At 32.6% G+C, this 131,409-nt stretch overlaps 12 protein-coding genes and 2 long non-coding RNA genes across 20 annotated transcripts; 3 read left to right on the top strand and 11 right to left on the bottom strand.

Moving 5' to 3' along the window:
- Positions 1–4,119: 4,119 nt before the first annotated feature.
- Positions 4,120–5,658, bottom strand: LOC11428102 (40S ribosomal protein S9-2). The gene is made up of 2 exons (XM_003604860.4): positions 5,189–5,658; positions 4,120–4,531 (listed from the first exon to the last, which is right to left on the bottom strand). Exons 1-2 carry the CDS (start codon positions 5,596–5,598, stop codon positions 4,348–4,350), a joined length of 594 nt encoding a protein of 197 aa, XP_003604908.1. The 5' UTR covers positions 5,599–5,658; the 3' UTR covers positions 4,120–4,347.
- A 1,159-nt stretch (positions 5,659–6,817) lies between these two features.
- Positions 6,818–9,896, top strand: LOC112421397 (uncharacterized). 6 transcript variants are annotated; one of them, XR_003011710.2, is made up of 4 exons: positions 6,818–7,556; positions 7,649–7,808; positions 8,623–8,723; positions 9,314–9,896. It is a non-coding gene; the product is annotated as an uncharacterized lncRNA (long non-coding RNA). The 6 variants fall into 6 exon arrangements; XR_003011712.2 differs by having other exon boundaries at positions 6,821–7,556; positions 7,666–7,808; XR_003011711.2 differs by having other exon boundaries at positions 6,833–7,556; positions 7,649–7,718.
- Positions 9,897–15,334: 5,438 nt separating this feature from the next.
- Positions 15,335–17,107, top strand: LOC11428101 (zinc finger protein 10). Its single transcript, XM_024780914.2, has one exon. It carries the CDS (start codon positions 15,877–15,879, stop codon positions 16,807–16,809), a length of 933 nt encoding a protein of 310 aa, XP_024636682.1. The 5' UTR covers positions 15,335–15,876; the 3' UTR covers positions 16,810–17,107.
- Positions 17,108–27,017: 9,910 nt separating this feature from the next.
- On the bottom strand, positions 27,018–28,421 carry LOC11419260 (uncharacterized). The gene has a single exon (XM_003604856.3). The coding sequence runs from the start codon at positions 28,419–28,421 to the stop codon at positions 27,018–27,020; it is 1,404 nt and encodes a 467-aa protein (XP_003604904.3).
- Positions 28,422–47,357: 18,936 nt separating this feature from the next.
- Positions 47,358–48,707, bottom strand: LOC11419259 (pentatricopeptide repeat-containing protein At5g47360). Its single transcript, XM_003604854.3, has one exon. It carries the CDS (start codon positions 48,705–48,707, stop codon positions 47,358–47,360), a length of 1,350 nt encoding a protein of 449 aa, XP_003604902.1.
- A 1,229-nt stretch (positions 48,708–49,936) lies between these two features.
- Positions 49,937–54,860, top strand: LOC11412610 (ribulose bisphosphate carboxylase/oxygenase activase, chloroplastic). 2 transcript variants are annotated; one of them, XM_024782435.2, is made up of 7 exons: positions 49,937–50,182; positions 50,921–51,243; positions 51,736–51,927; positions 52,111–52,583; positions 52,921–53,202; positions 53,341–53,467; positions 54,323–54,860. In XM_024782435.2, the coding sequence occupies exons 1-6, from the start codon at positions 50,138–50,140 to the stop codon at positions 53,454–53,456; spliced, it is 1,431 nt and encodes a 476-aa protein (XP_024638203.1). In that variant the 5' UTR covers positions 49,937–50,137; the 3' UTR covers positions 53,457–53,467; positions 54,323–54,860. The 2 variants fall into 2 exon arrangements, with proteins under 2 accessions (XP_024638203.1, XP_003604901.1); XM_003604853.4 differs by lacking the exon at positions 54,323–54,860 and having other exon boundaries at positions 49,938–50,182; positions 53,341–53,685.
- A 1,278-nt stretch (positions 54,861–56,138) lies between these two features.
- LOC25491572 (MYG1 protein) lies at positions 56,139–63,116 on the bottom strand. The gene is made up of 7 exons (XM_013599534.3): positions 62,716–63,116; positions 61,564–61,710; positions 60,925–61,023; positions 59,757–59,948; positions 59,513–59,632; positions 58,674–58,745; positions 56,139–56,704 (listed from the first exon to the last, which is right to left on the bottom strand). The coding sequence occupies exons 1-7, from the start codon at positions 62,998–63,000 to the stop codon at positions 56,480–56,482; spliced, it is 1,140 nt and encodes a 379-aa protein (XP_013454988.1). The 5' UTR covers positions 63,001–63,116; the 3' UTR covers positions 56,139–56,479.
- Positions 63,117–66,432: 3,316 nt separating this feature from the next.
- LOC11414600 (disease resistance-like protein CSA1) lies at positions 66,433–76,239 on the bottom strand. Its single transcript, XM_003604850.4, has 7 exons — positions 75,645–76,239; positions 72,983–74,033; positions 72,253–72,707; positions 71,008–72,112; positions 70,442–70,717; positions 68,137–68,934; positions 66,433–67,463 (listed from the first exon to the last, which is right to left on the bottom strand). Exons 1-7 carry the CDS (start codon positions 76,094–76,096, stop codon positions 66,579–66,581), a joined length of 5,022 nt encoding a protein of 1,673 aa, XP_003604898.4. The 5' UTR covers positions 76,097–76,239; the 3' UTR covers positions 66,433–66,578.
- Positions 76,240–79,940: 3,701 nt separating this feature from the next.
- On the bottom strand, positions 79,941–83,354 carry LOC120580046 (uncharacterized). Its single transcript, XR_005645679.1, has 3 exons — positions 82,719–83,354; positions 82,247–82,435; positions 79,941–80,074 (listed from the first exon to the last, which is right to left on the bottom strand). It is a non-coding gene; the product is annotated as an uncharacterized lncRNA (long non-coding RNA).
- A 2,705-nt stretch (positions 83,355–86,059) lies between these two features.
- LOC112420749 (uncharacterized histidine-rich protein DDB_G0274557-like) lies at positions 86,060–86,626 on the bottom strand. The gene has a single exon (XM_024780389.1). The coding sequence runs from the start codon at positions 86,624–86,626 to the stop codon at positions 86,060–86,062; it is 567 nt and encodes a 188-aa protein (XP_024636157.1).
- A 1,908-nt stretch (positions 86,627–88,534) lies between these two features.
- Positions 88,535–91,651, bottom strand: LOC25491570 (disease resistance protein RUN1). Its single transcript, XM_024782247.2, has 4 exons — positions 91,410–91,651; positions 91,049–91,318; positions 89,940–90,737; positions 88,535–89,531 (listed from the first exon to the last, which is right to left on the bottom strand). The coding sequence occupies exons 1-4, from the start codon at positions 91,509–91,511 to the stop codon at positions 88,605–88,607; spliced, it is 2,097 nt and encodes a 698-aa protein (XP_024638015.1). The 5' UTR covers positions 91,512–91,651; the 3' UTR covers positions 88,535–88,604.
- Positions 91,518–93,037, bottom strand: LOC112420748 (disease resistance protein RUN1). Its single transcript, XM_024780388.1, has 2 exons — positions 92,853–93,037; positions 91,518–92,514 (listed from the first exon to the last, which is right to left on the bottom strand). The coding sequence occupies exons 1-2, from the start codon at positions 93,035–93,037 to the stop codon at positions 91,518–91,520; spliced, it is 1,182 nt and encodes a 393-aa protein (XP_024636156.1).
- Positions 92,988–95,281, bottom strand: LOC112421270 (disease resistance protein RPV1). Its single transcript, XM_024782248.2, has 3 exons — positions 94,919–95,281; positions 93,491–94,544; positions 92,988–93,278 (listed from the first exon to the last, which is right to left on the bottom strand). The coding sequence occupies exons 1-3, from the start codon at positions 95,095–95,097 to the stop codon at positions 93,108–93,110; spliced, it is 1,404 nt and encodes a 467-aa protein (XP_024638016.1). The 5' UTR covers positions 95,098–95,281; the 3' UTR covers positions 92,988–93,107.
- A 12,077-nt stretch (positions 95,282–107,358) lies between these two features.
- LOC25491569 (uncharacterized) lies at positions 107,359–114,850 on the bottom strand. Its single transcript, XM_013599530.3, has 7 exons — positions 114,159–114,850; positions 112,936–114,010; positions 112,202–112,656; positions 110,739–111,843; positions 110,318–110,587; positions 108,622–109,419; positions 107,359–108,381 (listed from the first exon to the last, which is right to left on the bottom strand). Exons 1-7 carry the CDS (start codon positions 114,707–114,709, stop codon positions 107,446–107,448), a joined length of 5,190 nt encoding a protein of 1,729 aa, XP_013454984.1. The 5' UTR covers positions 114,710–114,850; the 3' UTR covers positions 107,359–107,445.
- Positions 114,851–131,409: the final 16,559 nt, after the last annotated feature.

The following is a 131,409-nucleotide window of genomic DNA, read 5'->3' as shown; positions in this document are numbered from 1 at the left end:
ACAACTGAGACAGTACATACCAGGTCCAAAACTTGCATTAAACCAAATAACAACAACAACCTCCAGCAATGGAGTATCTATATTGGAACATTAGAGGTATCGGGAATCAGGAAACTCAATTACATTTGTTTCAACTTCTGTCCACCCATAAACCAGACTTCCTATTCTTAGCTGAACCTCTGGAAGTTCATTGGTGTCCACCCCCTACTAATGTGATCAAGATAAACTTTGATGGCTCTTCTATTGGAGCTCATCCTTGTGGAGCTGCTGGAATTGTTTTCAGGGACTCAGAAGCTCTTTTTCTGGGAGCTATAGCCAGCAATATAGGTCATGCCACAGCTTTAGAAGCAGAATTCTCTGCCTGTATGCTGGCCATGGAGAAAGCTATGGAGCTGCAGTTAACTAATATAATTCTTGAGACCGATTCTATACAGGTGGCAAATGCTTTCAACAAAAACATTGGAGTGCCTTGGAAAATGAGAGCCAGATGGATTAATTGCCTATTTTTCTGCAAAAATATTAATTGTTCTTGTCTGCAGGTGTTTAGAGAAAGCAACAATGTTGCTGATTCATTAGCAAAGAATGGCCAGGGCTTGTCCATGTTTTCCACCCAAAGAAAGCAACAATGCAGGTGTTTGAGGTTCGGTTCTCTCTAGTGGTAATTTAGCTTCTTAAAAAAAAATGTTGCCCAAATTTGTAAATAATTTTTGTGTCCAAAATCAATGCTGCCGCCCACAAAAATTAGTCCAAACATGTACTTAGCTGAAGTTCTTTTTGAGAGTAGTTACTTAAATTGTAGAATTCTCATAAATGTGTCACCCCTCTTTTGAAGATTGATTGATCCTTTAGTAGTATAACTGATGAACTGTTAACACTGCAGCAAATTCCAGATGAGTTTATAACAAGATTTGGGAATGAACTCGACAATGTTGCTACCATTACCGTTCCCGGTGGTCGTGAGTGGGATATGGAACTCAAGAAATGTGGCGGCCAAGTTTTCTTTTGCAACAATTGGCAACACTTTGCAGAATACTATTCCATCAGTTACAGTTGTTATTTAGATTTCAAGTATGAAGAGAATTCAAATTTCGTAGTTGTTATATATGATCCAACTTTTGTTGAGATTTCTTATCCATTCAAAACTCCAAGTACTAATGGAGATCAAAGCATAAAGGGTCCTAACTCTGATTCCAAAAGAGCAAATTGTGCTGCCGGTGAATTCAACCCAAAAAACCCTTATTTTCATTCAAAATCCATCAAGGGCATTTTTGCGGTGAGGATTTCATTTTCTAGTTTTTTGGTTTTTAAAGTTAATGTTTGAGGTATTTACTTACGGTGTTGTTTGAATTGACTTCTCATTCTTTCTGTAGTATGTTCCTTCTGGTTTTGCTAAAAAGTATTTGATGCTAATGGTTCTGTTCATGCTCCAAAACTATCAAGGAAAGCAGTGGGAAGTTTATTGTATTTTGAATACAAAAGGAAACTCATCAATGCGAATAACGAGTGGATTCAGTAAATTTGCAAGGGAAAACAATCTATCAGAGGGAGTTACATGGGTTTGAGTTGATCAAGAGGAAGCCTGTTGTTGTGTTACAAGTTACTGCGTCTTGCACGGTAAAACGTTGTTTCACATTTGTTTATTCATCAATTCTAATTTCTTTCACAGTTTTTTCTTTTAATGTTTGAACTATTGGTGAACTTAATGCATAAAGTGATAATAATTATTGCTTATTGCAATGCAGCCTCCACAGGGAAGGTCTTCCCAGTCATTGACAGAAAAAGAAGTAAGGGAATCCGAACATTTTAAGATGGCCATACTTCCCTCGCCCATTCATGACAAAGAGATAGTAAGTTTCCCTTTCTGTTTTGAGTTACTGTTATTCTTTGCTTTCTGTTAAATAGTAAAAAAAAATCCCTGATGATAAGAATAAAAAAATTCACTGATGAGAAGAAAAGCATTGAAAATATTCAGCTTTGGATTAGTCTATGTCTCTGTGATATGGTTTGAAGTTAATTACTCGAAACTGTGACATTGGATTGTTGGAGACGAAAGGTCCAAATACAACCTCCAAGTTAGAACTGAAACTCGACTAAAACAATTATACTTGAGAGCACTTAGACGTGTCCAAATCAAATTTAGGTGTCAGGAATCATTTTTGTCTCTTGAAAACTACTTCAAAACATCAAATTGGGGAAATCTCAAACGTGTTACCCTTCTTTTGAAGTTTGGTATTATAGTATAACTAATGTGCTGTTATCACTGCAGAGAATTTCAGATGAGTTTATAACAAGATTTGGGATAGAACTCAAGAATGTTGCTACAGTTACTGCTCCTGATGGTCGTGATTGGAGAATGAGATTGAAGAAACACGGCAATTACATTTTCTTTTACAACGAATGGCAAGAGTTTGCAAAATACTATTCATTAGGATATGGTTGCTACCTATCTTTCAAATACGAAGGAAATTCAAAGTTTAGTGTTATTATATTTGATGTAACTTCGGTTGAGATTTGCTATCCACTCAAAACTCCGAGTACTAATGGAGAAACAAATACACAATGTCCTACTCCTAGAAAAAGTTCCAGGGTTGAAACAAGTGGCAGTCAAGTGATAAAGCTCAAAATCAGGTTTGGACATGCTTTTAAAAATGCAGAGGTTGCTGCCAATGAATTCAATCCAAAAAACCCTTATTTTTGTTCAAAAATTGCTAAGCGAAATCTTGTGGTGAGAATTTTACCTTGTAGTTTTTGGCTTAAAGTAAATGTTGAGTTATTTATGTTGTCACTTAAATTGATCACTCATCTATTGTGCAGAATGTTACTGCTAAATTTGCTCAAAAGTATCTAATGCCAAATGTTCCAATCGCACTCCAAAATTCTCAAGGAAAGCATTGGAAAGTTCATTGTGTACTCTATAATCCCAAATCATTCTCATAAAATCCCAAATCAAATGGATGAAGCATATGTTTGTTTGATCGTGGTGAACCCATGGTACTCAACTCACCAGGTCTAACTCATTGTTCTACAGCAGTCACTATTGTGTGTTGACACCCCTTTCAAACTCTTGTAAATCAATCCCCCTAACCTGTCTTCAGGACTTCATGAGCACCACCTTTCATTCATATTGTAACAAAAATTTATGGAATTGTAGCTCTTGAGTTGAGGCCAACAATAATTAGGCTATTGTGATATTTTCTCTACATATAATGAGATCAGCATTTGAGTAATGGTTACACTTCAGTAATCAGAAATATGAAATTGCCAAATGAAAGTGCAAATGGTTGTCTATTTTAAACTGATTTAACAACTTTTGATTCAAGTGTACCATATGCAAAAGAGCAATATTTGTTGTGAACCATACTCAACTTAATTGACTGAATACTTCCCCAAAGCAATTACAACATTCACAAATTTACTTCAATCATAATTTATTTCAGCACTTAGACTTTCTCTTTGGTTGGTTTCAAAACATTTACCACATTGCTTCAAGATTCAAAAGAGCACAAGCATCCATAAATATAGAAATGAAAAAAACAGAAAAAAGTGGTGAATGTAAATTATCCAATATCAAGCACTGAGTTGAAGCTCAACTGGCATTTTCTTAATCTACTCAACCTCTGACAGATCATTGTCCATCGCAAATTTTCTCTCCATTTGCATTGCTAAACATCTAGGGTCTGTTTGGCAAGCCCACTAAATGAGCTTATAGCTTATAAGCTCGTTTGACAAAAATAGAATCATTATTCATTATACATGCAATAAACTTATCATTGCTCAATCCGCCTTTTTAACAGTCATTTAAGTTTGAAGACAACTCCTAGTACACCAATTCCTAAACCTGCGTATAGGATTCTAATCTTCTCTATTGTTTCATGATCCAACAAACAGAAAATCCCATTACAGCAATCAAACACAGAATACACAAGTGCATATTACTAATTTGTGCAATGCATGGAAATTATCAAATACCAAAATCACATGTAGCATGCAACGTCATGACTCATTATTTATAGTGGGGAGGCTAGATGTGCATGAGTTGTTAATCGCAATAGTCAACCACACGAAACATCGTGACTTCTAGCACAGGAGGGTTCTCCTCGATCAGCTCATACACGGATATACCATCAAAACATGCAATATCAAACTGCTAAATAATATTCTCTTACACACACCATCAGGTAAAAGGTTCAATTATAACAAAGATAATTCAAATGTATTGGAGCAAAACTTAATACTTGGAAAAGAAAAGATCAAAAACAACATGTCTCGAAGCATGATAGAAAATCTAAAGTCTAGGACAGATATAAAAAGGCGAGAGCAAGGATCTAAGAAAATGAAAATCATAATTTAATCTTCATCCTCCTCATCACCATCACCACCGGAAGCCTTCTTGGCTGCAGCCTTAAGGTTCTTACGCTTCACACGACCAGGAAGACCACCACCGAATGGACTTGTGAGTGAAAAGTCAATGTGCTTCTGTGAATCAACCCTTACCATGAAGGATGGGATGTTAACAACCTGCCTCCCAACTCTATGAAACCAAAAAATAACATTATCATCCATGCCCAGACATATTTGAACAAGACTAAATAGAAAGAGGAAAAGAAAAAGAAAAAAACATCAGGGACCAATAAGCACATTCTCTCTATTTCTCTTCATACAAAGAGTATATTGATAGCCGGAAATGCAGTAGCATTAGATATGAGAACATCAAAAGTTAAAGTTAAAAGCAGATATGGGGTAAAAGCCACAAAACATGTATTGAATCAAAGGGAACAAGCAAAGACTTGTTAAGCCTGTATACTCCTACTAGATAAGATTACCTGTTTTTCCATCACTAGACGAATACAAACAATAAATTAATATGTGCACAGCAAACACAACATTGTTAGAGACAATCAATGATCTAAACATAACCTACATCATACAAAAACATTAAGTAACACACAAGCAGAAGAAGAATAAGCTAATCTTCACTGCAGCTTACGAAGACAGCTTATAGCAATTACAAAATCAAATTAAGCTACAAAAAATAGCTTATGCAAGCTTGTATATAAACTGAAAATGACAAATCTAAAATATTCTTTCAAATAAATTACCAGACAAACAAACAGATCAACAAGTGAGATTAAGTTGGATATAAATATAAAACAGATTAATTCAATATGAACATAAAAAATGAATATACCTGATGTGCCTCTGTCTGATAAGAACCCTAGCGTGATGAATGGACTTGGCCATTCCAGATTTGAACACGAGAGTCTGAAGACGACGTTCAAGAAAATTCTCAACAGTGAGAGCCAACACATAATCGAGCTTGTTCTGTGTTTCATCAAGAAGACCATGTTTGAACATTCTCCTCAAAAGTGCTTCACCCTCAAAGATCCGACGAGGATTCTTCTCATCCAGTGTCAAAAGCGTCCTAGCGTTGTTACGGATACGGCTAAGAGCATATTGAACCCTCCAAAGCTCGCGCTTGCAGCGAAGACCGTACTCTCCGACGAGCTTCAACTCAGCATCTAAACGCTCCTTCTCATAAGGACGACGAGGCTTCTTGAAAGTTTTGCCATAGTTTCGGTAAAAGGCAACGTGAACCATGTTTATATTTGCTCACCGCCCCTAATAGGTTTTTGATGAAGTGAAAGAAGAAGAAGATGGTTAAATGTGCATTTTATGGTTTTCAAAACCCTAATTTATTGTGGGTTGGGCTTTACATTTTAATAAACCCCGGTTTTCATATTTTCAAATCGTACACTATTAGCACCCCCCACCTTCTTGATGATTCATTATAAAAAAAAATAATCAGATGATAATATAATGAAAAAGAAGAAGAAAGGATGGGAGTAATTTTTTTGGTACAAACGGAAAGGACTATAAAAAACGAGGGAAGAGGATAAAATGTTATGATGTGATATAATGTTATGTACATTACTTGAAGTATAATTGAATATTTAAGATGTTGTTGACTTGCATTTGATATTATTATGCTATGTTGTTTTGTATACTGCCTATGTTGCTATTGTTATTTAACTAAGATGCATGAGTCGGTCTAAGTTGATGAAGATGATGATGTTTCCAAATTATTGAATTATATAAGAGGTTTTCGAATTAAAATGTTTAAGAGGTCGAATCCATGCATTAGCATTTCATTATTGGATTAATTTTTTCTTTTTTTTGCAAGGATCAAAAGCCACACGAGCCCTAGTTGTAGGGACCATTTGCATATTTAAGCCTTTGATTTTTGTGAGTATTGATTTACTGGTTTAGGTGAATGGTATAATACGTCATGATTAGGAGGAATTATTCTAGTTATAGGTTACTTCAAGATTTTTTTTCTTCTAAAAATTGATTATAACAATGAAATTCAAATTCCACTGATTTTGATCATAATAATTTATTATATTTACCGAGTAAACTAATTTTAACGGTAGTTTTATGAATTATTTATTTTTAGATTTTATAATAGAATGAAAAACATATAAACAACAATGATAATTTTTAATTCTTACAATAAAAAAAAATAAAATAAAATCAATAACAGCTGCTACCGTAAGTAGAGGTCCTTTATGTTTAAATCGTATCCTTAGAATTACCTACATTTTTGTCCGTAGGTAAAGGTCGAAAGCTTGTAGCGGCAGTCTGTTGGTAATGACATCTGAACACAATTCCGTTGCTATCTGTTGTTTGTTGAGTATAATGCATTGATCCGTCGGTAAATGTCGTCTTAGCATTTAACTACATAAATTAATCCTATAGTGATGGATTTTTTTGTCACTATAGATCAAGTTTCTCTTAGTGTGCCAGTACGGATACTTTTGGGAGGTATTCTGGTATCCACTTACGCCATTTCTAGCAAAACCCAATGTTTTTTTTACCAAGAACTATGAGATACACTCTCAACCTTGGCATAAGCCTCTTCAAATTCCAGTTTGAACAAGATTGGTTTCTTCTCTCTTTTTTGTTTCATCCACCAATTCAATTGTAATTAAAAGCCGTCAAGAGTGTGTATAATATACTTACAAAAGCTGATTGTGAATCTGAGACGACTTTATTAATCACTTTTTCTCTTTTGAAAATTCGGTACCCGACCTAAAGATTGATTAATTTAAGATGTCTCTCTACACTGATACCATAAAAAGATATCTTTCTTACTAAAGCTTGTTTGATCAAGCTATTGGTAACCCTAATCTTAACCTAATATTTTCCGTCCATTGTGTTAGCATTAACTCCTTGTGATCGTAATAAGCATTGGAAACAAAAATGTATACATGGGAGAACAAAAATTGCTGGATACCAACGTTATTTATGACTTTTGTCTGCCAACCTAATTTTACCAATTTTCAATGTTCCCCTTGATGGTTGTACCGCCGGCTCAAGTTTCTTCAGAGTTCAGCTTAAACTTCCTCTTTCTCTCATTTCCCCTTCCATCACCTCATTTCAATATCATATCTCATTGAAAACCTAATCTCTTTTGCACAACAATTTCATTCACCCAAGTTGTTAAAACCCTCATCGCCTCCCCTTCCGGCATCATCATCTGAAGACCACCGAAAGAGGTATGCAATTTCTTCTTTCTCAATTTCTCATTCAATTTCTTCTTTCTCGATTTGATATCAATTTTGATTTACAATTTCATCGACAATTCCAGTGTTATTTATACTATAGGTTGATTTCGGTGAGAATTTCAGCTTATATTTTGATTTCGGTTGATGATTCCGGTGAGAATTTCAGCTTTTGATTTGTTTCTACTATAAGTTTTAGAATCCATCATGTAGCATGTTGCAATTGATGGGAGGATAAGGCTGAAAGTTAGTGCAGCGAGATTTTTTTATCTCTATTAATCTCTTGTGTTCATTTTTTTAAAAGTTAATTCTCAGATTTTTGTGTGCATTTCTCTGTTCATGCCAATCACTCTTTTGATTCAATTTTATACAGCTTTTTTTAGTATGTTTTTGTTCTTATTTCATTCTCTCTTTTTCTTTGTTTGACAACAAAGGAGAAAAAAAATTAATCACACTCAAATTGTTCTTTGGGATGGTTTAATATTACCAAATTTACTGAAAATATAATATTCAAATTTTTTTTTTTTTGCATCTTTACTTGGAACAATTGATTATGGTATGTAGTGTTGTTGCTCTTATTTGATATCAGTGGTGAGTGTTGGATTTATACCTTGAATGATTTTTTTTAATAGGTTCTGGCCTTTTTTTCTGCTTCATACTTTAGTGTTCATGTTTTTGAATCAAATTTATTTCCTTGGACAAATGAAACCTAATACAAGTTTACTCAAATGATGATTCTTACTTGCGACTATCAAACTTCATGTATGTGTTCCTTTTGTTTCTTACTTGCCATAAGGTATTTTATTTTTTCAATTATTTTGTATATGTCTTTTTTATGGTTTTTTATTTTAATCCATTTTACATGTTCATGAAGGACATGATTGTCTGCAGATATAAGATGATTTTTAGCCATTATCTTATGATGAAACAAAACTACAATGTTTGAAATTTCTTCTTGCATAGAAGCTTTGTGTAGTAATTTCAGTACCTTTTTGTTTTTTATTTGCAAATTTAATTAATTGTATTGGTGTAACCTGAGTTTTTAAAACAAATGATGTAGCTCTGCCCTGTTGGTCAATGCTTTTATCCTACTGCCTTGGTGTATCACAACAAATTGCTTCATATAATAAGAAGATAAGGTGCAATCATGGCTAAAAAAAGGTATATAATAGATCTAATTTCTTTCTTCCATTGGCATGCCTCTGTTTGTTGACTGCATATTGACAATTTTTTCATACTTGACACACAACACTTTGTCATATATCGTCGAGACAGAAATTATATTTATATTTCTGTAGCGTATAGGCTATCAATTTGGACTGATAACCTATATAGACATATAATATGATTAAGATTTACAATTTTGATACAAGTTGAGTTCCGGAGCTTATAGGTAATAAAACTGTTATTTCACTTTTAGGAATCAACTCTCTATTTCCTTTATGCCTTTTTTCATTTTACTTATATTGTTGTATGAATGAATGGATAATGGATGGAGCACATATGGATGCTTCTGATGCAATCTCTTATTTTTGTTCATATCTTCAATTTTGTTCACATCTGTGATGCAATGATTTTTTTATTACTTTTCAACAAAAATTTTACATTGCAATTTCTTTTACTTACACCTTTTTTGGTCTTCAATTCCCTTCAAACACTCTCTTTATATAAATTTATGTTTACAGCACAATACATATATGTATCGTAATAAAATTGAAGTGTCATTGTATTGTATTGTGTTGTTTAATTAGGTCAAGGAGGGTACTGTGGCAACTTTGCTTTTGTTGGGACTTTTTGTTAATTGTGCAGCTACATTGGTGAGGATCACTATATAACATTTTCATCTTTACAATTATAGGAAAAATGTTGATATTTGAGATAAGACACTAAGGAATTGCCATCAAATTTCAATGATATCTTCTATTTCTACTTGGTGCTTTGGTTAGTCCTAAGTTGAATGATTGTGAGAACAAGTGGAATTGTATACTCCAATTTGTTTGTGAACCAGACTTGCATTTCAAGGTTGCTGGTGGCTGGGACGATTTGTATTGCAAAGAGACTTTTTGAAAGGACTATGATAAAGCTTTCTGCAACATTTAGTGGAAACAATGATACTATCTATTTAAAAGTGATACCATCCACTGTTTAGTGTTATCTTTCAGTTTGCTTACCACCAAAATATTGGTTGGGTTTAAGTTTGATTCTTTTTTTTAAGATTAATTAGTTCCAGTATTAATTGTATTAGCATTTTGTGCAGGCATTTGTGATACTATGTATTTTTTCAAATGCAGTTCATGATAATTGATAGATATATCATGGTGCAATTTAGAGCAATTGGGCATTTATAGAGGCAAAAATATATCAAAATAACAATTGGTTTGTATTAGTAGAGGTAATTGAAACTAAGTATGCTCTAATATTTTCCTGCTAAATTGTTTGAAATTTCTCTATAAACTTCTCATGTTTGCACAAAAGATCTTTAATTTACTAGAACATGTCTTCCAATGGCACCAATCTATAGGAAAGTATCTGTCGAGCGATTTCTTTTTACTCAACATCCACCGAAAGCTATTTTATCTCCTAAAAATTTAATTGTTGACAAGATCAATAATTATATGTTAGATTTGCTTCTAGGTGAAGAAAAAATATATTTGAGTTACGATATTTGATGTTCACGCAATGGATGATATTGGTAGCTGGTGAAGATCATGGTTAAGATACTATTGTAACTTCAAAAGTTGTCTATGGAAAAATATTTTGTAATTTAGGATAACTAATGTTTTTTATGAATGTTTATCGTACTATGTTTAATAATAGTACAAATTTTTTATAAGACTTATTTAACAACAATGAAAATATATAACATAATTTATTGGTGTCTATTGCGCTCGATAGGATCCGTGCGACGCACGGGTCAAAAGTCTAGTCAACAAATTAATTAAAATGAGCTTCTAATTCATTGATTGTCTAAAAGGAATATATATACAATGTCTAATCCATAGGAATACAAACTTACTTCCTACCGCCTAAACATGATGGATAGCTATCAGAATAGTTTTTTTCGTAAAAAATGTTTATATAATTTCCTCTTCATCCCCAATTTTTATATGGTCTAGAATACAATACACTTTTTCTTATTATCTCTATATATATAACTGATAATTTACTTTCACTTAAAAATACGAATAAATAAGTTAGCAAGACTACTTCTACTTGTTTTTGACCAATAAACAAAGCCTTTTATTTTTATTTTTAAATAATCACTTAAATAAATGGATATTTGGAACCCACTTGAGTTGGTATGACGGTGTTAGCCTGGGACTTACAAGTGTGCTCCTCCTCAAGATCTCAAATTCGATTTTCTCCAGTGTCAATTTGGTAGGTAAGTTTAACTTCTTAAAAAATTGGATATTTTTAATATATATTTTCAATTTTCTTTTTTAATAATGTTGGTTTCGGTGCTATAATGATTTTTCAATGCTGGGTTCTACTTTAATCAATATTATACACATGAGTTCTATGATCGTAAAAAATAATACCAAGGGAATAAATAAGTGTAAAATTAAAAACAATATCAAATCAAGTAAACTTAAACTATAATAAGATAGACAACAAAACAACCATGAAATAGTAAAATGTAAAATCATTGCACAATAGAGTGTGATAACAAAATAATTAATGTGAACTCAAACAAACTTAACCAAGCTCAAACTAGCAAGTAGCTAGTATAATTCTTCAATTAATGTCGTCTCAAGAAGAGGATTGAAAAGTGTTGTGCCCGTGGATCAAGTTGGATTATTAATTATGACTTATTTACGGAAATTTATTAATTATGACTATGACATGATAACAAATATTTAAAAATTAGTCATTTTCCTTATACTTCGAATTCTCTACTGTTGTCTTTTTGGCATTGCATGCTATTTGCTTGTAACGTTTACTAACAGCAACACTATCAAAGCAAACTTGCATTATTATAAAGTTTTGGTTGCATCTAAATTTTGTCTTGATATTGTTTTATTAAATTGATAAATAATAAGATATACTTAATTTCCTTCGAAAAAATAAGATGTACTTAATTAAGATAGTATACCAAGCCGACAGAATTTCATTAAAACTATATGTTTCACTGATACATTTTTAGACGTAATTAGATAGCATGTGGTTGCCAATTAATATTTTATTCAAGATGAAAATAAGAAATAAGGTTGCTTTCATGAGAGCATTGTTTGTGTGTAAAAACAGTCACTTTTATTAATTTTATTTTTCACAATCACTTTGAAAAAAAAAAACATGTATCCGATATACACACATAAAAAGGCATAATGTAAGATTATAAAGGCACCATGTTTTGTTTGCTGCAACCACATAAATTAGAAAATTTAGAGTGCGTTTGAATGGAGTAATTAAAAATTCTATGAAAGTTAGATGGTGGGAAAAGTGTTTTCACTACAATATTGTTCAATTGGACTCTAATAAAGTTTCTAATATTAAAAAAAATTAAAAATTGAAATGCTTCAATCATGAATTCCCTTCAAAATATGATAGTACACCGTGCATGGATCCAAGTGTAACTAAGCGATGGTCTTAAACAATTGAAATATCTCACACAGCCAAATACTAAAGTCTATCTATTGTTCAGGTTTTTTAAATCAAATTATTGATTAAATTGTGTCCTGTTATTTACACTTATATTTGATTTTATTATCGTTGTTGTGAGTGTTAGTTCCATATGTTTACACTTATAAATTAATCAACGTATCAATTATATGGCAGACCCTCTGCTCTACAACGGTGGCAACAAGAGGTTTCATGCTCTTTACTTCTTAAAAAAAAAAAAAAAATCATGCTCTTTATGTCTTCACCATCAGTGAATTTCTGGTACGTAGTGTGATTTTTTTAATAAACTATTAATTTATCCCTCTAGTTATAACACACTCTTTAAGTTAGTTCCTAAGTTATATAATCATATTAAGTAACTCTGTTTTATTTCTGAAAACGGAAAAAATCTCTATCTTAATAACAATGACATACTCCCTTTGTCTCAAATATGTAATTAATATTATGTGGTAAATAGATATTATGAGTTGTTTTACAAAATTATACTTAATAAATGATATTGGAAAGATAAATGAAATAATTGAAAGAAGAAAGAGTATAAATAGTTAAGCCTGGCCTACGACCTGTCATATACTTACTTTTTAGGCATGAATCTGGCCTTCTGAAAGCCTGATACGGTCTGCTAGCATGTTTAAAAGCCTATTTCATATGAACATTTTTAAATAAGCAATGTGATCTGAGTTTAAATAGACTAGCGAACTATATATCAATTAGATTAAACTCTCTTTTGATAATCAATATGAGTTTTTAGGAAATTTCACCTATATATTGTATCATATTTCAATTCTAGTTTATAATAATACATTTAAATATGCAAAACATTAATGTATACTAATAAGCTTAAATTATTGAAAAAGTTAACAACTTTTTATTTTGATTCAAAGTACAAAATATAATATAATAATAAATAATATTATTCATATTTACTTAAATAGACTGGCCTAATAGGCCTAAGAGGCTTTTTGAATGGCATGAGGCCTGGCCTTTTAGGTTAAATAGGCTTCTAAAAAAGTCTAGGCATTCTCTGTTTAAGAAAAAAGTCTGGTCTAGCATGTCGTAAGCTAGGCCGTAGGTCCATGTAGGCCGACCTGGCCTATTCCCATCCTTAGTTAAGGATATAATAGGAAAAATGAATGTTTCATTGGTTTTGTAAAACGACATATAATTTGGGACAATTTTTTTTCTTCTAAAGTGACGTACAATTTGGAACGGAGGGAGTATTTTTTTTTAATCTTTTAAGTAGAGGTGGGCGTTGATTTTACCTTCAAATTTACCAAGTTTTCTTAGTTTTATGTTCGAATTAAGTGGGGGTGGCGATTAATAAGTTGGGTTTCTTATTAATCTGACAATATGTTGTGTGGTCTTTGTGGAGTTCCCGAAATGCTCACATCTTTTTGGGGAAGGAGACGTATGTGCTCTAGTTTGTAGATATGGTTACCTTACCTTTTGGAAGTAGTTTTTAGGAAAACATTCTTGTCACACATGTTCCTTCTATGAGTGGGATCATGAACTCATTATGTGTTGGCCCCGTTAGTATTTTGTGGCGGATTTATCCAGCGATTGGCTGATTGAGGGGTTATGTTCCTAGTTTTCGCTTGTTGGGTTGTGGTTAGGTGTTCATGATAGGAGTTTAGTGGATTTTTTTTGTGTTGTTTTAATTTTTTGCTATTTTTTTTTTACCTTGGAAGAGTTTCTTTGCTTTTATAACTTGAAAGCAACAAATATTTATATTAGTAGTTTTAATCCAAATCAAAATTTCATAAAAAAAACACTGTTAATAATTTTCAAAGCGCAATAAAAAAAACGAAAAGACGGGCACTTGAGTATCCATCTTTTCGCTAATATATATAATAATTATTTGCCTTTAAAAAAAATTACAACATCAATCACAAGGAAGAAAATGAAGCAAACTTATTGTAAAAAGTGGGAACCAAAAATAAAATACATAAACATGCATCATCCAAGACCTCGCCTAGCACAAGATATTGCCTAGAGATAAGCTTCCAAAAGATTCAACACACAGTTCATAACAATAACAATCGCAATCAAAAGTTGATTCTTTTTTTTATTAGAGAAATAATATTTTTTATTTTTTTTAGGGAAATTAGAGAAAGATTTGTTAGTAGCAGGAGATTAACGCACCATTAATATAAATGATAATCACCAACAAAAGTTTTATTTGGGTGTGTTTGGATAGTTTAGGAGGGGAAGAGAGGGGAGAGTTTGATTTTCGTTTTTAAATTATGGACACTATGAATTGTTTTTAAAAAAATTAAAATAATAACATTATAAACGATCATATAATACTTCAATCACACTTAATTTATTTTAGAAAAACATGTTATATAATTTGTATTTTAAAAAAGAAAAATAAACTATCCCCTCTCTTCCCCTTCTAAACCCTCAATTTAAACAGACCTTTAATAATTTGTTAGATAAGAGAAGTTTATTATACATATAGATTGAACTCAAGACCTCCTCCTTCAGGGCCGTCTTAACAAATTTATAGGTCCGGTTTTAATTTTATAAGGGATGCAAAAAAAAAAAAAACTGGGCCCAAAAAAAATAAATAAGTTATTTAAAAAAAAATTATTAAAAATTACACTTTTGTGGGTCTTGAACACATGACCTCACACTCATCAAAAAATGGCCACGCCACTAAAGCAAACTGTACAAATTAAATTAATTTTCTTTTAATTGATATATAACCATTATTTTCGTGGCTTACATATAAAAAAAAAATAAAAATTTGGGCCCCAAAAAATTGGAGGTCCGGTGTCGTCGCCCAACCTCGACGGACTATGGGCCGACCCTGTCCTCCTTTAGTGTCTCATCTCAACACATATATACTTCTTCGAAAACCAAACAGAATTAAAGTTACTTTCCTCAAAAAAGAAAAAAAGAATTAAAGTTACTTGTCTCTCACTAATCTATGTTTGGCAGAGACCAAAATCTTGATTCTTCTACAACCACAAATTCAGCTTATATTATCAAGTACGTCATACACATATATGGATTGATCGTTACCACCTATGTATATATAAATATGTCCTACTAGTATCATTATTGTAAGTATTATTTTATTATTATACAATATAAAAAAGGACACATGAAAACCCTATATGTTCGTTCTATTGTACAATAAAATTAAAACCAAAGGACATTATTTTCTCAACAAAAAAAAAGGACAACACAATGCTGGATCTCAAAGTCTGAGGAGATTGCAGTCAGATTTTTTTGAGTTAAGTCAGTATTGTTGTACTATATCCACCCCCCACCTCACATCTTATGTTATTATATGTAAGACATTAGTGGGCCCCACATCACTATTTTTCAAATACATGGCTGCTTTTGCTTATCTTTCCTCTCCTCTTCACTAAGAAAAAAATGCAGAAAAGAAGGGCAAGTTAGTGTGTGTGTCCCCTCATTGACTCTTTTTCAAAACCAAACACAAAAAACACCAAAAGTGTTTGGTTTAATCATACACCAAAATACAAGTAAGTTAGAGTATTTAACACTTCATGTCACACATGTTCCACAAACAAAACCCTCTCTTAATCAATCCTTTATCTATCTATATATCATTAAGCCCTAGATAGTAACAAACTTCATATAGCTTTTGATTTCTTAATTCATATATAAGATCTTAGTTTTCTTATATATATCCACCTAGGTTTTGGTGATCTTTGTATCAATGGAACAGGATCAATGTTGGATTCAAACAAAGAGAAAGTACTCAATGAGTAATTCAAATCTTGCTAGTTCACTAACTAACCCTTCTTCTTCTTGTTATGGTGATTCATGGGAAGAACAAGCTTTTGCTGAAGATGCAGCTGCAGGGTCACTTGGAGGATGTATATGGCCACCAAGATCATATTCTTGTAGCTTTTGTAGAAGAGAGTTTAGGTCAGCACAAGCATTAGGTGGACATATGAATGTTCATAGAAAAGATAGAGCAAGACTCAAACAACAACCACAAAATGATCAAATTCTTTATCATAATCATCATCATCACCATCATCACGAGCTTGAAATCGCGACTCATCATGTTCAAAATCCACTTATTCAAAATGTTTATAATAATAACCTATTCCCTAATTCTCCTTCTTGTGGTTTGGTTTATAATAAAACTAACCCTAATTCTCATCTTGATCATTTTGTATCTTCAACTTCATCCCCTTCGTCGGCTTCTAAGGCTTTATTCGGAGATGAAACCCTAATTTCTCCTTTCAACTCTTCTGAATCATGGCTGAATTTACCTGGAAATGATATATTATGTTCAACAAAGTTTCAACTTGCTGTTGATAATTTTGATCAAAAAGTCTCCAAAGGTATAATAGATGCTAGGTTTCGAGATAAAGGGGGAAACGACGATGAAAGTGATGTAGCTATGAGCTTGAATTTGGTTTTGTGTAGAACTCATCCACTTGTTGAATTTGAGAGTACTAAAGAAGAAGATTTCAATTGCAAGAAGAGGAAAATAGATTCTTCATCAAATCAATTATTCTCTAACTCAAGCACCTTTGATAAACAACAAAATATGCAAGCAAAGATGTTTGAGTTCAACCCTAATTCAATTGAGGAGGTAGATCTGGAGTTAAGGCTTGGTACAAGGTCCAAGGTATAGTTAAGTAGCATATATATATATAAATATATATAAAGAAAATCCTTCATTGTTCTTAATGAATATAGATTTTTCTCTTCTCTTATGTTCATAGTTTGTTGTTTGTGTTTACTCTTTCTTAATTTCTTTACCTTACAAGGAAGTTTTTCATCATGTTTGATTTGTTTCTTTCATGAGGGTTCAGCCTCAGATATCTGCAAAGTTGTTTGTCATCATAGCATTTACTGCAACTATATACACAGGCTTTTGTAAACTTCTTCTTCTTTGATAGTATGGCCAAAAGTTCAATTATTTTGAATAACTGCAGGGTGATCATGACATTGTAATTGATGTGTTTCCATCAATATATAAGATCATATATAAAAAAAAATTCAAATATAAATCAATCATTGTTTTTTTTAGGCAAATATTTAGGAAAATTCATGGAAATTAAACCATGAACCTCCAACTCAAACCATGGTTAATTCTTCTTGGAAAATACATCAATAATTGCCGGCTAGGTTTAATATAATAATACAGTTACATATTCTTGTTTTCATCCCATAATTATATTTTTGTTTTCTTGCATTTCTTATGGATCAATATGAAAAAACATTTTTTATGTTAAGTAAATACTTCAAATGAATCTCAATAATGAAAGAAGGATAAGTTTGCCCTAATTCAATTTGAACAGAAAAAAAAGTTACTTAGGGTTTTCTCATGTAAGTTTCTTATCTTTATGTTTTTTGTCTACAAAGAAATATCATTAACTATTGTGTTATAACCACAATTTCAATGAAGAGCTTTTCTATTTCCATTGTCAATGAGAAAAGAAAATGAAAGATAGTCTTCTAATTTTGGAACAAAACTAATCCCTTGTACTGTAGTTCATTATTCTGCATGTGGACAACAGTACTTGTTCAAATTGACATCATCTTCTGATATACACATCAAAGTAACGTGGAAATTAATCACTGTTTCAGAATTTCAAATAGTGAAAGAGAGAGAAAGTACCGTGAGTAAAAAATTGTTTTAAATTACGGATTACTATCATTCTGCATGATCCGTCTTTCACGCAGTCAATACATCGATGATCGTTCGATCATAATTAAACAGTTTAAATAAGGTTGATTTTAATTTTAATAATATAAATAAAAATAGAGAACATGAATCTCGACGACATTTGTTCTTGATGAACCGATATCGATGTCTAAACTGCGTGAATGCGAGAAATTGTTGATTGCATGGAATAAAGTGAGATAGCTCATTTCCCTATCCACTACTTCACTGACATTCTATCAGACAGAAAATAAACTAACTCAAGAAATCACTGATTGAGCTTTTCACATCCGCATAAAGTCAGATACATCCCAACATTGATTCCCTTTTCCTTTGTAATTATTCTATCACTCAAATCCATAAGCTTCACTTCACTCTTTCACCTTTTTTTCCGCTACCTTTTCTTCTATATCATTCCAAAACTTGCCACCTACTATGGAATCAAAACCCTTTTAAAAATTGGTAAAGATAATATGCTTTTTGCAATTTAATAATCAATTAGAGAATATGAATTATTCCAACAAAGACTCACAGGCGCTGATTACGCAAATTTTTTGTTTTTTCTTGTGTTTTATGTGAGAATTATATGAAAGCTGAAAAATAAACTACTCTTTTTGTTTCTTCTTCTTGTACATATTTATACGTAACGAATCAACGGTTGTTGTTGCGTCTAACAGAAGAGAAAAGTTCTCAAACATAACAAAATATATGCTATTTAAATTTGGTTACATTTAGTCTTCGATGACAAGTTGATTGTACATTTATACGTAACAAATCAACGGTTGTTGCGTCTAGCGGAAGAGAAAAGTGTTCAAACATAACAAGATACTATATAAATTTGCTTAAATTTAGTCTTCGATGACAAGTTGATTAGGATTGTCGTTAATCAATGTTTGACAAAACTGACCGGTGCAATGGGATGCACTAGAAACCAGCCGTTTATTCACTTGAGTTGATTTCAATGGTATCACAATCTGGTTAAACTAAATTGTATCAGAGTTTAATCGAGTTAAAATACTCTTTAAATTTGCTTACATTTAGTCTTCGATGACAAGTTGATTAGGATGATCGTTAATCAATGTTTGAAAAATTAGACCGAATTGATCAGTTCAACTGAACCACTAGAAATCAATGTTTGCTTACATTTATTTTTCATTTAGTTCGTTGTGCTTGAATCGATTGAACCAATTAAACTATAACTTGAAGGTCTCACATGTTCGATCTCGGATCCAATATATAAAACATTTGCCTCATGATGATAAATCATCGGTGGTTGGATATACTTATTGAATAGAATTGTCTCTTATAGAATTAGACCTAGTTTTAAAAACCCTATATTACTCACATGATGACAAGTGATGAATTATAAAGAATGTTGAAACAATGAAAAGTGAGCACTCCAACTCCCCTATGAACTCTAATATTTAACCATATAGGTTGTCAAGTTCAATGCATAAATTGTTGCAGAACACAAGGCGAGCATTCTGGTACTTCTTTATGATCTAAAGCTTAAATAGTAATTTGATGGAAACTCCCTTTTGACTTAAATGAAGTTTTGTGTACCTAGCATGGTCATTCATACGTAGCTATCACATGAATGTTTTAGACATACTCAACATTCAAAATTCTCTTGTATGTTAAAAAAATGAAGATTATATTAATGATGAAAGGGGAAAGGGAGTTAGGAAATCATTTTTTCGATTTGAGTGTTTGTTAATATTTGCTGAATTTTGCACGTGATTGGAAATTAAAAAATTTCTTTTTTGATAACTATATTCATCAGTTTCGTTGAATACTAAATTTTGTTTAAAATTTGACTGGTCACATTCTTTTAATTAAGATTGTACTTTAAAAATCACAGTTCAATTTCACTCGAACCAATAAACTCAAAACTTGAGTCTGTATTTACAAAATCTATAAAAAAAAAAATTGTGTTGTTTAAAAAAAAAATCTTAAAAAATCTATAAAGCCCTTACACATATATGTATCACATTGTTCTAAAGTTACACATATAATCATTGATTTTGTATCAATTATCAAACAACTCAAATTATATTACTAATAAATAAATTTTAAACAATTTCAACCATTCATTTTTATATGACGACCAAGATTTATATAATTCCAAATTTAGACCATACTTAAAAAAATCAGAGGCCAATGAAAGTAATATAATGATTGAAGGAAAGTGAAAAATGAGAGGTATAATATTGAAGATATGAATGTGTAAGGGAAACGAGGTCCTATATATGTGTAAGATGGGTTTTAAAGGCAGTTGGTGGACTTTGTCTTCTTTAGGGATAATGAGATGGGTAGGTCTGATATAATCAGAGAGGAATCAATGAAGTTTTGGGGTGCAGTGGCAGAGTTGCACATGGGAAGAAACTGTCCTTATTCTCTTCACTTATATAGGAAAAGGGTTAGTATTGTTAAAAATATATATATATATATATTTAGGACTATAGAATAGAGTTAGTACAAAATATTATGGGATATTATTCTCATCAACTTTTTTCCTGTTGAACTAAAATGTAGCTTGTTGATTGATATAATAATTAAGAAAATTAATCTTAATCACTGTGTTGGAGAATCAGAATTTTGAAACAGAAATTCGATCCAGTACATTGGGGGGTTGGTGTTGTCTAGGATTTTATTCTTTATAATTGTTGTGAGTTGTGACAACTAAGATCCTAAAATGTTTGCATGGGGGCATGTTCCTTTGATCACGAGGTTACTTACATATTTTCAATCTATGATCTATAAATGTGAGGGTGGCCAATATTTTATTTTTCTTCTGCAACATGTGTTTCGATAATCAATATGTTTTTATGTTATTTGTGTTTGACATTTGTCTTTTTAGGGTTTGTTTGGTTCAACGGAGGGGAGGGGAGGAGAGGGGTTTTAATGGAGGGGAGGGAAGAGAAGGAGAGATATATCAATTAAATATATATTTGGTTCAAATGATGGGAGGTAGGGGGAGAGAAGGGATTTTAATTAAATATGTGTTTGGTTCATAAGGGAAGGGGAGGAATTTTAAAATCAAATTACCTTTTTATCCGTGTAACCTTAAAACAATATCATGATTTTTATATTATTCACTTCATAAAAATTTAAACATAAAAACTCGTAACCAAAAACTCCATAAATAATCAAACAAAAAAAATATTAAGTATTCATAAATATTAGAGCACTTCTAAAATAATCTAGTACAATATAAAAATATTTATAAAAAATTTACTGTTAGAAATTATTTTTAAAATATATTTATAAAAAAATCTTCTACAAATTTTATTAATTATGTTTTAATATATAATACAATTAAAAACTATAAAATAAATATATCAAAATAAAAAAAATAAAAGCAACGTTAGTCAAAAAAGTGAATTCGCATAAAAAAAATTAGAAGACAAGAATATGCAGTTCTCGATAAAAAAAATTGACATTGGCATGTTACAAAAAAGATGGTAATAAGCAATATGTTGAAAACACTTAAATTTTTAATAAGGACGGTTTTGTCATTTAAAAATAAACATGAGGATAATTATGTCAATGTAATTTAAATTGCATTAACTCGTCTCTCTTTCCCTCCCCTCCCCTCCAAAAAACTCCAATTTGAGGGGGAGCAATAAATGAGCTTATGAGGAATTTTGCTCCCCTTCCTCTCCCTCCCCTCCCCTCCTAAAAATTGAACCAAACACAAATTTTTTAAAATATTCCCTCCCTTCCCCTCCCCTCCCTTCCCCTCCCCTCCCCTTCAAAACCCACGAACCGAACAGACCCAAGTGTCAGAAATTGTTAATCTTTTACATAGAATTCAAATAGTCATGCATAGATATACCACAATGTTGTGTTTTCTAAATCTATAAATATAGTCTTTAAAAAACGATCTTGGTTCAATTTGTTCCTCGCTTGTCTTTCGTTCCAGCGTAATTTTCAATATATCTTAACCTTTTTTTCTAAATTTTTGAATGATTTTAGTCAGACATTTTAAGAACATTATAAGAAACTCTTTTATATAAAAATATATATATATATATTTTAACATATAATGAATTAAATATGAATTTTTCTAAACAACCAAATTTAAAGATTAAAGTAATAAAATTTTAGCTAAAATTTAAAAGTTTAAGTATAATTAAACAAAAATCAATTTTACAAGGACTCAAAGTATGTGCTGAAAATTTGTATAGGGATCAAAATATGTCATTTTTTTTACGAGAACTAAAAACAAAAGTGATTATATTCATAGGGCCAAAAACTTATCAACCCTTATTAATAAAATTACAAATAATTAAAATAAATTATCGTTTTTTACGTAAATGAAAAATATAACTTTGCACATATTTATTTTTATTTTTTAAGAAAGAATGCACATATTTATTATTAATCTAATGCAAATTAAAATATTACAATAACAACTAATACACATATACACATAAAGTATTTTAAAAATTTGCTAGAAGTTTATAATATAAGCATATATCTATGGTAGTTTATAGGATGATGGATCAATTAAGTCTCTCACCATTAGATCAGAACAAAGATAACATTAGATCCATCGAATGGTATAGATTTTTTAAATTTGAAGATTAGAGCATTTACACATTTTTATACATAATCATATCTCAATCTCTTTTCATTTGTATCGTCGATAAAAAGCCAAAAATCTTGTACCAAAAGAAAGAAAAAAAAAGCTAAAAATCTGGACACACAAAAAACTCAATGATCAGATATTAACACAGAAAAATTAAAGAAAGAAGGTTTTTTTTTTTTTTTTTTTTAAATCTCACAAAAGTGAATGTTACTTGAGTTCTTAAGAGAATAAGACATTAATTAATTTTAACAAGTAAAAATTACTCAACTTAATCATGTCTCTCTACCATATGCAACACAGCCACTTTCATTTCCATACTCTTCAACTCATAACCTTCTCGCATCTCTCAATCCAACAACGTTTTATCCATTCAACCCTCTCCATTTACACCATCATTATTGTCCCCTTAAATTGCTCTTGTCATTTTTTTATTTTTTTTATTTTCATCATGCATCTCATGCAATTTTTTGATGAGTTTTATATGAAGAAGATGGGGGTAGATCGTGTGTGGAATATGTAAATGTTCTAATTTTTTTTCTTCTTCAATAAATCTAGAGAAAATATGGTGTTATAATATGAGTAATGACAAATTCTATGGTACACCCAACATTTTAAGTATACCGGTACACCAAACATTAAATTAATAATTAAATTGATTGTTTTTTGAAGAAAAAATAATTATTTTCTATCATTGACAATTATAATAATTAAATCTTATTTACCAAAAGCGTCGATGAAATAAAATTTACTTTTTTTGAATTTTTATTGCTCATAATGAAGAATATTGATTATTTTTTATGAGAAAATGTTAAAAATTTAATATAATTCATATAAACAATGAAATGATGTTTTTTTTTCCTCATGAGACGGTGTTTTCTAAAATATAAATAATGACAAATAACAACTTATTTCATAAAATGATCATTAATTTATAAATTTATGAAGCAGAGTATCGCGGTACACCTCACCGTAGAAGCTCCCCTATGACTAATTGCTTTTTATTTTGTTTGAGGTAAATGTGACTTCTTATTTGTTTTGTATTATTCTTTTTACATTATCCAACTAATCAAAATGTCAAACAAATAAAAAAACTAAACATGAGATTTTTTGACAAAAGTAAACGATATTCATTCATTCAAATTGATAGAGTACATCGATACAATACAAATCCAAATTCGCTAAAAACAAAAAGGATGAATCTCTGAACAAACTCACAACATCCATAATAGCATAAAACGGCAAAGTATTTATGTCTACAAATATGACTATATTCAAGTCTCTGTTATACTCATGTCTCCGGATCTGCAACGTTGACGACGACAAAGTTATTGTCATTGATCGGATCTGCACTTGCTCATAGCTAATCTTTCAACCTGAATCAAATAAACACCGCATTAAGACGGAAAATAAAAAACACAACGCAAAAAGACGGGAAATCAAAACAAACAGAGATGTTCAGAGACGACGAAATCACAAAAACAAACGAAAGAAAACAGAAAATATGTGAAATCACTTATTTAATTAGGATAGAAGGAAAAATAACTCGAAGGGGTGATTTTTGGGTCACAGCTAGGGTTTGAGAAGGAGAGAAGAGAGCTAAAATTATAGGATTTGAGAAGGAAAAGGGGTGACGACTAAGGTTTGATAAGGAGAGAAGAGAGCTAGAATTATAAGATTACAAAAGAAACGAAATATCCTTAAAAAAAAAAAAAAAAAAAAAAAACGAAATAATTATTCAACTTACTTGTTAATTGCAGTAACAATTATGAAAATAACACTTCCCAACTTTAGGAGGGTAACACAAATAATTTGGACAATCAGAGTCAAGTTCGCAATTACGAGAAGCTGCTAATTGAAAAAATAAATATAAAATAAAACACCATTAATACACAATCTAATGAAATATTTGTGTAAAGGTAAATAATTTTTTTTTGAAGATGGTGAGAAAAAGGGCTTACCACCGACTTTGATTACAACAAGAAATACAAAAAGGACCATGGCATAAATAAACATCAATATTCTAGCCATCTTTTTTCCCTTTTTGTGATAAATATTTTTTCCTTCTTCACTTTATATTGTTAAAAACATCATATACTACGCTGAATTCTATTAAAAGAACGTTATCAGTTTTTACAAGAAACCAATTGTAGAATTAAATTTGTTGTTAAATGTCTCATAAGTACTTGAATATGTCATCATTGTCCTTTTAATCAACGAAGTGATGAGGTAAATCTTGTTAGAAATAAGAGCTACTCCAGTTTTTTTTATCAATCTTTAATTATTACTTGTATTTCTTTTTCAGCTTTTCATGGTAGACATGGAGAAAAATATCAAAATACCAATAATAGTTTTAAACAATTACCAAATTGGTTTTGTAAAAAATCCATGAGGCGAAGATATATTTATACACAAATTAAAATTTTCATAAAATAAAACAGTCTCTCACATTGTAGTGCAATTGTTAGCACCACTTAGACATGATATCAATACAACGACTCTTTACACTCTTATTTATAGAAAACTTCATACGATGTCATTCCATTTCTTGCATGAAAATTGTGATTCTTCTAAAATTTCAATAGTGGCAACAAGTCATCCAACCTTTAACGATTATCTGAAACACAAAAAAATCTTGTAACGACGAGATAGTCCTTTTAATATGTCCATCGATCTGAGGACGATAAGTCGGACTCGGTCTCAGTTCTTTCCCCAAGGCCTTATGGAGTGCTCTTCCAAAATAAGATGTAAATTTTAGTTCCGTATCGAAACACTGCTCGAAGGGACTCCATGAAGGTATACAATTTCAAAAACATAAACCTCTTATAAATTCTCCACATGGTAGGTCGTCTTTATTGGTAAGAAGTGTGTGGATAAAATATGTTATTTGCTTTGAAGTCTTGATACATCTTGGTCGCATTCGGATAAGAACCGAATTTACTCTTATGTACCCCCTCTAAAATTGATCTTCTTATCTTTGCCACCGTGACCACACATATCTGTAGAATATTATCTTGTCCAACATTAAATTTTGGTGTCTTCCTTTCCACAATTAATTGCCTCTTTTCTTGTAGAAGTTTATAATCAAAATGATGGTTCTGGATATTCTCAATTAATCCATTAGAAATAATGATCATTCTAATCTTAATTCTCCTGAATTCTGATGAAAATTCTACATCTAATTCCAGATAATGAAACTTTTTCAAGAACAACTTATTGCTTAGCCAGAGGATGCAAGAATCCTTTGTTGAATAAGAGCATGCCTCATTGCATTAGCTCTCTAATGGTGTGTTATTGTAGAATGAAGTTAAATTCCTTGAAAGTATTCATCCACTTTCTTTGTCTATATTGAGTTCATTCCGGTCGAATAGGACTATACTGGTCCATGAAAACCGTAAATGCACTTATGTACAAATGATTATCTCAAGTTCCAAATCATGAGCAGCATAATTCCTTTTGGATGTTTGTTTTCAGTTGTCACGATGAATAAGTCATTACCTTCGTTTTTTTGCAACCGAACGCTCCTCAATCCTTGATGAGAGGCGTCTTCGTACAATTTGTATCGTTCTGGCAGAATTAACACATCAGAGGTCGTCAAATGTTCATTCAATAGTCGAAAACTCACCTCACAATTTTCAGTCCAAGCAAAAGGGTGATCATTTCTAGTAAGTTATGTCAATGGAGCCACAAATTTTGCTAAAGACACAATATCCCAAACCAAAAGACACTCAACATGATACAACAAATGAATCTGTAACTCATCTAAAAACTTAAAAAACCTGAAACATAACCAGAAAGGCCTAAATATGTGGTATTTCACCTCTTAACATACCATACCATACCAGACTCATTACTAATTAAACACACCTAGAATAAAAACATAACGCAGAAGCACCTATGTTTCTTTCATATAGCCAAATCCTTTAAATCCACACACCCACCTGCCAATATTAGCCACCTATGAAGTACGGATACGTACACGGACACCGGCCACTGACACGCCGACATAGCAAAATTTTTGGAAAAATCACATAATTAAGTGTAATTACAAGTGTCGGTGTCGGACACGCATAACACGCCTAATCTGAGGAGTAGTGTCCGTGCTTCTAAGGTAGCCACTTCCATCAATCTTGTCAAATAAAATACATTTAGCTCCAACCAACTCTACTAGCCAAAATCAAACAAAAGGCACACAGTAGCAACAATTTAGACACAACTACTGCAAAGCATAGACACAAATATAGTAAGTTGCCAAGGGTGACAAAAAACTATACAAAAAGCTAAAACAGAACATCCTCCTTTATTAATCAAAAGGAACAACAATTAAGACCATACAAATCAAAGATTTAGATTAATATTGTGATCATTATGCAATTATCTTGAAATTACTTGCAAAAACCTCAAATATTGTTATTAACTGTAATTTCAAGATTGCTACATCAACTAGCTTAATAGATATATTGCTTCAACTATCAATCACACTGCAACAATACAGCCCAATCATCATAAACTTAACAACATAAATTAATTTTTGAAACCTTGCAATTACTCCTAATTATATATTATAATATAATATATCTCACTATAATCTTCTCTCACACCAATATACACAACTCAAACCAACCAACACTTCCACTATGGCAGTCTCTGCCTTCTCCAAATCAGAGTAATGCAATGTCTGCAGAAGCATTGCCGTAGGCTTTGTCTCGAATCTTGTCTTCTCCAAATGCCTTTCCCCATGCCACCGGACTGTGTCATGCGCCACCGGAGACAGCCATTCCATTAGCTCCTCCACCGCCTCCCGCCACCCTTCGGCCAGTGAGTGCCCGTCATTTCCTTCGTCTCCCTCTTTCGCCCACCGTCCCCTTAGCTTCGCCTTTACCTTCATTCTTAATCTTCCCGGTAGCATCTCGTATAAGGCCTCACGTGCGTCCTCTCCAACTGTCGCGGGCGCATGGAGACAACGCTCCGCCAGTAGGATCAAATTAGCATACCTCAAAGCAAGCCCAACTCCACCCACTGTTGATGGCGGGGCGAGCTTTAAAACCTTATCATGCTTACCATTCATCATTTTCTCAGTTCCGTCACGACCAGAAGCAAAATCCATTGGCATAGGATTGTTGAGAAACCTGATCACATTAGGTTTCGTTGCTACTTTGGAAATCGGCCCTGACTTTACCACGCGCTTCTGGAGTGCTTCCTCGTACCATTCTGAAACACCGTGATTTGAATTATGATACAATTCACGGTGTTCCAGAAGGCAACAATGGTCAAACCCAAAACCAAAGAGCATGGAATTGTTGTTCTCATCCTGTTCTTCATTAATGTATGCTCCGAAAACGGAGCATATTCTTGCATACACAATGCACACAAGCCTTGCCATGATCCCAACCGTTTTGTCAAATGTTTGTTTCCATAATGATGTTTCCTTAAAATTTTGCACTTGCTTTCTTTGAAACACTAATTTCTCATTGAAATATTCCATGTTTGGCTTGAGACTTGGTTTTGTTGTTGTGTTCCAATAACGTTGTTGTTGTTGTCTTTTTTTCTCCGCGGCCTCTAATTCTGCCATATATTCCATGGCAGAATAGAGACTAGAGGTCGCGGAGATGAGTTTCTCCGCTTTCTCAATGATCTTGATAGAGCTCCGAGAGTTGTATGGCAGCTTTCGGAGATCAATTACACCTTGTTTAAGATCGGCATAGACAAGGTCAAACCTTGCTAGGCCAAGGTCACAGCATTTCTCGCCTATACGGGAGACAGTAACGGCGATGTTGTCGAGCTCCTCGAGGCGTTCGGCAGCGGCTAGGGTGAGGAGGAAATTTTCTTGGTTGGAATTCAAATATGTTACACCTTTGGATTTTACCACCTCATCTAGGAGTTTGGTGATTTCTTCGTCGGAGAGGGAGCTGTAGAGGGAGATGAGGCGACACATGGTCTTACCGGCGTCAAAGGCGAGGATGCCGAGGGTTTCCGGCTCCGGCATCGTCTTGGGACGCCGTGACATGGTAGCCACGACCATCACAATCAACTCCCTATCCGTACGTTAGTTACTTTGCTAATTTTGATATGGCTCTTAATTGGAAAATTGTTTTATTTTTAGGTCACTATTGATGTTTACTATTTTTCTTTTGGTTGTAATGTGTGTGTGACTATTGACTTTGTTTTGAAGGATGAGAAAAATTTGATAGATAATGTTTGTGTTTAATTAAGGGTGTATTTATAGGGTAATCTAGAGTAGTGTATATTATTGTGTGGGACCATGGAATGGAATCATGAATTATAATCAATGTTTTTGAACATTCCTTAGTAAGACGCGTTTGGACAGTTAAGATTCATTGGGTAATCAATACACCGATTATACTAAATAATCCAATATCATTTTTTAAACAACATTAGTTCATTAATTAAAATACATTAAGCATCTATGAATGATAACTTAATTGTTCTCATTACCGTCAAATGGGTGGATATCATATAATATGTTAAAGAAAATGTTAACAGTATATTCGACGATACTTTTTAAAGACCATAACTAATAAGTTTTTAAAAATAATTGTATATTCAATGCATTAGAATTTAAAGTATTTAATTTGTTTAAGAAATAACATTTTAATTTAAAATTATTATTGAATGTTTTATGAGACACTCGTTAGCGAAACTTCTATGTTGTTTGTTTAAACTTTTTAATTAATTCTACTATTTCGTCACACAAATCTTAGTATTTAACTATTTAGTATATCATTTCAAAAAAGAAAAACTATTTAGTATATCGTTTGTATTTTTTTTTCTTTCTCTTTATCTTTTTCTTATTGGAATTGCGTAGGGAAATGGGAATTGGAAAACATGAACACTTGGATCTCTTTAATTAATTGTTAATATTGTTAAATGATAAAATTATATGTACATATTACTGTTGATGAAGTCATACGCGTCAATTTGATTACTATATGTCATAATGTCAACGTTATAGTCACGTAACATGTAAGAAAGAAACTATTGTCAAAATAATGTAAGAAAGAAAACAAGTTGGTCATAAATAAGATATATTTGAACAAAAGGTTGAAAATGGAATGGTTTTATTATAGAAAAACAAATTGTTACCAATATAAAATGGTTGCTGCATGGTATCACTAGGGCTGGACAAAAAGGTAGGAACTCGAAAATACCCGTATGACCCGAATTGAATTTCACAAATATGGTTGATGATCAATTTATGTTCATATTAATGTTAAGATTACGACATTCTTATATTTAAGATGTGTTTTGTTGTGTGCAAGTGTGATTTATATATCTTACATCGGATAAAAACTGGAGGTCGAACACTTTATAAGAGAGAACCAATAAACGCATCGACTTAAGGTTTTGGATAAAAGTGTGACGTCTCTCTCACTTGTTGGTTGTTTTGGCATTGATGTGGGTGGTCCATCAGCCTTCCCTCATGACCCAACAGTGGTATCAGAGCCCCCTTCAACGAAGGATACAACCAACTCCTTGGATCTAAAGTCTTCCCGACAAGGTGTTTAGGCGGCCGGTTCCGTTGCGACGAAAGCAGCAACGACATAATTGCAGATGAAAGAACTTTCGCTTGTGGGGGAGCATAATGAAACTTAAGGAGGGTGTTGTGTATAAGTGTAAGTTGAACATTTTATAAGTGAGAGAACCCATAAATACATTATCTTGAGGTGTTATTGTATGGTTGTTCATGATCCAACATGTCTAAGCAATGAAAATCTATTATGTCCAACATTTATATATTCATATTATTATGTTAAAAAAAATGTCAATGACATATCAAAATCATGTTCATATTAAGGACAAAGAGTGAAATGAAAAATTTTGTGAATATAAAAAGAGTTTTTCTATGATGCGCAAATGTTATAAAAATTAAAATGGTCACTTTTTTTTAAAACTTGTGTATTTTATATTAAATTTATAACTTTTCAATAAATAATTGATATTTTCCAATAAAATATTACTATTTTTAGTTGTTTTAACATGTGCAATATTGCAAATGTTAGACAAACTTATATAAAAATTTGATATATTTTTAATGACAAAAGAAACTTATTAACCCAAATAAAAAATTGTTTCATGGCTTGTAAAAAAACAAATTGTTTCACGGTTTATTAGGAACGAACCTACCAGGAAGCGTACGAGTGCCCAATGAAAGAACGTAACGAGCCTAGTCTTTAATCTTATCAAACATGTCACAAGATTTTTTTGACAAACATTCACAAGATTTGAAAACGATGTGATATACTTATGATTAATTTAATAATAAATTACAAAAATATACTACTATATAGTACATTTTGAGAGTGTTTTTTTTTTTTTAGTTACCTTAATATTTCTATCCTTGTTTACTAGTCAATAATTTTCGTTTGGAAAGTCATTAACAGAACCAATGATTATTTAATTGAAGGTTTCAAACTATCCCTTATAATTAGGGCTGGAAATGAGCCGAGTCGAATCGAACCTATTTGACTCGTTAAGAATTGACTTGGTGCGAACCTTGATTCGAGCTTGACAAATTTTTTTTTTTCAGCTCGAGTTCGACTCGCTTAAAGTTCACAAACAGTTTGGTTCGGCTCATTGAGTTCAATTCATTTGTTCAAAGAACATAATGTATGAAAATAAGTAAAGCCACTTGAACCATGTAACTCAAAAGTCAAAGAATTTAAATGTTTTATCTATAAAATATATTGGAATTTATACCAATTTTTAATGGGTTGGACTAGACTATTATTACACATAGTAATTTTTATTTTGTTTTGAAGAAACAAAAATGGTATATATTAACAAAGGCGGTGAAACCTCCTAAGTACAAGATGTATTAAGAAGTCACCCCTCAAAGAGTCAAACAAATGTAGTTTAACACTGGTATGTAACCCCCAAATCTAGTTTTGCCTTCTGGTGTCATATAATTCTCTTATTATAGATAATCATATATCTTCCATTTTTCATGCATGTTCCTATGCCGAACTATTTTAGTTTTAAAATCTTTAAAAACTACATCAACACAGTGCAAGGCGTTGTCTATCAATTTTAATGTAGCTCACCTTTATCCTATTATTGCTAAGTGGTTGTCTTAGTTTTTAAAGTATTATATATATATATATATATGATCAATTATCTATAAATTTTAATTTTTTTAAGTGTTATATATATATAATCGAGTCATCTCGTGAACCAAACGAGTTGTGTAACACCCCGTTTTTCCCAATATACAAATTTCTTAAACATTTATCAGAGTAAAAACCATAAACGGGATATCACATAGAAACGTAATCCAAAAACAGTTAAATAATAATTTAACTTTCATATAATATCTTAACATAGCAGCGGGATATTAGTTCGGAAATCATAAATCAGTTTGGCACGTAGGCCCCATCAAAACAGTTCATATCGTAATCGATAACATGATAAAAATAACATATTAATCACGTAAGAGAATGAAGCATGTATAACATTAAACCTCATCCCGTTACGTATCAGAGCGACCTAGACGACACAGAGAAGGCAAGGCCACTCACGACGGCAACTGCACACTAAGCACGATCACCTGCAAGTTACCCATACGAAGGGCAACATTTTCAAGCAGAAGGGGTGAGATTTCATAACAAAATAACATTAATCAATGTAATTGCGAATCATAAATTAACATCATAATCATTTCTTTAACAACACTGCATAATTGCTAAACAGTTATCACGTAATCATATATCCAATTATCAGGAACAACATAACATAATTGATAAACACTTATCACGTAATCACATATTCAATCATTATCAACAAGGCATCTTAATCATGACAATGTGACAATGCTCTTAGACTCCTTATATGCATGTGGTACCAATCGTCATCATAAGTATTAATATACTTTAATCGTGCGGAGGACAAAGCTCCTAATAAACGTGCGGAGGACAAAGCTCCTAATAAACGTGGTGAGGACTAAGCTCAATGATATGCTATGCATGGACTCTTAACAACAAAACACCGTAATCAACATATCAACATGCATCCAATAATTTGGAGCTAAACTTCATCATATACCATATGCACTTAGTTAAATAACGGAAGCAGCATAAACAAGTCACATAACAAGATGATATCATTATATCAATAGCAAATCATTTGCATCATAATTAAACTTTCATATCTTGCATGAATATACAATACATTAGTTCATGTTCAATTAATGACAACATGTCTTAAAAGGCTTTACAGATTACATTAAACGTCATCACTAGGTTTCATTACCAATTAGGGGTTCCCTCTTGATCAGCACGGGCGACACAGAACGCACAAACACTCAAGCAACTACATTCTGGTTGTGCTCGCGAGGCGAGAGTTCTTACTCGCCATGGCGAGTACCACTCATCTCCCAAACTAGTGTTGTTCTGGGTTCAATCTGATCCTACATTCATTCATAATCAATACTAGGTATGTTCAGGCACTCAAAGGCACTCAAGGTCCAACTAAAAAGGTCGAAACACAAAATCTAACATGCTCTCTGCCTAAGCTCGCGAGGCGAGGAAGGGTTGTTCGCCGTGGCGAGCGATACCAGAATCACTCGCGAGGCGAAGGGAAAGGGCTCGCGTGGCGAGCGATGAACAGAAGCTCGGGCAGAATACGGGTTTTCTCGAAAATCCATCAAATAACATGGTTCAAAGCCTAATTTTGATTCCATAATCCATCCTAAACATGTTCTAAGGTTATAGGACGGTTTCTACATCAATCTAATCAAGTTTTACCGTTTGATCATCAATTTTTAGGGTTTTGACCTAATTCCAAAACTTTTCAAAATCAATCCTAACTTTGTCAATTAATCATCAGAATTACAACAATCAACGTTATTGAATTATGGGTTAATAGGGGTTTACCCCCCTGCCATTTGGGGTACTTTTGGTTTACCCCCCCGCAAAAAAAAAACTTGTAGATTCCCACTTGTAATATGAAGATTCCTTGGTTTACCCCCCTACACCCAATAGTCAGCATATGACTGGATAAAAACGGTGACGTGGCTGTCTGACTAAGTATTATTTTTATTTATTATCTTTTTTAATTTCCACCTAGATTAAACTAATTAAATTTAAATAAAAAAGAAAGCATATAACATCTCTTCATTTGACCCTTATCCATCGTACCATCTCTATCTTCTTCCTTCCTCCATCAAAATTTCTGTCTTCTTCTCCATATCTTCTTCCTTTCTTCTTTCCTTCCTTGTCACCTTTCTTCTGTTTCGAACGTTGCCTCATTATCTATCTCTCCTATCCTACTTAATTGAAGAAATTAGGGTTTATCATGGGTGGAAGCAGAACTTCATCAATTAGTAACCATGATGGAAACAGACCACCAATCTGCGGTTGTGAGAAGGTTATGAAGATGTGGATTTCAAACACAGATGAAAATCCCAAGAGAAAGTTTTGGAGATGTCGATTTTCTGGAGTAAGTGATTTTATTTATTTATTTTAGATGTTAATTTTGTGTGAGTTTAAAATTTTGCTTACATCTGCAGTTTGTAATAGTTGGTAAACCTATAACTTGGAACTTATTGTAGGCTGAGTATAGTTGCGAGCTGTTCATTTGGGATGATGAACTTGATGAATTTGTAAAAAAATCTGGAAAGTACTACGACCTAGGTTGTTCTTCTGGTTTGAAGTCTGAATCTGGTTGCAACAGCTGTGTAATGACAATGGAGTTTTTGAGAGAATTTGGCAAAGATTTTGGGAAAGAGTTTGGAAAAGAGTTTGGAAAAGAATATGGCATAGAACGTGGAAAAGAAGATGGAAAAGGAATAAGTGCAAAGAAACATGAGAAGTTGAAAATGAAGTTTGAAGCTGAGAAGAAGAAAAATTTAGGCCTCATTGTTGCGCTAGCTGTGTCTTGGATTGTGTTCTCAGTTATTTTCAAGTTAATGTAATTGTTTTCAAGTTAATGTCATTGTAATGTTATGATTAATGTCATTGTAATTGTTTTCAAGTTAATGTAATTGTTTTCAGCATTAATGTTTTTGTTTATCTCAGCAACTAATGTAACTCCTTTAGTAATCTATAAAAAAGTTTGAAGTGATCTTTGCATCATTCTAAACAGGCCATAACATAAGCAATAATGAAAAGCACTTAAAGTGCGTATGGCATTTCATAAGCATATGTCTGTAACTTAAACAAAAGCACTTATAGTGCATAAGTCTTAAAGTAAACTTAGACAAACATAAGCATACAACCAAAAGCACTTATAATGCATAAGTTTTAAACCAAAAGCACTTATAGTGCATAAGTCTTAAAGTAAATTTAGACAAACATAAGCATACAACCAAAAGCACTTATAGTGCATAAGTCTTAAACTGAACTTAGACAAACACAAGCATAAAACCAAAATCACTTGTTTAATTAGGCTTGGAGGCTCTCATAACCAGTTTTGGTAAGCCTCTTAACACTTCCATACATGTCCCACTTTTTATGACACCATCATTCTCCTGAGTCAAGGTTCCCTCTTCAGACTCTTCAATGACCATAGGTTCAGCAATGCTGGAACCAGCACCTTTGATTGCCTTGGTCTTCAATTTCATCAGCCTGGTGCTCTTCCTACTATTTTTAGGTCTTACATGTTTCTTCAACCCCAAGGTCTTCAGTTTCTGTTCATTCAAGTTCTTCACATCCTTCTCATTATTCAAAATCTGAAATTTGTTTTCTGCTGCATCAAACATTTGATCAGTGATGGCTGCTAACACATGGTCATCCGGATCATCAAACACATCTGGCCCAAGGCCACTTTCAATCTGTGATGCAGGAAGGGCATTATAAAAGTCAGTAACAATTTTTTCTGGTACAGTATTAGTAGCATTAGAACTGGAAACTTTTTGTATCTTGAATGGACGTTCAAGGTGAATGTTCTGATGCACTAATTTTGCAACTTCCATTGGTGGTCCTTGAACAGATGTGAACCTTGATGGTCCTTGAACAGATGTCAACTTTGGTGGTCTTTGAACAGGTTCAGTGTGCATTAGTGGTTGAGAAGAAGGTGCATGAGGCATTGTTGAGTGTGTGTCAGATGCATGAGGCACTGTTGGTTGAGAAGCAGATACATGAGCCATTGTTGGTTCTTGCACAGGTGTACTTTCTTGCACAGGTGCATTTGAAGCGGCCTTCCTTCTTGGTGTTTTCCTCTACAACATAAACAAACATAAGTTATATTAATTTGTACATAATCATTAAGTATAATTATTCAACATTAAGATGTATTAATATACCTTCCTTTTTGCAGCCTCTGGATTCTGAACAGCACTCTTGCATCTTCTTTGATTGTGTCCAAATTGATCACATTTTGTGCATCTATATGCCACCCCTTGCCTCTTCATCCTAGCTCCATTTTCATCAAACTCTCTAATCCTAAGCTTTCTAGGCCTTCCTGGTCCATTCTTATATTCTGGAGGTAGAAGTTCAGGAGCCTCTACCTCAGGCCACATATCCATACCATTAATAGGACTAATTGCAAAACTATAACACATGACATACTTACTCCTAGAGTAGTAATCATCAACATACAGTTCAGGCCTTTGTTTCCTATGCCCAAGTGCAGCAACAACATGTCTGCAAGGTATTCCCACTATCTCCCAAAAGTTACAGCTGCAACTCCTTTTTGCAATGTCAACAATAAATTGCTGACGGTTATATAAATGTATAACCTGAAATTGTTCACCTATTCCAGACCAAGTTGCTGTCCAATGAGCAGCTAAGGTTATCTCTTTATCTAATCTTTTTCTAGGCATAGGCATGACATTATGTTGCCACTTTTGAAGTTTAGTGGCAGATGTTGTCATCCTTCTCATTAGATAATGTCTAATCCATTCAGCCATACTAATAATAGGTTTATCTCTAGCAGATAATATTGTGGCATTAAAGGATTCAGATATGTTGTTCATCAGTACATCACATTTAGAGTAAAAGGTAAAAGCATGCTTACACCATTTTTTTGGTTCTACAGCCATTAACCATTCCCAAGCTCCCAGATCTATCTTCTTTAGTTCATTCATCTTTTCCAACCATGCTTGATAGTAAGTTGCCTTTGCAGCTCCCATCATCAAATCTCTTATTTGACTGCCTCCTCCAAACTTCTTCTTGAAATTTGCATACAAATGTCTCAGGCACAATCTATGATCAATACTATCAAACATCTCATCAAAAACTGACAACAACCCCTGCATAACAGTAAATAAATTTAGATCTGAATATAGATTGGAAACAATAAATAAATATAGATTTCATTAGATCTAAAACATTAAATACATATATAGATGAAACATGAATAGATCTAAACATACCTTTTGTTGATCTGATATGAACACATCTCTTATCTTGACCTATATCTTCCATCAGCAACTGCATGAACCATTTCCAACTTTCCTTGCACTCAGTTTCAACTACCCCAAAAGCTAGTGGAAAGTACTGGTCATTTGGGTCTCTCCCTACAGCAATCAACAGTTGGCCCCCATATCTTGTTTTCAAGTGGCAACCATCCACTCCAACAAAGGGTCTGCAAGAAGATGTGAACCCTTTCTTACACCCATCAAAACAGAAATAAAAAGACCCAAATCTTGGTTGAATAGTTGCAGAAGGACCAACAACATTTATCTTGACATTATTGTCCCTACACACTCTCTTCAACTCAGCTGCATACCTCCATATCATTGCATACTGCTTATCTGCATCACCCTCAATTATTTTCTTTGCAATATTCCTTGCTCTCCATGCTCTGTCCATGGTAATACCCACACCATAATTAACAGCCATTTCATTGTATACCTCTTGTACACTCATCTTTTTGGTAACTTGCATTTTTGGCACAACTTTCTTAGCAACCCATCTTGAGTTGGAACTTTTATTTTCCAACACTGGTGCACAAGTGTGGGGCCCCTCAAATGTCTTTATCTGAAAAGTCCTCCTGTCCCCCACCTTTGAACATAAAACCTTATAGCCACATTGGTCCCTACACTCCACCCTTACCCTATAACTTTCATTTTTTGGCATTTTAATTTGGTAACCATTTAATACGTTCCACTCAATAATTGCTTCTTTAAACTCTACCAGAGTATTAAATTCCATACCTACCTTGAACTTAAAATCCTTATTTAATTGTACCATCCTAAACTGCTGATATTTAATTGTGTCATCATCTGAGTCATCAGGGTCTGAGCTACCCAACTCTTCACTAAGGTAATCTCCATCTATTTCTTCATCTACAACATCCTTCCCTTCCCCATTCTTTAAAAGAGACACTGGTGCAACCACATTCATCCTACCACTATTATTCTTCTTAGGAGATTTTTTCTTAGGTGTTTTGGAACCACACTTCTTGATCCTTAATGTTTTGTTGTTAACTGTGACTCTGTTGGTACCATTAACAGGTGCTTCAACTTCAACTTCTTCAAACCCATCTTCAAGTGCAGTGGTTCTTTCATCCTCACTATCATTAAACCCAACAACTGCAGCACCATCATCATCACTACAAACCATAACATCTTCCTTATCATACCCTGCATCCAAATCTAAAAAACTAGGTACATCTACTTTGACAGTTATATCCAACACATTGTGCTCAACAAAGATATGTGCATGTACTTTATTAGCAACTGAATACCCAGAAATCTCCTCAGCAATATGGTCCTGATTGATTTGAAAAAACTCTTCAAAAACCACTTCAATTTGACTCCATACCCTAAACTTATTCTTCTCATATCCCCAAGAAGCCACAATATTCTGAATATCACACACACCCCAGTTGTTACTTTCAATACCAGACACAACAGTTTGTACACCACCTCTATAAAAAATACGTTTATCCATAACAAACTCCCCACCATGATGGAAAACAACATCAAACAAACCCATTATCTATGGTAAAAAAAAATTATTTTTTTATCAAAATCAGATTGACACGTGTCTGCAACCCATTGGTTTAAACCAGGTTTATATAAACAACTCAGAAAAAACAAAAAGCTTCAATAAATAAACCCTAAAATTCGAACTTTTGCGCATGCAAAGAGACAGTAATGGAATATAGCATCAGACTTTTGGGACCACAACATACATTTTTTCCTTTCTTTACCATCTACAAATAGTAACAACAAAGAGACACGCATGCATAAAGAAAAAGAGAGAATCAGTAAACTTACCACAAGCTTCGTCTCCAACCTTCGTCGTTCCCTTCAATTTCTCTTTCTCCGTTCGTCACCAGATTCGCAGAAACCCTAAATCGAGTTCGAAAGGTCTCAGTAATCTTGCTCGCGGATTCGCAGCTTCCCAGATTTGCAGTAATCTTGCTTCGAAATCTCAAAAACCCAGAAATCTTGGTTCGAATCGCAGAAATCTACCTGGAGAAATTAGCGATTTCAAGAAAGTGACAGGGGTGTATGCCAATAAAACGAAAACCCTTTGTTCTTCCGTTCGTCCCTTCTCCCTTTGTTCTCAATTTCGATTTCGAGAAAGGAAAACCCTATTTCTTTGTTCGTCCCTTTGTTCTTCGTCCCTCCCTTTGTTCTTCTCAGTTTTTGAAATTAGGTTTAAGTTTTGGGGGAAATGACAGGGGTGTATGCCAATAAGAACATTTTTGGACTTTTGGTGTTTAATAATCTAGGTGGAAATTAAAAAAAATAATACCTAGTCAGACAACCACGTCACCGTTTTTATCCAGTCATATGCTGACTATTGGGTGTAGGGGGGTAAACCAAGGAATCTTCATATTACAAGTGGGAATCTACAAGTTTTTTTTTTGTGGGGGGTAAACCAAAAGTACCCCAAATGGCAGGGGGGTAAACCCCTATTAACCCTTGAATTATTAGTCTCACCCTTACCTGGTTATGAAGAAATCGCAGCCCTCTCTAAGCTCTTCTCCCTTCTAAGCTTTTTCTCCCTTTTCCAAAAGTTTTCACGTACAATGAGTTTCTAAAATATTAGGTCTTCTCCTATTTATATCTCTTCTTAATTACTTATCTTATCTCACTTTCTCCCCCAAAACTATTTAAAATATCAAAACAGCCCTCAACTAAATATTTTATATTATTTTCAAATCTTTATTTCATTTAACAATAAAATAATTCTCATATTCCTTATCAAATCTTCCAAAACTCATAACTTATCACGTCATCGATCAAATCATCGTAAATCATCAAAACATACCAAAATCATGCATATATTATATAAATATAATATAATCACCTAAACTCGATTAAATAAACAATTAACAAAAGTGGGCGTTACAAGTTGAACTACATATAGCTCAAGTTCAGCTCAATTAGTTGACGAACTTAATTTTCAGCTCAAGTTCGGCTCATTTGGTTCATGAACCAAGTTTGACGAATCAATTATCGAATCAAAACTTTAATCGAGTTGGTTCGGTTCATTGTCAACCCTATTATAATTCTGCATATGATATCATTCTATTTACATATATCAATGATTACTTACACATGAATAGAAGATAAAAAGACAACAAGTTGTGTCGCTAGACCTTTTTGAAAGGTAAAATCAATCTATGTAACAGAACATTCATGATCTAGGAGACATGACATTGCTATGCATTACCCTTTGAACTCTATGTAAAAGGTTAACAACATCTAGTGCTATGAAGCTCAAAGTGTCAAAAGCAAATGATATAAAAGCATGTTGATAGTCAGAACACGTTTTCTCGTGTTTCATGTTTGGACACTTTGTTAATCGTAGCTTTTATGGCTGTTTGTTCTACCGTAAAAGCCACGACCTTTAGTCTCACAAATGGTGAAACTCCCGATAAATACACACATGCATGTTTTCCTCCTACCCATACGTACATCATAACATCCGCATACCTAAGTGTCAATCTTCTATCTAATAGATCAGTTAGAAAGTTCACATAGATTATATATAATTTGAACTAATATATTTTTTAGGGGATGAACTAATTTATTGTTGATGTACATTCCAAGAGTACTACTATGCTTTCTTTATTGGTGTAAGAGTGATCTAATTATATTAAGACCGTGTGGACTTAAACCCTGTTCCTACGTAGATTCAGCTATGGAGTGTTGCCACTTATGGATTGGGACGTGAACTTAAAATAAGGATAAAACTTAGTTACAGTACCCTACATGCTGTAGGTGCTGTTCTCCAATCAACACATGACACGTCAATTATTTTGTACACTTAAGCTCTTAAGAAATTAACGTTTTGTTTCGATACTGTTTTCTTCCATCTCCTCTTGAACTGCAGCGGGAACTTCTCTTCCTTGTTGATTTGAACTTTTTCGAGAATCAACATACTACTCTGCCATATATTTTCCCCTTGTTAATCATCCATACCCTCTCTCTTCAGGGCACCAACACCAACGTATATGCATCAGACATGATAAAAGCCCAGACTCCTTGATTTATTATGATAGACAAAAAATTGACAACAAATTCTCATATAATCCAACAAAATATCTGTCATCTGCAATTGTTTAAGAGAAGATCTTCCATACCCTCCCATTTGGAGTTTCTTAATTTCATGTTTCTGTCCAAAATTCATGCATCTAATTTTTCTCCTTTCTTTCATTGAGGGGTGAGATTTTGCTTTCTGAGAGTTATTTATACCTAGAGATTAGATATTTGTTACACAGTCAGTTCTTAGCGGTGGTTATTTGGCAACATTGAGGATGGAGATTGTGATGGATAATGGATCACAGAGAATTACACGACGAAGACGGAAAGGAATTAACGACGTTAAATCATCTATCTAATTTAATATAATTAAATATTCCAGGTGTCCCATTATAATTCGTGAACAGTAAAAACTGGACCTATGTAACGGTACCTAAGTTTTGTCCTTAAAATAATATAGTGTCATGCTCCAAATAATGTTGTTTTGAATTTATTATATATTTTGTAGTCTCTATTAAATTGATCCATCTCCTTTTATTTCAACGAGCCTGTATTTTAGCAAAACTAACACACCTGACACCGTAATTGCTAACTAACGAGTGTGAGAAGAGCGTACATTGCTAAAATATCTCATTAACAATGGTAATAATTACAATATTTTTTGTTGGGAGCTTCTACGGTGCAGTCAGAAAACTGACTTTTTTGAAAAAGTTAATTTTGATTTTAATGTTTGATTCATTTTTAAATTGTTGATTATTGATTAATGATCAATAGTAATTCATCTAGTAATGCTTGCAACATCTTGAACTTACAAATATTATTTTATCGTTGTAATCTTTAACATGCAAACAAAGTTGATGATATTATGTGATAGTCTTAAGTATTACACTTTGTGGGGTGTTACGCTTATAACAAGGTATGATAAAATTAAATTAAATGTAGTCTTGTTAATCTGATAAATTGATGATACTATGAGGACTGGACTTTTGATGCTATTGTACAAAAAGTTGGATGTTATTCATTAAATTTTTGATGTTATAGTGATAACTTCACCAAAAAAGTCATTCTCATGACATCACCATACAATTTCCTATTGTTTTATACAAAGTTACTTTTTTTTTTTTTTTTTTTATCAATACTCTTAGGACATTCATTGGCATTCTCATTAGATTTATAGTTGTTGTAGTGTTATTAATGAACTATGTGAGAACAATAATATCATATAACTTACATAAAAGAAAAAAAAGGCGAGGGGTTTTTCATAAGAATGGAAAAGTGTCATTTAATTAATTGATCAAATATTCATTTAAACAATAAAATATAAACTTATTTTTATTTTCTTGTATTTCACTCAATTCCACTCCAATAAAATATTGAGAAGTGTCATTTAATTCCACTTCTTAATCATATAAGCTTGATTAACTTCCTCACTAGTGGGTTCCATCAAATGCATTTAGTCTCTTGACTATGTACTACAAGTACAAAAAAAATGAATGTGAACACAAGAACACTCCAACACACATAAAAGACTAGTTTAGTTGAATTGTTAATTCTTTGTGACCTTGACTGAGTGAGAAGTACAAATAATTCATGATTTTGGTTAAGCATAGTACCCTCAACGATCCAAAGATTCATCAAAGACATTCTATGTTTTGATTTTTGGGGTCACATAATTGATTTCAAGTCAATACCCCACACGGACATGTCAACGTAGCGTCTCTAACACAATCTATATGTCTTTCCCATTGATAGTGATATCCAATTCAGTTTCACACTGAAAAAATTGTTACACTTCTTTTCTTTTTATTATTTTAAATCAAAGATTCATCTATACACTATGAAGCACCGGCATTTCTCAGATTAAACGTGTCTTAGTGTTGGACTGTTGGACGCGTGTTATGTCCGACATCGACATGACACCGATACATATAATTGCACCGAATTATATGATTTTTTCAAATTATTAACGGTGTTCAAACATTCTAAAAAGATTTTTTCAAAATAAAAACAAAAAATTAGATAATATTTTTTGAAAATAAAAAACTTATTTTCCAGAATTTTATTTTAAAAATAAAAAACTTTAATTTTAAAAAAAAATTAGGATTTTTATTTTATTTTTCAGAATATCTCATTTTATTACGAAATTAAAAAAAAATTAGAAAAATAAAAACTTATCTTAGTTTCAAGAATTTTATTTTTATTGAAAAATAAATAAATAAATTTTCAATTTTTCAAATTTTTTTCTAACATTCAATAAATGAATTACAGAATTTAAAAAAAAAATTATCTGAATTTTTTTTTCGATTTTTTTAATTTTTGGAAATTAATTTTCAAAATTTTTAAAATTGTTGAAAGATAGCGTAAAGAAAAATTTAGTGTTGAAAGTGCATGTTAAGAATATGTTCTTCACTTAATCTAATCTTTGAATCCAACTTTCCTATGGTAGAAAAAGATTGACCTTTCCTATGTGAAATGCCACCAATTATTATGTGCATTTTGATGATAACATTTTGTATGTAAGTGGGGGATACACTGATATGATAACGATATCTGATTTTTAAAAGAATCTTGATTGCATAAGAGACTTTTTTTTAGGGGACACAATAAACTATTATTATTTTTGTTATTATTCTGGGAAATTTCTATTCTGAAAAATAAAATAAATCCTTACCAGTCTCTTTGGATAGGGGGATTTTCTTAATGTAATTCAAATTCTTCCTCGCAAATTTTATTGTTTGGATGGTAAATTTCAAAGTTTAAAATGAATAGTTTCATGAGGTATTTTTTTTGGCTTTCGCACCGGTTTCCGACCAACCAAAGGTGAGTGACTAATTCGACTTTGCGTAGAGACATGCGCACTGACCAAGTATTATTCCACAGGGAATCGAACCCGGTATTCCCCGGATACGTCCTTGAAAATTTCAAATACCATATGTTTTTGTGTGTAGATCTAAAACCACGAATTATGTTTTTTTTAGTTATCGGGCTCGAATCCTCATATTAGACGATCATTAACCGGATACAATGCTTTCAAAAAATAATCAACTAAGAATTTGAAAATAATAATTCCTTATTGTATGCAATGTGAATCTAAGATTGGTCCTATAATTATTTTAGATTATAGGTTCTTATATGTTTAAAAATTTACACATTATCTTGATTAAAATTCAAACTTTGTAAATTGATCCCTACATTTTAAAAGAAAAATTAAATTGGTATTTTTTTTTTAATTTTTTATAAATTCATGTAAAATCTAAATTTTCAAAAAATGTAAATAGGTCCCTAAAAATTTTAATTTTTTTTTCTAATGGGTGTATAAATTGGATCCTAAATATATAAAATTTGCTCATGTTCAAACGGTTTGGAACCACTCCACATGATTTTTTTTTTCCTGTTGAGACAATGAACCTCGACCTTAAGGGTATTTGAAGCTCCCTTATGAAAAAAAGAAAAAAGAAAAAAAAGACAAATCATTGTTGAGAGTTGAGACCGCCGCTGCCAAAAGAAACTGCCCCAGCTGCCATCATCTGGAACTCCAGGGCCGCTGCAGCTGCCCACCACTATCACCGGTACTCATAAAAGTCGTCTTTAACAGCATATCTGGTGTTGTTGTTCTCTTCCACACATTAGCGTACACCATTAGGGGGTCAAAATACGGATCGTAGAGAAGCTGTAGACCACTTAATAGTAGAACCTTAACCTAGAGCTACTTTTTTTTTTATTTTTTTTATTTTTTTTATAGGAAAATGTTAGTTGTTAGTAATTGTTAGAGGGGAGCGGGAGAGTGTTAGTTATGGAGATCGAACTTGGGACCTTCTTAAATCTCTTTCAATGTCCCTTAGCTCACCAACCGAACTACCTATTCAGGACACTAATTAGATATCCTGGAGTTGCGGGCGGGAAATGGAACCCCGTGCCTCTCGCATGCTAAGCAAAGTAATAATACTAGCGCTACTGATACCATTAACAAAGTAATGGAATAATACTCATGTCTTGTTACTACAATTTTAAATAGTTCATATAGGAAATCAAATTACAATAGTAATGATACAATGTCAGAATCCAAAATAAAAACAAAGATAATAAAATAAAATCATATAGAATCAAATTGATTTCCCCTAATTCTGATACAGAAACGTTATCCAAGTCCTCTTCTCCATCAAAATCATTTTGCTTTTCTGTTTTTGTATTAAGACATCAATGAACCCCCAAAAAATTATCAGATTTTACAAAATATGAGCCCAAGCAAGCTTTTAATGCTTCGAAGGTTTTTTAGAGTAAATACCAAAATATATTACCACGTCTTGAAAGTCAAAAGCTAACACTAAGCATTAGACTTCAAATAATTTGCTAATCATCATAAGAACCACTTCCAAGTGAATGGTATATGATAAAATTCAAGTACTCAACCATGCTATCTTCAATTAAGTAATCACTCATTCCCTCTTTATATCTTAAATAATAATATCAGTTCAAGAGGTAGGATGCAATCACATTAAAATAACCATCATGTTCGAATAAATATTAGTTCGAGAGTTGGTTGTAAATGGACAAAAGTTTTCTAGAAATTGGTGTCTGTACAACTAAAATTGAGTTGCTAGAGCAAGTAATATCAATTCTATTAAACTCCTATGATGTATGTTGTTCCATTCAATTTTGAATGGTCATTATACAGTTTTCTCTTTTCTTGCACCGATTTGTTTTGTTCTTATCTAAGTACAATAATAGACACAAATCTGAATCTCAGAAACTGAAATAGAGGCCGAACTATGAAAAATCATGTCGGGCGAGGAACAAATGATCAAAATATTGCTTCAACAGATCATACAGTTTCACAATTATAAGAATGTTCAAAAACTAACTTATAACTCAACACAGCAAAGAATGGTGAAAGTTCTATACTACCGGCCACTAATATAAAATTCTAGTACCTAAAAGAACACAAGGATCAATAAAGAGGTCCAGTAAAGGGAACATGATGGCATACATTGTGTTCTGTTACCAACTTTGAACTTAAATATTAATACATAGGAGTAACCATGAAAAAGTACCTTTCATGTTTCTTGCTGGTCTTTAGCTTCTTACTTCAAGAACAATAACTTATATTCCATGAGCCAGATGCAAATAAAAATGAACCACAACTATGCCATTGACTTAGTTAGAGCACGAACTTAAAATTTTCAGAAAACAATTTTTTTTGCTTGTGCATACTTTTCCACATTTTATTCTATGCATCCAGTTTTCTTTATTCTGGGGCAGTTAGAATAAACTGAAGATGATTTAATTATACATATTGATATACATGTGTAAGTAGTAGCCCATACATATCAATAAAAAAAATTAAGCTTTGATTTTTCTTTTATGGGAAATTAGTCTAAAATGCACAGCTTTAGAGAGTGCATTTTGGTGAACACACCATATTCCTACTACATTTTGCTTCGGACTCTAATGCATTCTGAGTTGTGTCCTGTGCTTGATCACTTTGTCCTCAAACTGCTTGTTGAGTTCTATAACTATCACATTTTGATCCTTGACACGTCCATAGGTATTGGTTAGGATCTACGACCATTTAAATAGAAGGTGTATCTGAGTGTCTGACACCAAGACAACACTGACAATGTGGTTACGTACAATCACTTCCATTTTCTCAAATTATTACTGAAGTCTACATGTTGGTGTCAACGTCGTGTCATGTGTGTCAATTTGGTTTAGCAAAATAACTTAACTTGTAACGGAAATATATATAATATCAAAATATCTTTGCAGGATCAATCTCAACAATAATAATTGTATGTAAAAGTTCGCATTCCCTAGTCTAGTTTTTTGTACAAGAGAAAAGCAATATTTCATATCAGCAATTCTTCCTTTCAAAATTAAGTTATCCCAAAAGAAAATAACTAACTGAATCTATCATCTATCAGTTCCAGGTAATAAAGCACGACTTACGACATCAGGGCTTTATTATCTCAAAAACAAATAATGGTACTATAAGATTGAAAGATATGGCCATGGATTACTAACAAGCTCTCTCTACCATGTTAGAATCGAGAGTAAATAGAAAGAAGAAAAAAAAAAGACAGAAATTTGTATGTATTTCACTGAAATGATATTATTTTAATTATTTTGTTGGTAACAATGATACTCCTACAAGAAACACAATCTTCTTCAAACTTAAAAAAAATAGATCCAGAATCTGATTGAAGTATGTTATAACTTGAATAGACTAACAAACTACAGAAAATTTAGAATATCCAAGTGTACATGAGTGAGATATTGGTAATATACTAATAGAACTACGACGGACTCTACCATCAACCACCACCATATGTGGTCCATGGTGGACAATTACTACTAACCGTTAGATTCGTCACCAAAACTTTTCCATCATCTCCTTCAAACCAGGACTGGCAAGCTACCAGGCCACCAACCACCACATGTACTAGAGCCGCGGCACCAATTCACCCAGCTGCAGCTGATAAAGAATGAATGCGGCCTCTTTCATAACACTATGACCAAAGTTCTTTATGTATGCCGGTTTACTGCTTCACAGGATCTTTTTTCTCCATATTTTCTTAGGATATCAATTGCGCGGTCTTTGTAAGGAGGTCGCAGAGGAATGGCTTTCTTAAGCATTATTTTTGCAAGCTTCGTGGCCTCTGTCAAGTGGTTTTTCTGCCAAAGGCCGATTAACATAATAGAATAAATATCAGAGTCAATGGAAGACAAGAATCCCATATTCTCTATTGTATCAAGCAAGTAGAACCCATCCAGTACCCTATCCTTCAAACATAACTCCTTAAGCAAAAGGCTAGATGCCAAAGTATCAGGTTTGATCTCTGCAGCAAGCATTTCCTTGAAGAGATTCTCTGCTCCCTCGAGTTTCTTTACCCTTATGAAAGAAATCACAAGTGAATTGTAGCAATCACCACGCGAGACACAATGTTCCACCACAAGTTTATCAACCACCTTGTAAGCTTCATCTACACGACCTTCGGTACAGAGACTCTCAATCAAAGTAAAAACGGTAACATGATTAGCAAAACACCCAAAAGCTCTCATTCTATCAAGAATATTCAACGCTTCTGTCCACTCACCTCTCTTACAGAAACTTTGAATCAAAGACGTATAAGTAACAACATTAGGACAACAATCCCCACTTTTCTCCATTTCATCCAACAATTCCAATGCCCTTTCCATCGAATCCAACCTACACAACCCATCCAAAACAGCCGACAAAACAACCGAATTCGGCGAACAACCATTCCCCCTCATAACCTTAACCATCTCATACGCCTCCTCCAACCTCCCCGCACTGCACAACCCCTCAATCATCGTCATATACGTAATTAAATCCGGACAAATCCCATTCAAACTCATGTCCTTCATCAACTTCTCACCCATTTCAACATCACCCTGCTTACAAACCAATTTAATAACAACATTATACATTACCGTATCCGGTTTCATCTCAAAATCCTCCATTTTCCTCAACACCCACAAACCCAAATCAACATTCTCAGCTTCCTTACACAATTTCAAAACCTCCCTAAACATGTTAACATTAACAACACACCCATCAACCTCATAAGCCTTAATCACATCACAAATAATCTCCGGATTCTTATCAATCTCAAACAAGTTACAAACTTTCCTATACATATAGCCACTATGTCTATACCCAGATTGAAATCCAGCCCAAATGAAGAATCTAACACCCAATTGGGACTGTTTTGGAAAGCACTTATTAAGAACTTGAATAACACATTGTGAGTCCAATTTTGGTTTGGTTTTTGATAATGCATTTTCAATGGTGATTCCATTGGTTTTATTCAAATGGGTATAAAGGGTATCAGCAATTGAAGACATACCCATTTGTTGGATTGAAAAAGGAACGATTTTGAGAGTTTGAAAACATGAAAAAGATGAAAAAATTCGATTTTTTACATAGTGGTGCATTGGATTAAGGAGTGTTACCGAATGTTACTGTGATTTCTTCACAGAAGATGGAACCTCCTCTGCAACCGTCTTCGTCGTCGTGTATTGGGATGGAAGAGATGAGAGTTGAAGAAGGAGTTTGAATATATATATTTTTTTTTGGAAGGAGATTTAAGTTTGGAATTGAGGTTTAGGGTTTTATTTGTTGGTAAATTTGATTAAGGTATAATAAATTGAGAATTGATGAGAAAATCTGGGTTTTAATTTGTGAAATTCGAAATTTACGAAAAGAATATGCAGTTTAAGTGATGAAAATGATAAATGGTATGGAAAAAAAAACTTCTTCAACATTAATTTTTAGATGTTTGTAAAAAAAAAAAAAAAAAAAAAAACTTCTTTTTTGATATTAGGGGACTAATCCTAATAAATTACTATTCTAATTATACAATCCTACAAATATATAATGTGGGGATTTATCGAACTACCACCATAAAAAAATACATTTACACCAAAAAAAAAAGATTTATCGAACTAAGGAAATCAAGAGAAAAGAAAATACAGCGTTAGGATTTATCGAACTAAGGAAATCAAGAGATAATAAAATATAGTGTTAGGATTTATCAAACTAAAGAAATCAAAAAAGAAGGAAATAAAATGATATGTTTAGATTTCTTAAAATGGTGCATTTTTACATGAACAAAAAATGTGATATTTATACTATTAAATTTACCATTATTATATGTATGATATTGTTTGATTTACTATAGAAGAGGAAGGTACAAGGTTAAAATCAAATCGACCATAATTTCAATCATATGGAAAACCTTAATGTAGTATGATTTTGTCTTTTCTTCCTTTCTCCATATTGTAATTAATGATAAAATGATAAAATATGAGTGGTAGTAGAGGGAGGAAGGTTCAATTATTCAAACCTTAAATAATCAAAGTTACAAGAAGCTTCCATTCTGTTTGTAAACCAAGTCATATGGTATATTCAGAAACCATATTCCAAAACCAAGTTCCATTACATATAAAGCCACGTACTAGACATAGTAATAATAACATATAACAATAATACCTAACAATAATAATACAATAAAGACAATTTCATTTGTGTGGCTATTGATAAATTCTCAACTAAATCCATAGATTCTTTTCTTTTTTGCCACATCTATCTATATCTATGTACTCACTCTATGCTCCACTCAGCTTTAACTTTCTTCATCACACTATAAAGTCTTCCTATCACCTCTCTCTTTCTATCAACTCAACTTAATCCAATCACTTTGGAACTCAGTTCCATTTCTTCTTCTTAATATTCAACAAACTTACCAAACTTGTTTTGGTTTCCAATAACATATTATATAATGGCAACTTCTGTGACAATTGTTGGAGCCATTAACATGGCACAGGTAGAATGCTTTTCTTAACAAACTTTGGTCTAGTCAATAGATAAAACATATGTTGTTTCACTTATGCTTTTGATTATTGATATTGTTTCTAATATTCTCATTTTTTAAGTATATAACTATATACATAAAAATAAAAATAAAAAGGTCATTCTTAAGTCCAAGATGTGCTAGATTAGCAGCAAGAATTTGGCCATGCAACCTCATGGGATAGAGTTCGAATCCCCTCAGGACACGGTAGTAAAACAACCATTAATATCACTAAAATTAATAATAATTTTCGCCTTCCCAATTATTTTTTATAGTATATTTTATACATAGACCTATATAAAACATACATGATGCACCTTCTATATGTATCTATTTGTATGAGTGTTAATAGGAGTAGATTGTGAGCTCACTTATCTGTAAGATTTTAGATTGTGGCAGAACTCGCATTGTAATCTTTGATATCGTGGAGAATCGTAGTAAAAATGCAACTGATGCAGCCTCAATCGCGACCAAGTTGTGATTGCGGAGACATAGAAACCTTGATATAACAGTCCAAATTGCAGCTGCAAACCTTTTTTTTTAAACCATGACTCTAGGTCTTTATCCATGAACATGACTCCTCCTGAATTTTAGGGATATAAATATATAGATGTATTTGATTTACTTTCATCTGAGTATGTTCCAATTCTCATTCAATTTAGAGTTCATGGTTAATTGAGGACTAATAACGGTCTGTAACACTGTATGCAGTTGAAATTGAATGGCTCTAGCAGTGGAGTTCCTATGACAAATTCAGCATTTTTTGGAACAAGCCTTAAGAAAGCGAGATCTGCGATTTCCAGCCAGAAGAGTTTGTCTGGTAATTTTAAGGTTTCGGCAAAAATTGACTATAATGAGGAGAAGCAGACCTCAAAGGACAGATGGGCTGGGCTTGCTTATGACACCTCGGATGACCAACAGGATATCACTAGGGGAAAGGGAAAGGTGGACAGTGTCTTTCAAGCTCCAATGGATGCTGGAACTCACTATGCTGTCATGAGCTCCTATGATTATATCAGTACTGGTCTTCGCCAGTAAGTTCATTTCACCTTAATTCAGTTAACAAAGATTTGAAGCTCAGGTTTTGAACACCGAAGTGTTTTCATTTTCTGTACTTGTTGAATGGTAATTGACTTATGTTTAAGTACATGGTTATCGGTATCTTATGATATATGTGAGTCGTATCTAGATTCAATAAAAAACAAAATCCAATTGATACAAATATCTATTATGAACATGAATCTGATCTTCAATCTCGATTCATTGTGATGAACCACAATTCACAGTGATGAATCTCATTCATTCTAATGAATCACTACCTAAACTTGTTGTAGTCTGCCTTTTTGTTAAAATTGTGTTACGAGTGACTTTTCTTTTATTATTTGATTAAAAATGTCACTTGTTCTTACATAAAAATGTCATATTTTAATTGATAGTGTGTCTTATGATTCATAATAAGATCGGATTCACGATTTGAAAAGTAAGTCTTCTGATTCACGATTTGAATCTCGATTTGATATGTTCAGGTACAATATGGACAACACAGTTGATGGCTTGTATATTGCACCTGCATTTATGGACAAGCTTGTTGTTCACATCACTAAGAACTTTCTCAACTTGCCAAATATTAAGATTCCTCTCATATTGGGCATTTGGGGAGGCAAAGGTCAAGGAAAGTCATTTCAATGTGAGCTTGTATTTGCCAAGATGGGAATCAGGTAAATAAAAATGACAGGCAAATGTTAGCATTTTCTTATTAACCAAGTTAGTTTAATTCCATTTGTTACACACACGCGCGTGCGCGCGCACACACACTATGATACTTGGCTTAGGCGTAGGTACAAATAAGACGAAACTGACACTCAGTTACTGACTCTTTGATCTACTTCTTTGGAAATTAGCCCTATAATGATGAGTGCCGGAGAATTGGAAAGTGGAAATGCAGGAGAGCCTGCAAAGTTGATTAGGCAAAGGTACCGTGAGGCGTCCGACATTATCAGAAAAGGAAAGATGTGCTGTCTCTTCATCAATGATCTTGATGCAGGAGCTGGTAGAATGGGTGGCACTACTCAATACACAGTCAACAACCAGATGGTAAATGCAACCCTCATGAACATTGCTGACAACCCTACCAATGTTCAACTTCCCGGTATGTACAACAAAGAAGAGAATGCCCGCGTCCCTATCATCGTCACTGGCAATGACTTCTCTACGTTGTATGCTCCTTTAATTCGTGATGGACGTATGGAAAAATTCTACTGGGCACCTACTCGTGACGATAGGGTTGGTGTCTGTCAAGGTATTTTCAGGACAGATGGTGTCCCTAAGGATGACATTGTCAAGATTGTCGACACATTCCCTGGACAGTCAATTGGTAAGCCATACATCAATCTAAGTTTCAGGTCAAAATTTTTAGTTACTAGGGTCTGTTTTTTCTACTAACAAACACACATCTGAGATTGTATTTAAGGGTTTTCAGATTATTTTCATGAAGTCTCCATGATAGCTTATGAACATAGTTTGACTCTATTTTATCCTTTGTTATAAAAATAGCCCATGCACAAGAACTTCAATGATAAACTCTTATGCTATAATCACTTAATTGAGTCTTTTTATCCAAACAAGATCGTTATATTTATTATTAACCATGATACGAGTCTGAGACATGGACGAAATGTGAATAATCAAATGTTTAATGTATTTCTTTGTAGATTTTTTTGGTGCCTTGAGGGCGAGAGTGTATGACGATGAGGTCAGGAATTGGATATCTGGTATCGGTGTGGAGAGTATTGGGAAAAGGCTTGTGAATTCAAAAGAGGGACCTCCAACTTTTGAGCAACCAAAGATGACTATTGACAAACTACTAGAGTATGGAAATATGCTTGTCCAAGAACAAGAGAATGTGAAGAGGGTCCAATTAGCTGACAAATACCTTAGTGAGGCAGCTCTTGGAGATGCAAATGACGATGCTATCAAGACTGGAAACTTCTATGGTTAGTCCTTTGATTTTCCTGTTATTATCTTTAAAAGGCATAACCTAAAACTTTGCTTTAGACTTACAAATAATGCCGCGTCGGTCTTGACAATAACTTGGACTAAAAGTTTCCTGTTATCTTATTGTTTGGATGCAGGACAAGGAGCTCAGCAAGTTCCTTTACCTGTCCAAGAAGGTTGCGCTGACCCTTCTGCAGAAAACTATGATCCGACAGCCAGAAGTGACGATGGAAGTTGCACATACACTTTTTAGTTGATTCTTAAGTGAGTACATAAATATGGAGATTTTTTAAAGCAGTCTGAAAAACATTTTACTATGTTTCTTGGATCATTCACCATATTTTATGTAAGGTGCATTAATCTCACCACTTTAGGTTGTATATTTTGTGTTATTGATGGTGTCCTATGGTTGAATTTTGAGAGTGACATCTTATAGAAAGCAATGTTGGCAATATCATTCCTCCTTTCATTTTGCACAATCATCTTGCCAAATTTGTGTTCATTAGAGCAAGCTGATTTACATGATATGTAGAATTCTAACAATTAAATGAACAAGTTATATAAAACAACAAAAACATAAACATATTACTGCCTTAAAACCTTACCATAAAAATTTTAGTTATTTACTTCTGTAACCAAGATACTTGATAAAAGACTAATGTTTTGATCATTGGATCTATCTTTTGGAATAACTCAGTCTCATTGGAGAGTCAAAGTCCCAATTATTGTGAGTTACTTGCTTATAATAGTGACCGGAGAAAGTAGACGATAACAGCGAGGTGGTTGTTCATCTTCCATGCATCATATGCATATGGATCTTTCACTTTACTGCTGATCCATGTGCAGAACTAGTTACTATATTTGGTTCATTCCTATATAGGGTAGGCACCTATAAAATATCACTTATTCCATCCCAATGTTTTCTTCATCTTGAAATCACCATAAGAAGACTTGTCATTGACTTAGTTTATACTTCCTCATCTTCTGTTTATGTTCATGGTTATGATCCTCCTTGTGTCATCTCAACCTCATTAGCTTTTGTATGTTGAATTCAATAGAGTGGGAAGTAAAAAACTAACCTTGACTGTTTTTGATACTTGGTTCACTCATACAAAACAGGTTTGTAAGGCGAGTGATGCATTTCCTGGACCCAACTCACCTTTACAGTTTGGTTATGCTTTAATCCAAGACACTGTGTTTAAAAGGGATATCAATGATGACAACCATGTTGGAATTGACATCCACAGCATGATGTGCAATACTTCTGCAGCAGCAGGGTTCAATCAAACAAGATCTCAATCTCAAAAGTGGGAAACTGATTCTAAATTTGATTGATAATTATGATTTTGCTCAAAGTACAAATCTAGACATACAAGATATAGCCCCTTGCACCACCTCTAGTATGCATCATCCCTTACCTCATACAAACCACCATAGTGACATACAACCACCAAACACTTATGTTGACATTTTATTTCTTGCATTCTCGTTGCTTTTCATCATTTCTATTTCAATTACACTCCAGCCATACCAGTTGTGCATTCATAGTTTCTTGTATTAGTTGGATTTTTCTTCACCAAGAGTTTGTATTTTGTCTTTTTGGAAACATTCACAATACTGCAATTTGTTTCTAATAAATAGAATACTTTCTTTCTGACGTAGAAGATCAAATTAAAATGTAACCATAGACCATAATAAGATCTTCTATGTGAATGGCACTAAAAAAGGCTTTCTTGATAAGTCGTATTTTGTTAGACCAAGGGTAAAATTGTAATTTCATAATGTACATGGAAAATTTGTAATTTCTGTAAAAAAATGGGGCAAAAGTTCAGGGGGTAACTTTGTAATATTGAAAAGTTTAGGGGAAAATTTGTAATTTTAAAAGTTTTTGGGGCAAATATGTAATTTCAAATAATTTTTTATAACATGGCATAGAACCATCATAGTTGACATACAACCACTTAGTCACTTACGATGACATTTTATTTCTTACATTCTCATTACTTCATTACAATTCTTTCTGAGGCCTCTAGGATTACTATAAATAAGGTCAAACATTCCTTGAATCATCATCATTGAAATATATAAAATTGTGAGTTTCTTACTTAGGAGTTACAGAGTGAGCGAGTGAGTTATGAGTCAGTTATTATCAATGTCGCACCATCTACATTCTATATCAAACCGAAAAGAAAGTAATCCATGTACGGGTTGGAGCTTCAAAATAGGTGGACCAACTCACCCCTTGATCTCTTATCTCCCACAATTTGTATGGCCAAAGAAGAAAAAGATACACCTGATTATAAATGTGTTAGAAATTGTTGCATTGTCTGCTTTCTTACTTGGCCTTTACATGTACAGAAAAAAATCAAGAATGCTGATGTGATAATCCTACCAAGAAATTAAGAAATGTTGATCAAGTTTGCAAAGGAATGTTGCCAGATTCTAAGGCTGAAGTTGCTATCAAGAGGGTTTCACATGAATCAAAACAAGGCCTGAGATAATCTGTATCTGAAAAGCCACCACAGGCTGGCTTCACCACCAGAAATTAGCTCGGTTGCTAGGGTGGTATCGCCTCCGTGGTGAACCTCCTTGCTATGATCACATTCACACACACAATAAGAACTGTACACAGATTTTATGTGGTTCCATATGGAGAACATATAGTAAGAACTTCAATTATTCACAATGATACAATGAACAACCTTATTACTTTCCTCATTAAACCAGATCAAAATTACAAGGAATGTATAAAAATAGATATGATACATTCCCAGGTGCTCTTCCCCTACATCCCAAGCCCTCTGCTTCAATCTCAAACCTTACTTTTTTTTAGACGTTTATAGTTTCAACTCCAAAATTTCAGTTTGAGTACAATTCAGATATGCTCATCAACACAATACTTATTAAGAACATAAACTGAAAGGAACTAATAAAGTACACAAAAAAATGTGTTCACATAAATCATTGCATTTAGGAATTTTCATAGTCTGAGACTCTAGAGCTCTCAAGAAAACAAAAAAATTCATGTTATGGGGATACATCCTGATTAAACAAAAACCAGTGACATTTTATCATAAAAGAGCATCCAGAATACATTAGTGAATAAAGTTAACAACTCAATTGTAATTATCCTTAAGAAAGTTAATAGCTCAGTATTATTATCTTTAAACCTCTGTTCCCATCCCTCTGCCCCTTTAATGCAACCATAAAACTAGACTGTGAAATGTTCCTGCAAAATTAATGGATCATAGTGTTTGACTTGTTACAATCCTTTGCCTACATCTTCAAAGCAGCTTTTGCCATGGCCAAAGCACCTTCAAAAGTTTGGTTTCCGCCAATAAATCCACTCATATGGACAAAAACACAACCAGGAATGCCAGATTCCTTAGACAGTATGTCATCCCTTAAACCTCGCCACTGTGAAGGTAGAGCCTTCCGGCTCTCGAATCTATCGGGAGATACTGAAACTGCCTGCACTCGCCACTGTTTGCTTCTCTCATCCTGTAGAGAATATTGAAAAAAGTACAAGTGGAGAAATCAGCTGATATGTTAAAAGAACATAAATCAAAGATATACTGATATATTCACCACAAAACAACAACCTTAATGGTGCAATTGGAAAATTATACTCACTAGTGATGATATATTAAGTTGAGCAATTACAGAGGTAATAAAATTGTCAACCTAAACTTTGAGATCAGCTTTAAGAAGAGAACACATATGAGCACCAAGAGCTAGTTTAGGGTTCGTGACAAATCTAAGATTTTGGAAATTGGGATGAAAATGGATCACGGCTTACGAATCATAGAGAAGATGTGTGGTTTGGTTAATTTGATCATTTGAACAACTTTTCTAAAGTGGTTGACCAATCAAAGACTGTTTCAAGTGGTTTGGTTTTTACAGGCATTGATCAGTTTCAATACAAGGTGCTGTTCAAAATGAATTTTTTGAACATCCATAACCTTAACCCAAACCACTCAGCCTAGTATTGCAGCAGTTTGCATTACCCTGATAATTGATTGTTATTACTCCTAGAGTATACAACTTCCTAGGCTAGTGCTTACTCATTAAGCATTCATTGCATTTATTGTAAAACCATTAATAATACAAGGTGTGTGATCTCATTATAGACGCAGAATTTACAGTTTTACATACTATTACAATTGTTATACATTTTAAATTCAATTCTAACTCTGTTTTACCTAAACCTTCATATGGACTTCAACATCTGGCTAGAAGTTTGAACTTTGAACATACTAAACAACCCATTGTCTGATTGTGGGTGTTTGTTTTGGATTTTTTTTATAAAAAAATAACTTGTCATTTTTAAGTGTTTGTTTAGGAATTTTATAAAAAACATTTTTTAAAGTGATTTTTTGTTAAATCTCAAAAAAAATCTCTAAATTTTTCTAACATAAAATCTATTTTTTTAAAGCTAAAACAAAGGCATATTGGGTTTTTTCATCATTGAAGGGATGCAGATTCACTGCAGAAACTAAACTACCACAGTCACACAGTAAAAAACATCTCAGTCATCCGATCTATTCCACAGTCTAAATCTGACTTTCTATTTTCCTCTCAAAACTCAAAACAACTTGCTTTCAATCTTCTTTCTTTCTCTCACGGTCATCATCAATCTTCTCTTATGTTGACCTCTCCTGCATAACTCATGCGATTCATTTCTTATTTTCATCTTCCATAAAGGGCCTATCAATCTTGATTCAAATCGGGTTTATCAATTTTTCTCAATTTCACAGTATGACCCATTGCAAACAACCCTTTCATGGTTTGACTTAGATTGTTCACTGTTTCTGCGCAATGAGTAAACCGAATGACAGCAATGGAAAACAGAAATTGTGGTGGTGTGGTGTGTTGTGGTAGAGGAAGTCTGTGTTGGTGCTCAGACGAGGTGTCTCAGCGTCGGTCTTGATGACGGCGGTGGACACTGGGAAGAACACGTCACTGTGCAATAGAGTTAACTGACATGGATGGCAAAAACCACTCACAATTGGCATGGTTAAATAAAAATCGTGAGGTTGAAATTGAGTAAATTGGCATAGATTGCAAAAATTTGCCACTAGGAAATTGAGTAGATTGGTATATTGGCATGAAAGAATTTGACTGGGTAGGCACGAATTGGCCACAAAAGGCTCCATTTATGAAGAACTAGAATAGAATATGATCTGTCGAAAACAAAAAAGAACAGAACATGACATGAAACTTGGCTTTTCACTTTTTAAAATCATGCGTTTTGTCCTTATGGTGGGAAAATAGAAAAGTGCTAGATCTGGACTGTGTATTAAATTGGATGGTTGAGATTTCTGACTGCGTGACTGCAGCTTTTCAGCGACTGCAGTGAATCACAATCCTAGCGGTCCTTCTAAAACATCTATCAACATGCCCTTTTGGAGACTACTTGAGAACTAAAGCATAGAATTGAACTTGAAGAAAATGAAAACAAAGTACATACCTCATACAGAACATATTTGATTGGTGGGTCAATTTTCATCTCCCCCTCAAGCTCAAATAAGTGAAGCTTCCACTGCAGAAAACAAAATCAGTTAAAATCTTCTGACACAGTACCAGTACTTATATGGGACATTTAGTATACGGGACAAAATAAATAGTTCCTCTATAATAGAACATTGATCCCATGATGACCCTTCTAGGACAAAAACAACGGCAGCAGCCTGTCGATAGTCATTTTGGTACCATAGATTTAGAATATATTAATTTTAACAGGGTAAGTAAGAAAATAGTCAGATCAACACACGGACATAGCCATTACAGTGAAGGTATTCAAAACATAGCATCCATGAGGTTGTTTTGCTACCTGATTACTGCATTAATTAAAGAACTCTCTGTGGAGTACAGATCAAGAACAACCAGTCACAGGCAGTAACAGTTATCAGCTAGTCGGAAAACCTACTCAAGAAATAGATTATAAAATCCTGTTCCCACCAGCTTGAATGAAAAATTTGTACAAAAAAGATATAAGAAATCTCTTTTTCAGCAAAATAATTGTTCAAGATAAAAGTCCAAAAACCTGTTCAAACCTCAAATCATGATTTCAGGATTACTTCTATAAATGGATTCAAATCCACAAAAAATTGCAACATAAAAGAACTATAATATTTTTTTAACATAATTAACTGTTTAAGATGTTGGGTAAAAACATACTCAAGCTTCAAATCATGATTTCGGAACATTAGATAGTTACTAGACCTAATTCAAAATTTTAAATGAATAAAGTTCAGTTCAAATGTCATACAAAATTTTAGAAGAGGGAGGCAAGAATAATCAACTCACAGGACAGAATCTTTTCAAAACTAAAATTTCTCCAGAAGGATCGACAGTTTGTCTAGCCGCAATGGTCTCCATCACAATTGACTTTGCAGGCAACCACGAGTTCACATGAAAACGAACGCTCTGCAAGGGAAGAGGGGGACTTGATTAGAAAACAATGAAAAGGTAAAACAGGCAAAAAGAAATTTCAAAATTCCTTGATGTTCTTATGGTTCAAATAGAAAGGGTATGAACAGTGACTACTCACATCAAGAAACTCACTGCCAGCAAGTGCCATGGCACGATGAAAGGCTTCATTTTCTTTCTCAGATGACTGATCGGGATCTGTCCAATCCAGATTAAACCTTCCTACTCTTGAGGATAAATGAGTATTATTGACATATTTTGGAGGCTGGTCGGTGTCGTATTGATTGATTCCATTGTCTACGGCATCAATTGCCTGAAATAATTAACAAGAATATCATTTATCATAATTTCAATTGTTTAATAATTATCAGAAACATATTCTATTTCACTAATCAGCCACTTTAAGAGGACTAACGAACCCTACCAGTATTCCCCTAAGCCATTCTGCAGGCGATTATCAAATTAAATCCAAAAACGTGTGGTTCTCAATTATATGTTCCACAACATAAGGCAAAGTTATCTTTCACCCAAACAATTCAATAAAGAATATAAAAACAATGAAGGACTGATTCACAGTATACATGTACAATACATATTCTATTTCACTAATCAGCCACTTTAAGAGGACTAACGAACCCCACCAGTATTCCCCTAAGCCATTCTGCAGGCAATTATCAAATTAAATCCAAAAACGTGTGGTTCTCAATTATATGTTCCACAACATAAGGCAAAGTTATCTTTCACCCAAACAATTCAATAAAGAATATAAAAACAATGAAGGACTGATTCACAGTATACATGTACAATAAATCATATGAAACCCTTTAGTAAGTCAGTGAGCGAGTATCGCGGGAGAGTATAGGTTCTCAGAATATCTTGGAAATTGTTCTTCTTATTGTAACATTGAAAATTCTACCTATCCTAATTGTGCGACCCACACTAGTGCAGATTGGGAATATAAGAGAATATAAGTCTGTTAAGTTTCCGTTAGTTAAGTCAACTAACTGTCAGCTGTCAGTTAGTAAGGACAGATTAGAGTTAGCTTTGCTTTATATAGGGGACTCTTCCCTATTATTATTGTAAGAGAAAGAGATTATAAAATACAATCAGAAGTTTCCTCTTCAATTCTCCCTGTCTTTACTTTGTTTTCATGATATCCAAGATTGTGATATCAATGTACCAAGCAAGGGACTCTGTTTTAAATGCGCAGAATTTTTTTGACCAAGCAAGGTACTACAAATGTATATAAAGTTGGAAAGTAGGATAGAGTACAATGTAAAATGTATTACCTCCATGAAGCTCCTGTAAACAGCCAAATATATGTAGTGGACATTTTGGTGCTCTTCATCTACCTTAAGTTCATTAGCTATAATCTCTTTTCCAAAATGCTACACACCGAAAAAAGAGGGAAAAAAGAAGGCATAGTAGAATTATTAAGCTATATGATATTCAAAATAAAAACATCAAAAAACAATTTGGTTAGAGGAGGGAAGGACTTGAAAACTAATTTACCTTTATTACCCTTAAAACCTTTTATACTACATTTTGCATAAGAATATTTTAGTCAATGTATTTAAAACATTTAAAATTCATCTTATATGAAACACTTAGACAGGACCTTGACACGTGTAATAATTTGAGAAAATGACAATTGAATGTAATCACATGTGTCGATGTCATGTCAGGCACCAGACACATCATCAATCAAAAGTGTCGATGCTACAGAGATCATCTTCTATAACCCCCTCCAAATACTCTCAGTATTGCATGGAAGCAAAAATTGAGTGAGGACAGATTTTAATCCCCTCTATTACCCTCGTCTTCATTTTGAACCAAACTAGATTAAAATAACTTCTTCCTTCTCTTTATTTCAATTCAACCAGCATTTCATAAAATATAGGTTTTACTTGTTTGGATGAGAAATTTACCTTATAAACAAGACCAGCACTGCTCAACTTAGTGGAGAAACCATGACCAAAAACCTCCTCAAATCCTTTCTGGTGATGATCATAACGATCTCGGGAAGGATCATACACCCCTCCAACATCAAGAACGGCATCAAGACCCTCCAACACCTACAGAATCACAATTTAGTTTAAACAAAAAAATCAGACAGACATTACAAAAGACACAATGTTCCACTTCATTCAATTGCTAAACACATGGTGTAATTAACAAAAAGAAACACGAGCAGCAAGCTAAAAACATCACACACACTTCTCCCAACAATATATCATTAAAAAAACTCCAGACAATCTAAAAGCACCAACATTTTCTCAGCAACCAAATAATAAATGCACAAAATCATTAAAGCTACAACATTTTTCAGTCACTTACTACATTTAACAGTAAAATACCTCCTAAACAAACCAATATCTCACTGGGTTGCTCATAAATCATGAAAAAACAATAAAAATCACATTTTGCCAGCAACAACCAACCCTGATTCCAATAAATGGGGTCGACTACATGGATCCAACAATGCCATAATGTTCTATTATATAACATATTTCTATCAAACTCATTAATCTCTAGATCTTTCTTAATAGTCTCTCTTATAGTACCATTTCGCCAGTGACCTAACAAAAGTATCGAAATTGCATAGCAATCAATCTAAAATAACTCATTTTTTTCTCATCAACCAAACAAAAAATACCATATTTCCTCAGCAACAACACTATTTAACATCAAGTGAAATGATAAATATACTATTCTCAATAACTAATAAAAACTACACTTTTTTATTAAGAAAAAAAAAATCATATTATTCTCAATAACCAATAAAAAATACACTTTTGAAGAAAAAAAATCAAATTTTTCTCATGAAGCAAGTAAAGAAATCATATTTTTCTCAATAACCAACAAAAAAACAGAACTCTTCACGAAAAATGAAATAAAAAAAATCAAATATTTTTCATCAACCAAACATAAAAAATCAAATTTTTCACAATACCCAACAACAAATAATGAAACAAAACCAAATAAAACTAAACACTTCATCAGTAACACAGTTTAAAAATAAAAAATAAATTAAAAAAATCTCAGAAACCAAAGGGGGCCGAGATGGGTCCCACACGAACCTGAGGGTCACGAGTGCGAACGATTTGAGCATTGAAGAAGTTGCGAGTGAGACGAATCATGAAGCAACCAAGAGCTTCATCACAATGGAAGCTACCATTGTGGGTACCAACGCGCTTGAGAGACGCGTGAGAAGGAGAAGAAGAATCAGAAACCCTAGCTGTTTTAGCGTTAGACATTAGACGAAGTTGAAGAGTGAAGTGCTTCTGCTTGTACTTGGAGAAGTGGAAATTGAATTTGTTGAATAATAATGTCTTTGTTGTTGTTGATGTTGTTACCCACATCATATCACTTTTGGATTTAAACTCACATTCATACCTAAAATCTCTCCTCTAGTTTTTTAACAATTATTTTGTAGGCTTTCAAAAAAAAAAAAAATTTTTTGCAGGGTTTAAGCAATAATATTATGGTTTTGGTAAGCCCAACACATTCAACATTGGGTATGTTTGGATAGTAAAAGGAAAGAAAGTTAGAGAAAAGAAGGTTAAAGGAAAGTGAGATGATTTGTTGGTTGTTTGGTTATAGTGAAAGTAAGGGAGGAAAGAAAGAAATGAATTTAGTAAATGACAAAAATAGCTTATGTTATTGTGTTATTTAAATGATTTTCAATAAAAATACATTTAAATAATTTTGATATAAACACTATTGAAATTGGTCATAGAAAAAAAAAAGATTACCATGAGTTCTAATTTGAGCATGCTAAGAAATGTGTATAAATATTGAAAATAATAAAATATTCTATGAGAGTATGGTTCAAAAGAAGAAAAAAATTGAAATATGTGTTGTAAAAATATACAAGACCAGAGGGTATTTTGGTAAATGCAACAGGAATAGTGACTTTCTTTCCACTTTCTAATCTGTTCGGTGCAGAAACAATTCTGACGTGGGATCCGCAAAAAAACTTTCTTTCCTTAGCTTTATGAAGGTGTGTCAAACAGTGGAAAGAGCATCATTCCACTCTCTTTCCATTCCACTCCTCTTTCTTTCCTTGGAACCAAACATAGCCTTAGTTTAGTTTAAAATTCAATTGATATTGATATTTTTTAACTTAACATCAACTTCTTGTCAAGAAAAAACTTAACATCAACTTGTTTAATGTTCACGGACAACTCAATTATGTTTATTAAGTTCACAAATTATATAATTAAAAAAATTAACAAAAAATGAAGAAAATGTTAAATTTTCAATTTTTAAAGACTTCTCTTTCTTGCACCCTGCATAAATTCAAAAATGGTTTTGGAGTACAACTTACAGAAACCATTTCCACAGTAAAATGGTTTTAGCATAATTTTATACAAAATATACTATGATTTATGCAGGTGCTGGAAACCATTAAATACATCTAATTGTTTTGGAGTACAACTCACATAAACTATTTCTGAATTTATGCAGGGTGCATAAGGATTTCCTTATGCACCATAACCGCAGCCATGTTGAGTAAGAAAATAGCATTATTTAACAAAAAAATATATTACCAACATGAATAATGTGAGTAACACACTCTAGCATATATTTTCTAACACATTAGTTAAGATTCTGTTAAATTTATATGGGATCCATATAGTTTGGTGGGACCATGTGAGTATTAACAGATATATAATAGAGGGTGATAGAAAGTGTGTTGTTAGAGTCCCCGTGAGTTTCTAACTATAAAAAAAATTATCAATAAGTTTAACTCAGTTGGTAAGGACATTACATAATATATGCAGTGGTCAGGGTTCAAACCCCGGACACCTCACTTTTTCTCCTTAAAAAGAAAATTTTTAGTCACTAGACTGCTTTACTATAAAAATAAAAATAAAATAAAAAAGTGTGTTACCACTTTTCTAATCAACATAGTATTGAGAACATGACTCCCTCCTCGAAAAAATTTAGATTCGATTCTTACAGTCGACTCGAGGATTGTCTTCAAACCAGCTCGGTTGTGGGAATATCTTAAATTGTCTTTCTCATCAATCAAGTTGTGAGTATCTGATTCTTTGTGCCAAATTTATGGAATTTCTGCCAAACAAGAGGAAGAAGAAGAGTGATATATTTTTTCTGTCTAATTTGCAACCCTAATAGTGGTTGAAGCGTCAAACTCAATGACATAAAAGAAAGCGCTTGATGGGAGACAACCAATCATTTTTCTAATATTTGTTATTTTGCATGTCTTTATTTTCAGTAAAAAAAATAAGGGTTAATTAAGTAAATGTTCCTTATAAATATTTAGAATTTTTTTTTAGTCCCTACAAAATAAAATCACATTTTTTAGTCCCTGTGACATTTTCCTTTAGCATTTTAGGGACCGAAAATGCTGACGTAAAATTTTTACGGGGACTTAAAATGGTGATGGAAAATTTTATAGGGACTAAAAATACAAACGAAATTTTTTACAGGGACTAAAAAGTGCGGTTTTATTTTGTAAGGACTAAATATGAAATTTTGAATATTTATGGGGACCATTTACTTAATTAACCCAAAAAAGAATGTAAAGATGGACGGAAAAAAGAAAAAAAAATTATGTCCACAATTATCTTTTTCAATAAGTTGTCTTTGTTAGTGTGTCTGTTTTGAATTCAGTTGTATGCCCGATATCTTTTGTATTGCATCTGATTTTGTCTATTATTAATGAACTTGCTTTTTCTTGAATTTTACCAATTTAGTAACAAAGATTTTAGCAATGGTTTGTCAAAAGTTCAAAGGAGGTGATTGCTTGCATGGGTATTCAAAGGGAAGTGTATGGCATGAAGGAATGCTTAGGTAGCCACAAATTCCAGAAAACCTCGGCTTGTTAATTATATATTTTTGATGTAAGACAATTTTGATTTACTATTTTTAAAATTGATGAGAAATTTATTTATTCTCTTGAAACCTATGAGTTTTTAGTTACTTTTATTATTTTTGAGAAAAAAAAATCATCTTTTTGACGAAAAATTTCATAAGTTAAAGTTTCAAAATTTGGGCTTGTTACACAGAAGCCCGACACACATCAAAATCAAGTTTTTAGGGTCACCTTATGGAGTTTATGGAAGCGTAGGAATACCAAATTATGGAATGACACATTCGAATCCTCCCAAACAATTTGTGATATAGCAGGAAATCTCCTAATCATATGGGAAAACGCACAAGTCCTTAGGAATCAAAGCTTCCGTCAAGATGAGGGCCGAGATGAGACAAAGTGGGTAGACGCGGGCATTGGGGAGGTGTCAGGTATTCTCTCTGCCCTTCAATGGGTCTGTGATCTTCAATTGGTCAATGCGGACTCCAAAATAGTAGTTTAGAACATCTACGGTAATAAGCATGGTGTTTCTGACTTTAGTGCAATTATCAATGACTACAATCGTCTACTCGCTTCTGATTTAGTGAACTCTGATGTAAAGTTCATTAGAAGACAATCCAATGAAATTGCTCATAGTTTAGATAGGGTAGCTCCATGTCATGCTAGTTTCCACATTTTTATTAGAATTCCATCTTTTATCTCTACGATTATTATGAATAAAATGCACTAAGTTTTCTTATGTAAACAAACATAATTATACCCAACACTTAATTAATAAGTTTAAAATAAAGTTGATGTTAATCAATTAGAATTATTACCTAACTGGTTAGCAGTACGAAATCTGTGACATAATTGAACCAAGATGGACAGAACAACGAAATGAATTCTAAATTCAATTCGAATTTGGATATACAAAATAGTAAGAACTAAGAATTCATATAACGATAGAACACTGAAATTGGTATGAATAAACTACTGATATCATAAGAAAAAAGATCAAGTACAACTAAAAGTACATAGGGTGTACAATACTAATCCCCTAGTGATTATAGAAAGAAAAAAAAAAGAGCAACATCAAACCAAACCAAGAATAGAATCCCACGTCTAACTTTCTACGTCACGCTGTATCTGGGTAACGACATCAGCAAGCTCCTCTAATCTCACCTCTACTGCATTGAACCTAGCTGTAACAGTCTGCTCGTGTCTGACAAAATCAGCCCTGAGCTCTCTGATTGCATCCAAAATCTGAGCGCCTAGAGTAGGTTCTATGGTCGCAGATGCTACTGTTGCATGCTGTTCAGGCTCACACTCAGGTGGAGGAACATGGTGCTCCTGATCAGGTTGTTCTTCAGCTGGATGAATCTCCTCAGCTACTGCCTCTACAGGCTGGTCAAGGTCATTTGGTACTAGCTGTATCGGTCCCACGACATCAACACATAACCCATCGCCGTGCTTGGTAATCTGGATGTGGTTCATAGTTTCCTCTCCAAAGCGATTGATGGTTTCATCATCACCACTGGAAACACTGACATTATTATCATCGTTGCCAGAAACAATAACATCCTCCTCATCTACTACATGACAGCGTTCCATTTTTTTGTCGTCTGGTTCATCATATGATAGAGATATTGTAGTCTTGTCAGCAATGAAACCTTCCCCTAAAACAACCATAACCTCCACTTTGTTACCAGGTTCTAGAATTGACGTTACGGTCCGCCAATCCTCATGGCCAAAAGAGGTTAGAGTATCTCTTTTGTAAACCTGAATGATTCTCTTTGTGTAATTTATGATCAATACACCTTGACACCCTTCTGATGCTATGTTCTCCGGGGAAGAGTAATAGACAATGAACAATATCATACTCTTCAGGTTTCGCCCCTTTATTGTTGGGATATCAAATATTATGGAACAACCTTTGCAACTAAAGCTTGACCATTCACAATTATTGTCACAGGGAAGCAAAAATGAATCCGATGTCTCATCTGCAGTCTGTAAAATGGAATTAGTAATTTAGAGGATCCAAAAAGACAAAAGTTCATTATCTAAATGTAATTTATTAGTAATTTAGTAGGAATTAGTAATATATATAAATATTCTTGTCTGAAATAGGTTTATTTTTTCCTTAAAATGTATTTTGCGCGTAATATAATCTTTTTTTAGCACAGTGCTTGTAATTTTTAATTCTTCACTTGAATTATCTGTGACTTGATCCTTAAACAAAATGTGAGACTTAATCATGGAGTTGTTCCCAGTTTACACCCATTTCAAAAACTATAATTAATGTAAAGTAAGTTTTAAAACTTTAAGAATTAAATGTGTCAGATTCAAATTAAGGAGGAAATAATTTCTTAGAAAATATAATTTCAACTAAGGATGTTTGCAGTGAGATTTGAATCAGTTGAGACAAACAACTAGTTGATTCAGATATAAAATTACATACGGTTAGGTTCGATTTGGATGAATCATTTAAAAAATCTGATCGAATCTAATTAAAGGTAGTTTAATTTGGATAAGTTTATGGATTTTCAAATTACATTTGTATTCTTTTTTTGAATTAATATTAGAATAACATGGAAAAGTAAATATCATAAAAATAACATTATGGAATGATATTAATCGATTATGTTTGAAAAATATGAAACAGTAAAAAAATAATTCAAACCTGTAAAATACATTCTTCGGCAATGTTAGAGACTTGGCATTTTGTTCCCATCTGAATAAGGAGATATTTCAAGTAATTCTTTGACATTGAAGTGCAAACTTGACCAAGGCAATCATCAGTTAAAGCAGGCGCATACAGATCAGAAATATGTGATGTAGTTGAACTTGCACTTGCTTCCAAGTTCTGACACTTTGTGGCTTTTAATACATCCAAAAATCTTGCTATATCTTGAGTTAGTTGTAGATCTGAACCACACTCCACACAAAGAATTCGAAGTTTTTGAATGTCCTTGGAAGAAGCAAGTGATGACATGGGTACATATGTTTGAACTAGGGATATCACATTATTTGAAGGCGACATCCAAGAGCGAATGAGAGAAGGGAATACATCACGTGAAAATCCTTCAAAGCCGCTTAAAGAAATATATCCAATGTTTTTCATTCTTACTATTGAAAATGGAACTTTTTTTATAGCAGTCTTATCTGCAATCAAGGTAATAAGAGATTCCATCTGTACCAAATCCTCCTCCAATTTGTCAATCATGGAACATCCAGAAAGAATCAAAGTTTGTAGAGATTTTAATGTATAGATGCTTCTCGGAAGTTTCCGAAGACCTGTGCAGTTCGTTAAATTTATCAGAAGAAGTTTATGGAGAGATCCAATGCTATGGGAGACCGCAGACAAACTTGGACAGTCTTTGAGTACTAGCTTTTCAAGATTCGGCATATATGAGAAGTCTGGAGTTTCAGTCAAATCCTGAGAATGACTAAGATTAAGAATTTTTAAGTTCTTTAGCATCTGCAAGAAAATAAAACCACAAGAGAATAGTAAGAAAAATTTCGGAGAAAAACTAGATTTGAATTTGGAAGAATGACTATTTTCCACTGAATACTTCGCAGTGTGTAACACACGCTTTATTTGCAGACATAGAGACCAATTAATGTTACACAAGTGCAGCTAACAATATTTTTAGAGGACATGTGCGAAGACATAGTTTTAAAAATTAATTTTCATAGTTTTACTAAATACAGATATCAAAGACACATTAATACTTCAGAACATGATACTCTACTCAATATTTCTTAACTCAAATTGACACTATTGTCAGAGATTTTCAAAATAATAGAATAAAAAAAACACTTAAAAGGTGTGCGTCTCTTAAGACTTTGTTTGAGAGTTTGAAGGGGAGGGGAAGGGAGCGCTCAGGGGGTGGAAAATATAGGAGAAAATTGAGAACTCTTTCACATTTTTTGAAAGAGTTTTTGTTAGTGAATGATAAATTAATGCTTATGATTAATATATTTTTAATTTTAAGAATTTTATAACAAGATAGATTAAACTTGAAAAATTCATATAAACCCTCCTAAACAAAACCCTCCTCCAATTTAATTTTTGAGTTTCTCCAAACAAGGAGGATTTTATATTATTAAAAAATAACCCTCCCAAGCCCTCCCCTCCCCTCCCAATGTCCTCTATTTCATCCAATTGCTTACATTTTTTTTCTTTCAAAATCCTCACATCCCTTTCACTCTAAACTTGCAAACAAAGTCTAAAGGGTTTGAGATTCAAATTACTATGTTGTTTTCTATGTTATGTGTTTAATTATGAATGAATATATCTTTTCGTTTGAATCTTTGTTTTCTATGTTATGTGCCACTCTTTGTTAAAAGTTTTTTTTATCAAGTTGTGCATGTTGCTCTGTATTATGATCTAAGTTTTTGCCAAAATCAAAACAGTAAATAATTTATTTTCTTTTCTTATGGGTAAATAGTAGTTAGGAAACAATTGTTCCGTAAACTATCATTGAATGGTGTGCTTGACACTGGATGTGCAATTTATATTTAGGAATTCCAATGCATCTTGAAAGGGAATCATGGATACCCTATTGCATCTAGTTTTGAAAACATAGCGGGAGCGAATCAAACCTGAAGGTTAGTATTCAAACATGCTTTAAAGTAATTGCACAATCATCTTATTCATCTCTTTTCTATTTGTTGCATCCTCATCCTCGTATATACAGTTACCTTCTTTCTTTCTTTCTTGTGTACTCTATTGTAGTTGTTTGGTTGAGTTTATTTAAACATAACGCACAAAATATAAGTCAATTTTAAAACACTAGAATATTATTATTGTTTTACAAAAAGTTTCTCTAAATAATTTACTATTAATTAAAGTGAAACTTTGGAACAGCAATGCACTCTTCCTTGAAGTGCACTATACAAAAACTAAATACCAAGATGAAATGGTAGATTTAAATTTATTGCTTGTTCTTCTTTCATGAGGAAATATTAAATAAAATTTGTACCTTGTTCTTCTTCCACGTTTGTGTGAGATTACTATATTTCAATTCGATGGCAACTAGACTTTCTTGCTGAAATTCTGCAGGAATGTAAGTTAATGGAAATCCATGCCAGTACAACCATCTAAGATTTCTCGAAAGGTGTTTAAAATCTCCTTTAAGTTTCACCCCAGCAAGTTGAAGCAATCTGAGTTTATACATCTTCTGAAATGCATTGGAATTTAGACGAACTAAATTTTCTTTTGGAAATTTCAAAGCCAGACCCTTGACAGCTTCTGCTCCCTGAAATTAAAAAAAATCAGAGAAACATAAAAAATCATGAATTGCCGCCACTTATAAATGCATTGTCAAGCTATCACTTATTCGATGTGGGACTCTTTAACACACACAATTAACAAAAACCAAATCATGAATAATACTAATTTTCATATTTCATGAATCTTGATCATTGATTCAATAATGTATGGTTCTCAACCTCTTCTACTGTATTTTTCAGTAACTTCTATAAACAATACAAGGAGTTCTCTAATTAGTAATTAATTACCTTAAGATTGTTCAAAAAAAGTAATTACCTTAAGATTAGAATCATTATATAACATATCAATTACTTCGTCACTACGCCACAACCTACTGCGGTTCTCAGGATCCAACGGTGATTCCTCATAAATTATTTGTCTTCCCATGTCTCTCAACAAATCATGCACTCTAAGCTTGTTCCCATTGTCAACAGTTACAAGGCTTCGCTCTAAAAGGATTTTCATTCCAGAATCAGCAAAAAACCCACACCCATTTAATATTTGAATTACATCATTTTGGTCCATCCCAATAAAGAAACAGGCTATATCGAGAAATATTTGTTGCTCTGTAACATCTTTTAAACCATCAAAGCTTACTCTTAGCTTCTTCTGTACTTGATCATGGGGAATACATTTGAGTTTCTCCAAAACTTTCTGCCACTCTGTTATTTCACAGTCAGACAAATAGGAGCCAAGGACTTCAAGTGCTAGTGGCAATCTTCCAGAATAAGCAATCACATCTGTTGAATGTGTAGCAAAATCGATTGGAGGACTTGGTAGCTTGAATGCATGCCAACTGAAAAGCTCAAGAGATTCACTTTCGTCCATTTCTTTTATAGCATACAATTGATCACATGATCTTAGGAGCCTCATATCTCTTGTCGTGATGATTATTCTACTTCCGGAACCAAACCATTCGCGACTTCCACACAAAGCATTTAGTTGGTGCAATTCAGTTACATCATCAAGCACAAAAAGCACCCTTTTCTGAGCAAGTCTTTGCTTCAATATAATTTTCCCTGATTCGATGTCATGTATCTTGGATGTTGTTGTTTTGTAAACATCACAAAGTACCTGTTGCTGCAGTGAAACTAGATTAGTATGTGTCTCCCAGAATTCCCGTACACCCAAAAGGAAGCTCATTCCCTCAAATTTGCTCCCAATTTGATTATAAATGGCTTTGGCAATGGTTGTTTTACCTGTACCCCCCATTCCCCATATCCCAAGAAGTAAAACATCTGATTTTTTTATGTTTAATAGCTTAATCACAGTGTCCACACGAGATTCTAAACCCACTGGATGTTCAGCAACAAATAACTTTGTCCTATCAAGCAAATGTGTGACACGTTCAACAATGTTTTTGATATCAGCACTTTCATTCCTATAAAATAAGAAACAATAATAAGGTGCATAATCAATTGTATGTATATAATCATTATTCAACATATGCTTTTATCAAAAGAGGAAAGAGAATTATATGCAAGTATCACAGACAATAGTCTAAGAGAGAACAAAACTAACCTGGAACCTAAGAGTACAAACCCAGCTATGCCACCAATATCAAAGAGATCTCTTCTCCAATTACTCTTTTTGGATTCATCCATTGAGATTTTCGATATCAACTTTTTAAAAGCTTTTCCAAACCGACCTTTCTGATCACGTACTTCTGAGGGAGCTACCTCATAGAACACTGGCACAACAATAAGACCCTTGGTTCTTCCAATTTCCATTATCTTCTCCAACTCTAGCATACACCATCTTGAATTGGCATAATTTGTAGACAAAACAATGATAGAAATTCTAGACTGCCCAATTGCTCGCAACAGTGAGATTGAGATCTGATCTCCTCGTTGAATCTCGTTATCGTCTTTGAAAGCATGAATCCCTTCATTTTGAAGAGAGGAAAAGAGATGTGACATGAACTTTGCACGACTATCTTCCCCTCTGAAACTCAAGAATACATCGTACACCTTTGGCTGAAACATCGAAGAAAAGAAAAAAATAAAATCATCAACTATGAGATTACCCACAATTTAATATATATTTTTTTTTTCTTTTCAATTTACAATCATACTGATAAACTTTCGATGTTCTTTTGATGATTAAGAAACTAAATGTTAGCGAACTGATTTCATTAATGTTTACTTTGATTCGTTTTCCTTTTTGGAACCAAAATACCATACATTGGTGATACCTCAAATAGAGCTAGCCTCAAAATCAGACACAAACACACACACACACCAACACTCACCTGATCGGTCTTATTACTTGATTTCCTCCTAATGACATCTCTTGCCATGGATTGTAGCAAAACATGCATTTGAAGATTGTTATTCTCATCGATGGTTACAAAGCTCTTGTCTTGAAGGAGACTTATTTGAAGATCTGTGCATTGTGTTGACCTATTTAATGTTTCGAGTACATCATTTTGGTTCATCCCGATAAAGAAAAGTGCTATATCAAGGAATACCCGTCTCTCTACATCACTCAAATCATTAAAACTATCTTCTAGAACTCTTTGTACTTCTTGTAGTGGAAACATTTTGAGCAAATGCAACTCAGACTCCCAGAAATCTACTCTTTTCGAATACAAATTGCTGCCAAGAACTTTAAGAGCAAGAGGCAATCCCCCAGAATAAGCAACTACTTGTCTCGAAAGTTCAACAAAATCTTTACCAGAAGTTGCTTGTCTGAATGCACCCAAATTAAAAAGCTCAAGCGATTCACTTTCGTCCAGTTGTTTCACTCCGTAGATATAGTCAACTCCATGTTTCTTGAGTAGATGTCTATCTCTTGTTGTGATGATTATTTTGCTTCCTCGACCAAACCATTCCCGATTTCCACACAAAGCCTTTAGCTGATCCAATTTATCAACATTGTCAAGTATAAGAAGTACCCTTTTATGTCGAAGTTTTTCTTTTGAAATCATTCTTCTTGCTTCTGTTGTAGATATATTACGTTCAAATTGTTCGTCAATATGAAAAATAAGTTCCTCTTCTAAATAAACTTGAAGTTTATCTTTCCATAATCCCTCAGCATTTTCGAGGAACGACATGTGCTCAAAATAGGGACCAATTTGATTACATATGGCATGGACAATGCTTGATTTACCAATCCCTGGCATCCCCCATATCCCTAGTATGAGAGGAGATTTTGACTGTTTCAATAGTTGAATCACATCTTGCGCCCCTGAATTTATGCTCTTTGTATAGAAAGCACTGAATGAGTCTCTCTTTTTCAGTACACGACTTACATGTTCACCTATGTCCCTAATATAATCCTGAACATATTCATGTTCGTACCTGTATAAGATATGAAGAACTTATACATGTGCACAGGTCAAAGGAAATGTGAAAATTACAATCTCATGTCTCGATCATCTATTTTTAAAAGAACTTATATTTGCAAAACTCACAATCAAATCAATTTTTTTTTTCTTTTAGATTTGGTATGCAACTCAATGACCGATTAAGCAGGGACTAATCCCTCCTTCCACTAGTGAGTAGCGAAGGCTCAATTGAAGCCAGAACAAAACTCTGTATGGACTGACATGGGAATTGTTGGCACGGATTCAAACCTCAAACCCAACCCTTGGTAGAGGGCGGGGGTGCAACGACCTAGGGCCCAGGCCTGCATGGCCCCAATTGTTTTTTACAGAGAGTGTGTATAACAAGCCTTGTTTTATATGGGGGTATATAATAAGTTGCACCCAAAGGGCCCAAACATTGACAATTGAGTTCTAAAGAAAAAGGGTTAAGGGTTGTTTGAAGTATGTTAATGTTTAGGCCCTCTTGGTGCGATTTCCTATATATACACTATAAAACAAGCCTTTTTATAGACACTCCTCCTCTATAAAATTTTTGTGGACCCCTTATAGGTTCGTTGCCAATAATTTGCCAAAGACATCTAATATTGAAAATCTTAATGATGATTATGAACAAAAAATTCCTCATTTTGATATTTATAATCCAAGGAATTGGGAGAATCTTGAAAACAAATAAAAGGATATTATAGTTGAAAGGGGGTCTACTAGAGAAATGATTCTTAATTTTCCAAATGATAAATATCATAGACATTTTTCATAATTGATTTTTCATTAAAATTAAGCAATGGCGAGATTAGCGATTGAAAAATGGTTAGTTTATTGCAAATATGTTGACAAAGTTTATTGTTTTTGTGGTGAATTGTTTAAATCTTCTACTTCTAGAAACTTGAGTTTGCTAGCAAGTGAGGACGACTTAAGTGATTGCTAGCATATTAGCCGAAGACTAAAAAAACATGAAAGTAGTCTCGAACATATGACTAATAAAATCAAACAATTGATAAATACTTGCAAGAAGAAACTATGAAAAAGAAAGAGCATTGGAGACAAGCTTTACATAGATTATTTTCATTTGTGAAAGGTCTTGCTATGAATAATCTTGCCTTTAGAGGATCCAAAGAAAAATCATATAAAGATGTAATGACAATTTTAAAATTTTCTTGGATCGACTGAAATGAGTGTAAAATTGAATTTGATAATGCAAGATCATGTGAGACGCATTTAGGATCATGAAACATGATCTGAAACGCATTCAAGATCATGCAGCCCCACCAATTTTTTGTAATGTTATTCTTTTGTAGTAATAATATATATGATGATGACTTGGGGTGCCAACATAGTTGTGACTTGTGATTTCAAAACATCGTGTTGTGGTGACTTGGAGTGTCAACGAAACTGATTTATGAATTGGCATAGTTAATTCATTTATAGTTCATTTAAATAAGAGAAATGCTAGGAACGCACGTGTATAGAAGCCGACCAAACTTCCTGGTCTCAAAGCTTACACCACGGAGGCAATCCATGGGGTTTAAATCAAATCAAAACATATACTAATATTTGAAATCAAGCAAATATTTAAGTTTAAAAGTACCTGTAAATGAGATCACTCGGCCCAAAATATTCGGTAGCTTTAGTGACCCCTACTACCCAACTCAAAAACTTGTCTTTGTCTTTACCGATTCTATCGATAAAATCATGAAAAGCGTTTCCATCAAACATACCTCCCTCTGATCTTTCATGCAAGGGATAGACACCATCAAAGAACACAGGAAAAACAACCAAGTCTGAGGTTCGACAACATTCAGTTATTTTCTCCAATTCTTGAACACACGATATTGATTTGTTATAATTACTTGAAAAAACGACTATAGCAAGCTTGCAGTATCCAACTATTGCATCGAGTTCTGACTCATATTGCAACCTCTCCTCAACCCCGAAAAGAGCGGTTCCAGCTTTTGAACGAAGAACCGTATTGAGATGCCAAATAAAATGATCCCTGTCCTGAGCGCAGATACTCAAGAACACTTTGTAGTTGTAGCTCATGGATTGATTGGATGGTGAAAACTCTTCAAAGTGATAAGTGAATCTGAAGTTGCAAGTGAAATGATGAAGCTGTATGAATTGCTTACTTTTGTGAGTATTACTGTTACTATTTCAAGTCAAAGTCGTCTTATAAACTATAGCTATTGCACTTGCAACGAACATTACTAGTCACTCTACTTTGATCAGTTTTTGGTATTTTTTATTTTTTTTTGGTTTAGATACCTGCACTTTGTTAAAAAATTGTTATTGATCCTTTGTTAGTTGACCGTTAAAAACAAAATTTTAAAATTAAAAAAATTTAAATAAAATAATTGTTTTTAATTACTTCCTTCGTCGGATGACCTATTTGAAAATGTGCAATATTGTTCTAATATACTTTGACCGTATTTTTCTACTAATATACTTTGACCGCACTTTGATAAATAATATCATATAAGATGTCGTTGGATTCGTCTCGATGAATATTTTCAAAATATCAAATTTTATAATTTTTTCTAAGAGATTAGTAAAGTTATTTAAGATCAAAATTGTGTATTAGTATGTGTGACAAGGTCGTCACTAGAGATAAAAATAGGCTGGGCCGAGTTAGGCTTTGCAAGGCCTAAGTCTGGCTTGTCAAATTTTTTTAAGGCATGTCATAGACTTACTTTTTAGGTCTTAGCCTAGCCTTATGAAAGCCTGATTAGACTTGCTAGCCTATTTAAAAGTCTATTTCATATAAACATCTTTAAATAAGTAATGCGATCTAATGTTAAATTGACTACCAAGCTAATAGATCAATGATATTAAATTCTTTTCGATATTTAACATGAAGTTTTAGAGAAGTTTACTATATATTATATCATATTTCAATTCTAATTTATAATAATACATTTAAATATGCGAAAAATAATGTAAACTAATAAGCTTAAATTACTTTAAAGGTTGACAAATTTATAATTTAATTCAAAGTAGAGTATATAATATAATAATCAATAATATTATTCATATTTACTTAAGTAGGCTGGCCTAATAGGCCTAAAAGTCTTTTTTAATAGCTTGTGACCTGACCTTTTAAACTAAATAGACTTTTAAAAAACCTAAATTTTCCCTATTTAAGAAAAAAGTTTGACCTGATCTGTCATAGACTAGGCCGTAGGTCCTTGTAGGCTTGTCTGACCAATTCCATCCATAATCGTCATTTAATATAAGACGGAGGGAGTAATATTGTTTTGGTAAGTTTCAGGCCGTCAATAATTATGATTTGGTTTAGAGTTTTTTTTTTTTTTTTTTTGAGAGCGATTTGGTTTAGAGCTTGTTTTGGAAAAGTTTAATTTCTTGCTTAACCAAAAAGGGTATATTTTTTATACGTTTCTCTTCAGTTTAGTATGATTTAGATATGATCTCGAATTGCAACTCTTTGAGTGGAAATCGTTGAGAGTTCTATTGGTAAGGATTTGTAGATGATAGTATAAAGGCACTAGTTAGAGGTATGTGTTTTTTTTTAGGGATCTGGCACCATTGGCCATTGTTCAGGAATGCAAATATTATGTGTTAACGATCTTCCGTGATTCAAAACCCATATGAAATCTTATTGCGTTTGAAACATGAAGGTACTCTGTGAATACAGGGAATGGTTTGAGATATGCGCAGGACTGATGTATCACATAGCGTAAATATCTTAAAGGGGTCTTCTAGAAGGGAAATGTAACTGTGATAAAAACAAAGCTAGGAAAAAGTAAATATGGTGTTAATTGTGATGGTGATGAATTTTCGAGGAAAAAGTAGAAAAAAGAACTGGAGTTCCCTCTTTATGATGATTTTGTTTTTTTAATTAAATCAGGATAAATGTTTTTCTTTGAGAGAGAATAAATGTTAATAATAGTGCTAATTAAAAACAATTATTTTATTTGAATTCTTTAAATTTTAAAATTTTGTCTTATAGTATGTCACATGGCACGAATTAATTGAATCACGTGACACTCAATTAGTTTTGTTATTTTATTTTAAGGCTAAAATATGATTTTAGTCCCTGCAAATATGCCTCGTTTTGGTTTTAGTCCCTGGTAAAAAAAAAATTTGTTTTTGGTCCCTGCAAAATTTTTTGTTTTTGAAAATAGTCCCTGATCCCACTTTTGTGATGATTTGCATACGTGGCACATTATAACTGAACCAATTTTGTAGTTTTTGGTCCCTGCAAAATATTTTGTTTTTAAAAAAGAAAAGGGACTATTTTCAAAAACAAAAAATTTTGCAGGGACCAAAAACAAATTTTTTTTTTACCAGCGACTAAAACCAAAACGAGGCATATTTGCAAGGACTAAAACCATATTTTAGCCTTATTTTAACAATCAACTATAACAGAGAGATCAATAACAATTTTTTAACAAAGTGCGGATCTAAACCAAACAAAAAAAAACCAACCTGGTGGAACCAATACCAAAAATTGGTCAAGGACTAATCACATATTTGTTGTTGAATGAAAGAGAAAAGAAAGACATATGCTGAAATACAGTGTGACCGAATAGCACTACCGAATCTCTATTATATAAAGTTAAGTAGTTTGAAGACTAAACTATGATATATTTACGGAATAAATATTCTACATAATATTCTATCATAATTTATTTATTTATTTTTGGTACAATATTCTATCATAATTTACTTAGAGAGTAAGAAAAATATATTTACAATGTAAATATAATATATTTATTTAATCAATAAATATCAACACAAAAACAAAATGGTAAAGGCTAATTAAGGACTATCCTATACCGTAAAGGGATATATTTTTTTGACCTGTGTTTTTTATTTTCTTTCAAATTTAATCTAAATTTAAACTATGTTATCATTACTATTCTAATTATCAATAAAAAAAATAAGTTTCTTCAAAAAAAAAAAAAAAAAGTGAAATCTCGTTAAAATAAGAACAAACTATAACAATATAATAAAATAGTTGGCACTATAAACTATTTTTTTAAGGAGACACTGTAAACAACTTTTTTTTTCACCTTACATAAAAAAATATATTCTATTTTGGAGTAGTTATTTTTCTTCCAATGTTACCCAGTTCACTAAATAATTGTAATAGAAAAGATGAACCATCTTGACCCTAGTGATCATAAACTCACGCACCTTATATTCTTGTTTGACTTAAGTGATATATCACAGCAACATAAACACAATCCCCATTCATTTTCAAAGCATCTCAAATACGATTTTTCACACCATTTTTGCGAATTTCACCAACTTCAACGAAATCAACATCAAATCAACCAAATCAACAAGTAAGTTATGCTTATCCTACTTCATTGCTTCTTTTTGGTTTAAATTTATGATTTTTTTTTTTTGAGAAATATGAGATTTTTAGGTTTTTAAGTTAGAAATTGTAGTTTAGATGTTGTTTAGAGTGCAGTGTGGTAATTTAGGGTTTAGAAATTGTTTGATTTTAAGTAGATTGAAAGTTGGACTCTAGGTATTTGATAAAATGTCTAAATGAAAATTTGTTTGTTTTTTTGGATTGTTAATGATGAAATTAGTTAGAAATTGATTTGCTATTGTTGATCGTAGTTAGTTTGACTGCAATGTGGTAATTTACAGACTGAAGTGACACTGCCAAAATTTAAGCGTTGTTGAATGAGTAGGAATTGACACAATATCCGTTGATAAGTGTTCAAAAGTGATATTTAAGTGTTTTGCAAATTATCTAAGGAAAAGCTATAATTTAATGTAATTATACCAATTATGCTTCATGTGCCTTGCTCTACCCATTTGTGCAGGAAAATAAAAGCAAGGACCAAGAAATCATCATTCTTTGCAAAGACCAACTCGCCAAAGCAAGTTTAACTCACCAAAGCGAGAAATTGGCAGAAAGTCCCAGGATTGCTAGCGCTCAACATGCCAAAGCGAGTTCACAACAAGACCAAACTTGCCAAAGCGAGAAAACTCCGTAAACTCCCATGCCTGAGGTTGAAGAACTTTGTGCTGGACGACCCAACACTGAAACAAAGATATTTGTATGAGGAACAAAAAGACTCATTATCATAAAATATGTTTTTTTTTTTTGAAGATAAAATATATGTTAATAAGATAGGATGTTTATAAAAAAACATCAATTCCAAATGACTAGTTTAATCAAGTCTACTAAAAACAGTATAACATAAGTATCCAACACAATTGAAATACATAATACAGAATCTTATATGAAAGTATTCAAACTAAACACAAAAATATAAGGGCCACAAGACTCTGATATCTAACAAGCTCCCATAGACCCTTACTAACATCCTATAGGAGGGCCTAGGTGGTCCGAGGCAAGGGTGTGGAATCTTATGGAAGCACGTTACATGAGGTTCCCTAGTCGCACGATAAGGGAGCCTAGCACGTCCTTTTATTAGCACACACAACCATGATACACATCCTAAGGTTAGTTGGAGGAAGATGATATTTTATTTTTATTTTTTATGACAAATGTTTTTTTTTTTAATCATGACAAATGTTAATATATAGTTGAAATATAGTAGTAAGTAGTGTGAGGACTTGGAGCAAGAGTAGATTGTATTGCTCTCCAAATTGGATTGATTTTGATTGATTATAAATTAGTACATGCTTGCCTATTTATAGTGTGGATGTCATATTCTAGATAGTTCTTTCTAGATTCTTCATGACATTTCCTACTACATGTAGTATTTATTAATGCATTCTAGAGAAATCTAGGCATGTACATCATTCTATAACATTCTATAGGTTACTAATGCATTCTAGAGAATTAGAAATATGCATCACATTTTAACACTCCTCCTTGATGCATATTTCAGTAACTCCAAGCATAGTTCGTAGTAGCTCAAATTTTGATCTTGGTAATGCCTTTGTGAATATGTCTGCAATTTGGTCTTCTGTAGTGCAATATTTGAGTTGGATCTGTTTAGTCGCTTCAGCTTCTCTGATAAAGCGATATTTTTTCAATGGTGGCATCAGGGCTGCGTTCAGTCATTAACAGGGCGTAGCAAAATATGACCTTGTGTCACCAACTATATATTCTACAACATGAATTCTACTATCCTACCAAACTAGAAAATCCAGCCTATGGCTCAAAACAAAAGGAGTACATGTAGCTACAAGGGCCTACTTTGTTTGAGTTCAAACCTAAAACTAAGAAGGCAATAGAGGAGTTCAGGTAGCCTAACAGGCCGATCCTCTTAAGTTCAAGTCCAACTAATGTCAAAAACCTATAGCGAATAATGCTCAAATTCAGATAGAGCACAAGTCCAGACAATAAATTAAAATGGAGACCTACGACCTCTGATGATCAACTTCAGTACAAGCCTAGGAAGAAAAATGTAACTACTAAGAGAAAGAATGAGTCTCTGTCAAGAATCTACTACATGAGTGACAAGGGGACTCACAAGCAACTATGAAGCAGGAATGCTCCCTGTCATAAATCTTCAACAATGTCGACAAGGAGATTCACATGCAACTAAGCAACATAAGTGGTCCTTGTCAGATGTCTTTAACAAGACTAACAAGGAAAATTACTGGAGTACCTAAGGAGAAAAAATGGTCCATGCAGAAGTCTTCAACAAGACCGACAAGGAGATCAATAACAAATATTATGGCAAGAGGTGGCACAAATTCTCTATCATGGTGGAGCTAACACCTGTCAAATTGATCAACTATGAAGAGTTTCAATGCAGGAGGAGATGATAACACAAATCTATGTTTGAGCAACTACGTACTACATTTGAAGTTTTCGAAATATGCATCAAGGAGGAGTGTTGAATTATGATGCACATTTCTAGATAGGCTTAAATATGCATTTCGTCCTTGTAATTTGGGCGTGTTTTGGTTTTAGTCCTTGCAAAAAAAAATAAAAATTAAAAAACATCCTTAAAAAAATATTAAAATTAAAAAACATCCTTAAAAAAATATTAAAATTAAAAAACATCCTTAAAAAAATATTCAGCTGAGTTGGCATGGTTTTGGCCACGTGGCAATGCTGATTGTGCAGCTTTTGCCACGTGGCATGCCACATAATATTAAATTTAAAAAATATTTTTAAAATTCTTAAAATTGTTTTTAAAATAAAAAAATATAAAAATAAAAAAAACAATTTAAAAATATTAAAATAATTTTCTGAATTTTTGTGTAATTACTAATTAATGATCAACACACCTTGGCAACCTTCAGATGTTATGTTTTCCGAGGGAGAGTGATAGACGGTGAACAACATCATACTCTTCAGGTTTCGGCCCTTCATTGCAGGGATATCAAATATTATGGAACAACCTTTGCAACTAAAGGTTGACCATTCAGAATTATTGTCACAGGGGGGAAAAATGAATCCCAAATCTCATCTGTAGTCTGTAAAATGAACAAATATTTATTTTATCATCTAAAATAGGTAATTTATTTTCTAGAAAATATAATTTGCTTGTATTTTAATTCTTGACTTGAAATATGTGAATCATGGAGTTGTGCACAGTTCAGACCCATTTCAAAAACTTCGAATGTAAAACGAGTTTAAAAAATTTAATCATTAAACTTGCGTTTGAAAATAACATGTTAGAAAAATTTAATTTCAGACAGCAACCAAAATTCCAGTTTATATTTTAAAAAACTAGGTAAGTAGAAGAGTTATTCAAACCTGTAAAACACTGTCTTTGGCAATTTTGGAGACTTGGAATTTTGTTCCTATTTGAACTAAGAGACATTTCAAGTGATTCTTTGACTCTGAAGTGCGCACTTGACCAAGTCAATCATCAATTAAGGGAGAAGCATACATATCAAAGATCTCTGATGTAGTTGAACTTGCACTTGCTTCCAAGTTCTGACAATTTGTGGCTTTTAATACATCCAAAAATCTTGCTATGTATTGAGTTTGTTGTAGATCTGAACCACACTCTACACAAAGAATTCGAAGTTTTTGAAGGTCCTTGGAAGAGCCAAGTGATGACATGGACACAGATGTTTGAACTAAGGATATTATGTTATTTGATGGCGATATCCAAGAGCGAATGAGAGAAGGGAATACATCACGTGAAAATCCTTCAAAGCCGCATAAAGAAATATATCCAATGCTTTTCAATCTTACTATTGAAAATGGCACTTTTTTTTATGGCAGTCTTATCCGCAATCAAGGTAATCAACGGCTCCATCTGTTCTATGTCCTCCTCCAATTTGTCAATCATTCAACATCCAGAAAGAATCAAAGTTTCTAGAGATTTTATTTTATTGATGATTCTCGGAAGTTTCCGAAGACCGGTGCAGTCTGTCAAATATAAATATCACGTAAGTTCTTTATATTAAATAAATAATATAGTAAAATTATGAGAGATGTGGGAAGATAGTGCTAGTGTTTATATCCTAATATACCTTTATGTACCTACACACTTAACTTATTCCAACGCACACCTTAATCTAAGAAGCTTGATCCATTAGCATATGTATGTATATGATCCAACAACCCATCCCCTTCTCAAGGCCGTAAATACTAGTAAGCATGCCACTTGTATATATGTATATATATTTATATACCATAAGTCGCTAACTTAATAGCCAATAGAGATCGGCGATGACAATATGTACAAATAAAGGAAACCCTAGACATAAGAGAGAGAGAGGGAGAAAGGTCTTTGGTAAAACATCATCGTATTGCAAAGAGAGAAGACCTCATAGAGATAGGATGCTAGCTTTGAGGAAAAGGATCAATTAAGCTACTTTCTTTCACAAGTCGCTAGGCTGGAGAAAAGAAGACACAATTGTTAAACTGTTTAGATTTGTTGCTGTCCTTGAGTTCGATGTCTATTGTGAAAGCTTCAATTCAGGTATGGGGTGAGAGAGAAGAGTTTGAGATCATGAATGTAAATTAACTGAGATGAACGGGAAAGTCGTATTTCCCAAAGTTCGTTTGGGGTTCACCGCGACGGTTGTAGCCCTTGGAGAGAATGATTAAATTAATGTGCAAATTTAGAAGTGCGAGGTTAAAAGATGAATTAGAAACATTATTAGGATATTGCTTGATTAAAATTATGTGAATGGTATTTGATGTCAATGATAAATTTTGTGCATACGCTCATGTTTGATTTTCCACAACGATTTGAATTGATAAATTATGTATATTTATTGATTGAATAACTAGTACAAAATAGTTGATGTTTGGTAGATAATTGTTTTGCTTCTGCCAATTTGGTGCTATAGAAACTAATTATGGGCTAATTTGTGAGTGTAAGGATTGTGTCTACTGTTTCTTGCAAAATGTTGTGTTCCGCTTCTGTATGAAATTGGCTATAGTGGTATTCTAAGAAGTATTAAAAATGTCTTAGATTTTATATTATTTTTTTTTGAATAAATCCACTTCTATATTGTTGTCAAGAGTCATCAATCTGTTTGTTTTTCTAAGTAAATGATGAGGCTTAAAATAGTTTGATGATGAGAATAATGATGTCGATTAAAATTTGTGGTGTGAATGACAATGTATTTTCATGATGCCGATGTTTTTTATGATGATGATGTGAGTGGTGATTAGAGTCGTGCATTTTAGGGGGAGTCTTGCATTCATAGGTGGAATATGTGACTATGTGTATATGTGTAATACTTGTCGAATTTAATTCCTTGCGTTCATATAGAGTCTAGAGCATAAGTCTTGCATATGTGGGAGAAAATTCCAGTAACATACTTCTGACAACTATGTTGAGAAAAGTCCAGTAACATACTTCTGACAACTATGTTGAGAAAAGTCCAGTAACATATCTCTGGCAACTATGTTGAGAAAAGTCCAGTAATATAACTCTGGCAAAACGATGAGTAGGTGTGGTACCACATTCATATAGGTCTTAGGATTGAGTCCATATGCATAAAAATTGATGATGATTTGTATTTGGTGAATAAGTGTAACTGCGTGAGACGATAAAGGTGATTGTATGTCGATGTTCTTATGAAGATGGTTATTGGTGACTATATGTGTTGTGACTATTTTGGAATTAAATTTTGACATTGTGTTTGTGAAGATCTTGGTTCTTATGTTGTAATGATATTCTTTTTTTTACTAACGTGGATTGAGTTGATCTAGTATATTCTTCAAGTTTTCAATATTATGTTTGTGATGTGATATGACTTTGACTTAATTGCTTACATGTTCTTCTCATTATTTTATACTATTACATGTTCTCGAAACTCACCCCTTCGTTGTTTGTGTTTGCTGGCTTGGCCCTGCTGTTATGAAACCGTAGTTCTATAGGTTTATGAATCTTGGAGTCAAGTACACACCGTTATTTTGGGGAAAAGCACCGCTCTGGTAGTGGCATGGGAAAAGGGATATGCTTACTTATTTAGTTTTGTATAAGAAAACCATTGTTTATGATGTAAAAGAAAATATTTTCAAAAGAAAAAGATTCGATGTTAATATTATTATAATTTTCAAAGAAGTGAAATGTGAATTATGTTTGCTATGTGTCAATGTGGTATCCTAAATCTTGTGGAAAAATTCTTATATTAATTTGAAAGTTTTTATTTGACACTCTCCACTATAAATATTACTCAATTTTTAAATAAATAATAGTAATAATTATTTTGAGATTTAGGGTGTAACACCTTGCTTGCACCCCTTTCCCCTAGATTCTCTCTCTGAAAAAGTATTGCCGGTGGAGTTTCCCCCGATCTCCTAGTGTATGTATGTATTATAATTAGTGATTTTTACTTGATTTAAAATAAGTAAAGATAACAACTTTGTTATATGATCAACATTTATTTGAAACCCACGTTAAAGTAATGAAAAAGTAAGAAAAACTAGTGAGGTAATATTGATTACCACACATCTAAACTTTAATACCACGAAATAGACTTTTAAAAGATTTGAAAGTAAAAAAAAATACTATTAGACACAAAAATTAATAAAACCAACTTACAAAATTTCATTTATATTTAATTCTTACAAGAATCATTTTCGAATTATTTCACTCATTATTTGAAACTTCTACAAAGTTTCTACTAAAAATAAGATAAAGACGGTTCTTTAACAGGAGCATAGGTTGGGGATGATGGGCGATGGTGATGATGGTGGCGATGTTGATTGTGATGATGATTCATACGAAGAGAATGAATATGGGAAGATGGTGGTTGTACGAGGGCACGTGGTGATGGGTGTGGGAGAGGATGGTAGTGGTAATCAATGTGAGGATGATTTAGACTGAGAGATTGAATATGGGAAGAAGATGGTGGTTGAAAAGGAGGAAGGGGTGATGGATGAGGAAGAGGATGGTAGTGGTAATCAATGTGAGAGTGGTCTAGACTGAGAGATTGAATATGGGAAGAAGATGGTTGTTTAAAAGGAGGAAGGGGTGATGGGTGAGGAAGAGGATGGTGGTGGTAATCAATGTGAGACTGGTCTAGACTGAGAGATTGAAGAAAGGAGGAATATGGTGGTTCAACAGGAGCAGGGGTTGGGGTTGGTGGGTGTTGGCGAGGAAGGTAGTGAGGAGTATTAAACTCTTTAGCAAACACTGCCAAAGAGCTTACTTGGAGTAAAACTAATACAAAAATTAGGACTTTGGCCATGTCTCTAGTGAGAGGGGGAAGTAACATTGATATATTGGGAGTCTTTAAAGGAGTGTATTTATAGGGGATTATGCCTAAAGTAATTTCAAAGTTGTTTTTATAGGTAAAAACTTAATGTACAGAGACTTTGAAAGATGTAATTTTGAAATTTGTAATTATATATATTGATAATATTTGTAAATAGACATTAATAAACATGCATAATAATGTTTTTGAAATTTAAGTAGAATATATATTTGAATACTTTCTTCATCTTTTTATTAATATATTGTGTAGTTTTTGTTATTACTTTTTAAAGATATAAATTACATAATTATTAATACATTTAAGGAAATTTATTTCAATAATAAGTTTTATATATTCAAAATTTTAACAAATAGATAAAATATGTAACCAAAACTTAAGAAAAAGTTCAGTATTATGTTTGAATACTTTATATATAAATTATATTACTAATATATTTTATATTTATTAATTTTCTTATTATCTAATGTAGATATAAGAAAATAAGTTACTTTCAAAATTACAAAAATACTCTTCTACTTTAAAATGTTTAAATCTCATTTTCATGTTTTTTAAAACAACTTTTCTTCTCTTTTTAATAAAAATATTTTTATTCATTCTAAAAAATAATAATATTTCATTTGTGAACTTCATTTTTTTATATGTCAATTCATTGTTTTTACGTTTTTTGCCTTCTAAGTTGGTCACTAAATAGTATTATTTAAAAAAATAATGCATATACAAGAAAAATACTTTTTTAGGGGAGACAAGACAATTGTTTGTCACTAATAAATTCATTAAGTTGAATTTTTATTACTTTCTTCTTAATAAAAGTGATGACACATTATAAAATATAATCTAACTATAATTATTAAAAAATTAAACACAAAGATGATGTACATCATTAAAGAATTACTAAAAAAATAAGGTTTTTATAAAAAGAGAACAAATATAATACACCAATTATATATATATATATATATTTATTTTTTTGCATTTGATAGTTTTCACGTTTGTTTTGTACAAATGAGTCCTTAAAGAGTGAAATTGAAAAATACAATTCATACATGGGACAAGTGGTTTGTTACAAATTATTTAGTTAAATTGTGTTTTTCAAGAGTTAAATAAGTTTTTGATTCCTGTAAAATTGAGGCCTTTTAACTTTAATCATTACTTAATTTTAATAGTTTTTTAGTTCCTATATAAAGTTTTTGCAGTCAGTTTTAGTCCCTTATAAATCAAAATTTGTTTAATTATGTTTAAACTCTTACATTTTTGAACAATTTTTTGTATACGTTTTAAGAACATAAATTAAAGTTCCTCCGCAAAAAATTGCTCAAAATTTGATTTGTACAACCATAAGCAGATTGTCATTGAGCGATGGAGTTCTTTTCAACCACTCCTCTAGTATGTTTGTTTTGTTTTAGATATATTTTAGAGCAGTTTCTTATGGGTTATGAGATATTTTGCATTTTTTTTCCATTTGAGTCCATGTAATCATATTTTTTTTTCTTCCAAATACCGGCAATTACATAGTTTTTTTCTTCTTCATAAACCAGTAATACTTGATGTTTTGAGTCATTTTAATGAGAAATCATGTAAATCAACAAATAAAGACATCACAAGAAGTTATGAAGGCAATATAATAAAGAACAAAGGAGTTTAAAAAGGTTTTTGAAGGCAATAAGAAAAGGGAATATATTTTCCCAAGTCAAAGAACAAACAAAAATAGCATTTGAATGATTAACACATAATTTTAGACACAAAAATATCAAATAAATAATGAAATATAACAAACTAAAATACCTATAAAAAAAGGTCATTAAACTTCCAATTTGTATTGCACAACAAAAGGACCAAATGAATACTAAATCCTACTCGAATTTGGAAACAAAATAGTAAGAATTCAAATAACGATAGAACACTGAAACTGGTATGAATAAAAAATAACTAAAAGGACTTAGAGTGTACCATATTAATATCCAAGTAATGATAGAAAAACAACCCAACAACATAACAAAAGGAAGAGCAACATTGAAAGAAACATAAGCATAGAAGTGGACTTGAAACTCGATGCATGCGGTATCTGAGCAATTACATCCTCAAGCTTCTCTAATTTGACCTCTACTGCATTTAACCTAGCAGTAACAGTCTGCTCTAGTCGAACGAAATCAGCCCTGAACTCTTTGAGGGCATCCAAAATCTGAGTTCCTAGAACCAGCCCAATGGTCTCAGGTGTTTCTGCTGCTCGCAGCTCAGGCTGACCCTCGGGTAGAGGAACCTGTTGCTTCTGACCATCCTCAACTTCAGCTGCACAAACCTCCTCAGCTACTTCCTCCGCAGGCTGGTCAAGGTCATGCGGTACTAGCTCTACCAATCCCACGCCATCGGTATAACACCCATCTGTGGGCCAAGTGATCTGCAAATGGTTCACCATTACCTCCCTAAACTGATTTATGACTTCATTATCACCACCAGAAACACCAACATGATTATCGTCATTGCCAGAAGCAACGACATATAAGAGAGATACTGTAGTATTCTCAACATGGAAACCCTCCCCAAAAACAACCATAAACTTCACTTTGTTACCAAGTTCTAGATTTGATGTTATGCTCTGCCAATCCTCATCATCAAATGAGATTAGTGTATCTCTTTTATAAACCTGAATGGTTCTCTTTGTGTAATTTATGATTAACACACCTTGGAAACCTTCTGATATTATGTTTTCCGAGGAAGAGTAATAGACGATGAATAATCTCATACTCTTCAGGTTTAGTGGCTTTATTATTGGGATATCAAATATTATGGAACAACCTTTGCAACTAAAGGTTGACCATTCAGAATTATTGTCATAGGGGAGCGAAAACGAATCCCAGGCCTCCTCTGTATCCTTTGTAGTCTGTATAACAGATAAATGTTTAAATGCCTCGAATTAAAAACTTAGAGGGTTCAAGGAAAAAAGTACAGTATATAAATGTAATTTATTTTATCATCCTACTTAAGATATATGAAATTATATACCCTATATAAATTACCGTCTAAAAAGTGCACTTTTTCCTTAAAAATTACTTTGCTTGTAATTTAGTTATTGATTTGAAACGTGTGACTTGAACATGGAGTTGTTCACAATTCACACCCATTTCACAAACTACCAATGCAAAATGATTTTAAAAACTTTAAGAATTAAATTTGTGTCTGATTCAAATTAAGTGTGAAATAATTGTTTTAGAAAAATATAATTTCAGGCAGCAACCAAAATTCCAGTTTACTTTTTAAAAAACTAGATACGCGGAAGTGATATTCAAACCTGTGAAACACTGTCTTCAGCAGTATTGGAGACTTGGCATTTTGTTCCCATTTGAATTAAGAGAGATTTCAAGTGATTTTTTGACTTTGAAGTGTGAACTAGACCGAGGCAACCATCAATTAAGGGAGAATCATACATATCAGAGATCTCTGATGCAATTGAATTTGCACTTGCTTCCAACATCGTACAACTTATGGTTTTTAATACATCCAAAAATCTTGCAATATCTTGAGTTAGTTGTAGATCTGAACCACACTCCACATAAAGAACTCGAAGTTTTTGAAGGTCCTTATAATTAACAAGTGATGACACGGACACCGATGTGTGAACTAGGGATATCACATTATTTGATGGTGACATCCAAGAGCGAACGAGAGAAGAAAATACATCACGTGTAAATCCTTCAAAGCCACCTAAAGAAATATATCCAATGCTTTTCAATCTTACCACTGAAAATGGCACTTTTTTTATAGCAGTCTTATCAGCAATCAAGGTAATCAAAGATTCCATCTGTTCCAAGTCCTCCTCCAATTTTTCAATCATGGAACATCCAGAAAGAATCAAAGTTTCTAGAGATTTTAATTTATAGTTGCTTCTTGGAAGTTTCCGAAGACCTGTGCAGTCTGTCAAATTTATGAGAAGAATTTTATGTAGAGATCCAATACTATGGGAGACTGTAGACAAACTTGGACAATTTTTGAGTACTAGCTTTTCAAGATTTGGCAAGTATGTAAAGTCTGGGGTTTCAGTCAAATCTGGAGAATGACTTAGATTAAGAATTTTTAGATTCTCTAGTATCTGCAGGAAAAGAAAAGCACAACAGAATTGTAGTAAGGAGCTTAAAGAAAAAATTGATTCGAATTTGGAAGAATGGCTATTTTGCACTAAATCTTAACACTGCAATGCATCAATCACTTTGAATATTAAATTTAGGCGATAATGCATCAATCAGTTTTTGCATTGTTAGTGAGGTGTAATAGACATGAAACATTTTACATGTGTGTTACAGAAATGTTGCATGACGCTGCAGTTAGCATGTCATGCTTACTATTTATTAAACCATGTGATGCTGCAATGTTATAAAGACTGAAATAATTCAATAATTTTACCTGGCTCTTGTTCCATAATTGTTTGAGCTTACTATATTTTAATTCAACAGCCACTAGACTTTCTTGCTGAAATTCTGCCGGAGTGTAGGTTTTTGGAAATCCATGCCAGTATAGCAACTTAAGATCTCTTGAAAGATATTTAAAATCTCCCTTAAGCTTCACCCCAGTGAGGCGAAGCAATCTGAGTTTGTTCATCTTTTTAAATGCTTTGGTGTCCAGACAATCTTTTCCTGGAAACTCCAAAGCCAGTCCCTTCACAGCTTCGGTTCCCTGAAATTAAAAAAACATCATCAGAGAAATAGAAAACAAATAGCCTAATTTTAAAATTTGAAACTAACTTTCATCAATGTTTAGCAAGTACCTTATCCTTTGCTAATATATCGAACACTTCCTCACGCCGCCACAACCTACTGCGCTTCTCAGGATCTGATGGTGATTCCTCATAAATTATTTGTCTTCCCATGTCTCTTCACAAATCATGCATTCTAAGCTTGTTCCTATTGTCAACAGTTACAAGGGCTCGCTCAACAAGGACTTTAATTCCAATATCAGCAAAATATCCACACCCATTTAATATTCGTATTACATCATTTCGGTCCCTCCCAATAAAGAAACAAGCTATATCAAGGAATATTTGTTTCTCTGTAAAATCTTTTAAACCATCGAAGCTTACTTTTAGTTTTTCCTGTACTTGATCATGAGGAATACATTTGAGTTTCTCCAAAACTTTATGCCAGTCTGTTGTTTCACAGTCAGACAAATAGGACCCGAGGACTTCAAGTGCTAGTGGCAATCCCCCAGAATAAGAAATCACATCTGTTAAATGTTTAGCAAAATCTTCTATCGGACTTGGTTGCTTGAATGCATGCCAACTGAAAAGCTTAAGAGATTCACTTTCATCCATTTCTTCTATTGCATACACTTGATAAATTTCATACAATCTGAGAAGACGCATATTTCTAGTTGTGATTATTATTCTACTGCCCAGACCAAACCATTCGTGGCTTCCACACAAAGCCTTTAGCTGCTCCAATTCATTCACATCATCAAGCACAAGAAGTACCTTCTTCTGGGAAAGTCTTTCCTTCAATATATTTTTCCCTGATTCGATGTCATGTATCTTGAATGCCGTTGTTTTGCAAACATCACAAAGTATTTGTTGCTGTAGAGAAACTTGATTAGTATCTGTCTCCCAAAGTTCCCTAATGTTCAGAAGAAAGCTCCTTCCCTCAAATTTGCTCCCAATTTGATTATAAATTGCTTTGGCAAGGGTTGTTTTACCCATACCCCCCATTCCCCATATCCCTAGAAGTAAAACATCTTCTGAGTTTTCGATGTTTAGTAGTTTAGTCACAGTTTCCACGCGAGATTCTACACCCACTGGATGTTCAGCAACGAATAACTCTGTCCTATCTAACAAACGGGTGACATGTTCAACAATATTCTTGACATCATCACTTTCGTTCCTACAAAACATTAACATATGATAAGGCTCACGGTCAATTGTATGTGTAAGCATTCTCCAATATGTTGTCATTTTTCTGAAGCTTTTTTGAAGTTAGAAGCAGAAGCTTTAAAGAAGTAATCATGTTATTTCTATTTAAAAATTATTCAAAATAGCATTTACTGCAATCAAATTTTAGTTTAATGAAAAATTCTAAATATGATAATTTTTAATGAAGAGTGATTTTAAATTAACAGATATTTTTGCACCACCTAGACTTAAAAATGAAGAATTTTAAAGCATCCCAAACAATATTCTAAGAGAAAATAAATAAATAAACTGGAATCTAGGAGTACAAACCCTGCTATGCCACCAATATTGAGTTCTCTTTTCCAATTACTCTTTGTGGATTCATCTATTGAGATTGTTGACATAAGATCTTCCAAAGCTTTTCCAAATTGACCTTCTTGATGACGTACTTCTGAGGGATCTACCTCATAGAAGACTGGTACAACCACCATACCACCGGTTCTTCCAATTTCCATGATCTTCTCCAACTCAAACATACACCATCTTGAATTAGCATAATTTATCGATAAAACAACTATAGAAATTCTAGACCATCCAATTGCTTTCAACAGAGATTGAGATATGATCTCCTCGTTGAATCTCAGCATCTCTGAAAGCATAAATCCCCGCATTTTGAAGAGAGGAATACAAATGGGAAATGAATTTCGCACGACTGTCATCCCCTCTAAAACTCAAGATCACATCGTACATCTTCGGCTGAAACAATCAAAGGAAAGTAAAAAATTAAAATCACAGCGTATAAATACATTAGCTAAAATTCTTGATGCTACTGATACATTGTCAACTATGAAGTTACCCGCAACTTATTTTACTAAAATTCTCACTAATTCACTTTTGAGGTTTTGATTATGAAACCACAGGTTAACAAACTGATTTCGTTAACCATACAATAATATCTGGCCACTCACCTGATTAGACATATTACTTGATTCCCTCTTAATGATATCTCTTGCCATGGCTTGTAGCAGAACATGTATTTCAAGCTTGTTATTCTTATCAATGGCTACAAGGCTCTTGTCTTCAAGGAGACTTATTTGAAAACTTGCGCATTGTATTTGCCTATTTAATGCATGGAGTACAACATTTTGGTCCATCCCTTTAAAGAAACATGCTATATCAAGGAATATATGTTTTTCTTCATCACTCAAATCATGAAAACTCTTCTCTAGAGCTTCAAGTAGTTGTGGAAATGGAATGGACAATCTTTCCAGACTCCTCAACATATCCATCCACTGACGTGCTTCTTTTCCATGCAAAATTGTCCGAAGATTTTGAAGAGCAAGAGGCAATCCCCCAGAATATGAAATTACCTCTCTGCAAAGTTCAACAAAATCTTCTGGAGTAATTGTAGCCTGGCTGAATGCACCCCGGTTCAAAACCTCAAGTGACTCAGTGTTGTCAAGTTCTTTCACCCTATATATATGGTCCACTCCATGCTCCTTGAGTAGATGTCTATCTCTTGTTGTGATGATTATTTTGCTACCGGTGCCAAACCATTCACGACTTCCGCACAAAGCGTTTAGCTGCTCCAATTTATTAACATCGTCAAGTACAAGAAGTACCCTTTTATGTCGAAATCTTTCTTTTAAAATCTCTTTTCCCAATTCAATTGTAGGAATCTTTGTTTTAGTTGCTTTGTCGACATCTAAAAGAAGTTTCGCTTGTAAAGAAACTGGACCATTATTTGTTTCCCAAACTACCCTGACATTATCTAGAAAACATTTGTCTTCAAAATAAGGACTAATCTGATCATAAATGGCCTCGGCAATGGCTGATTTACCAATCCCTGTCATCCCCCATATCCCTAGTAGGAGAGGACATTTTGATTGTTTCAATTGTTGAATCACATCTTGCAAACTAGATTTTAGACTCTCTGTATAGAAAGCACATGATAAGTTTATCCTCTTATTTAGCACACAAATAACACGGTCAACTACATTCTTAATGTGTTGAATTTCTTCGCTGTATCATATACGAAGAGATGAAATGCATGAGTAATTATATGTATATCAATTCTCCAATAAAACCGGTCAATTATATGTGAAAATGACAAATTGGAACTATTAAAATGGTCATAAAGATAGAGTAATCTAGTTTCAAATCAAGCATGTTTTAACTATATAGTTATTGGGTATCGCATTAAAAAATATATGGATTTATATTATTTGAACATCAAAATACAAACATCGTTTGTAATACCATTGATGTTCATCTCTATCTTTTTCTCCAACTTTTTATTTACTATAACATACACAGAAAATTCAATTGTTGATTTCAAAATTTTTATGACAAAATATTTTCCTAATAAATGTTTATAAAGACGTAATAAAAATTACCTGTACAAGTCTTTGACTAATAAATATTTTGGTCCCGAATATTTGTAAGCTTTACTGATCTCTGCCACCCAACCCATGAACTTGTCTTCATCTTTACTGATTCTTTCCACAAAATCATGAAAGGCCCCTCCAAACATACCTCTCTTCAAACCTCCGTTTGAGGGATAAGACACCATCATAGAACACTGGAATAGCAATCAAATCCGAGGTTCGGCAACATTCGGTTATTTTCTCCAATTCTTGAAGACACCGTGTTGAATTAGCATAATTTATTGAAAATACAAGGGTTAATAGTGCTTTTCACCCCTGTAATATATGTCATTTTCGATTTTCGCCCTTATAAAATTTTCGGTTTGATTTGCACCCTCGTAAAAATTTTATTTTCCGAAAAACACCCTTAATAGGCCATTTTCAGAATTTTTTTTCAAGAAATTTTGGTTTTTAAATGGCATGTTAAGGGTGTTTTCCGGAAAATAAAAATTTTACGAGGGTGCAAACCGAAAATTTTATAGGGACGAAAACCGAAAATAACATATATTACAGGGATGAAAAACACTATTAACCCAAAATACAATTATAGCAACTTGGCAATGTTCTATAACTTTCAACATTGAGATTGGTATTGGTATTTCACCATTTCCACGCATCTCATAATCAACCCAGAAAACAACGATTCCATCTTCGGAACGAAGAGCTGTGTAGAGATGCGAAACAAAAGAAGCAGCGTCTTTGTCGCAGAAACTGAAGTACACAATGTAACTCTTCCTCTTTGAATCAGTAGTGAAGGAAGACATGGATGGATTTGGATTGATGAAAAACATTCAAAGAGATCAGAGAATTTGAAATTGCACAAGAAATTAAATATCAAAAGTCATGCTTGCTTATGTGATACTAATTTTAATTAAAGTCAAAAGTCTTATCAATAATTTATAGAGAATTATTATTGCGTATACAATTAGAGAAGAAGAAGAATTCAAATGAAATGGAATAATTTTTTTAACAAATAATTATCAAAGCAAAAGTTCAATAAACTATAGAATTATTATTACCTAAGCTTGAACAACTTGCAAATATTGTCAACGGTTGCACTACTGAACAAAAAAACCTCAATTAATTTTTAATAGACACAAAAGCCCTTCTCTATGGCTCTTCTAGAAATTGGAAAAAACCTGTGTAACACGAGTAATAAAACTTTTGTTTAGACAATGGTTATTAAAGGAAAAAAAAATTAGAACTTCATGGGTGACGACCCAATTTCAAATCATGACCGACGCACATGCAAACACCAAAGCAACATAAATTTAGCCTGGCAAACATAATACATTATAATATATACACTTTTATAAAATGCATATTGATGGAATTTTGTGGTGTCATATATTTTAGTTATAAGAATCATGATTGTAAAAATTATCTCCTCGTTTGTATGCCTCAAAGAGAGTAATATCACTTATTGATATAGTTGCAACATATGAAAAATACAAATGACGACCACCATTCAAGATAAAGATCTACCACAAAAAATAAACTTTTGACTACATATGAGAAATCTCACGGGATTACTACTCTAAACCATGTGACTCTAAAATACAACGGCCAAAATATGATTAAATCCTTAGCATAAATGGATTGTTATTCATACAAGAAATTTTTATAGAATATTCTCCACCTTCTTTCTTCTTCTTCTTCCATTATCGACCTCTTTCACTCTCCTACTATCTCCCCCTCTCTCCTTTCCTCCTCTATATTCCGTTTTGTTTTTCTTCATAAAACAACATGGCTCTCCAAGAATATTTTTACATTATTTATCCTGTTTTGTATAAATAAGTTGTTTTGAATAAGCGGTTTTTAAAAATAAGGTCGTAATAAGCTGTTTTATATAAGTAAGTTGTTTTGAATAAGCTGTTTACGAAAAAGAAATCGTATTAAGCTGTTTTGCATAAATAAGTTGTTTTGAACAAGCTGTTTTTGAAAATGAGGTCATATTAAGCAGTTTTGTATAAATAAGTTGTTTTGAATAAGCGATTTTCAAAAATGAGGTCATAATATGTTGTTTTGTATAATAAGTTGTTTTGAATAAGCGGTTTTTGAAAATGAGGTCGTAATAAGTTGTTTTGTATAAATAAGTTGTTTTTGAAAAAAGAGATCGTATTAAGCTGTTGTGCATAAATAAGTTGTTTTGAATAAGTTGTTTTTGAAAAATGAGGTCGTAATAAGCTGTTTTGCATAAATAAATTGTTTTGAATAAGCGGTTTTTGAAGATGAGGTTGTAATAAGCTATTTTATACAAATAAGCTGTTTTTGAAAAAGAAATCGTATTAAGCTGTTTTGCATAAATAAGTTGTTTTGAATAAGCTGTTTTTGAAAATAATGTCATATTAAGCTGTTTTGTATAAATAAGTTGTTTTGAATAAGCGATTTTCAAAAATGAGGTCGTAATATGCTGTTTTGTATAATAAGTTGTTTTGAATAAGCGGTTTTTGAAAATGAGGTTGTAATAAGGTGTTTTGTATAAATAAATTGTTTTTGAAAATGAGGTTGAAATAAGCTGTTTTGTATAAATAAGTTGTTTTGAATAAACGGTTTTTAAAAATGAGGTCGTAATAAGCTGTTTTACATAAATAAGTTGTTTTGAATAAACTGTTTTTGAAAAAGAGATCCTATTAAGCTGTTTTGCATAAATAAGTTGTTTTCAATAAGCTGTTTTTGAAAATGAGGTCATATTAAGCAGTTTTGTATAAATAGGTTGTTTTGAATAAGCGATTTTTGAAAATGAGGTCGTAATAAGCTGTTTTGTATAAATAAGTTGTTTTGAATAAGTGGTTTTTAAAAATGGGGTCGTAATAAGCTGTTTTATATAAATAAGTTGTTTTGAATAAACAGTTTTTGAAAATGAGGTCGTAATAAGCTGTTTTGTATAGATAAGGTTTTTTGAATAAGTTGTTTTTAAAAAAGATTGTAATAATTTTAGTAATGCCTAAAATTGGAATTTTGAATTATTAAGAGGGCAAAATTATCAATTTGTATGTTCAACCCCCGCAAAACCTCCCAATTTGGGGGAACTTTAAAATTGGACAAATGAAGCACTTCAAAACACCATAAAACCTTTCCCTTGTTTTTTTAAAATTCGCAAACAAGAGTTTACCACTCCATAAGTCTTTCCTTCCCTTCCCCTCCCCTCCAAAATTCAACTCGCAAACAAAGCCTAAAAGTACCTATAAAAAGGTCATTAAACTTTCAATGTGCAATGCACAATTAAAAGACTTGGGATAAACATAACGACGAAATGAATTCTAAATCCTTTTCGAATTTGGAAACGTAGTATTAAGAATTCAAATAATAATGGAACGCTTGAACTGGTATGAATAGAGAACACAAAAAAGAATTATAAATACTACTCCCTCCGTCCCTATATATAAGACCCTTTTGTCAAAATCATGGGAATTAAAATAGTGGATATTTGTATTAAAGTTGTTTGTAATTACTATTGTTTTTACAATTTTATCCTTTAAGAAAGAATGTTAGTTTATGTTTTCAACATGTTATTTGTCTTATAAAAAGGGACAAAAAAAATTCTCAAAAGGGTCTTATAATTAGGGACAGAGGGAGTATTTGATTTTGGAAACACCATATTAACAAGGCAAATTCTATGGTACACCCAACATTTTGAATGTATCAGTACACCAAAACATTAAATTAATAATTAAATTAGTTGTTTTTTTGAATAAAAAAATATTATTTTTCATCATCGACAATTATAATAATTAAATCTTATTTACCAAAAGCGTCGATGAAATAAAATTTACTCTTTTGAATTTTTATTGCTCATAATGAAGAATATTGATTATATTTTTTTTTGAGAAAATGTTAAAAATTTAATATAATTCTTATAAACAATGAAATTATGTTTTTTTTTCCTCATGAGATGGTGTTTTCTAAAATATAAACATTGACAAATAACTACTTATTTCATAAAATGATTGTTAATTTATAAATTTATGTATCAGGAGTATCCGTACACCTCAATTTGCAAGGTGTACCGTAGAAGTTCCCTCACAACCTACAAAACAAGAAAATAAAAGTAAAACCTGAGGCGTGACTATGTCACTGAAGAGGTTCTTCTCGACGGTAAGTGTACCGAAGCTATCAGGACACGAAAAGTACATAGGCTCAGATGACCCAGACACTTAGTATTTTTGTAAGAAAATCGAAGGAAGAAAGGAAGAGCAAAGTATTTTTTTTTTCTGTGTTAAAATGAAAAGCAACGTTTTGATAATATATAGAAATAATATATTTTTCCGTTGGATAACCGTTTCTCCTCCGTAAAAGGCAATATAATATATTTATTAAATGTGAGAAAATTATTTTCAAGGATTGAGCACACGTTCAGATTTTCCACAACAGAATTACACATGTGTGTCCACCAAGTCAATTTCATTTAGCACATTTAAAAGGGTCCTTATGCACCCTACATAAATCTAGAAATGGTTTCTTTGAGTTGTACTCCAAAACCATTTCTGAATTTATGCAGGATATATAAGGATTTCTTTATGCACCACAACCGCACCCATTTAAAAGCACATTGAAAAATCAATTAAGTTTAACAAACATCACCTATTAAATAGGTAGATTATTTCAAAAGAAGTTTACACAAATTTTGCAAAAGAGAAACGTGATGACATTGAAGAAGTCGACAAATTTATTTTCCAAATAAAATTAATTAAATCAATTAGAATAAAATAAATAAATAAATATAAATAACTTTTGAAATATCTAAAATATACAACAATCCCCCATATATTTCAAAAGTTTTAAATTAAAAAAAATTATTAGCCTGAGTCACCTTTGAGTGTAATGCATCGGAACGGTGTAGCAAGCTATGGAACCCTCCATTTCTCGTGTCATCGCTGTGTTGCGCATTTAGACCGTGCGCGTGTCTGGTTTTCATGAGTGCTCTAGAGACCCACCACGGTCCCATGCAAGCGGTCCCACTTGACACTCATATAGGTGATTCCATCTAGTGCATGCTACAACCACACACCACCCTAAAGGCTTATGGTAATCATTAAAGGCATTAAAAGCCTAACCCTCAAATTTTAATTTAATTAGCACTTCTCATTTCATTATCATAACACTATAGGAAAAGGACAAAACAGTTTAGTGCTAACATAACTAACAAGTGACTTGTTTTTTCCATTGAACCTTTTTCATGGGATCTCCAATCATAAAGGTAGTGTTCCCATCACTTATTGTTTTCGAGTGGCATAGTCACATTTCCTTCTTTTTCTTCCCGAGGTTTTTGTCTACGAATTCGTTAAATTCACAAATATTGACTAAGCCGTCTCTTAATCAATTAATCTCATATTTCGTCGAGTATATAAAAATAAACTCAGTTTTCACAATAAATTTATACAAATTTGCTTATACGAAGTAAGTAACAACAAATTCATCAATAAAAAAAATCATTTATTTATTGGATAAAACTCAATTATCATCATTGTATTTGTCCTCTCTAAATAATATCACATGTGCTGTCAAATCAATTTCCCTAATATGGTTGGTTTATCAAGTCTACTTAGATAAATCCAAGTGACAACATCTCCACAAAAGGAAAAACTAAATCTAAAGATAAAGTTACTATCCAAGTCTACTTAAAAAATGTTCAAACAACAAACCAACATTGGATTAATATAATGCAATGTGTAACAGATTAACTTGAATGATTAGTGACAACACTCTAACAATGTAGAAAACAAATTCCCATAAATATAAATTTTCATATAAACAAATTTCAACAAACATAACTTTTTTGGTATCTCACAAATATCTCATGATTAATTCAAACAACATCATTACAAAATCTCATATGTACATCACATTTAAAAGCTACATAGAAATGATCATATTTATAGAACTTTGCCACATCCTTCTCAAAGAAAGATAATAAAAACTGTTGTAATTTAATTAAATTTATTTTAATATTTTGTTTTATATATATATCCTAAATAAATAATGATGTCATCATTATTTATTCCGTGAGAAACGTTTTCCATGTTTCATGTTACATACCGTTGGCACATTGAACATTACTTGGTAAAATCTAATTAATAGCAAAAACGGTTTTGGCTTGGTCAAATGTGTGTAACGTTAACATTGAAAACAATTGATATAAAAAGCCCCATAGGTCTGAAGGATACAGACAGCAAAATTAAAAGCTACGACAATTGCCATATACACATATATTTGAGAGTTGTATTATTGTTTCTTTCAGCATCCAATAGTTGTTCCCGTGCCCTTGCTATTTCACGTGCAGTGTTAGTGAGAAGAGCTGTTGTATTCTGGAGAGCACTAATCTTGAGGCCGCGTTTGCACGCCTCAGCCAAGGACCGATAAGTTCTTCCTTTCTTCTTTATTTTAGTGATAATTATATTTATAATTGCGGTGATATTTCTTGATTATTATCTTTGTTTATTAATTAATTCTATGTCATTTTCCAACAATCTTAAGAGCATTTTCATCGAAGTTTCATTGATATAGAATTAATTATAATCAAGAATTATTATACTGGTTTTATTCATATAAGTTGTTGCCTTTCAATCACATATAATTGTTGCTGCACTGTTTGTTCTTTATGGAAACCAATTTGCTGAACCGCCCCTACAATGGAATTTTTAAACAAAAGTATGGACCTTGCATTGCTCACTATAGATGCAGTAATGGAAACAACCAACCTGTCAATCCTAAATTTAATTTAGCTTTGATGGATTATATATTTGTGAATGTTGTTTCTGAATCTATAATTCTTATAAAGGAAAACTCATGGGTGGTAGATTCTGGGGTCACCGCACATATATGTGCAAATAAAAATATGTTCACCTCCTATAAATATATAGGGGAAGGAGAGGAAAATGTACTTTTCAGTGATTCAAGAACAGCCACTGTTCTTGGTAAAGGAAAGGTGAACTTGAAACTCACTTCAGGAAAAATCCTCTCATTAAGTAATGTTCTCCATGTTCCTGATATGAATTATAATTTAGTGTCTGTATCTATATTGAGCAAAGCGGGCATAAAAACTAATTTTGATTCAGGCAAAGTTCTACTTTCAAAATGTGGGGGCTTTGTAGGCAAAGGTTTCTATAGTAATGGTTTATTTATTTTAGATGTTTCTAAAGTTATGAATGAAAGTGTTTCATCTTCTGCTTATCTTGTTGATTCTGTTGATTTATGGCATGGTAGATTAGGACATGTTAATTATTCTTACATAAAGAAATTGAAAGAGTTAGGAATTTTGCATAATTATCGATTGGTGATAATGATAAGTGTTCAATATGTGTAGAAGCTAAAATTACAAAGAAGTCTTGTAAACCTATAGAGTTTCGTGAAACCGAACTTTTAGGTTTAATTCATTCCGATCTAGGTGATTTGAAATCTACCATGACTAGGGGAGGTAAGAAGTTTTATATAACCTTTATAGATGATCTTTCAAGATACTCATATGTATACTTATTAAGATCTAAGGATGAGGCGGAAGATAAGTTTAAGATTTATATAGCCGAAGTAGAGAATAAGTTAAATGTTAAGATCAAAAGGCTTAGAACCGATAGAGGTGGAGAGTATGATTCTAACTCACTTAGTGAATTTTGTGAGCAATATGGAATAGTTCATGAAGTAACACCTCCTTATTCACCTCAATCTAATGGTATAGTTGAAAGGAAAAATAGGACTTTGAAAGAAATGATGAATGCTATGTTATTAAGTGCTGGAGCTCCTCCTAATTTGTGGGGGGAAGCTATTCTTTCTGCTTGTCATATTCAAAATAGAATTATTTTTAAGAAAACCAATAAAACTCCTTTTGAGCTTTGGGAAAAACGTATGCCAAATTTGAAATATCTGAAAGTGTGGGGGTGTTTGGCTAAGGTTTTATTACCTGAACCTAAGAAAAGAAAAATTGGTTCTAAGACGTGTGATTGCATGATTATTGGTTATGCTAGTAATAGTGCAGCCTATAGATTTTTAGTGTTGAAAAGTGATGTGTTAGAATTAAATACTATTATTGAATCAAAAAATGCTGAGTTCTTTGAAATTGTGTTTCCCTTGAAATCTAAACTAGAAAAATCATTAGGTGGACCGTTATCTGATCCGTGTTCCAATGTTTTTGAGCTTGAACCTAGAAGGAGCACAAGAATTAGAAAAGAAACCAACTTAGGAGATGATTTTTTCACTTTCTTAGTAGATGGAGATCCCTTGACATATATCGATGCTATTTCTTCCCCTGATGGTCCCTTTTGGAAAGAAGCTATTAACAATGAAATAGAATCAATTATGAGTAATCATACATGGGAGTTAGTAGACTTGCCTCAAGGAGCAAAACCAATAGGATGTAAGTGGATCTTTAAAAGGAAGTTGAAACCTGATGGCTCGGTGGAAAAATATAAAGCTAGGTTGGTAGCTAAAGGGTACACACAGAAAAAGGATCTAGATTATTTTGATACATATTCACCCGTAGTTAAAATGACTTCAATTAGAGTATTGATAGCTATTGCCTCAATTCATAATTTAGTGGTACATCAAATGGATGTAAAGACTGCTTTCTTAAATGGAGATTTAGAGGAAGAAATCTACATGGATCAACCAGAAGGTTTTGTAGTTCATGGCAATGAAAATAAGGTTTGTAGATTAATTAAATCTCTTTATGGTCTTAAGCAAGCACCTAAGCAATGGCATGAGAAATTTGATAAAGTAATGTTGTTAGATGGCTATAAGGTGAATGGTTTAGATAAGTCTGTTTATACTAAATTTGATGATAATTTATGTGGTGTTATTGTTTGTCTATATGTGGATGATATGCTTATATTGGGAACTAACATAGATGTGGTCAATGACACTAAACAATTTTTATCTTCAAATTTTGATATGAAAGATTTGGGTGAGGCTGACTTGATTTTGGGAATTAAGTTAACAAAATTAAAAAATGGTTTTAGAATGTCTCAAGAACATTTTGTTGAGAAAATTTTGAGAAAATTTGATTTTTATGACTCTAAACCAGTTAGTACTCCTTATGATGGTAATTTACATTTGAAAAAGAATAATGGGAGTAGTGTATCTCAAACTCAATATGCCCAAATAATTGGCAGCCTTATGTATTTAATGAATTGTTCAAGACCTGATATTGCATATGCCGTAAATAGATTGAGTAGATATACTCATAATCCTGATAAGGATCATTGGAATGCTTTATGTAGAGTCTTGAAATATCTTCGAGGAACCATGAATCTTGGTTTATGCTATGTGGGATACCCCAGTGTACTTGAAGGGTACACTGATGCTAATTGGATATCAGATTCTGATGAGACCAAATCCACAAGTGGATTTATTTTTTCTCTTGGTGGGGCTGCCGTCACTTGGAAGTCATCCAAGCAGACCTGTATAGCCAGATCCACCATGGAGGCTGAGTTTATTGCTCTTGACTTGGCAAGCTCTGAGGCCGAGTGGCTAACAAATCTCTTAGCAGATATTCCTTTATGGAAGAGACCAGTTCCTTCCATATCTATAAATTGTGATTGCCAAGCAGCAATAGCAAGAGCAAATAATAATTTTTATAATGGGAAAAGAAGACATATACGTATACGTCATAATTCTGTGAAGCAGCTGCTGAATGATGGGGTTATATCCCTAACCTTTGTGAGGTCAGAAATGAACCTAGCGGATCCGTTTACAAAATCACTAAACAAAAAGATAGTGGAAAGTACATCGAGGGGGATGGGACTTATGCCTAATACAAAAATTGAGAGTGATGGTAACCCAACATAGATTGTGAAAATTCGCAAGGCTATGTTCATATGGGTAAGAACAAGTCGCTTGTCAATTTGATGAGACACTGTCCATTTTATTTTTGAAAGTTCATCCCTATGGTGTAGGATAGTGTATACTACAGCGTTGAAGGTTGAGTTTTTACTCTTAATGAATCTATAGCTCATATATATGAGTGGTGTACTTGACTGATAGTGTACACCTGATAGAGTCACCTATATGAGTGTTGGAGGTGAGGCCGCCTCTATGAAAGTTTAGGCAGATTTTCTAGAGCCACTCATGAAATCCAGGCATAGGTGCAAGGCCAAAATGCACCACACCGCGTTGAACAAGCTTTGGACGAGAGATCAATGTGAGTGATGAGATCACTGATTCACAAACGGAATGAGGTTCATAGAGGTTATAATCTCACCGACATTCTAGTGAGTCAAATTTCATTTGCTCTATGTACTAGTTCATAGTCCAAAAGACACTATTACTTATACATTGATATTTCAAGCTCTTAGGAACATACTCAACTTTAAAATAAATTGTGGGAGATTGTTGTAATTTAATTAAATTTATTTTAAAGTTAATATTTTGTTTTATATATATCCTAAATAAATAATGATGTCATCATTATTTATTCCGTGAGAAACGTTTTCCATGTTTCATGTTACATACCGTTGGCACATTGAACATTACTTGGCAGCAAATGTGTGTAACGTTAACATTGAAAACAATTGATATAGGTCTGAAGGATACAGACAGCAAAATTAAAAGCTACGACAATTCCCATATACACATATATTTGAGAGTTGTATTATTGTTTCTTTGAGCATCCAATAGTTGTTCCTGTGCCCCTTGTGCCCTTGCTATTTCACGTGCAGTGTTAGTGAGGAGAGCTGTTGTATCCTGGAGAGCACTAGTCTTGAGGCCAACTGCATCAGGTGATTGACCTGTGGCGGCGAAATAGGTGATTGACCTGTGGCGGCGAAATGCTCTTAAGCCCAGTGCGTTTGCACGCCTCAGCCAAGGACCGATAAGTTCTTCCTTTCTTCTTTATTTTAGTGATAATTATATGTTAATGTTCAGTTCATTCCAATTTTAAACAATATCTCATGCATTCCTAGAATTAAAGCGACACTTTCTCAAATCACAAAAACTGATACCTTCACAACCATTATAAAGAAAGTCCACTTAAACGATGCATACTATGACAACCTTCCATTAATTCACATATACTTCAGAATTTTCACAAAATTTATAGAGTAATTCATTTTAAGCGCTTCGACGACGTCTAATTATTATATCTCAATACCATAATATATATTTTAAAATAGTCACTGAAATCATATACACCAAAAGAGGGAATCAAATTCTGAACTCAAGAAAAATTAACATGACATCACATATGATCAAATGAGCATTAAATCAAAGATTTAGTACAATCAATAAAATCAAAATAGAAACTGCTCCATCACTTAAAACTTCATTCTGTCGTTGCAAAGTAATTTTTTTTTTTTCTTTTCAGTTCAATTAGTTAACACATGACTAAAAAATATTTCAATCACTAGACACAGTATATTTTGTTGCATCGCAGACAACTTAAACTTAATCATTATATATATATTTTTTTTTGAAAGATTAAACTTAATCATTATAGTAATCTCAATTAAAAATAAATAAATCAAATGGAAGATTAGAATATCATCGTAATCCAAACAGATTCAACATATACACACAATCATGATTTCAACACAAAAAATTAATACTGATTGGGAGGTTGAAAGCTTAGAATATGTACCTGATTCTTGTGAATGGTTTAAGAGAAGAATGGTTTGAATACCGATGAATTCCACAACATAGATTGCACTGTTTCAAGTCCTATTTATCCATTCAGTGCAGTCTCAAAGACATTGCAATCCCTGACTCCTTTAGCAGGCAAACTTGTTTCCTCGTCTCCAGCCATAATTCCTTAAATTGTTGTTTGCGGATGACTGAAGGATCACAACCTGCAAAATAAGAAAATAAAAAGTAAAACCTGTGGCGTGACTATGTCACTGAACTAAGGAATTATCCGCAGAATTGCGCGACTCCCCCAAAGTACTACAGGTTCTTCTCAGCGGTAATCGTACCGAGGCTATCAGGACGAAAAATACATAGGTTCAGATGACTAAGACACTTAGTATTTTTGTAAGAAAATTGAAGGAAGAAAGGAAGAGCAAAGTATTTTTTTTTTTTTCCTGTGTTAAAATGAAAAGCAACGTTTTGATAATATATAGAAATAATATATTTTTCCGTTGGATAACCGTTTCTCCTCCGTAAAAGGCAATATAATATATTTATTAAATGTGAGAAAATTATTTTCAAGGATTGAGCACACGTTCAGATTTTCCACAACAGAATTACAAGTCAATTTCATTTAGCACATTTAAAAGCACATTGAAAAACCAATTAAGTTTAACAAACATCACCTATTAAATAGGTAGATTATTTCAAAAGAAGTTTACACAAATTTTGCAAAAGAGAAACGTGATGACATCGAAGAAGTCAACAAATTTAGTTTCCAAATAAAATTAATTAAATCAATTAGAATAAAATAAAATAAATAAATAAATATAAATAACTTTTGAAATATCTAAAATATATAACATAAAATATAACTGATAACATAAATCAAAAGGTTCAAGTACAACTAAAAGGACTTAGGATGTACAATACTAATATCATAGTCACTATAGAAAAACAAACCAACAAAACAACAAAAGGAAGAGCAACGTTGAAAGAAACCTAAGGATTGAAATGGACTTAGAACTCGATCGACGCAGTATTTGGGCAATGGCATCCTCGAGCTCCTCTAATTTGACCTCTACTGCAGTAACAGTCTGCTCTAGTCGGACGAAATCATCCCTGAGCTCTTTGAGGGCATCCAAAATCTGAGCTCCTAGGGCCGGTCCAATGGTCTCACTTGCAGCTGCTTTCAGCTCGGGCTGACTCTCAGGTAGAGAAACCTCCAGCTCCTGATCACCCTCTACTTCAGCAGCACGAATTTCCTCTTCTACTTCCTCCTCAGGCTGGTCAAGGTCGTCATCTGGTACTAGAAGAACCAGTCCCACATCAGCATACAACCCATCAGTGGGCCTGGTCATCTGCATGTGTACCATTCCCTCTCCAAAGCGATTGATGGATTCATTATCACCACCGGAAACACAAACTTTAATATCGTCATTGTCAGAAACAATAACATCCTCCTCGTCTACTACTTGACAACGTTCCATTTCTTTGTTGACTGGATCATCATACAGTAAAGATAGGGTAGTCTTCTCAACAATGAATCCCTCCCCAAAAACAACCATAACCTCCACTTTGTTACCAGGTTCTACATTTGATGTTATGGTATGCCAATCTTCATCATCAAAGGAGGTTAGTGTATCTCTTTTATATGCTTGAATGGTTTTCTTTGTGTAGTTTATGATTAACAAACCATGGCAACCTTCTGATGTTATGATTTCCGGGGAAGAGTAATAGACAACGGATAACATCATACTCTTCAGGTTACTCTTCATTTTTGGGACATCAAATTTTATCGAACAACCTTTGCAATTGAAGGTTAACCATTCAGACTTATAGTCACAAGGGAGCAAAAATGAATCCCAAGTCCCATCTACAGTCTGTACAATGAACAAATGTTTAAACGCATCAAATTAAAGATTTGGATGAGCAAAGGAAAAAAGTTTGTTATCCATATGTACTTTATTTACAAGCTCTAATGTAAAATGACTTTAAAAACTCTGAATTAAATTTGTGCCGCATTCAAATTAAGGACGAAATAATTTGTTAGGAAAATATAACTTCGAAAACCAAAAATTTACCCTTGAAAAATACTAGATACGCAGAAGAGATACTCAAACCTGTAAAAGACTGTCTTCAGAAACATTGGAGACATGGAATTTTGTTCCCATTTGAACTATGAGAGATTTCAAATGATTCTTTGACTTTGAAATGCAAACTTGACCAAGGCCATCATCAATTAAGGGAGAAGCATACAAATCAGAGGTCTCTGATCTAGTTGAACTTGCACTTGCTTCCGAGTTCGGATCCCTTGTGGCTCTTAATACATCCAAAAATCTTTCAATATCTTGAGTTAGTTGTAGATCTGAATCACACTCCACACCAAGAATTCGAAGTTTTTGAAGGTCCTTAGAAGTACCAAGTGATGACATGGACATAGATGTTTGAATTAGGGATATAACATTATTTGATGGCGCTATCCAAGACCGAATGAGAGAAGGGAATACGTCGCGTGAAAATCCTTCAAAGCCACAAAAAGAAATATATCCAATATTTTTCAATCTTACTATTGAAAATGGCACTTTTGTGATAGAAGTCTTATCTGCAATCAAAGTAATCAATGATTCCATCTGTTCCAAGTCCTCCTCCAATTTTTCAATCATGGTACATCCAGAAAGAATCAAAGTTTCTAGAGATTTTAATGTATAGATGCTTCTTGGAAGTTTCCGAAGACCTATGCAGTCTGTCAAATTTATGAGAAGAATTTTATGTAGAGATCCAATGCTATGGGAGACCGTAGACAAACTTGGACAATTTTTTAGTACTAGCTTTTCAAGATTTGGTAAGTATGTAAAGTCTGGGGTTTCAGTCAAATCCAGGGAATGACTAAGATTAAGAATTTTTAGATTCTGTAGTATCTGTAGGAAAATAAAACCACAAGAAAGTTTGTCAAAAAAAAAAAAGAAACACAAGAGAAGCTTAGAGAAAAAATTGATTCGAATTTGGAAGAATGGCTATTTTGCACTAAACCTTGACACTGGGATGCATGAATCACTTTGAATATAATTTGTGTGATGATTTTAATTTTTTTTCTTTGTGAAGTGTTCATATATACAAATTACTTCCCCAATTTGTCCATTAATAGTTTTAATAGACATGAAACATTTTACACTTGTATAACATAAACGTTACATATTGCTGCAGTTAACATGTCATGCTTACTATTTATTAAACCATATGGGTGAGAAATAGTTTTAATATATACACAAAAATCACAGACACAAAGTAGTGCTTCAAAACATGATGCTGCAATACATGAATTTTGATAAAAAAAATTCACTAAAACCACTTGTAATGTTATAAAGACCGAAATAAATCATTATGATAAGTGTGCCATTTGATTGCTTGCTATACTATATTATTCATTGTTTAGTTTATTTAAACATATCAGTTTCATTTAAAGAAAAAACAAGTGTCACTAAATATAAGTCTATTTTTAAATTACTAGACATATTTATTAATTTTTACAAAAATTATCCCTATATAATTTAATACCTGTTAGTGACATTGTTTAACTAAATTATTAATTGAAGAGAAATTTTGGAAAATCAATACAAAAAATGGACTTTTGGGCACCCTAATCCACCAGTTTGTCATTCTAAAAGTATCGCCTAACTTCTTCCTAAAAGTGCAGTGTACAAATTAAAGACCAGTATGTTGATGAGATCTCATCAGATATTAAACAGAATTGTTATTTTGTTATCGAAGGTATCGAATGGTATTATTTGATGAGCAAACGGTAAACAGAATTTGTACCTGGCTCTTGTTCCATATTTGTTTGAGCTTACTGTATTTTAATTCGACGACAACAAGACTTTCTTGCTGAAATTCTGCTGGAGCATAGGATTCTTGAAATCCATGCCAATACAGCCACTTAAGATCTCTTGAAAGGTATTTAAAATCTCCCTTAAGCTTCACCCCAGCGAGGCGAAGCAATCTGAGTTTGTTCATCTTCTTAAATGCTTTAGTTTCCAGACAATCTTTTCTTGGAAACTCCAAAGCTAGCCCCTTGACAGATTTTGTTCCCTTAAATAAAAGAAAAAAATAGCTTAAGTTTGAAATTTGAAACCCATATAATTAGTAAGAACAAATTTTCATAAATTTTTAGTTCTCTTTGCTGTTTTATTTTTCTGTAACATATATAAACTATACAAGAAGTTCTCAAATTAGTAATTACCTTACACTTTTCTAATATATCAAACACTTCCCCATGGCGCCATAACCTACTGCGCTTCTCAGGATCTGCTGGTGCTTCCTCATAAATTATTTGTCTTCCCATGTCTCTTAACAAATCATGCATTCTAAGCTTGTTATTATTGTCAACAGTTACAAGGGCTCTTTCAACAAGAACTTTAATTCCAATATCAGCAAAAAATCCACACCCATTTAATATTTGAATTGCATCATTTTGATCCATCCCAATAAAGAAGCAAGCTATATCAAGAAATATTTGTTTCTCAGTAAAATCTTTTAAACCATCGAAACTTACTTTTAGTTTCTCTTGTACTTGATCATGAGGAATACATTTTAGTTTCTCCAAAACTTTATGCCACTTTGTTATTTCACAGTCAGACAAATAGGAACCAAGTACTTCAAGTGCTAGTGGCAATCTCCCTGAGTAAGCAATCACATCTGTTGAATGTTTAGCAAAATATTCTATTGGACTTGGTTGCTTGAATGCATGCCAACTGAAAAGCTTAAGAGATTCACTTTCATCCATTTCTTCTATTGTATACACCTGATAAACTTCATACAATCTAAGAAGATGAATATTTCTTGTTGTGATTATTATTCTACTCCCCGGACCAAACCATTTGCGGCTACCACACAATGCCTTTAGCTGGTCCAATTCATTCACATCATCAAGCACAAGAAGTATCCTTTTCTGGGCAAGTCTTTCCTTCAATATATTTTTCCCTGATTCTATATCACGTATTTTGAATGTCAGTGCTTTGTAAACATCATGAAGTATCTGTTGCTGTAGAGAAACTTGATTAGTATCTGTGTCCCAAACTTCCCTAATGTTCAAAAGGAAGCTCCTTCCCTCAAATTTGCTCCCAATTTGATTATGAATGGCTTTAGCAAGGGTTGTTTTTCCCATACCCCCCATTCCCCATATCCCTAGAATTAATACATCTTCTGAGTTTTTGATGTTTAGCAGCTTAGTCGCAACTTCCACACGAGATTCTAAACCCACTGGATGTTCAGCAACAAATAACTCTGTCCTACCAAGCAAACCGGTGACATGTTCAACAATATTCTTGATATCAGCACTTTCATTCCTATAAAATATGAAATAATGATAAGGTGCACTATCAATTGTATGTATATTAAAATTTCCAACGTATGCTTCTATTTTGTATGTGCATATTTTGTATAGTAATCTATTTCCATTGAATAGATGTTGAGTTAATTAAGTTTAGCATGATAAGAACCTTTATTACTGGTACTCCAAAGTCGATCTATAGTAGTTTAAGAATCTTAAGTAAGTTTATGACTTCACATGCATGTTTTGATATATTAGTTGTGTTATAAAAGAAGGTGGATTTTAAAATGGATACAGATATTATTATACCACCAAGGCCTAACAATTTTTAGTATCGCTAAAAATATTCTAAAAGACAAAAATAAACAAATAACCTGGAATCTATGAGAACAAACCCTGCTATACCACCAATATCAAAGAGTTCACTTTTCCAATTAGTCTTTGTGGATTCATCCACGGAAATTGTAGATATAAGATCATCAAAAGCTTTCCCAAATGGACCTTCCTGATGACGTACTTCTGAGGGAGCTACCTCGTAGAACACTGGCACAACAACCAGACCCCTGTTTCTGCCAATTTCCATTATCTTCTCCAACTCTAGCATACACCATCTTGAATTGGCGTAATTTGTAGACAACACAACAATAGAAATTCTAGACTGTCCAATTGCTCGCAACAGTGAGATTGAGATATGATCTCCTCGTTGAATCTCATCATCGTCTTTGAAAACATGAATCCCTGCATTTTGAAGGGAGGAATAGAGATGTGACACAAACTTTGCCCGATTGTCTTCCCCTCTGAAACTCAAGAACACATCATACATCTTTGGCTGAGTCATCAAAGAAAAAAAATCATAGCTTAGATATATGGTTTATGAGATTCTTGATGCTACTGGTACATCATCAATTTAGAGTCATATTAATTAACTTCCAAGTTGTTGAGATGATTATGAAACCAAATGTTAATATTCTATTTTCATTGTTGGCAAAATTAATCATACATTGGTGATACATCAAGTAGAGCTAGCCTCAAAAACTCTCTCTCTCTCTCTCTCTCTCTCTCTATATATATATATATATATATCACACACACACACAATACCACTCACCTTATCTGTCTTATTTCTTGATTCCTTCTTAATGATGTCTCTTGCCATGGCTTGTAGCAGAACATGCATTCCAAGCTTGTTATTCTCATCAATGGTTAGAAAGCTCTTGTCTTCAAGACGCCTTATTTGAAGTGCTGCAGATTGTGTTGACCTATTTAATGTTTGAAGTACATCATTTTGGTTCATGTTGTCAAAGAAACATGCTATATCAAGGAATATGTGTTTCTCTTCATCACTCAAATCACTAAAACTCTTTTCTAGAGCTTCTAGTAGTTGTAGAGCAGGAATGGAAAATCTTTGGAGACTTTTCAACACACTCTTCCACTCACGTACATTTTTTCCATGCAAAAACTTCCCAAGTTCTTTAACACCAAGAGGCAGTCCCCCAGAATAAGCAACTACTTGTCTAGAAAGTTCACCAAAATCTTCTTGAGGAGCTGTTGCTTGGCCGAACACACCTTGATTCAAAAGCTCAAGCGATTCACTTTCGTCTAGTTCTTTCACTCTATATATATGGTCAACTCCATGCTCTTTGAGTAGATGTCTATCTGTTGTCGTGATGATTATTTTACTACCTGCTCCAAACCATTTCCGACTTCTGCATAAAGCATTCAACTGCTCCAATTTATCAACATTGTCAAGTACAAGAAGTACCCTTTTATGTTGAAGGCTTTGTTTTAACATCTCTGTTCCTGATTCAATTGTAGATAGAGCTACCTTTATTTCAGCTGGTCCATCAATATAAAAAAGAATTTTCTCTTGTAATGAAACTTGATGATCATTACTTTGTTCCCAAATTCCCCCGATGTTTTCGAGGAAGCACTTGTGCTCAAAATAAAGACCAATTTGATCATAAATGGCTTTGGCAATGGTTGATTTACCAATCCCTGTCATCCCCCATATCCCTAGTAGGATAGGACTTTTTGATCGTTTCAATAGTTGAATCACATCTTGCACACCAGATTTTACACTGGGTGTACAGGAAGTCACAGAAAAAACTCTATTCTTGTTTATAACACAAGAAACATGTTCAACTATATCCTTAATGTAACCCTTAATATTTATATGTTCGTACCTGTATAATATATGAACAAGAGATGATTAGCTGTGTAAAAATTATCGTCTACAATGTCCATAGGTCAAAACAATAAAGGAATTGAAAAGTTGAGAGGTGTATATTAAAATCTCAAGTCTCAACTATTTTAAAAAGAACTTAAAATTACCTATATATTGGTTTATGTATGAGATCACTTGAACCTAAATAATTGTTTGCTTTAGTGATCGCTGCTACCCAGGTCATGAGCTTGTCCTCTTCTTTAGAGATTTCCTCCATTGATATTCTGTTGAGAAAATCATGAAAAGTGTCTCCTCCAAACATACCTCCCTCTAAACTTCCGTACGTGGGATTGACAGCAGCATAGAACACAGGTAGGACAATCAATTCTGAGTCTCTGCAGCACTTAGTTATTTTCTCCAATTCTTGTATACACGAACTCGAGTTAGCATAATTTTTTGAAAATACTACTATAACAATTTTGCAGTCTTGAATTACATTCAGCGCTGACTCTACCTGTTCTCCATGTTGAAACCTCTTGTCCTCAAAAACAACGATTCCAGCTTGTGAACTAAGAGCCGTATGGAGACGTGAAAGAAAATAACCCATGTCTTGAGCGCAGAAACTCAAGAACACATTGTACCTCATCTTGTTTGGACCAGTGGTTGATCTGGATTCAATTTCCTGTTGGATTTTGGAGGAGGAAGTGAAGCAAGACATGGATGGATTTGATGATGAAAAATTCTTCAAAGTGATAAGTGAATCTGAAATTGCACAACAAGAAGAAGAAATCAACTGAAATGATAAGTGATATGTGATTACTATTATAAGTCAAAGTCGTCACATTGCACTTGGAGAGAAACATCGCTGAAACTTTTCAGCCACAAAACATTGAGAATTGCTGATGACACATGTTGTTTGACTGAGAAACTGTTTGGCTGAGAAACACATGTAAAATACTAAAATACCCCTCGACAGTTAACTACTAAGAAAAAATAAAACCGGATTGCAGTTAACTACCGAGAAAAACCAATTAAATTCATTGGCAATTGAGTGCCGTGGAATCACTTTGTGTTCCTGTATTCACCCAAACAATTTTTCCATCAAAATTTCTTTAATCAATTTGTGTTCATTAACAATTTTTTATCTTCATTTAAATTTCCTTTTCCCAATCACTTCGTGTTTTTGAACAATCAAACAATTTTTTATCTTCACCCAAATTTCCTTTTCCCATCAAATTTAATATTTTTTTCTTTGTGGGTAGTTTCCAAATTCATCAAACAAAAAAAGGCAATTGAAATTTATTATGTGGATCAAACTATCATTGCAAAACCTTGGGTAAATTAGGACCAGAATAATTGAAGAAGAAGAGAAGAATTGGAATCTAAGTGTCTCAACAGTGTACGAGGCTTTTTCACACATGGACTCTTTCACCAACCTTCCATGAACTCTTGCATGAGGCTTGTAGATATGAAAATGCATGTGGTTTCAATATTTTTTTCTAATTTTGTATGAGCCTGCATCGACAAACAAAAAGAAAAAGATGAAATGGAAAAAAGAAACAGATGTAAGATTTCCTCAATTACATAAATGTTCCTCAATTCATAGGAGTGATTCCACCACACTCAATTGCCGTGGATTTAATTGAATTTCGGCAGTGTAGTTAACTGCAGCCGGTTTTATTTTTCCTCGGCAGTTAACTGCCGAAGGGTATTTTAGTATTTTACATGTGTTTCACAGCCAAACACCATGTGTCATCAGCAATTCTCCAAAACATTAATGTGAATCAGGATAATGTTAATATACGTACGTCCCAAAAAAAAAAAAAAAGGGTAAATTAGGAGTCATAAATTCATTATATATCAACAGCTTTACTTCCATGTGAAAATAAGAATTTTTCTAAATTCGGTTTCACATCTTTCCAATCTTTTCCCTCTTGTGAGCCGTAAAAAAAAATCTAGTTTCTTCTCTTTCATATACTAAAAAGGGTGATTTAGAGTCAATTTTTGACTTAAAATCTCGTTTTTCTCTTTCCATTTTATTGAAATAAGTGACATCTATTTCGTTTTTTATTTTGTGATTTTGTCGTCTTAGTGCAGCGTTTGTTTGTTCGTCGTCTTTGTGCGCCATTGTTTGTCTTTCTTGTTTCGTTAAGGTATTTGTTCAATTCAGAATGTCAGATCAGCTTCGATCCTACGCAGATCCAATCAATGACTTTGGCATCATCCATGTTGCAGATTAGAAGACATTTATATTATAGAGACTTTAATATAGTGATATGTGTAGGTTTTGAACTTTGTTGTTTTATGCTATTAACATGGATGTTGTGAGTTTATTCGCAGATTCATCCTTTTATGTTTTTAGCGAATTTGCATTGTAGTGATGCACTCTATTAATTTGATTGAATGATTATAATTTATTTTTTTAAATAAAAAAAGAATTTTCCTAAACTATTAATAAATTCCACTAAAAATGTCTTCTTGAGCTTAGCTCAGTTGGTAAGGACAATGCATAGTATATGCAAGGTCCGGGGTTCGAGTCATATCCATCACCTAAAAAAAACGCAACTATAAGTCGTATTGATTAACGGAATCTAAATTTAATTTTTTGTTAGAATAAATATTGATCAAATTTTAATTATCTCTCCATTTAAAAAAAAAACTTTAATTACTAAAATCTATTTCCTCTAAGTTAATAAAAAAAAAGGCTAAACTTCACTTTTCGCCCTTTAAGTTTCAAAATGTTGCGATTTTGGCCCCCTGTTAAATAAAATGGCAAAAGTGACCCCCTATGTTTAGGGAAATATGCTGTTTCGACCTCCTAACATGAGAGAAAAATGTTTTTTGACCCGTTATCTTTACAAAAAATTGCGATTATGCCCCTTTTTTTGGGACACGTGGCGTCTTCTTAGCAATTTTGGGATGAAGGGGGCCAAAATTGCCATTTTTTTTAATAGGGGGACAAAATCGCAATATTTTAAAACATAGGAGGTGAAAAGTGCACTTTAATTGTCTAAAATTAATGGTGGCATTTAATGTTCTCAAATGTTAAATTTTTGCACCATACACAAGTTAACAAGTCATGGACAAATGTCGTTTTTTTTTTTTTTTTTTTTTTTAACCTTTTACTAACAAAAAAGATAGGCACTCATCCGCCCGATTTTCCACTTTTCTTATTGCGCTAACGTTTGAAAATTATGAATGGTGATTTTTTATGAAATTTTGATTAAAAGTAAAAATATAAATGTTTTTTGCTTTAAAAATATAACAAATCAAATTAACAATGATTATCTATTTCAATGACACAAAAATATAACAAAAATAACACTCTAAATTCTTATTTTTTTAAATGACACCAACAACAATATTTTATTATAGAAAAAATTGTTTTAAGGGTATAATTCGGATAATGAAAAAGTAAGTGTATATATACTCATCTAGTTTGTTACATTTTTTAAAGGATAAAGGAGAAAAAAGTGTCTGTGTATACTCATATCGTGTTTGTTACACTTTTATTTTAATATTTGAATTTACTCTTATCTATTTAATATATGTGCTATTTTTATTGAAAATTGAGGGTAATTTTAGAAAGAGAAAAGTCAGCCCAAAAAAGCCGGAATATTATTTTCTGCACTATTCAGAGTTCACACAGGAAAACTGTAACGCTCATCCCTGTCCTTCCATGGCTTCTTCCCATTTTTCTCACACACTCATGCCTCAATTGTTTCAAGCTCTTATGGTTAATTTTTTTTTTTTTTTTTTTTTTTTGACAAGCTCTTACGGTCAATTTCTTAAGGGTTAATAGTGTTTTTCACCCTTATAATATAATATGTCATTTCTGGTTTTCGCTTCTATAAAATTTTCAATTTGATTTGCGCTCTCGTAACATTTTTATTTTCCGGAAAACACCCTTAAGTTAAAATAAAAAAATATAAAACAAGTGTGTTAAAGGAGTGGATGCTTATTTAGCCGATAGCAGGTTATTTAGGGAAAAAAGTGGATGACGTGTTGAACCATAATTGGAGTGTGTTAGAGAGTGTGATATTAGCATTTCTAAAAAATGAAACATAATTTAAGGCCAAATATTGGTTTTATTGTTTTTGAAAGATGTGAAGAAAGTTTTTTTTTTTTTTTTTTTTTTTTTTTGAGTTTTCTTCCATTGAAGACTTGAAGAAAATTTGGGCAGCGGGTTCTTGGAATCTCAAGCCAGGTATTCTCCGTCTCTCTAAATGGTCTCCTGATCTTAGAATTCACAAACATAAACAAACTCATGTGCAAGTCTGGATTAGATTGATAGATCTCCCTCAAGAATATTGGAGACATATATACAATTTTATTTGAAATTGCCAATGGGGTGGGAATTGAAGAGTTTTAACAGATAATCAAATTTATAGATATGAAATATAGCATGTTATTAATTAGTATATTGACATATAACCGTGTACCTTGAATTGTTGAAGCAGAATCCATGGAGACCTGAGAGTGACTTGAGAGAGAGTTTGAGAGCTCTTATGCCGCCTTACTGAATGAGCGTACTTTCAATTTTTCCAGAGTGTCTAACATAATGGGATAGTTAGCTTATATACTCATCAATGGAGGCAGGGACCTCTCAAATGGGCTGACTAACAAGAACGGTCCAACCCATCACGGTCCGTTCACAATAAGCCCAATATAAATACCAAGTACAATAACATTAAATATTTAATAATATATAATGCATTTATATTTTAATAATTAATTAAAGTAAATCCAAAATATTCAACAATCTCCCACTTGGATTACTTTAATTAAATATTAAAAGTAATATAAGAATGGTAGTAGAAATATATCAAATATAAATAGTACTTGTCATCAAAGTAGTATAAGAAACACAAAATTCAACAATGCAGAAATTGAATCCGATAGGGCAAACAAAATCATACATGTTAAACCTTACATTTCACATTGAATAAAGAATATGGATAAACATTATAAATTAAGAATTTGTAATCCAATAAAGGTCCATGCAAATAAAATGCTATAATAAACTCCCACTAACCCAAAATATTGTGACTTAATCAAATCATTATGAGTTACAATACTCATTTATATAAGTATGTGGTTAGTGGTTCTGCCCACGAGTTTTCAATTCTATAAAAGTCATATATCCACAAAGGTATAAGAATAGTAATTACTTATAGGGATAGCCTATAAAGAGAGAGTAATTACATTTAGCCAAGATCGATAAATGTTCTATGACATTCAATTAATCCACGTTTTAGAAAAAAAAATGTGACTATGAAAATCCATAAAGAAATAGGAAATTTAAGAATCTCCAAAATGGATTAACATAGACACTTAGTTTAAAGGAAAAAAAAAATGTGGATTAATGTGGTCACTAAAATGTCAATAATGAACGAACATTTATGATTATATCAAATTATAAGTACTACAAGAACACAATATCATACTCGATAGGAGTATTGATATTATACATAGTACTTATTATTTAGGGTTAAATATGTTTTTGGTCCCTATAAATATGTCAACTTTTCGTTTTAGTCCCTCTAAAATTTTCCTTCAACTTTTAGTCCCTATAGAATTTTCAATCACTATTTTTGGTCCCTATTTTTGATTTAATTTTTGTATTTTTTAATGAAATTGTGCAGAAATGTGTCAAATATTCTAAAAACAATTCCTAAAAAAAATTAGATTTTTTTAACAAAACACAAATTAAATATGAATTTTTAACCATAAATAATATAAAAATTCATATTAAATTCATGTTTTGTTAAAAAATTCTGAATTTTTTTTGGAGCGATTCTTATAATATTTTGAATTTTTCTGGAAAATTTTATTAAATAATATGAATTCTACATATGAGTTTACTTTAAAAGAGGGACCAAAAGTAGTGATTGAAAATTTTATAGGGACTAAAAGTTGAAGGAAAATTTTAGAGGGACTAAAACGAAAAGTTGACATATTTATAGGGACCAAAAACATATTTAACCCTATTATTTATAACCTCATAAAATGTGGAATGTTGGTAAAAGAGAAGCACAATATTTATTTTCATACTAAGATGTTATTGTGCCTATTCCAACAAACTTGATTTAAGCATCAAATTATGATGCTTATTGAGATTAAAAGAATTTTAATATATATCTCAATATAATAGAATGAGACTAAAGTTTAAAGTCTTTAAGTTATGCCATATTTTATAGTGTGCACAAGAGTATATGGCAATGATGAGAATTTTAAATTGTATGTGCATAATATTGTGTACATAGTAGCTCATAGTATATAGTGTTGTGTACACACTCCCACTGATCCCATATATATATATATATATATATATATATATATATATATGGGATAGGATCAAATGACACCATGGTGTCAAAATTAGTTTGACACCAAATCTTATCCATTCATTTCATTTAATCCAAAGGTTTAAAACTATCACCAAATTAATTAACATGCATCAAATACTCTCTATCACCTAATTAAGAAACATATCTATCATCATTAATTCATAATCAAACAATACCTTCTTGTTTTTGGTAGATTCGAACCCTTTTTATTTTCCCCTAATTTTTTTCTTTTGGCCATAAGCACAAACTCAAACTTTATAATTTTTATAAAATCATGATAAATCTTAATTCAGTTAAACATGAGACACAACGAGTCCTCTAAAAAAACATTAGACCTCTGAGTGACAAAATAATCTAATTAGCATGAACAATTCAAGAATCATTTGTCGAGCTTGTTGGTTTTTTTTAATACAATTTAATTAATTATTAAAAAAATATGAGTATATGAGATAAAGACAGAGAAATATCATTGATGGTGATGATGACTCAAACAACCATAGATATATGAGTTCAACCATTCATTTTATAAAAAAGTTTAGAAAAAAAGTTTGAGTATGATTATAAAAATCTGGGAAAATAAAAAAGAGGAACAAATAAATTTGGGGAAATAAAAATGGAATGTTTGATTATAAATTAATAATGATAGATATGTTTCTTAATTAGGTGATAGAGAATATTTGGTGTATATTAATTAATTTGGTGATAGTTTTAAACCTTTGGATTAAATGAAATGAATGGATGAGATTTGGTGTCAAACTAATTTTGACACCATGGTGTCATTTGATCCTATCCCTATATATATATATATATATATATATATATATATATATATATAAAGTAAGTAGGATTCTCATTAGTGATCACTGATATATATAAATATTTTAATAATGTAATATTCAATTCAACAGTGGGATACTTGAATGCAAGATTATCAACATAAGTGGTTATATAATTTTAAATAATAGACTTTCACGAACTCAACCACATATTTTGCACATGATTATAGCAGAATTATTAACACAAGTGGTAACTCAATGATAGTATGAAAACCCATGTATATATTATTTATAAATGGCAGATATTATTAAGAATTGGTTTTCGTAGTTAACCACATATTCTGCATTTAGAATTAAGGAGAATGTAAATTTTCATTTAAGAATTTTATAACACAAGATCTCCTTTCACAATTAAAATTCCAAAGAATTTTATAAATATAGTAACCTTTATATGACAGAGTATGATGATTATATAAAAGGTTTATCATCATATGAGTGAGATAAGTCTCTAGTATTATAAAATAGGATAGAAGACTCTATTCACAATTGTAGTAACTCACTCAAAACTCAAATGCTACAATTATAATTACACACATTTGAGAAAAGATTAGGTTACACGCAGCGGAAATGCACAAGACTTATATTTTATTATTATTGAGGATATAAGAGAAAATAGTCATAAGCTTCCATAAGTATTAAATAATAGCAATAATATAAAATATGTCAAAATATAGTAAAATGGTAAAATTTAATATCCCATATATACAATTTATAATTATTTAGAATAATGGTATAAATATTTTTTTTATTTTTTTTTCTTTCTCAATAGAGTAGTTAAGAACTTTGTGATTTTGACATATTGATTTTACAAATTAATTTTATAATAATATAAAAGGATATGGAAGTGTATAATAGTTTATGAGAAAAGAATATAATTAATATCCTCAATATAAGTCTCTACAATAATTTTATATCTAGAGTTATGAAACAAATAAATATATTTGTTTATGAGATATAGTTAATTGACATGTAGAATTTTCCTTACTTGTTGAAGAATGATATTTTCTCCACTTGGTGGAGAATGATAGTTAAACCATTAAGGTATTTTTCTTACCCATAAAAGGATGATCATGTTAAGTAATGTCATACCGATAGGGTATGTCCATCACGTTACACAATACATAGCAATGATTCTCCCACTTGATAGAGAATAAATAATGATAGTTGAATTACAAAGTTTGAAAGATATTTTAAATAAAATATTCAACTATCTTCTCTATCACAAAATGATATGTTAAGTAACGTCACACCGATATGGTATGTCCGTCACTCATATAACAAAGGGATAGTAGCAATCCAAAATATTTGTATATATAAAAAAACACATTTAGGTAGAATTTTAATTCAAAATATAATAATATTGGATTGCAAAATTTATACAATTTTCTACATGTCTTTTAATAGAGTAACTTACTTATTGTAGTCACATTCAAGGACCTTAAGGATAATAAGTAAGAACTATATCATCACAATGTACAATTCTTATGTCTCAATTTTTTTTCTTTTTTTTTTAAATATTGATAGGATACTCTAATTATATTTGACATAAGTATAAAAAAAAAGGTTAAGGTACATTGAGTAATAACAAAATTACATTAATAACAACACACCGATAGGGTATGATTGTCACCAATATAATGTTAAATTTGCATAATTGTATCCATGATAGGTGAGATTACAACCATACAAATCAATAATATTTATGCTAAAGAGAATATAATAAAATATCATGCATAAACAATTGTACTTAATCTACTCAACATCGGTCATATTCAAATAATGAAAAAACATGCTTAATATTTTAAATTAGCACATCGTAAATATGACTTTAGCTTTAGAATTTATTTATATGAAATAGTATAATAACAAGAGTTATTATTTAAAATAAGTGTGTCAAGTAGTTTAGTATTTTATCTAGAATAGAACTCTTAGAATTAAATTTTAAGTACCCCCACGATAGATTAGAAAGAATATAAATACAAATAGAGAGTATTACAGTAAGAAAACAATATAAAATAATTATAGAGTTCAGCTTAGAATATTCTGAAAAAGGATTCCACTTTTATATATGATACAAAAGTTGCACAATAAAAGATAAGAGGAAATAAATTTCTTTATATGTACAATAATAATAAGTCACAAGAGGTTGAAAATTAAATTACGAATGACCTAATATAATGTTAATATAATGTGACATTCATCCTTATATTTAAAGTCAATGACCTTTGATGACTTAATTAGAATATATATTTTATTTTATTTTATTAATACCATCATCTAAAATAAATAAAGAATAAACCATTATAACTTAATATATACGAGACACTCTATTATAAATCAATAAGATTTATATATAAGTATAGTTGTAAGGATAATAAATGATTAAAATTGCCCCTATTCTTAATAAGTTGTTTAGATAATATTTAACAATAAACAACAAAGAAGCGTACAAATTTTAAATCATAATTAGAATTTTAGCATAAAAAATGCAACAATACTTTATTCCCTACATAATTAATATAATTGTGATCCAAATATTTAATTGAGACAAGACACAAAATTAAAGAATTAATAAAGTTGATCACAAATTTTGGGTACTAAATTACACGTCTAGACTATAGAAAATGTCCAGAATTATTTATGTCACAAGATTTTCAAGATCTTTTCACAAAATGAAAGAAATTATTCTCAGTTTAATCTTGACTAAATAAATAATATTGAGGGTATCAACAAATCCCAAATTTTAAAGGCATAGAATAGATCAAATCTTCCAAGTATTTTGGGTACAAGAGAATTATAATTTTATCTCAAATAATATAATATTTACTAGTTAAATAGGGATATAAAATTCCTAGTTGACACATCAATCTCAAATTTTAGAGAGTAAGTATTTTGCAGTGTCAAAAAAGAGTAAGGAATATTCATAAACTTTCACACAACAAACAATAAGAATATAATTTTCAGATTTAAAATTTATATTAATAATAATATATCAATAGGATATAGTTACCATTAATATTAATTAATATTAATGAATTAATTGCTATAGAACAAATTTTATTTACGCAATTAACATACATAATTCGCACAACTGCACTTGCGATAGGCAAAGTTATAATTGTACAAATTGACAATATATGCTCAAAAGAATTTTATAAGTTTATACCAAGCATAGACAGGACCGAAATGTATTATAATTCGGTAATTCTTTTCAATAGGAAAACAAGACTACGTAAGCAATACAATTTAATTTTGGGCCCTACAGAATTACACGTGAAGGGTAAAACAGGGACGTGCATATAAATAGTGCGTCAGAGGGCCAGAGAAAGTGCGCGCGTGGGATACACGCGCTTGACGGTTTGTTTTCCTAAAACGGGTCGAAACGACCCGCAACTGAACCGGTTGGATCCATCTAGTTACTTGAATTCAGCACAACAGAAAATTAAGCAGTTAGGGCAAAGTTCAGCAAACAAAGAATATATGAATCACAATTATTCAATCTTGTTTTCTAAAGTGAAAATTTCAGGCAATCGATTTCATGTATATACATATATAGAAAACGTAGAGAAAACAAATCGTTCAATTAAACATGGTCTCATGGATAACAGGATTGTGCATATTTCACACTACTGGCAATTATTTTCATAATATTCAAATTTTCAATAAAAGCTTGTGATTGTCATCGTAACAGTCGCTTGAATTGTTTATTTATATATAAACAAGCAGAATATTCAATTGCGATAAAAGAATAACATAGAATAATTGAAAATTTGGTTAGGTTTACAATTATTCAACAGCCATATAACATATCTATAAGGCTCTGATACCAATTGAAGAGTTTTAACAGATAATCAAATTTATAGATATGAAATATAGCATGTTATTAATTAGTATATTGACATATAACCGTGTACCTTGAATTGTTGAAGCAGAATCCATGGAGACGTACTTTCAATTTTTCCAAGTGGAGGCAGGGACCTCTCAAATGGGCTGACTAACAAGAACGGTCCAACCCATCACGGTCCGTTCACAATAAGCCCAATATAAATACCAAGTACAATAACATTAAATATTTAATAATATATAATGCATTTATATTTTAATAATTAATTAAAGTAAATCCAAAATATTCAACAGGAACCCCTATAGCTTTAGATAATGTGATTAAGAATCGCACTTTTGGCCATTATGCGAGGATCTTGGTTGATCTTGACCTTTCCAAAAGAATTTTTAATTAGATTATGGTTGAACGTGAAGGGTTTTCCTTTTATGTTGAAATTCAATATGAACGGCTTCCTGAATATTGTAACAATTGTGCTACAATCGGTCATTCTATTGGTCAATGTAAGTTGTTGCATAACAATTATATCGCCTTGAAGGAGGTTGCTAAGAAACAAAAAGAGAATACGCGCAAGGGTGAGGTATCTGAAACTGTGAAGCACCCCGTGGCTAGACAACATGAGGTTGAAAAAACTGATGTTATTGCGCAACACTCAGGATGCAACAAAATCGTTGTAGATGAGGACCCACTTATTATTGATATTATAAGGTCTAGAGAGATGGCAACTACAATGAACGTAGGAGATGCTATTAAGTTAGTGGAAGAGGCATCTTCTACTATTGAAACTCTTCCTGTGCAAGTGGAAGACACCTTAGCTTTTTAGATGAGATTCATAATGGGAATCAACAGAGCAATTCTTTTGCTGATATGTGTATCACTAGCCCTTAGTGTGATGCGGTGACTGATATGGATTACGGTAATGATCATACTCTGAATGACTTTGAGCAGGAATTAGGAATGAATGATTCCATAGTTGGGACCGACCCTAACTTGTTTAATTTTAGTGCCAATGTTATTCACGATATGCAAGTTTTAGGACTCGTCCCTTTTGTGGCCCAGCAAACTATAGATTTTTTGAGTGATTCTTGGACTAACATGGGTTAGAAAAATGAACCTGTTGATTTAGCAAGAGATATTGGCCAACCATTTCAACTTGTGGTCCCAAGAAAGAAGAAAAGCAAGAAGCAACAGTCCGAAGCATGCAAAGGTTTCAAGGTGGGTACCTCTAGCCGTTCGCCTCACTAGCTCTTTTGCGGGTCTTTTCTCTCTTGTTTTTGTTTTGGGTTTTTGTTTTTCCTGTTAGCTTTTAATTTTCTTGAGGGTTTTGGTTTTGTCCCCCCTCACTTTTTGTACTTCTTTCATATTATATATGATTAGGGTTCTACAGCAGGAGATCCCTCTGCATCCCTTCTTTTGCTTAAAAATAAAAAATAAAATGCACCCCATAACTGAAACATTATCGATATTAATTCCATTATTGGTAACACATCAGTATAAGGGAATCTAGGGTATGCTGGTTCGAGCCAGACCAGCAGTGTAATGACTCTAGTGCTAACTAGTAAGACTCGCTAAAAACATGTGACTCGACCAGTTTTCAGAAAAATCCAGTTAAATAATTTTTTTTTTTGCTTTCGCATCGGGTTCCGATTCACCAAAGGTGGACGACTAATCCGGCTCATGCATAGAGGCATGCGCACTGGCCAGGTGTTGTTCCCCCTGGGAATCGAACCCGGTATTCTCCAGGTACGTCCTTGGAAGAAGCTCCTTGCCACTGGAGCCCAAACAACTTGGTTCAGTTAAATAATTTTTATGTCTAGTGTTGTAATTAGTCCTTAACTAGTTCCATTATGAACATATTAATACTGATTAATGCTTCATTATGAATGGTTTAATACTAATTAAATGCACAATTCTCTATCCTTCAATTGTTTTGAATTTTGATTGTTGTAAAAAATATCAGAATTTCAAAAAAATGAAAATTATAGGAATTGAACATTGGTCAGGTGTTGTTTCCCCTGGGAATCGAACGCGGTATTCTCCGGGTACGTCCTTGAAAGAAGCTCATTGCCACTGGAGCTCAAACAACTTGATTCAGTTAAATAATTTTTATGTCTACTGTCGTAATTAGTCCTTAACTAGTTCCATTATGAACATATTAATACTGATTGATTAATGCTTCATTATGAATGGTTTAATACTAATTAAATGCACAATTCTCTATCCTTTAATTGCTTTGAATTTTGATTGTTGTAAAAAATATCAGAATTTCAAAAAAATGAAAATTATAGGAATTGAACATTGCACATCAAAGTGAATCATTACAAACTTAACCACTACAACTACAAGTCAACAAGAGAAATATATTATATATGTAACTAATTACATCTTCATTTGTTCAGGAAAAGAACACATCTTTTTACTTTGTTCAAGAAAGCACATCATTATTAGATATTTACCCAATAATTATAATATACATGTTAAGAGTCCCACATCGGATATGACATGGCCTGACAATGAGTTTATAAAGAGGAGACAATCCTCACCTCACAAGCCGGTTTTGTAAGGTTGAGTTAGACCTCAAATTTCAACATGGTATCAGAGCCATTGAACCACATGCTATCAGGTTTCCGCTATCGGGCCACCCCCCATTTATGTCTACGAACCAAACCTAATAGTGCTGATCGTGAGGGGGTGTGTTAAGAGTCCCACATCGGATAGGACATGGTCTGACAATATATTTATAAAGTTGAGGCCTAACTCAACCTTACAAAACCGGCTTGTGAGGTGAGGATCGTCTCCTCTTTATAAAATTTTGTTATCCTCATGGATGAATTTGATGAAAATTAGGTCAAAGTGATCAGTAGTGAAAACAAAAATTGCATTCAACTGAATTGAATGATTATGCATAACACTTCTTAATCTACTTATAATTCAAAGCTGATTCATTAATTATATCACCGGTCAAAATCTCTTACACCACATTGTTGAAATTTTTCATAAAGAACAAACTAAAGGTGGTTAACGTGATATATTATATTCTACTAAAATAGTACTATAATAATTTTTTTTACTTCCATTTGGAAGCTTATGACATGTTCCACGGAATAAAGAAATGGAGGGTTGTGATTATTTTGATTGATTAATATTTTCAATTGACGTAAAACTCCTTTTCTCTCTGGTCAATCCAACTACGGCATCACCCAAATCAATAACGCTATGCCACTAGAATTTAGAAAGGTCGTTGCCGAATGGACAACACTATTGCAGGCAGCGACTTGTACTCCGTTTATTTCCACCCGCATGTGTGTAGCCTGTCATTCTCAACTAGTGTTTTAAAAACCGGAACGAACAGACCGACAATATTTCAATGACGATATATGAGCAACAAACTTAACCGCCAGGGTTAGGTTTTTGGTTTTGCTCGTTTTAGAAATGTGAAAGACCCAAGTAAGATGATTAAAGCCATTCGAAATGTTAGGTTTGGAATTTTTTTAAAATATATTTATTACTTTTTAAAAAAAAAAAATCTCTTATTAATGATATCAATCAATCTTAGAATATGAGAAGTAACGTCTCCGTGAGCTTTGCTCAGTTGCTAGGAACAATGCATATTTTATATACATGGGTCAGGGTTCGAACCTCCACTTCTTCACATATGCATATTTTATATACAGGGGTCAGAGTTCGAACCTTCACTTCTCCACATTTAATTGTGTGAGCTCTAGTCACTATACTACTTGATCAAAAAAATAAATAAATATAAGAAGTAACATTAAATGTATTTATATATAGAATAATTTATTAATAGTCGGGAGTAAATATTCTCTCGGTCGAAAAAAATATTGATGGAATAATGATGAGATCTTCACCGTTAATCTTGACTACTGATAATGTGGAGATCAATGGTCAAGATCTCCACATTATTATTCTCACAATTTTATTTTCCAATCGAGAGGATATATTTCGGTAATAAGTGTTCTTATAAAAAAAGGATGGAAGATGAGCAAAATTTTAAAAGAAAATAAAAAAACTTATATACTAAGACGTGGATTGCATCTAATCGTGAGAAATCTGATCATCATCTGGTCTGATCATGATCAGAAGGTGGACATTTAAAGTTGTTTAAATAACAAGAATAAATTTGTTTCAAATCTGAACTGTCCGGTTGGTCGACCAGATTTCTCCCGACTGCACCCTTCATCTTTTTTGCTGTAAAATAATCAAAGGGGTTGAATTCACAACTTATGTCATATATAGTGACATGCTTAAATTAAAAATTACCAATGCATGGCCTACAACACGGTTTTTAGATGGGACAAAATTTATCGTCTTCTGTCAAAATATTTTAAAATGTCATACATTGGAGTTGTTGTGGTTAAGCTCAATTTATTTGGTAATGGCGTGGTTAAGATAATATAAACAAGTAGTTAACATCGCTAAATATTATCTCACAAATCAAAATCACGTGCGTTTGATTTGCTAAAAAATGAAGGACAGGACAGAACAACTCTAGTTGTCCAGTGTTTGATTTGTAAAATTGATTTAGGTATAGCACAAATTGGAGGCAAGGGACAGGACAAAAACTCATATTTTTGTCCCTCACCAAACCACAACACAACTTTTTGTCCCACGTAAAAGTTGTCTAAAACATCAAAATATCATTTTGTCTCTAAAAAATCGTATAAAACAAAAAATTACTCAATGCCATAAAAAATTTGTCCTGTGCTGTTCTGCCTTGTGTTGTACTGTTCTATCTTGTACTGTTCTGTCCAGCTGTTTTGCAAACCAAACACACATTTATATATTTGAAAAAACAACTACTACTCACCCACCATATTCACAATGACATAGTCTGAGGTTCGAAAATTGGACACTTCATTTATTCACTTTTAAAAGGTGAATTTCTAATCACTCGACTACTAAAAAAAAAAACTATAAACTACACAGAAACTGCCATAATATCCACTTTGAACCCTGCAAGGCCAAGTTCACAACCCAATACCAAATAAGGTGAAAGAAGAAAAAATAAATAGAGAGCAAGAGGTATGCTGGATTTTTTGTTACTGATTGATGAAGAATTGTTTGAGTGTGGGGTTTTAAAATTGATTCATGTTGTATTTATTAGATAAATATAATATTTTAGTCTCTCTAAATTTATTTAAAGCATGCATGATTTATATAGAGTGTGTTAAGAAAAATGTTAGTTAATTTAAAAAAAAAAAAAAAAAAAAGGAGAAAGAAGAACTTGTTAGTGTGTTAAGATTGTACCCAAAAACAAAATGTGCGTGTGTTAAGAATGAGTAAAAGGTTTTGCAGTATTTTTTATAAATAAGGAGGATGATAGAGAGAATTCAAAGAGAGTTCCTTTATGGAGGAGTCATGGGAGGAAGAAAAGTGTGTTGGGTGAAGTGGAAGATGGTTTGTCAACCAAAAGAAAATGGATGTTTAGGGGTGAGGGATATCTGAATGGTGAATGCGAGTCTGCGAGTCTTTTAGTTAAATGGAGGTGGAGATTGCTTACTTGTGAGAACGCTGTTTGGAAGTGGGTGCTTATGGCGAAATACGGTAACATTATTAGCGGTGTGCCTGATATAGGAGGGGAGATTTGGCCTAGAGTGGTGTCAAGATGGTGAAAGGATGTGGTGCAAATTCAAGAGTGGATGTTCAATCTAGTTCATGTCGGAGTTGGTTGGAAGATTTGGGGATGGGAGGTTCACAAGATTTTGGAAAGATTGTTGGGTGGGGGAAATGCCTCTTTGTGATCAATTTCTACAGCTGTTTTTGGTGTCAAACCAAAAAGAAGCCAAGGCAAAGGATATGTGGTATGAGGAGGAAGGGGGTGGGTGCTAAACTCTGAGTGGCTTCGGGAGTTGTTTGTTTGGGAAGGAGAGGGGCTGAATTCATTTATAGCAGTTTTGAACGAGTATCAGTGGGCTCTTCGCGACGATAGATGGGAATAGAGTGCAGAGGAGGAGGGCCATTTTACAGTTAAGTACGCTTCTAAGTAACTTGAAAGAAGGTTTGTTCTAGAAAGGAATTTGAGTGTTCTAGAGAAGGGTGTGTTTGAATCGATTTGGAAAAGCTTTTCCCCTTTGAAAGTGGTGGCTTTTTCTTGGAAGTTGCTTCTCGACCGGATTCCGACAAGAAGTAATCTAGCAAAGCGTAATATTATTCCAACAGATAATCCTACGGTTTGTGTGTTTTGCGACGGAGCTGAGGAGACCATAACTCATCTATTTCTGCATTGTCATGTGGTGAGGTCTGTTTGGGTAATTATTATGAGGTAGCTTGGTTTTGAGTTAGTTACACCGTAGAATACATTATAGCATTGGGTTATTTGGAATTAAGAGGCACGGAACAAGAAGGTTAGGAATGGGTGGCGTTTAATTTG

This window comes from Medicago truncatula, chromosome 4, assembly GCF_003473485.1.
Source record: "Medicago truncatula cultivar Jemalong A17 chromosome 4, MtrunA17r5.0-ANR, whole genome shotgun sequence".
NCBI lineage: Eukaryota > Viridiplantae > Streptophyta > Magnoliopsida > Fabales > Fabaceae > Medicago > Medicago truncatula.
Note: the sequence above shows the minus strand (reverse complement) of the source record. Positions and strands in the feature narration are given on the sequence as shown.

What these genes read in the sequence shown, in the direction of transcription:
- LOC11428102 (XM_003604860.4), bottom strand. Translation starts at nt 5,598, where the DNA reads ATGGTTCACGTTGCCTTTTACCGAAACTATGGCAAAACTTTCAAGAAG. An exon ending in ATCAGACAGAGGCACATCAG is followed by an intron (nt 4,532 to 5,188) that starts GTATATTCATTT and finishes TTGGTTTCATAG; the next exon opens with AGTTGGGAGGCAGGTTGTTA.
- LOC11428101 (XM_024780914.2), top strand. Translation starts at nt 15,877, where the DNA reads ATGGAACAGGATCAATGTTGGATTCAAACAAAGAGAAAGTACTCAATG.
- LOC11419260 (XM_003604856.3), bottom strand. Translation starts at nt 28,421, where the DNA reads ATGCCGGAGCCGGAAACCCTCGGCATCCTCGCCTTTGACGCCGGTAAG.
- LOC11419259 (XM_003604854.3), bottom strand. Translation starts at nt 48,707, where the DNA reads ATGGGTATGTCTTCAATTGCTGATACCCTTTATACCCATTTGAATAAA.
- LOC11412610 (XM_024782435.2), top strand. Translation starts at nt 50,138, where the DNA reads ATGGCAACTTCTGTGACAATTGTTGGAGCCATTAACATGGCACAG. An exon ending in ATCAGTACTGGTCTTCGCCA is followed by an intron (nt 51,244 to 51,735) that starts GTAAGTTCATTT and finishes TGATATGTTCAG; the next exon opens with GTACAATATGGACAACACAG. An exon ending in TTTGCCAAGATGGGAATCAG is followed by an intron (nt 51,928 to 52,110) that starts GTAAATAAAAAT and finishes TTTGGAAATTAG; the next exon opens with CCCTATAATGATGAGTGCCG.
- LOC25491572 (XM_013599534.3), bottom strand. Translation starts at nt 63,000, where the DNA reads ATGATGTGGGTAACAACATCAACAACAACAAAGACATTATTATTCAAC. An exon ending in CTGGCAGTGAGTTTCTTGAT is followed by an intron (nt 59,633 to 59,756) that starts GTGAGTAGTCAC and finishes CTTCCCTTGCAG; the next exon opens with AGCGTTCGTTTTCATGTGAA. An exon ending in TTTTGAAAAGATTCTGTCCT is followed by an intron (nt 58,746 to 59,512) that starts GTGAGTTGATTA and finishes TGTTTTCTGCAG; the next exon opens with TGGAAGCTTCACTTATTTGA.
- LOC11414600 (XM_003604850.4), bottom strand. Translation starts at nt 76,096, where the DNA reads ATGAGCTACAACTACAAAGTGTTCTTGAGTATCTGCGCTCAGGACAGG. An exon ending in CCGAGTGATCTCATTTACAG is followed by an intron (nt 74,034 to 75,644) that starts GTACTTTTAAAC and finishes TATCTTATACAG; the next exon opens with GTACGAACATGAATATGTTC. An exon ending in ATAATGATTCTAATCTTAAG is followed by an intron (nt 70,718 to 71,007) that starts GTAATTACTTTT and finishes TTTTAATTTCAG; the next exon opens with GGAGCAGAAGCTGTCAAGGG.
- LOC112420749 (XM_024780389.1), bottom strand. Translation starts at nt 86,626, where the DNA reads ATGGCCAAAGTCCTAATTTTTGTATTAGTTTTACTCCAAGTAAGCTCT.
- LOC25491570 (XM_024782247.2), bottom strand. Translation starts at nt 91,511, where the DNA reads ATGGGAAGACAAATAATTTATGAGGAATCACCATCAGATCCTGAGAAG. An exon ending in AATTATGGAACAAGAGCCAG is followed by an intron (nt 90,738 to 91,048) that starts GTAAAATTATTG and finishes CTTTTCCTGCAG; the next exon opens with ATACTAGAGAATCTAAAAAT. An exon ending in CTGAAGACAGTGTTTCACAG is followed by an intron (nt 89,532 to 89,939) that starts GTTTGAATATCA and finishes TCTGTTATACAG; the next exon opens with ACTACAAAGGATACAGAGGA.
- LOC112420748 (XM_024780388.1), bottom strand. Translation starts at nt 93,037, where the DNA reads ATGGAAATTGGAAGAACCGGTGGTATGGTGGTTGTACCAGTCTTCTAT. An exon ending in AATATTGGTGGCATAGCAGG is followed by an intron (nt 92,515 to 92,852) that starts GTTTGTACTCCT and finishes AATGTTTTGTAG; the next exon opens with GAACGAAAGTGATGATGTCA.
- LOC112421270 (XM_024782248.2), bottom strand. Translation starts at nt 95,097, where the DNA reads ATGATGGTGTCTTATCCCTCAAACGGAGGTTTGAAGAGAGGTATGTTT. An exon ending in TTAGTCAAAGACTTGTACAG is followed by an intron (nt 94,545 to 94,918) that starts GTAATTTTTATT and finishes TATATGATACAG; the next exon opens with CGAAGAAATTCAACACATTA. An exon ending in CAAGTAATATGTCTAATCAG is followed by an intron (nt 93,279 to 93,490) that starts GTGAGTGGCCAG and finishes TGATTGTTTCAG; the next exon opens with CCGAAGATGTACGATGTGAT.
- LOC25491569 (XM_013599530.3), bottom strand. Translation starts at nt 114,709, where the DNA reads ATGTCTTGCTTCACTTCCTCCTCCAAAATCCAACAGGAAATTGAATCC. An exon ending in CAAGAAATAAGACAGATAAG is followed by an intron (nt 112,657 to 112,935) that starts GTGAGTGGTATT and finishes TTGATGACTCAG; the next exon opens with CCAAAGATGTATGATGTGTT. An exon ending in CTGAAGACAGTCTTTTACAG is followed by an intron (nt 108,382 to 108,621) that starts GTTTGAGTATCT and finishes TTCATTGTACAG; the next exon opens with ACTGTAGATGGGACTTGGGA.